General features: G+C 32.3%; 10 protein-coding genes across 11 annotated transcripts in view; 4 read left to right on the top strand and 6 right to left on the bottom strand.

Annotated features, from left to right (window-relative positions):
* Positions 1–349: 349 nt before the first annotated feature.
* Positions 350–3,463, top strand: Srp68 (signal recognition particle 68). The gene is made up of 3 exons (XM_018544397.1): positions 350–467; positions 1,142–1,479; positions 2,050–3,463. Exons 1-3 carry the CDS (start codon positions 377–379, stop codon positions 3,343–3,345), a joined length of 1,725 nt encoding a protein of 574 aa, XP_018399899.1. The 5' UTR covers positions 350–376; the 3' UTR covers positions 3,346–3,463.
* A 128-nt stretch (positions 3,464–3,591) lies between these two features.
* On the bottom strand, positions 3,592–9,241 carry Nubp2 (NUBP iron-sulfur cluster assembly factor 2). Its single transcript, XM_018544390.1, has 5 exons — positions 8,740–9,241; positions 7,435–7,523; positions 7,134–7,355; positions 5,736–5,889; positions 3,592–4,313 (listed from the first exon to the last, which is right to left on the bottom strand). Exons 1-5 carry the CDS (start codon positions 8,848–8,850, stop codon positions 4,107–4,109), a joined length of 783 nt encoding a protein of 260 aa, XP_018399892.1. The 5' UTR covers positions 8,851–9,241; the 3' UTR covers positions 3,592–4,106.
* Positions 9,242–10,346: 1,105 nt separating this feature from the next.
* LOC108777490 (nucleolar protein 58) lies at positions 10,347–12,909 on the top strand. The gene is made up of 5 exons (XM_018544405.1): positions 10,347–10,656; positions 11,659–11,932; positions 12,105–12,376; positions 12,443–12,674; positions 12,751–12,909. The coding sequence occupies exons 1-5, from the start codon at positions 10,462–10,464 to the stop codon at positions 12,810–12,812; spliced, it is 1,035 nt and encodes a 344-aa protein (XP_018399907.1). The 5' UTR covers positions 10,347–10,461; the 3' UTR covers positions 12,813–12,909.
* A 6,005-nt stretch (positions 12,910–18,914) lies between these two features.
* On the bottom strand, positions 18,915–20,814 carry LOC108777434 (uncharacterized). Its single transcript, XM_018544335.1, has 3 exons — positions 20,534–20,814; positions 19,510–19,731; positions 18,915–19,400 (listed from the first exon to the last, which is right to left on the bottom strand). Exons 1-3 carry the CDS (start codon positions 20,678–20,680, stop codon positions 18,915–18,917), a joined length of 855 nt encoding a protein of 284 aa, XP_018399837.1. The 5' UTR covers positions 20,681–20,814.
* Positions 20,815–20,832: 18 nt separating this feature from the next.
* On the bottom strand, positions 20,833–31,261 carry LOC108777442 (trichohyalin). Its single transcript, XM_018544349.1, has 10 exons — positions 31,194–31,261; positions 29,333–29,612; positions 27,039–27,237; positions 26,166–26,389; positions 25,728–26,020; positions 24,287–25,126; positions 22,775–22,882; positions 21,994–22,095; positions 21,296–21,581; positions 20,833–20,921 (listed from the first exon to the last, which is right to left on the bottom strand). Exons 1-10 carry the CDS (start codon positions 31,259–31,261, stop codon positions 20,847–20,849), a joined length of 2,475 nt encoding a protein of 824 aa, XP_018399851.1. The 3' UTR covers positions 20,833–20,846.
* A 1,366-nt stretch (positions 31,262–32,627) lies between these two features.
* LOC108777448 (zinc finger protein 808) lies at positions 32,628–39,140 on the top strand. The gene is made up of 7 exons (XM_018544361.1): positions 32,628–32,779; positions 33,639–33,666; positions 33,793–33,848; positions 37,962–38,171; positions 38,282–38,491; positions 38,595–38,810; positions 38,915–39,140. Exons 1-7 carry the CDS (start codon positions 32,628–32,630, stop codon positions 39,138–39,140), a joined length of 1,098 nt encoding a protein of 365 aa, XP_018399863.1.
* A 3,213-nt stretch (positions 39,141–42,353) lies between these two features.
* On the top strand, positions 42,354–43,516 carry Cnep1r2 (CTD nuclear envelope phosphatase 1 regulatory subunit 2). 2 transcript variants are annotated; one of them, XM_018544424.1, is made up of 4 exons: positions 42,354–42,513; positions 42,772–42,843; positions 43,072–43,206; positions 43,284–43,516. In XM_018544424.1, the coding sequence occupies exons 1-4, from the start codon at positions 42,456–42,458 to the stop codon at positions 43,439–43,441; spliced, it is 423 nt and encodes a 140-aa protein (XP_018399926.1). In that variant the 5' UTR covers positions 42,354–42,455; the 3' UTR covers positions 43,442–43,516. The 2 variants fall into 2 exon arrangements, with proteins under 2 accessions (XP_018399926.1, XP_018399934.1); XM_018544432.1 differs by having other exon boundaries at positions 43,129–43,206.
* Positions 43,517–47,301: 3,785 nt separating this feature from the next.
* On the bottom strand, positions 47,302–50,968 carry LOC108777500 (regulation of nuclear pre-mRNA domain-containing protein 1B). Its single transcript, XM_018544415.1, has 5 exons — positions 50,690–50,968; positions 49,462–49,763; positions 49,084–49,215; positions 47,983–48,258; positions 47,302–47,451 (listed from the first exon to the last, which is right to left on the bottom strand). The coding sequence occupies exons 1-5, from the start codon at positions 50,838–50,840 to the stop codon at positions 47,302–47,304; spliced, it is 1,011 nt and encodes a 336-aa protein (XP_018399917.1). The 5' UTR covers positions 50,841–50,968.
* A 2,987-nt stretch (positions 50,969–53,955) lies between these two features.
* Positions 53,956–64,532, bottom strand: LOC108777459 (zinc finger protein 665). The gene is made up of 12 exons (XM_018544371.1): positions 64,481–64,532; positions 63,428–63,611; positions 63,108–63,317; positions 62,788–62,997; positions 62,469–62,681; positions 55,910–56,119; positions 55,590–55,799; positions 55,270–55,479; positions 54,952–55,161; positions 54,632–54,841; positions 54,314–54,523; positions 53,956–54,181 (listed from the first exon to the last, which is right to left on the bottom strand). The coding sequence occupies exons 1-12, from the start codon at positions 64,530–64,532 to the stop codon at positions 53,956–53,958; spliced, it is 2,355 nt and encodes a 784-aa protein (XP_018399873.1).
* Positions 64,533–77,778: 13,246 nt separating this feature from the next.
* The window catches only part of L (zinc finger protein Lobe), a 138,746-nt gene continuing 72,345 nt past the window's right edge, over positions 77,779–144,179 (bottom strand). The window contains exons 5-10 of the mRNA XM_018544378.1: positions 103,297–103,535; positions 94,346–94,488; positions 81,636–83,445; positions 79,918–81,003; positions 79,306–79,530; positions 77,779–78,150 (exon numbers count right to left, since the gene is read on the bottom strand). Of these exons, the coding sequence (XP_018399880.1) occupies positions 77,779–78,150; positions 79,306–79,530; positions 79,918–81,003; positions 81,636–83,445; positions 94,346–94,488; positions 103,297–103,535 (3,875 nt within the window). The remainder of the gene's footprint in view (positions 78,151–79,305; positions 79,531–79,917; positions 81,004–81,635; positions 83,446–94,345; positions 94,489–103,296; positions 103,536–144,179) is intronic.

Consider the following 144,179-nt stretch of genomic DNA (forward strand, 5'->3'; position numbering starts at 1 on the left):
ATTTCGATCAATTGTTTGTCTTTGTCTGTCTAATGGACCGATAACAAAGAGGTTATATAATTTTTTTGACCGATAATCATGGACATAGGGAAGATTCGAACCAAAAATCGTTGACATTACCAACACGATCGTGGACATTGGCTACATAGTTCAATGTCCACGTTTTGTGGACATAGAGGCGCTTCAAAATAAAGTTGCATCTAAATCGCGGGCATGGCCGCTCTCATGCTTCTCTCTGCCTATAGTCACACTGGGTCACAGAGGGAGCTTTCCAACTAGCGACACCTTTGTCACTTTCTGAATGTCAAGTGTACATATTTTATCATTCTTTTTTTCGAAGATTGGAGCAGATTGGAGTACGTGTTCTTAAGGAAGAATGGTAATCGAGGAAAAGGTGGATCTTTCGAAGGAAAACCAAACGCAAAATGGAGTTACGACGAAAGAGCTGAGAACGTATTCCCTGGAGAGTATCCTTTCGTGAAAATTATCCTGGGTTCTCTTGACAGAACTGTCAGTGCCATATGCTTCGTATAACCTCTCGCTGTCATGAGTTGTTGAGACTCTAGTAATATTAAAATCGCTGAGAATCCTGCTGAACTGTCGAAAATGCCAATTTGATAATTTCTTATCTCTGTTTTTGATTATTGTAGAATTATTTTGGTATTATTCATGAATGTTTTCCAGCAAGAAAAACAGTCAATATAGAGCCTTTTCCAGCAAGAGACCCAGATGACACAGTGTATTATTACATCCTTATTATTTGCAAATATTAAATAAAGATGAAACGATTAAACTGCGAATGTATTATTTCTGTTAGAAAATGCATACAGTATAATACAAGATATTTTCCAGCAAGAGTATCTAATACGAAAGAGAAAAAATTGCAATAATTAGTTGTAACGTTAGAATTATTTATATTTTCAGCATCTGGTACTATATGTATATCTAATATAAAGAAGAAAAATAAATATGATTAGCAAAGCCAAAATGTATTATTGACAGTTTGAATGTTAAATGTTTGCTAAATTAATGCAGCTAACACAGCGAAAAATTTCTTAATTTGGCTTAAAAATTGCTTTTGATTTACTGTTTAATTTATTTCAAATTCTGTTATCCTTATTAATTCCTGACAAACATGTAGTTCTAAAGATAATCAAGGAAGCGCAGCAACAACATGGGTTGAGACATGGCGATTATCAACGGTACCGCGGTTATTGCTCCAGAAGGCTGAGAAGATTGCGGAAAGTGTTGAAAGTACCGCAGGGTGACAGACGTCATTTCAAGAGGAGAGATGTTACTGCGGCTATGATCAGCGAGGATAAATTTTTACAAGTGCCCTTGATGATGGCCGAACGCGCGTGGAGCTACGCGATGCAGCTTCGTCAGGAATCTAATACAGAGCCAAGGAAAAAGTTTCATCTAATTTCGAGACTCAAGAAAGCAGCTGCGTACTCTTTACAATTACAAGATTTAATAGAGGTACATTCTTTTTTTAATAAAAGAACATCTTTCTTTCTGAAATGATATTGTTTCTAATTTGTCTATAAATTTCTTTATACAGAAGCTGCTAACTTTTTGGTCAATGATCGGTATTCATAGTCCATTCTTATTTCAAGACTATTTTAATTATATCTTAAGATGCTAATATGGCTCTCTGAATGGTTTCTGACATCTTAAGACTGTACTTAACATAGTCTTGAATACAGAATTTCACTATGAATATCGACCAATAATTTTATTGTATTGCTCAGATAAAAAATCTTTATATTATAGATAAAGATCTAACACATATAAATATTTTAATAAATTCTAAAATATTAAAAACATTGTATCTTTAAGTTAATTATGACAAGAATTTTATCAATTTATAATATAAACTAAAAGATAGATCAATAAAAAATTGTAAAATTATGTTGACCGAAAACTTTTGGCAGTCACTGTGTATGACTGTACATGTACATCTTACTTTTTTCATTTTTGTTTCATTAATTACGTCTATGAAATTACCAAGACTATATTTTATTGTTTTATTGTGTTTTCTCTGTTTAGAATATTAATTGTGACGCGCGTACGAAACTGGAGGCTCAGGCGTACGTAGCCTGGATGAATGGTTCCCTGCAATTTGAATTGCAACTATGGAAACAAGCTATGGAAAACTTGAAAAAGGCGCAAGTGGTATATGGTAATCTGGCATCTGCATTGCCAGAATTGGAACAGGTCATATATAAGGCGCGCGTCGAGGAATTAGCACCTAGTCTTAGATACTGCGCTTATAACATTGGAGATACTAGTGCTATGGATGATCTCATGCAGATGCGTGGGCAATTGAGTGGCGAACTGATGGCCAGCCTAGACTCTCTGATAGCTCATACGCGGGAAAAGCAAGCCAATATTGAGGAAGTGACATGGCGTGGAAAATCCTGCGGTACGGTGCCGCCACGAGCAGCTGGTCTGATCATTGCAGACTCTAGATTAAACCAAGCTCTGGAAAGAGCTGTCACTAATCAGGCGAAGATCGATCTGCTGGAGGCACATTTGATAGATTGCAAAGATGCTCTATTGGCAGTGCGTGATCATTTTAAGAACGAGTTGAAGAACAAAGAGAACGACAAATGGTCACCGCAACAGCAACATTTGATCAATTATCTGCAATATATTCGACTGTCTTGCACGTTGGAACGTAATCTGACGTTGGTGAAGGCGGCAGAGGAATCGGAGAAAGCCAAGCCGCAGGACATAGTACGTCTATATGAGGCAGGGTTACACAATCTTGTAGAGATATCTCAGTTGCAAGATGATGCAGAATTCTTGGAAGAACAGGAAGCAAAGACAAAAAGTTACAGAGCCTTTAGATGTTTCTACTTGGCTCAGAGCCTCGCCAATATGCATCGTTGGCGTGAGGCTATGGCCTTGTATCAAAGATCACTGCAGCATATTAAAGATGCACTTAAATATGATAAGATTCTTCCAGTCGAGCTCAAGGAAGCTGTGCACAAATTGGAAACCTCTGTGGAGGCTGCGCAGTATGCTGCTCACGCCCATAGCGTTTTGGAAGATGGTCAGGAAGAAGAAAGTGGAACTAGTAAGCTTGCTAAAAGTAAAAAACCGTTGTATGAACGTCTGCACGAATACAGTGAAGATCCGGCGCTTCTCACGAAGCAACCGAACGTTTATAAACTGCCACCACCAATGCGCAGCATTCCCTGCAAACCTTTGTTTTTCGATCTGGCCTTCAACATGGTTGAATTCCCTGATTTGTCGCAAAAAATGGGTGATCAGGCTAAGAGAGGGCAAGCTGGTCTCACCGGTTTTGTTAAGGGTCTTTGGGGTTGGGGAAACAAATGAATATTATATAATATACAGTATCTGTGAAATTTGATATGCAAAAGAATTTTTGTAGTACAAGATACATTGTACAGACAGTATTGGTTACATATATATTGTTTCTGCTGTGTCTTTACAGTACCACAATAGTTTATAAAGTATTTTTAAAGCTCGTAGATTATGCATTGGAGATTGAGAATTGCGAATTGTAAATTAGAACTTAAACAATAGGATAATTTTAATCCATTCCGTTTGGTTAAATTCTAATCTCTAATTCACAATCCTCAATTTTCAATGCATAATCTACGAGCTATAAACTATAATCATACAGGTTTAAAACAAGTGGAACTTGCATTGAATCAATACTGAGGGAAGAAATAAAATGGAAGTATATGTCTATTATAAATCAAGATCCATCTCTTGCTTTATGATAATTCTCCTTTCCTTTCTTACAATATATGCAAGTATATATATATATATATATGATAAAATAACATTCTTTATTTCTTTTACAACTTCATACACTAGTATAAAAACAATGATCTCACACAGAGGCGTTTTTTCGTTATGCAACCAGAAGCAACCGCGACTAAGGCTATCTTTATCTTCTGATCCCTGAAAACAAAGATAGCCTTAATCGCGGTAGCTTTTGGTTGGATAACGAAAAAACGCCTCAGATTGTATGTACAATTTTCTGTAAACAAGGATAGAGATAATGGTAAAGCATCACGAGCAAGTACCATATGTTATGCTGAAAATCATGCACAGTACAAATACTGTTTTCAAGCTTCCTTACTCTTGGTTAGTTCTTCGACTAATTTTCTAAACACCTGTGCAACTTGACTGTCGGGTAATGTCACCAGAACACTTTGTCCCTTATCCGCTAACTTGCCAACTTGTGGATCTATTGGTACTTTAGCTAGAAATGGAACCTTTACCATCTCGGAAAGGGCTATTCCACCCCCTGAGGAAAATATATTGGTACATTCCTGTAAAAAAAAGTAAGATTTATTAAAATTATATTGAACAATTACGTTAATTATACAAAAGGCTACGGGCCAAGCAGGCTGTTTATTGTTAAAAAATTATTAAATTTTGTAAACAAAAAATACATGTTTTGATCCGATATATTGTGTCCAGCAATTCTTGAATATCCTTAGATCCTAGAATTATACTGGAATTTTATGTATTCTGAAAAACTCTTAACATTTTAAAGTCAAATTTAGTTTGGAATTTATCATTTTTTCATTCTAAAAAAACAAAAAAAGAAATTAAAAAAATTATGTTTGGACTCTCCTTAAAGATGCAATGAGCTACCAATAAAAAACTTAGATTTAATGTCTAAAATAGAACATATTTATTGATATTATTTATAAAAATAATATTGTTTTAAATTTGTCAATGTTTTAATTCAATCGTACAGAAATTTGACTTGAAAAAAAAGCATATAATATTGCGCGAATCAATGAAAATTAATTGAAATTGAAATTAATATTGTGTAATTGGTTAACAATTTAAAATAATCGAGGTGTTAGTTAAAGAATTAAAAAAAAAATGGTTTTACAAAATTCATTTGTATTATTATGATACGGTATCTTATTTTCTATATTCCAACATATTATTAAGATCTAATAAGATGCTATAGGCATCAAACATTGGTTAGATTGATTGTCAATTTAACTAAGTGATATTACTGCGGTAGTGAATATGTATGCGTCAATGCTGAAAATCTATCAGCGTCGCGGGGGGGACTACATACGCAGTATATAAATCACAATATAATAAACATTAACATCCTGTTTACAAGACTCGATTAGGCATTACACTTTCTGAGATTTTTAAATCATACGAGTCAATTAGTATTATCTTTCATTATACTTCTATATTTCATTGTAGTTAATGAGTGTCAATAGCATCTTCGCTTGTTGTAAAAATTGTTTAAATTCCAAAAAGAATCGCCTTCAGAAATAAAACTTATAGTTCTCAATAACATAATTGATATAAGTGTCAATAATAATTTTGTTAAAAAGTCAATAAGCGAGACTTCTACATAAATTAAATTTAACGAACTTAGAGAGGTGATGGTGTTCTTAATGTACAGTTTAACGAATTTTTGAAATATGTAATTTTTTTATCACAAGCGAAGATGTCTCGATGTTTATTTATTGTTCCTGCGATCTCATTAGCTACAGAATTATTCGAGAGACATTAATAAATGGTTACATTGATAATGATCCAGTTAGGGATAAAAATGTTTGTGTATTCTTCGTTTATAAAATTTAATAATTATTAAACAATAAATCTTGCTTAGCTCGTAGCCTTTCGTATTATTTATTTTTTAAAATATTTGAGCTCATTATATTGTTATTAAATTGTTTTAATAACAATTGCAAATAGTAAAGAGTACTTACTGTACATGAAGGACAGACAAAGCCACTCATATTTTCAATGATACCGATTATGTGAATACCAGTTTTTCTGCAAAATGTCACCTCTCGCAGAACATCATCTACTGCAACTGCTTGCGGAGTGGTCACTATAATCGCACCATCGCATTTTACATTTCTGTAATAATTTTAGTTGACGAATGTTTTATTATAACATAGTGAAATAAAGAAACTATTGTTTACTTCCCCCTACACTTTTTGAATTAATATTAGTGCAAACGGAGCAATAAGTTGAAGTGAACATATATTTGTTTTACTAGGTGAAAAAATTTAACTAAAATTATTCCACGTTTTGGGACATTTTTTTAGCGAAATAGTTGACAATTTGTTGAAAAAATTTCAGTGAAAGTGAATATCTTTGGCGAACTGAAAAATCGCTAAAATTGAACTGAAATTTTTGCTCAAATTTCTGTAAAAGTTCACTAAAATTTTGTTGAAAATAAATTTTTCGGCTAGAAATTGCTGAAATTGAACCGAAATTTTACTGAAATGCTGAAATTTCGCTGGAAAGTGTTCCAAAACGTCGAATAATTTCAACGAAATTTTTCCACTCAATTTATACTGAATATTTAATACTGAACCGTGTGCACCAGTTCACAGAGTGTAGGTATAAAAAAGATATAAATTTAATAATAAATAGATCTAAATATTCTAATTTATCTTATCTAAAATGAAATAAAAAATACAAATGAGCAAAGAAGTCCATATTCGATCAAAGCAATAGTTGATTTCCGAATATTTTTGCATGATTTTTTCGATTTTTTTTATTTCTGCAATAAATTCTTTTTATTTTAATGTGTTTTAAACATGTTTATTAGCATCAGTATTATTGAATTACTTATCAATTTAATTTATGCAGAGATGGGCATTATTTGAAATAAATATATTTAAAATGGAAATACAAAATGCAAAATGTCCATTTTGTATTTTGTCATTTTTCGACAATTATTTTACATTTTCATTTGAATAGTTTTTACTACCAATTTTCAATTTGAAATACATTTATAAATTGACATTAATAGTTCTAGCAGAGTGTTAAAATCTTATCAATCAATAAATTTTTTCTCAAATTATAATACGTGCTTCCAATGCTCAACTCCAGTAGAATGCTTTTTCTTGTGCTATTTCAAATAAATTTGAGCAATTATTTTGCTTATCTGAATTTTTCATATTATATACTTTAGCTTTAGTGATAATTTACTGATATATAATTTCTAGTTCAAGCAAAAATATTATTAATCACTAAGACTGAACATGATCTTTTCCACTTATTTATATCAAATAATGTTTTTTTTATTGATCTTTACTTACTATTAAGTATATAACTTTATATATAAATAATATTATTTATAGATTATTAACCTTAAATTCTCCAAGACTGTAATATGTTCGTCAGAGGTGCCAGGTGGTGTATCAATGATCAAATAATCAATATCCCGCCAAACCACATCTGATAGAAACTGTTTGATCATACCATTCTTTTTAGGCCCGCGCCAGATCACACTATCATTCTGACTTTTCAGGAGGAAACCAATCGACATGACAGATAGTTTCTGCTCTGAATCAGCAAATACTGGTATCCATCTGTCGATTCACATAACTCATTGGAAGCATATGTATAATTATTATTAAGGAATTGATGCTCAAATAATAAACGACATACCCTTCAGAAGATTGATGAACATCTTCTCCTTCTAAGTTCAGTAAGTAAGGCACACTAGGACCACAGAGATCAACATCCAAAATCCCAACCTGTCATAATTTATAATTTATTGTAATTATTTCATGGTGTTATAAGTATTCGATTTTTTTTATTGCATTTTTGAATTTATATCATATTTACAAAATTTTGCTTAAAAACTGTAAAATATACTTAGTACTTTTCTTTATATTGTTAATATAATTATTTAGTGGATTTACAGATTATTGTATTTATTATTTTGAAGATATTACTTAAGAATATATAATTAATAAACAAACCATGTGATGAAAATTTTAACTAGAAATTTTATATGAATTGAAACATTTCAGAAATATTGAGGAAGTCTGCCCTGATAGCAAAACAGACTACAAAACCGTAGCCATCTGCGTCCGCATTTGGCTATGGATTTGGCGACAACATTTGCTGACAGTGACAGAGTCTGCCGACATGATCTGACAGCAGATTGGTAGCAAAAACCGAACAAATTGCGCGCAAATAGGCATCATTTTGCTATCAGAGTAATAAACTGCTGCCAAACTGCTGTCAACGTCTGCTGACATGTTTTTGTCAGCAGACGTTGACAGCATGTCAGCAGATTGGTAGCAAAAACCGAACAGAGTCTGTTGACAATACAGACTCTGTCTACAATTTGTTGCCAATTTGCAATCGAACATTGTCAGCAGATTCTGCTCCAAATCTGTTTCCGCAGGCTTTGCTATCAGGGTGTATATGTATCTTTTTTTTTAAATTTCTTATTTATATGAATTCTGAAATATCGTAAAAATTCTAAGATTTTTAATTACATAATTTCTAGAAAAGTATATTAAACTTTTTTTTTTAATTTTATATTTTATTAGAAATTATGGAAGCTTAGAATATTTCAAAATTCACATATATGAAGAATTCTAGAAAACATGTATAAACTTGCTCGGTATTTATGAAAATAAATGTTCTAATTTGTACAAAAGATATGAAAAATTTTCTAAAAAGTTATAAAAATATTCAGAAATATTGAAAAAAATCTGAAGTTACAAAAAATTCTGAAGAATTATATAAAACGCACACACACACCCACTACACACACACATTTTAAGAAAAATTTTTATCAGTTATGCTCCAATTTTATAACTCACAGTTAATTTTTAACCGAGGTTTAACTTATTCCTTATCTCTATCTGATTCTAAAATTGGAAAGTTAACCGTAAATTGTGTTAAATTTTTCATAACTTTTGGAACGTGTGGAGATTCGGAGATTCCGATACTCACTCGAAAGCCTGATTCTTTCAATGCAAGAGCCAGCTGAGTGCTGATCGTCGATTTGCCAACGCCGCCTTTTCCTGAAAGTACTAACAGCACGTGTTTCACTCCCTCCAGCATTATGGATAAATTATTGTTAATTGATTGACGACGGGAAATTAAATTGGAAACGGTCGGCACGTACGCGATCGCGGAATGATATTACGACGGTTGTTCAGCAACACAAAAGTATAAACGAGGTCACGTCTAGTTTTCACATGACCGACGATAATCAATCACGTTTGACCATGCGTAGAGTGTAAAAGACGAACAATTCCGGTGTTATTGTATTATATTTCGCATATCGGATTATAAACATAACCTAAACGTGACATTTCAAGCAACGGCACGTAGTTGACGTGATATAGAGATCCTCAAGTCTTCAATTCATTCAAGGATGTTTACGACAAACCGTCAAATTTCTAATCCGACCGAACAGTGGTACTCAATTGAGGCATTTCAAAAAACTCCCCAGCCTTATCGGATTCTGGTGACACAAAAAGTCACTGTTTTAAAAACACAAAGCGTTCGGCATTGCAAAGCGGAGGCATCCATTTGCTCTTTCTCGGAAATCATTCGGCAACTCGTATCGCTCGTATCTTTCTGCTACATGTCATCTGCGTTTGGTATTAATATTTCTAGAGCTAATCGAGCACCTCGATCCACTCCGGATTCAAAAAGGTCGAACGGATATTACATTCAAATACAAATATATTTTATATTATAAAATATTTGGAAACTTTATTTACGAAACTGTATGCTTTCCTTTTAGAGGACACACTCGACACAGACGTCGTTCTATCCTTCTTAACATTTAACAAATGATAAAGATAGAATGATGTTTGTGTCGAGTGACGTGTCTTCTAAAAGAAAAGCATACAGTGTCATCATAAAGATGTATTTGATTTAGTTGTAGAAGAAATTTATACGCCTAAATTCAGAAAATTAAAGAAAAAGTTTTATGAAACATAATGTAAATTAGTAACATTTTTTTACTAGTAATATTTATGTAAATAAACTTTTTTATTGTATTAATATATTTTTGTCATTTTTACCCATTATATATATGCTATTGAACTATTATATATAAATCTTATACTATTAAAGATTGTAATAAAAAAATAAACCACGTATACATCGTGAAAATTTTATTCAGAGAAAAAATTCTGATAACGTAAAATCGTTGAACAACACGAAACGATTTTATCCGGTCCAAAATGTCCATCGCGCAACCAATTTAATTTTATATGGATAGAGCGGTTTATAATATAATAAAATAGATTTTTGTGTATTTTGCGAGATTATTTATGCATCGACTGATCATAGTTGAAAAACTTGGCGTGTATTTCTCGCGCGGTAGCCACGTGAAGTTGTCACCGTACGAGGCGTCCTGAAGGTGGCCCCGCACAGACCGCGAACGCGTCACAGCCGCGTCAGCGCCCAGTGGTCGGCCACCTGGCAGATGATAGTTCGGCGCGTTTCTCCCAGAGTGCGCGCAGCGCATGCCGCGTTGTTGAGAGCGATTTTGGTTTGCGCCTTGCGCGCCGCGTCGTGGTTCACCGTCGTCATCGTTGTCGTCATCGCTGTCACCGTCCGTGCGTCGTCTGCATATTGTCGCCCGCGCGGATACGCGCACAGGTTGTCTGGTCGCCACGCTCACCGCTTCCACCGCGAACATCGTGCAGCGTCGCAATGGATCACATCGGCTTGCTGCTGCAGCACTCGCAATACGTGTACGCGATTCCTGTAGGTATCGTGCTGATATGCGCCATTCTCGTGTTTGCCTTCGGCTTCAAGAAGGCCGAGCAGCCACCGTTCGCGCAGCTCTCCTCGGGCTCCGACATGGACCGGAAACTTGCCAGGAAGCGTGGCAAGATCCGTGAGAAGGTTAGTGACAACGTTCGGCAACCTGGCCTTCGCGCGTCCCACCCTCTCTCCCTCTGTGTCGCTCCTTCGCCCCCACGTTCTTTTTTTTTCCTCCGTAGACACGTCGCGGTTACCCGCCATATGGTGGCTCGCCTGTAGGCGCGAGTCGATGCACACGCACACACCCCCGCTAATCAGCTGGTCCCTCTGGTCCACGAGGATGGTCTCGCGAGATGGCTGATTTCCTTTTCCCGTGCGTCGTGACGTAACGTCGCGGCGAAGTCTGTTTGCTTTGTCAATGTGGCGTTTCTTGTCATGTTCCCCAGATATTGCTCATTGCTAAATGGATCTTTTTTATCAGCGCTTTCTACAGAACCTTTTGCTCTCTTTCTTTTTTTAAAGTCTAGAGAATCGCTTACTCCTTAATACCTATAACTTTATATTGATACTAAATATGAGATTTATATGAGATGCTCCTTAAATATTGTAAGAGATTTCGAGGATAATTCATATTAACTCTAACGAAAACTTTTTGTGACCATATGTCTCAAAAACAGCTTAGTTTCAAAGATACCTTTTTATCTTTGGATTTGCTTTTCATTTAAAAATAATATATAGCCCAAAAGATTAGTCTTGATACCTTTAAATTTCTGAAAAAAAAAAAAAAAAATGAAAGTTTTTCTTAATGTTCTATATCTTTGAAACTAAGCTGTTTTGGACAAATTTAATGTGAGGAATTATCCTTAAAGTTTTTTCAGAATATATAAGAACTATTCTGAATAATAAATAAAAATCATATTAGATCATCTATTTTCAAATATGTGCTAATTAAATGAATATATGCGATAAAAAAAGTTCCATTTAATTTAATGTTAATCTATCGTTTAATTATATATTTAATTTTAATAACAAACGTGTACTGTTCACATACTCTTTTCAATATTATAAAAGGATATGTTACATTTTAATATCAGACATCATATAATTTATCAACTTTATCAAACATTATACATTTTGTTATAGAAAGCTGCTAATGGACAAGTTGCATCTGAGAAAACAAGTCCAGCTAAGAAGACATTAGCAGCGAAAGTAGAAGCTCCTAAGAAAGCTACCAAAGGAGATGATGTTGAAGGCAAATTAAAAGAGCGTAAACAAGAAGACAACAAGATCATTGGTACTAAGAAGGAAAAGGAACAGCAATCGACAAAGGCTGGTAAAGAGAACAAAATGGAGCACACGAAGAATAAGAAGAATTTGAAGAATTTATTCCAGGAAAAACCATTGGATTTTGACGATGGTGAGTTGATTTGCAATAAACTCAAAATAATTATACGAACAAAATGCATCTTATCTACTTATGCTAATACATGTAAAATTTACATATTTTTACATGAGTAGATAAGATACATTTTGTTCGTGCAATTACTTTGTTGTTATCTATCGTTGTCAATATTAATAATTGATAACAGGAGATTGGGAGCAAGCTTATTCACGTAAGGATAAGAAGAACAAGAAGAAGGAGGAGGAATCTCCTTCAAAGAAGAACAAGAAAGCTTCTAAGAAGACTGATTTAACAAATGAAGCTAAACAGAAAGAACAAGAGAACTCCGAGATTAAGGATAAGATAACTAAGGAAACCGAAAATGAAGTTAAAGAGGAGAAAAAGGAAGTGATCCTCACATCTATTTCCAGTGAAGAGATAGGTAAAGCTAAGGAACCACAGAAAGAAGAACAGAACAAGGTACACCTTTTATTTTACTTTTATTTAAAACTTTCTGCTATAAACGAATTTATAATTCAATCATAGATTGAGAAAGTCGAGAAGGAAGAGAAAAAATCTGGAAAATCGAAAAAGAATAAGAAAACTTCTGAAAGCGAGAACACACCCGCTTCGGTACCATCTACACCAAAGACGGATAATAAGTCTATTGTGGAGGAGCAGCAGAACAAGCAGGCAAATGTGGAAAATGTAACCAACAATGTAGAAGAAAGTAATGTAGAAAATAAAGAGAAAACCGCCGTGTTTGACGAATTAGGAGGTTTGTTACACTAACAAGGAAATCACGACATTTTATTTCAAATTATGTAATATATTACTTATAATTTGTGTTGTAGATGTCTGGACAGAAGCAAAACCACAGAAAAAAAGTAAAAAAAAGGCTCGCAAAGATAACTGAGGACAATTCCGTGTAACGCTAATGATATTACTCCTTGTGAAAAGGAATAGAGTGAGAATTCTGTTCGGTCCAAAGGGCGTTTGTCACTTTTGACAAATCAGGTGTGTTTCAAATGACTTGCTAATAACCACCTGACTAAATCGTTCCTTTTCCCTTGTACATAGTACCAATCAAACTTAGGTTATTCAATTATGACTTTTTAGTTGTCATGACTTGGAGATGGCGTGAAAACGTCACATGTAGTATGAAGATTTTTTTGTATGTTTTTCATTTCTTGTAGTCCACGTTATCTTGCATTTAATAAGAGTGGCATAAGTCATAGTTTTCAATCAGGCAATTTTTGTACACACATTAGGTTTCATAGGTACCTTTATGCATATCCATAATAGGGTATTATACTTTATTTGTATAATTGTAACTCTATATACAGTGGATATGTATCATAGTTTTGTAATGGTTATGAATGGTACTTATGCCATTTACGTTTTTTGCGTCTCTACGAATTAATGATCTTACAAAGAATATTTTGTATAATCATACTATATTTCTATATTAAGAACAATAATTTTGTGCGCGTTATTGTATTTCGCTGTTACTTAAAAATGCCGATTTTTCTCATTGACATCTTATATTATACGTATGAACGGTTGAAAGGCAAACATAGAAAGTACATCTCTCGGTAATATTCATAATGCAGGACAATCTTTGGAGGCGAGAAACTTATATTGCTGACGTGTAGAATGGATTTTAATAAAAATCATATTTTTCTACACGATTAGTCGCGCTTAGTGACTGATTATTTTCTTCTTCAAGTACTCGAGAATCTATCTTGTAATAATTAATGCATTTCCATATTTATGTACAGCAGCAATATAAGTTTTATGGATGGATATAGATAACATTACAGATATTTATGGCAATAGTAGTCATACAAATGTGATAACGACAATGATTAACTTTGATAGATCCTGATTTATATTCTGTTGCACATTATGCAACAGAATATGTATATATACATGTTGAAATTAAGAAAGACAAAATCTACGTTAGTGGAATATTCTACAGTGATTTACGAATAATGATTTGTTAATTATTTAATGCTGTTATACTTCATGCCAGTGAAAATCTAACATTAACTTCAAGTAGAAGAAAATTTATTCGGCAGAAAGCTAAGGGAAATGATTCAAAATTTTTACGATATGGGTATTTGTACCTACTATATGAATATTATTAGGTGTGTAAAACGTTATGAAGAAATATTGATTTCTTGTTGAATACTTCCAGAGGTGAAAAGTATATGTATATATTTTTATTTTTATCGTGCATCGCGATAGTTAACAATTTTACTTGCGGACGTGAATTAAAGTCTAATATATTGCTCTTTCATACATTTTTGACTATGTTTTTACGTTATGTAATCAAGTCACAGAAAATATTACTATGATAATTTTATAATTATTATAATTATAGTTAATAGATCTCATATATAACTTTATGTCTTCATAAAAAAAAGGTAGAAAAAGGATACGAGAACCACCAAAATGATATTTTTGTATAGTTTTTTTTATACAATTGAATTTTTCTTATCAAATCAAATATTACAAACTGTTTTTTTAAACATTTATCGTCATGCGATAATTGAATAATAACCGAGACGATCAAATGCACATCAAATATCATTTATGAATATAAATCAGCCGTTCATCTCTCATGCTATGCAGGAGGGATAATACATCGATTTCTTAATGACGTTAGAAGTAATCTACTAAAGGATTTTATCATGTATGTATATACTTTATTAACATTGCTATCAGAATATGTTATTAATAACTTCTTTATTGCTATTAGGTGTGTTAAGCTCTATAAAATGAGTGGTGCACATATAAGAATGTTATACATTGGAGATATCGGAAAATTCAGATTTTTCTCAAAGAGTGTCCTAATTTATATTTTATCAGAAACAGAATAAGAATGGAATACATATACATATACGCATTTATATATATACATATATATGTGTGTGTGTGTGTGTGTGTATGTGTGTGTTGTATGTATGTACCCATAAAAAATTATAAGGGAGAACTATTTGATATGAGTGAGCAGATTATTATCGTTGTTGTGTGTGTGCGACAACGTTTATTCTAAATAATTTACTAATTAAGAAAAATGTCTGTTAAAAATTGCGTAAAATTAATGCATCGATAATTTTAAGAAGAGAGTGAGTGAAAGAGGAAGAGAGTGAAAGGATTTGAGATGTATGACAATATTGTGATAAGAATATTATACCTGAGCATTGCTTAAATGTTGCAAATTAACGCTGGAATCACTTATAGCTTTTATGTGTAGAAAGGAATCTTGGGGAGAAAGTACCTCTATCCTGTTTAAATAGCCATTTCATATTTTGTATACTTTATAGTAATATATTCTCGTAAGTACATACATATACGAGACCACGTACAAGACGAAGTTCTACCGTTACATTGGCAAAAGAATTCCGCGTTGTCGTGACCGTCGTGTGAAGTTTACAGAAAGGGAGAAAAGAGTAAAAAAATAATTCAATGAAAACATTGAGCGAGCTTGAATTTTAAACTAGCAAGAACTATCGTCACGCATACACCAAATCGCTTGTGTCGACTGTATACGTCCCGTGCCAAAAGCAAACATCATCTCTCTTCTAGATCATGTTTGAGGCTGAATTTTTCGTACAATAATTCGTGGATATCAAAGGAAATTTAGCATCGTTATTTACGGCTGCTCTTCCTTACAGATATCCAATTTAATACTGAAAATTAATTATTTTGATTAATAAAAGCCTTGAATAATAGTGCTTTTAATACTCAAAATAATTAATTAATCGCTATCTTGTAATATTAAATTTCTGTGAGGATACTCAAGTCTTTTATTTAAGCAGTTACAGGACTGCTTAAATTTCCTTTCATCGTTTGATTCTTTGCGGCATTGTAATCATCTAAGAATGTTATTATAATTCAATTTAATGATAATAATTAGCGATTGTCTGAGTAGTTAACCGAAAGCTGAGTTAATTTGTATAATGGAGTTAAGTTCTGTTCTCAAAACCGCTATAAAATTATTTTTCGAGTCTCTACAAGCATAAACATATAAATACAAAGTTGAACATGTACGTGATCTTTCATGTATCGTGTAGAGTTGAAGCGGCAGATAAAGATATACATATAACGAGCAGTATCGATTTGTATTTTAGCGTAAAAATATCAAATTATTGAATGATCCAATTATAATTGTAAATCGTAATTTTCTGTATCGTCTACTTATGACAAAATAAGTTACGATCCATGACAAAAAGTATAAAATTACTAGTTGTGAACAAGTAGTGTATTCGTGAAGTTACAAGAGTGACTTAATACTGTTCGTAATGATTCAACCAATTAGTTTAATGGACTAGTTAGCAGAGTACTTACACTCGCACAGAGAGACGACCGAACAAGTAGAGTCTGGAGGGACAGTTTTCGAGTCATGAGAAAGAAGTTAGCATATTTTTCTAAACAATGTTTCAAATCGCCACATCATTTACATCGTATGGGATTCTCGACGGAGTTGCGGTTGAATTTGGCGAAACGCGTTGGATGTGCATCGCGTTTCTTTGTAAAGATTTTTCTTAAAATTTTTTATATTTTTTATGTAAATTTCCAAGTTTTTCCGAATTCTTGAATAATTTTAAACTTTTTAGAAAATTTAAGTTTTTTATTACAAATTGGAACACTTTAAAAGTATCGATAGATCCACATTTTTTCTGAAACTCTTCATGTAAATTCTAAAATCTAAGATATTTAAGATTTCTCATTCTATAATTTCTGATAAAACTTTGTAAAATCTGAAAGGATACTTTTCTTCAGAAATTATACAATCAGAAATTTTATAAATCTTAGAATATTTTAAAATTTATATACGTATATATGATAAATTGTAATAAAGAAAATGTAAATTTTCTCAGTACTTCTGAAAAGTTTTATTTTCTTTAAAATACTGACAAAGAGAAAAATTTTCATATCAGGGGTATTCCAAATACCAAGTGATGCAAATCCGACGTGTATTCGCGACAATGAAACGTCCGTTATCACGAGGTCCTACAATAGAAATTCGAGCGGGGAGAGCGATACTCTCTCCTACATGTAGAATACAGCGAAGATTCGCGTGAATCGCAATTAAATAGTGACGGGAAAGCGCGAGGCGGGTAACTGACTAGAAAATCGAGGAAGTATTATATTGCCACTGTACATATGTATATTAACGAGCAATGTTCTCCTTATTAAATGTATATGTGCAATGTTGCGTTATTATACGGTTCATCGATACGGATTCTGCGGCGACAGGGATCCAGAGCTTATGGATATTTCTCTGAAAAGAATCGATCAGCGTCCGACAATACGTGTGCGATCTACTTCTTCTGAATATGATACGAGTTTAATCTCGTCGCATACATAGGTTTGAATAGGCCAAATGGAAACATCGTGATGTACAATTGTATTATTATTGAAAAGATTCTCGGATTTCATTTTCAAAATGGACACACCACGCCGGCACGGCATGCTTGATTATCGTAAATCTGTAATGTGCCGCTCATTTTTCACAGGTCCGATGATAGTCTTTCAATCATGGTTCACGTGTAGCACATTTTGCAAATGTACATTTTCAATTTGCGCATCGAAGTAATGACAGCGCGATTACGATGGCCTACTTTGGACTCGATGTAGCTACAGTTTTTAGACAACTACGGCACACACGAGGACTCTGATCGTATTCGAAATATCGACTGTAACGTAAAGATAAGATAAGAAGAGAAAAAGAAAGATATATATATATATAAAATAAATAAACACGCGACGGTGTCGAATATATACATATTATATTGATATAGAACTATTGCATATAATTTATTTTATTCATCGAGGGATTGCTGCGATTATGACAGCGTATGACAAATTAATATTAAAATCTATGATATATAATATGTATGTGTGTGTGTGTGTGTTTGTGTATGTGTGTGTGTGTGTGCGTGTGTGTGTGTGTGTGTGTGTGCGTGCGTGCGTGCGTGCGCGTATGTGAGTATGTACACACACGTACCTACAATATAAAAGAAACATACATCATATAACATTCGTGTGTTTCAATCATAATTTAAATTTTATCATTAACTTATGTTAATATTAAGGCAAAGCAAGAAAACGTGACGAAATACTTGCGTACGAAATCAATGGGAGAAAATAGTACCGACGAGAAATATTCTGTTTCTGCGAATCGCACACGTGCTCCTCTCTTATTTAGAAATTCGACTATATATATTATCGACACACACACACACACACACACACACACATAAACACAAACACACGCGTGTGTGAGATTTAAAAGATACATATGTACACATTATTATATTTTCGCATTTATCTTGCTCGGCGAACAGAACATTTCTCGCAAAAATATGCTTTTCGGTTGTGATATTTATGCAGGAAAAGAATGGAATGAGTTTAAAAATAAGTTTGATAAAAATGGAGAGAGAAAGAGGGAGGAAAAGAAAGAAAGAAAGAGAGAAAGAGAGCGTGGGAGAGAGATAAACTGAATAAAAGTTATATTTTTTCAGCATTTAATAAGGAGCAGTTATTGCGCCTATATCCAATTTGTACATATGTACATTTATTGATATATTTTGCTATATTTGAAGAAATTCGGAATATATAGATTGCGTGTAATAATAATATTGTATATATAAGAATTTTTATTTCATTTCTTCTTTCGAGTTTAGTTGAACTAATGTACCTTTTATTTTTTTTTTTTACGGATAACTGTTTTCATATTAAAAATACTGAAGTGTTTTACTTGTACAATTCTTATCTATTCAATTTGTTATGTATCTTATCCGAGTAAGCTTGGATAAATAGAATAGCAAATATTTTGTATGCCACATACATTTAGTTGCATTTTCACTATAGATAACATTTCTTTTATATCCTTGAAACTTACAATAAGAATTACATATTGTACAAATATAATATATAAGATTCTTTTAGAGAATTTGCAATTTCTACAGCTTTCCCAATTATTTTTATCGTAATATTATAATTGTTATTTGCGTAAATGACCTTTCTTAGTGTATTTGCTACATTTTCTCTTAAATTGTTTCACCGATTTCTCTCCTTGTTCTCCGTTATTTCTCGCTTTAACAATTTTGCTTTCAGTTTCTGTTATTGATCTTCTCGCCTTGTTGTTGACCAATAGCCTAGCGGACTTCTTGGACGTTCTGCTCTTGCTTTTAACTCTTTTCCTTCCTTTCTTTCTTTTCCTTTTCTTGCGATCCATGTTGGCGATTATCGCTTCGGCGTCCGCCGATATTTTAATCTTCGATTGTTGGATGGCGATCGTCACCCTTGTGAAGGAATCATAGAGAACGTCCCCACAAAATTCGCTGAAACAATATTCCTCACCACATTCTCTGCAGGTTTTCACGCTGCTCTCAATGATCCCCGCACGATTTTTACTTCGTCTTATAGGGCTCGTTGGCGAGCGGCGTTCTTTCGCTATGGTCTTCGCCTCTAATTTACCCATCTCCACCTTGAAGAACGAAGAGATTAAGGAGATAAAATTTGCATTTAGTTTTTATAATGATGAATTAAAAAAATTCATAAAGTTTTAAAATTCACAAAAAAAAATGGTTCCTTACCAATTTCGAGAACATTTCTTCGTCTTGACGGAGCTTTGGTCTGATTGGAGTTAACATTCGCCAATCGATGGCGACTTGTTGCAGCTCCTGCAGATCCAATCCCCTCATATCTGGTGGAACTGGATCTCCATAAGCCCATTCTCTGCCGATATTTTTAAGTTCCTTCTTGGTCGCTTTCCAAGAAAATTCTTTGTCGCGAACCTTCGTCTCCTCTCTTTTTACCTTTGCAATTTTTTTTTATAATTAGAATTTCATAATTGTAAACCTCATGATAGGAATAATATTTAACATATGCCTGATGAAAATTATATATACTATATTACAGAATTTTTACACGAATTAGAATCTTTTTTAAATATTTAGAAAGATATATAAATCTTTTCTTAGAATTTTTTACATAAGTGAATTCTGAAATATAAGTAAATTACATATTCCAAGATTTCTCGAATTCTTTATTTCATAAAATTTTATCAGACATAATGAGTGATCTAATGAATAATGATATAATGTCTAATATGTGAGAATATATCATGTTCTCATATTCTTCCTCTTACAATATTTCAGAATTCAGAAATATAAAGAGTTCTATAAAAGACATAAACTTTCTCGCCATTTTTAATGCTATTCTATTTTGAACTGCATAAAAATTTGAGAAATTTTCTAAATATAATAAATACTTTGAAAATTTTTGAAATTTATCGAAAATATTAGAAAGTTTGTGGATTATCATCGTGTTTTTATCCATTGCTAATATCAACGTTTTTTAAACCTATTGCTGTTTAAAGATTGTCTTCTCTCTTCCCAAAATACCCCTTTAACGGAGTTTACGTAAAGGGAATCCTCCAGAAGAATAACCATAGGAGCAACTTATCATTTTCAGTGCGCTTTTCGTTCTAATGAAGAAAATTGTAAAGTTCACGAAACATTGGTGTGAGCAATGAGTCACGATACGACGATAACTCGCACTCTTTTTGGCACCTCTGAAATTTTTAGTATATTATTATTAGACATTTATTATTGAAACCTTTTCTGGTTTGATCTTAAACTCCGGACAATTTTCCTTGAGTCGCCGGAATTCCTCGTAAGAATTGCAAGTTGCTTTACTTAGATCAGGTATCAAATTCGCATCTTTTTTATCGTCCTTTAGTAAATCGTCCAATTGGAAGGCCATTATCTAAATCTGCAACGTGAACAAAAAGAGTCCGTTTTATCATATGTTGGAAGAAACAAACAAATGTTTCTCGACAAGATCCCTTTCGCATTTTACTCGATCTCACTTTCTACGCAAATGAAAAAAGAAAGAAAATGATGTTCTGATAATAAAATCTTGTAGGCGTTTAAAAGATTTCGGACGCAGTGGGTGAGACCAGACATCGCTCGGAATCCCACTCGATCTGCTTCATCAGAAGTCCCTAGAAAAGAAAAATAAATGCATTTTGAGGAATATTGAAATTTTTCCGAACGTTCATAATAATGTATAATATAATTCAATTTTTTAAAAATGCAAAGTTTTACTTTGTTTTAAAATGTTTTGACCAGTAAAAAATTGTTTATACAAAAACAAATTATATACGTATACACAATTATTCGTATATCCTAAATATTATATTTTACTTTGTGTATAATATTTAAAGATTACACATAATATTATATTAAAAATAATCACTTTTTAAGTAATTATAATTTACAAAATTTATCAATAATTAAAACTTTTTTAATATAATTGTATGTAAGAAATATAAATATGGCGATATAAAAGTTTAAATATTATCTGCTTGCTACATACGCTTTTTAATGATGACAGTTTGGACAAGATTTCCTGTCCGCACCAAATGTTAGAGCTATCTTCATCCGTTTTTCTTGTGTGACTCATATCGCGCCTCGACCGTAATTTCTCGGCATGATTCTCGATAGTAATTTTCCCGTCTTTATCGATTCGCAAAGGCACAACGGAATTCAGACTATCCATCGACAGATCGGCGTCGTAATTCTCGAGCTTCGCCTTACGTCTTATAGTGTTTCGGCTTTTTGACTTTCCGTTATTTGATTTCCGTCGGTCAGGGGACGGTGATCTAATAAAGATAAAATTAATCTCATCTTACAATGATCAAGTTACAGTAAGTAGCATAAAATTGTGCGTGATGCAATAATTGATTAAAATCAAACGAATTCCGTTCTAAAGTTTTTTTTGTCGTAAAAAATGATATAACTTATAAAAAACGTTATTTTAAACTCGTTATTTGCAAATGAGTTAAACGTTACCTTATCAATTATCAGAATTTTTTTAGTTGAGTCATTTTTGAAGTAATAGGTATGATATTATATCCTCATTTATTTATTGATCTTATTTCTTTAAATATTAATGTCTTTTATTTTCCCTAATTATTACTATATTTGAAATTAGACGTATCAATTTTTATCTTCTAGTTTAGATAGTTTAAAAAATTTGATTTAATTGTACTCTGTTTTGAAATTTTTTTTTACCTAGACCCTTCATCACTGGATTCAATTTGTCGTCTTCTTAATCGTAGTCGTCTTTGATAGTGTGGATCTTTCTCGCTTTGCGTTCGATATCGTGTACCTGGGCTGAAAATATCTTTAATAATTATTTACATTCACGACCAACCAACGTTCTTCTGGTCGAAAATAATTTACTTCAAATCCTCATATTATTCTACGAAAAATCATCTATATACATTTATTGTTTTATGTGGTCATTGAATAGTTATAAATAATGAATTAAAATTGGGGGTAAACCGCTCGCTTACGTCTGTCAGTTTTCGATTTTGACATTTCTGAAGTGTTCCAATTTGTATAAGAAATTTTTTTTAAATTATAAAATTAATTAGAAATTTTGAAAAATTGTGTAAAAAATTTCCACCAGATTCTGACGATGGAATATGTTGCTATTTTACACAAAAATATTAAACAATTTAGAGTTCTTTATGTTACATTTGCAAATTGGGATTATTTTTATTAAAATAAACTTACAGTTATAGAGTATTCATTCTTTTTTATCCGAGTTTTATGTCATTTTATCTCTTTAAATCTAATTAGTGCCTTAATTTTAATCAATATATATTAAATGAATTTCAGTGTCAGTAATCATGTTACAGATTTTAGCGTCAGCTCCGAAAGATTGATAAGGACTTTATTTTCTAACTCTTTAATGTGTGTGTGATTGAAACGATGTTACTATAATCATTAAGAGTTACAGAAAAGAGTCCTAATAGTTGTAATATCTTTTTGTGATATCTTTAATTACCGATTAGCGTTCCATCGCGGTCTGCTATCGAGCGTAGTTCTGGGCTGCGATTTGGCTCGCGGAAGAGTTTTTACAGGAATTTCTTCGCCAGGACCCATATTACTTGATCTTCAAACAATTACAATCGTACTGATGTATCGTAATTTTTATTGATAAATTTTTGAAGCATTTTCTGTCAGGCAAGAACAATAAATAGCAGGTTTAAGCTTAATTGTCAAGTTTAGCGTTAGCCAAGATACATTCGAACTTGAAGCAGCAACTTGAGCGAAAGTCCAAGAAAAATAATATCACCAATAATATGACAAATTAAAGAGATTCTAAAGCTGTCTGTTTTGCTGATTCAGTAGGATTTGTACACGTATGATTTACATGACATATCACTACACGCTACTACATAAATATCGTACGCACACATACGTATAATCTAATTAACTAATCATTATGTTGAGTAGTCTCAACAGGACGTCCAGAACGTTCAGCATTACTTGTATTCATATGGCCATTCCGAAATGTGTGAAACCATTTATAAATTGTTCTAATCGAAGGTGCAGTTTCACCATAATATTTATCATGCTTTTCTTTAGTCTCCCGAGGCGATTTGCCTTTCATAAAGTAATGTTTGATCAACACACAAAATTCTCTTTCATCCATTTTTTGGAAATCACTCGACTTCCTCAATTCAAACGAATACTAAACACAGAGAAATAGACCAATGTGATTGAAATTTGGTGTGCGTCATGTGTGTTCTTCTAAGTGATGCTACTAACTGAAAATAACTTTGATACGCACCAACGGTATCATCTCTCTGACTTTGCACGGACTTTTCAAACCACCCTCATACGTGGATCGTTTGATAAGTCCATGCAAAGTTTAAAATATAGCACCATCAGTACGTATCGAGATTATTTTTAGTATTCGGCAACTCTTGGAGGATCACACACACCAAATTTCAGTGAGATAGATCTGTGTTTGGCATTCATTTGATCGATCAAGTACTGTGATTTGCGAAAAATAGATGGAAGAAAATTTCGTGTAGATTCGGCGTGACCACAAAATTGTTCGATTTACGCTACAAAATCCTTCCTCTATTTTCTAAATTTGAACCTTGTTGTGTAAAATCGAACCATTTGAACTGCATCATCTCTTACATTTTAATTATGGAGAATAACTTTTAAATCTGTAAAAGCAGTTAGAAAAATAATCGGTAAAACAGATGACTTTAGGATCCCCTCAAGGAGAATCAAGTGTTATAGGTAAGTTATGCTTTCTATTCTCTTAAGAGAATTAATTAAGAGCATTCAACTTACTGGGTATTTTCCTCGCGCGGATCGGCAGACATTTCACGATAAAGCGTCTTTACGATCATCAAGCTTATTAGTGAACTATACAGTATAAAATAAAAACGATAATTACCGGCAGATACTACCGCATGCAGGGGAGAACACAGTCGTTGATTTCGGCCTCTAAGAAGCCCGGAAATGCGACATCGAGATCGCGAAGATGGCGACTCACTTTTCAATGTTTCTTCGATTGGCGTTTGTCGTGTCCTTCCGGTCCTTCATGGTACCTTGGTCTCCGACCGATTGGTCCTGCAGCTTCTCCTGCAGCTCCTGGACGTCGGATTCCACGTCTGTCTGAGTGCCGAAGTCTCGACCGGCTGGCGTTCTGTATTTGCTCGGCGTCAGCAGTCTGTTCTCCACGACAGTCGACGAGGCGTCCCTCGATGATCTCCTCTGCAGGTTCCTGGGACTGATGTTATTCCTCATGATCGTGTTGAGTCCCAGAGAGAAATAATCCGCGGTGCTCTCTGTGAACCTGCGCGGGCTCGGTGTCATCATCAGGTTCACCAATTGCAGATTCGCCCTGCTCAGGATTTCGGGATCCTCCAGCCGGCCGCTCAACACGATCGCCACGTCTTTGCTCACGGGCATCTGGAGGGATCTCGGATTCAAGTCCAACGTGGCCTCCTCCGATTTGTCCGCGTAGCTTTTCCGTGAACACATTTCTTTCGGATTTTTATCATTCTCGCTCTCCCGATAATTGTCGGTCTCCTTGGCGTTCTTCGGGCTGGACTTTTCCTCGGGATGATCGATCAAGTTCGCGCTTTGCTTCTGCGCTTGCAAACAGTTATTTTCTTCGAGTTTGTCGCTCGTGTTTGCGACCATGTTCGATTCGTTGGAAGACTGCGGCACGATGTCGGTATCTTCGTTGGTGTGTTCCTCTCGCTTTCGTCGATTTTTCCGGTCTTCCTTTGCCAGCCGTTCCGCAGCTTCCAGCACCTCGCGCATGGCCTGCGCCTTCCTCAATTTCGCCTCTTCTTTTTCCCGTATTATTCGCTGCTCCTCTTCAAACCTACAGTGGAATAAATTCATAGATATCCGTCTTTATCAGAATAGATTAACTTTAATCTTGATTCAACTTATTCAATCTTTATCGTTTTTTAATTCTTAGAGCTAGAGAAAGGTGAAGTTTAAGTTGAATCGAACATAAAGTTAATCTACATTGGTAGACACGGACCGTAGTGTAATTTGTAATTTTACAGATAAGAATCTGATGAAAATTTCTCTTATAATTCTGTATGTGATTTTTCAGAATTTGTAGGTGTCAAAGTTTTTCCAAAATTTTTCTGTATAGCTTTTATATAATAACAAATTTTTCAAAATTTTTATAGACATTGGAATATTCTTTAGAAGTGAATAGAAGTCTATACATCTTTTCTAAAATTCTTTATATATAAATTCTAAAATATTCTAAGATTTCTCATTCTGTAATTTCTGAGGAAAACTTATAAAGTCTGAAAACGTCTAAGGTATTGTTTCGAAAATTTTTTTAAACTTAAAATATGACAAATTCGTATTAATATTATATGAAACAACATGAAAATCTTTTTACTCCGCTCCCTTCGTCACCCAGAGTTTATTTTTATTTTTTAAATATTTTATATTCATTTTACCTCGCTTGGTCCCTTTCTCTCTCGCGCCGGATTCGTTCTTCTTCCAACATCTCCTCTCTCATCCGCCGCTCTTTCTCTTCTTTTCTCTGCTTATCCTTCTCCTCGAGTTGCTGCTTGATGGCGTTCTGAAGCTCCAGCGCTTTCTGACGTTTCATTTCGCGTTCCTGAAGGATCTCCGCGTTCATAGGAATGTTTTGACCCCGAAGATAAGACACTTTATTGATATCGGAGCCGGTTGAGCCAGTCGTTGAACTATCCGGGCTGCTGGCACTATCGTGATTGATCACCAAAACCTTGACAAAGAAATATTTGATTTACCTAATTATAAAAACTGTTGGGAATAGATGAAACAAATATTCTCGAATAGTTTTCAATCTTAGAATTTTGAAGATGCTCAATAAGTTCTTTGTAGATAATTGAAATTCTAGTAAACATTACTTGGCTCGATTGTCCTAATCTTGATAGCCAAGAGGGCGGTGGTGGATCACCTCTAGCGTCTTGACCCCAGACACTGCCCCATCTTGGCCTGTTGAGTTCACCCAATCTACCGGGCGAAAGCCTTCTCGACGGTGGCAGTGAACTTTCCGGCGTAATGCAGTAAGGATTTTGCCATGTTTTTTCCGTCATTTCCATCCTGGTTGCTGCTTTATCAGGCAGAGCTCCTTGATTCAATAAAATATGAAAAATAAATTATTATTGCTAAGAAGAATAGTTAAAAGACATATGATATTCTAAAATTAGTGCTATTTGTAGATGTATGTTTGAGTTGTGTGTGTGTTCTTTGTTATTTAACGTTTTATTTTGCTGTATACATTCCGAGTTATACAAAGTTAAACAATAGTATAGCACTTTGCTAATGTGATCCTTAAGCGTGCTGATTGCTGACAGTCTCTTTATCGAGATTTCCATAGCAAAATAATTATTCTATTGATATAACAGATTGTAACTCTACTGTTAATCTATATACATATTACATATATATATATATATATATATAGATTTCTAATACTAAGCAACTTATTATATATGGCAGGAGTTATGTATACACACATACATATATATTTATATATAATTTAAATACATATACTCTACAATATTTTACTTTGTATGTTGATTTTGTATATATATTCAGAAATTTTACAAAATTCTGAAAATTTATATGAAAAATTTTGAGAAAATCTTTGACTTTCTCGAGCGCAAAGTTTCCTATTATAAAAAATTCCTTCTAGTTTTATTAGTCAACAGCGTATCGGTGTACCATTTCTGAAAATCATATGAAATGTATAGGGAGTACAATTTAGAAGGACTCACTTTGCTCCGCCTGTGGTACATCCACGGAATCGCTGGCGTAACCGGAAGTTTCGCCCTCGCGTTCCTCTGGCGAGCCGTAATGTCGAGCTTCTTTTTGGTTCTCGCGATGCTCGTTGGATCGATGGCAACGGTGTTCCAGTTTTTGCGATCTTTGTGACTGGTATCGCGATCCCTCCACACTGAAGTCACGCTGTTGTTCCTACAATGGCGAGATGATGAGGATAAGACGTAAGCGGACTTCGGCAAGCGAATGGAAGGTGGGTTTGCGTGATCGGTGAGAGGGTTCCGACTTTCGTGAAGGAAGAAATTGTGTTCCGTATCTGGTTCTATATACATATTGTGGTTGAATATTACTACCGTACCTGACGGAGACGGGACGCATACATAAATCATGCACGTTCTGGTTTTTATTTTTATCCGTTTACATACATAATGAAAATCGATACGAGCGGTTGTGTGGCATGATTTTCCTTAAAAATTAATTAAATACGCATACACCTATATGCAACTTTTTTTTATTTATTATATCCGTTTTACAGCCTTGGCTAAAAGTATAAAAAAACACTCTTACAAATTGATGTAAATGTTTTATATATCTACGGAAAGAACGGTTTTGTTGAAGTATCTATCAATTTAGATAGATATATACAGAGCTGAGAAAAAAACTTGTTAGACTAAAATATAAAGAACACTAAAGCTGGTTGTCATAATAATGTCAAAATTTTTTGCGGCATCGATCATATTTTAATTTCTTACATAATTATCGTATTTTTATGGTTTAACAAAATTATTTTCAGACCTATTCAGATAAGTTTTTAGACATTTTAGTAATTCGTTTTTTTTTCTGTAACGAAAAATAAATTAAAAAATAGACCTATAATAAAAAATAATAGTTATTATTTTTATAACAATTTTAAAACTAACAAGTTTAAAAGAAAACTCTTTTAGATTTTATTAGTCTTGTCTAAGAAAAAGTAAATTGAGGTCGCTTTATACTTTATTACCAAGATTGTACTTATTGCATGCACTTTCTATGTAGGAGTACTATAGTAAATAATTTGAGAAATATGCTTGCAATGGATATTGCAACTCCTTGCATAATTAAATAGTTCTATATTTACTTCAGAAAGATTTAGTTTACCCCATTTTTGAATAATTTTTTTAAAAATTTTTTATGAAAAGAAGAAATAAATTAAACTATTTCGTTAAATTTTTTAATTGTAAGATCAATTCAAATGCGAAATATTTTTTGGAGGCAACGATTGCGATAAGATATGTGCTATGAGTAGTTTCAACAATTAATGCCTGCTCGTCACTCTTAAGTTCGAAAGGGAGGTATATAGCCTTGAGGTCGTTGAACTTCAACCGCACGATAAGAATCGATTTGCCGGACTGCCTTACTTTTGCTTTTCCCTCGTAAAAGGGCAACGTACTGTCGAGGATCTCTCACTATTTATGAAATTGTGATTAGCCGCGCAATCGTTAATATTGAATCTTGAATTAGAGTTCGAATATGAATTCTCTGTAAGAGGATTTACTCAGTCAATGCTTGCCGGTATAGAACCTTTATCATCAAAGTTGTATTGCTTAAATGAAAATGAATTTATATGATTTCGAAGAAATCATATAAAAATAATGTGTAAAGATTATAGGAATAAAAAAAATCATTCTGGTGTGCTTAGTAATTTTTTCAATATACATCCTCGTATAAATATAAAAATTTGTGCTACTTAATTATTCGATTATTTCTTAGCTATATATGACACATTGTATGCGCGGCGGAACATTGCAGTTACACGCAAATAAGCCTCACGATATGTGATCAATTATTCAAATAAATCAAAGATAACATTTTATTAACGTATTGTGTATATCTTCCAGAGTTTTTATTCGTATTATATTTTATATTTCGTATTTTATTTGTATTAAAATTAATTCGAAGTTCAATATATCAAAGTTATTAGTAAGTTAATTAAATTTTTAATTAAAAATCCATACCGTAATAAAATTCAAAAAATTTCAGTAAAGAAAAGAGAATAATAATTGTCTTGCAATCAGTTATTCATAAAAAAATTTGAAAAATTTAATTAAGATAATCAAGATGAAGAATTCTCTTACAATTAGATATCAATATTGAGCTCTTTATTTTTATTAAAATCTTTCCAAAATTATTTTTTATTGTTATGTATAGCTAGGATATCTAATTTATTATATGTAATATATATATATGTATCTATAGAGAGAGATACTTATTAGAGATACATGTAAATTAAAAAATATAAAAAAATACATACCAGCTGACAGAAATACTGCTGTTGATCCTTATTGAAGATCGGAGGCAGACTGGGACTTCTGTGTCTAACTTGCGATGTCTCTACTTGGTCCCGAAGATTAATTAAACTGCCACTGTTATAGTCAAGACACTTGAGATTGTTGTTGCCATTCCCAGAACTTTCCGTTTCTAGACTTTTTAGACTGATGGCGCTTCCGTAATGTCCGGCTGTACGGAAGGGTTGCACGGGAGATCTATCTTTTAATTCCCCTAAGGACAATCTGGCTTCGTTCGAGTAAGTGCTGTATCAGAGATTTCTTATTTTAATCAGCAATTCAAAATTTTTATTTTATATTAACAAAATGAATGATGTTTTAAAATTACTGTTTAATATGTACAATATATGGAGAAAAATTTCTTTTGGAATTTAGCGCAAACACATCGCATAAAATCTATAAATTAAATTTTCTATAAATTAAATATTTAGAGACATTGACCAAGAAAAAATTATTAACTCAAAGAAAAATTGAACTAAAAAATGTTGACTATTAATCGATTTTTCAAAAAAAGAAAGTATTCGATTTTCAATTTATCGATTATTTTTGCTCATCCCTATAATTGGCATCTGATCTGTATTAAAATGTATAAATGTGTAAATTTTGTGAAACGTTTTATAAATCTTTTGTAAATATTAAAACAATTTATAATGTACTTGGTAATTTTTATTATGTAGTTCATAAAAATGTTATCTGTATATTTCAAAAATTCCTATCTTTACGATAATATTTTAATAGTATATTCCCAAATTGTCTCACGCATTTATTATTAAACATAGTAAAAAATTTATAGTAAATTTTGCGTAAAATATAATAAAAAAACTGTTTATTAAGAGGTTGTATTAAAAGCCGCTGTTCACGTTTAGATGACTTTAATATGCTGTAGTAACGTTACTTATGTCATTTTGATCATTTCTCTCTCTCTCCCACTAAAATTCAGTCAATAGACGCCATCCTTATTTACACATGTGCTTTTCTATAACTGAATTAAAATAGAACGCGATAAGTTGTTTTTCCCATGTATACTTCTACACTATTTTGATTTAAAAAAAAAATGCAGCTAAAACTCATCGATTGTTTGCGGAAACTTATGGTGAATCTGCTCCATCGGAAACAGTATGTAGAGACTGCTTTCGACGATTCAAAAGTGATGATTTCACGGTCACAAAGCAATGCTCTGTATTTGATAAGATACGAAGAGTGTCGTGTATTATGAGCTGTTGAAACGAAACAATCACTGCCGAGCGTTATTCACAATTGAAGCGTTTGAATGATAATTTGATGCAAAAAATTATTAATTGCATCAAATCGTCAAAATATGATTCTTCTCCTGACCATATCCATGATAACTCTCGACTCATGTTGATGTAGCCATGAAATAAACACTGATGGATCTCGAATAGAAGGTTCTTCCGCATCCAGTGGACTGTTCTGTGGACTTGCCACCAAGCCTCATCTGTTCCGATTGATGCAACACGCTTTGGAAGATACACACTTCCGTAATTAGGTATAGCGAAGTCGAAAATATTAGGTTGCTGAAGGATTGACTCAAAAGACAGATCATTCTTTCGTTGCGGAATTCAACTTAGAAAAGTGGCAAAAAGTTATAGCTTCCGAGGGAAAATACTTTGATTAAGGTGTTCATATATTTTGTTATTACAATTAATGCTCAAATACAAAAAAAACATCGGCTTTTAATGCAATCCCCTAATATATATATATAAATAATAGCTATTTTGTTGCGCTCTATAAAACAATTAAAGTTTAATTTAAATTCTTATTATAATTGTAACGATAATGTAATAATATTTTTTAAAATATATTTACCGGATATGAGTGCGGTTGTAATTGTTATTTGGCTTCAGGGTTCCCCAATTAACGCCCAGACGAGCCATTTCTTCTATAATTATAATTGATATAAACATTGTGACAATTACACAGCGCGCAAAAGTACATTGGAAATGGTATCTTTTATTTACATAACAGGAAAAAGTTTTAAGACGTGGGCTTGTGTTTTATAGACGTATACAGTTATTATTATTTGTTATATGTAATATAACTTTTAAATTAACTAGTAGTTGTTTTAACATAGCCGTCGGAGACACTACCGCGTCTCCTGATAATATTGTATTAGATATTATTATTTGTAATTATTTGATATTATCTAAAATAAAAGAGTATGTATATACTTCTCATGTATACATACTTTTTTATTTTAATATTATTTTATTTTAGATACAATAATATCTAATCATTACAAATATTTATAAATTACGCAGTAAATTAAAATATTATAATAAGTTCTTAAATTATATACATACATATAAAATATATACATATATATTTTATATATACGTAATAAATATATAAAAATAAGCGAAGATGAAAGTTTTATTCGATCAAAACGAAATTTATGCAAAAGTATTATTAGACATCAAGATTTACTTTGAATTGAAATAAAAGAATTTTTACTTCTTTATCTATTTGTGTTTATTTATTTACATATTAGTCAATATTCCATTTATTATTATAAAAGAAATAATTTCACACACACACACACACACACACACGCGCGCGCGCGCGCACGCACGCACACACGCGCGTGCAAACACAATATAAACATACATTTATTTATTCATGTATCAATATATCTCTCTCTCTCTTTTCATTTATATTATATTAAATAAATTAAAGTAAGTGTTATAAAAAAAAATAATACAAAATATTAATATTTGTAGACTGAAATTAAAAAATACTATCTAGGATAGAATTCTATCGATCTAAAAAAAATTTTACAGGATATAGTAAAAACTCTGTCATAAATTACTTAACAATTGTATTATTAGGTTAATTGGAAAGTTCCGTCCATCTAGCAGCTAGTATCTATAACTGGAATTGTTGATAACTTTAATGTCTAAATCAAGCTTAATTTTTTAGTTTTATCATCTGTCAATAAAATTCAGTATATAAAATAAAGTATACGTTTGCATCAATAACATTGTTTCTTACTGCATCGAAAATGTCGAAATTTGAGCCAAATAAACGTCATTTGCGCGAAGTGTTAATCTTTTGCTTCAAATGGAAAAAAATTGCAGCTAAAGCTCATCGAATGCTTGTAGAAGTTTATGATAGTGCTCCTACCGATAAAACATGCAGAAAATGGTTTCGACGCTTTCAAAGTAGTAATTTTAATTAATTGTGGAGGATAAAGAGCGTTCTGGACGGCCAAGAACATTTAAAGATAAAGAATTGTAGGTATTGATGGATGAAGACCTATGTCAAACGCAAAAACAACTTGCAGAAGCATTAAATTGTACTCAATCAGTTATTTCCGATCGTTTAAAAGCCTTAGGAAAGGTTTACAAGGAAGGAAAATGGTTTCCATATGAACTGAAGCTAAGAGACATTGAAAGGCGAAAAACCACTTGCAAATTCTGTTTACTAGGAAACAAAGAAACGGGTTTTTGCATCAAATTATGACTGACGATGAAAAGATGAGGATCTATTTCGATAATCCCAAATGCTGAAAAACCATTTGCGATCCAGGCCAACCATCGACATCGACGCTGAAACGCAATATTCACGGAAAGAAGGCCATGCTCTGTATTTGGTAGGACTAGAAGGGTGTAGTATACCATGAACTGTTGAAATTTGGTTGAACAGTCACAGGAGATCTCTACCGAGAACAAATAATCCGTTTGAGCCGAACATTGCGCGAAAAACGACCAGAATATGAGACAAGACAGCATAAAGTGATTTTGCTTCATGACAACGCTCGATCTTACGTTACTAAGGCTGTTAAGGAAACATTGGAAGCACTTCGCTGAGAAGTGCTATCCCATGCGACTTATTCACCACGACTGTGCCCCTTCCGACTACTACTTGTTTCTGTTGATGGCACACGCACTTGCTGAGAAACGCTTCAATTCTTATGAAGACGTCGAAAAATTGGTTTCTGACTGGATAGCCTCCAAGGATGAGTCATTTTTTCGCCGCGGAAATCGCTTATTGCTAACAATGGACAATATTTTGATTGATGTACTTTTTCATCTTGTTTTTTAAATAAAATCATACTTTTTGCAAAAAAACGGACGGAATTTTTCGATTGACCTAACATAAGTAATTACGAAAAACCTTATCAGTGCGAATTTTGTGAAGATAAATTTAGGTGAATATTTTAGTGAAGGACAAGATTTAAAATAATTATTTGGCAATTCTATATCAAAATCAAATTAATTGATAAAAAATAATAGATATTACAACGTTTTGCAGACAGAAAGAAGGCCTAAGACATCACGTGGTGGCAAAGCATAGCAATGATGAATGTTACAAGTCTAATAAAGGCCTATATACTGAAGATGAATCATACAAATGCGGAACGTATAATATAGAGTTTAAGAATGAAGCGCAATTGCGTAGTCATGAGAGAATTCATAAAGACGAACAACCTTATCGTTGTGAGTTTTGTGGACAAATGTTCAGGTGGGTGTTTAAATGAACAACAAAAATTAAAAGAAAATTGTTCGGTTATTCTATCCCATTATTTAAATTAACTGGTAATAAATAATAAATCTTGCTACGGATATTTTACAGTGGAAATGAAAAACTAACAGCGCACAAAATAATTCATGCCAATTACGAATGTGAAAAATGTAAAATGTGTTTCTATTGTGAATGGACATTGCAATATCATATAAATTTGGAGCACAATGATGAAAGACAAAAATTTTGCGAGGTATGTGCCTTAAAATTATCTTTTTTCTAACTTTTTCTCATTTCATCGTTTTTATTTTTACGTTTTTATAAATTACTTATGAATATGTTAATTAGTTTTTTGTTCATGGTAAAGCCTTTGTTACCAAAATAAAATCAAAACAATCACGATTCTGTAAATACAGAAAACAATACCATCGTTTCGTTTCTAGAGTTTTAAGATAAAATCAGGATTTTAGGTACACAACCTAAATGAGAACATTCATCTGAAAATGATTTAATCCATTAGCATGTTTTCATTTATCTTCATATTTCTGTTACAAGTACTCATAATTATATTATGATAGAAAAAATTGTATATTATACGTAATTAAAATGTAAAAAATTATTTTATGATTAATTTGCAAATACAATGCCATAGTAAAAACCGAGATTGACAATGGAGTAGATGATCATATATAACTATATCTACTTTTAATAACAATGACGAACCAATGATGAAGAATGTTGGAAATAAAGATGTAATATTTTTAAGTTGTATAGTATGTATAGATAGAAGTCTAAAATTAATTTAATTGTATAAATAGTAATGTTGAAAACTCGCGCGCGCACGCGTGCGTACGTCTGACTTCGAAAGTATTTGAATGTCAATGAGGGGCAGTTCGACCACTTCTAATTATTTTAACATATTGTTTCAATATATGTTCAGCAGCTGTCCATATGTTGCTAGATAAAAACTAGGTATATAAAACTATTCTTTTACGAGATATTTTATAGTTTATTGTAACATATATTAACAGAAAATACTAAATATTATGTAAACTACTGGGTCTTTGATATCTGTACCAATATGACCAAATCGAAAATCATCAAATGAAAGGAACATCACATTTATGCTGTTCAAAATTTCAACATCTATATTCACTGTCTGTCCCGATTTCTTATTCGGGTACTCGACTACTATTACGGGTACATAAGAAAAGATCCATGATAAATCTGTATATTTCTGATACTGCAACATATTAAAGTAATACAAGGTTTTAATTAGAAATAAATAACAATTAAGTGAACTTCTATTTTCCTTTCCCTTCAATTTTTGTTATTCTCTCTCTTAAGACAAAAAAATTTAATTTTTAAGTGCAGCTTTTAATTTTTTAATACAATTAATTTGACACACTTTATAGCATGTTATCATATCTATATAAGATTTTTATATTTGTTGGCGAAAAATTTGAATTAAAAAAATGAAATAATTTTTAATGTAAAAGACTTGGCGCCGCTGCACCAAATAAACAAAATGATTTATTCTTTTTTAATAAAATAACAATCAAGTATTTGCAAATTTGTTTCAAAAAGTAAATTGTGCTATTACGACAATAGACTAGCTTCTCTCTTCTTTTTATCGATGACTATAGAAAAAATGTTACATATACAACTATATGAGGTACACTAACACATTTATTTACATATAAAAATTTATGGACTGAGTATTAATTCTCTTTTATTTCATTGTCACTACCTAGATTGTCTTTTTATAACTAACTGAAATTTGACTTGCAACATTGGACAAAACGAAGAATGCGAAATTAGAAACACAACAATTTAATTAGAAACACATCTATTTGTAATTTTTGTAAAAGCAATATTAATGTTTTTTGTAATTTAATCACGCTTTATAGTACATTGTTTAACAGTGGGGGATAGTTGTTTATAATGCGGGACGGGCGCGACCGCACGAGCGAAGCGAGTGCTTAAGCGCGACCGTGTCGACCTATAAACAAATATGCCCCCACTCGCTACACATAGAATTTTTCATTACAAATGCTCGTCGTAATATGCCCTATACATCAACGTTTTTGAGCAGAAGAGTGGGATTAGAGAAATAACTCAACGGCTTGAAGTATTGGCTACTTACCGCACGCAAAAGCGTTGCGGTACTGGGCACATTACGTGCACGCGTGATGAAAATTATGATTTTTATTTTTTAACTGTAACGTTGAGTATGACCCGATCGGAGTCGAAACATATGGGTGTATTATTTATTATATTAAACTTCTTTGTTACTTTATTTACATAATTGATATCATTATTTAATTTCAAAATCTTTAAATAACATAACCACATTATGTCTGTGTTGACACAGACGTGAGTGGATCGTTTTCAATACAAATTCAAATATTTTTTACTGTGTGTAATACTACATAAAAAAATGTTTAATTGACTCAATTATTTTAATTCGCTTTTTTTATTTCTTTCGAGAAAGGATATATTTATTTGTGTAAAATATACATAAAATATTAAACTCGTATTTATATATTCCTTATGAAAAGAAATAAATACAGATCAAATTGATATGAAATAAATAAATACTTTTCTCGGAGTAACGGTACATTATAGTTGTATAGGTATTATGTATATACACATGTGTATATGAAAGTACACAAATGTATCAGCTCAGTCGTTCCCAAGATTTTAATGTTGTTAGTTGTCAGCAAATAATTGAAAAAATTCAACCGTATATGTACTTCTACATCTTGATTACGTCTAATCCGTAAGTATTGCATTTAAATCATTAAAATTTATTTTTTAAACTGTCTAAAGTCAGACGTTGTTCTAATTTTACAGATGTCTTCTCTTTATAATTTAGTCTAGTTTTGACACAACCTTCTCTTAATTACTTTTTACTTTTGATGAAAGTTATCAGTATATTATAATTTTAATACCCAGAATTATGCAAAATCAATTATGCCTATATATTGTCTATTGATGACTGAATTCTTTCTAATTCTTATTTAGCAAATTTTAAAGCATGACAAGCAATTATATTTCATTATTCATGTTTATTAGTTTTTCTTCTCCCATTACTGCCCAGGCTTTATTAGATATTTATTTAAGATATTTTTAACTTTCATAACAGTTTGTTATAGACACGTACTTATTCGTACTCCGTTTGAAATACGTTTAACTATTTTCAAAAAGTTTTTCAATGTTTTCATGTTTCAATGTTTTCGTCAATTTAATTTATATATTCATCGATAAAGATTTCATACAGTAAAAGAGTAACATTCGATATTCGCTAAGACAGTACACGCACATTTGGTTATCTTATACCTAATTAATAACATTATTTCAGCCGTTTTGAACATTCTTATAACAGTGCATTATCCTGTCGTTTTGCAAAAAAAAAGTTTTAAGTCGCATAATAGGAAAAAATACGTTAAAGTCAATATTCCTTGATGCAATTTTATTAAAAAAAATTCATGTGACAACAAAAAATTGTATTCTTTTACGATTTTAGTTGAGTAAAATGAAAAGTGACTAGATATATTTAGACTGTTAGAACTACGAAAGAAGTTTAGAGGACCTTACAATAAAGTGAAATAAAAAATACCATTTCAAAATTCGAGAGTTGGATCTGAAAAAAAATGAATCAAAATGATGGAACGCACAATGGAACAAATGAATATGTACGCCAACAGTGCGGTAAGACTTATTCAGATTATGATACACATTTTTAGTGCTTTTGGTAATTTTATGAGTTATATTTTAATAATTATCTGTTTAATCTGTTACCATTTTCATATTTAATATTAAGATGAGCGCTCTGACACCCTGACAACTTCAAATCAAAAGAATAGAAACGTATATATTGAAATTAGACCACACATATGCGGAACGTGTGGTAAAGGGTTTAAGTCTAAATACAGTTTGCGTCGTCATGAGAGTGTTCACAAAGACGAAAAACCTTATCATTGTGATTTTTGTAGACAAATGTTTAGGTGGGAGTTCAAGTGAACAATAAGAGTTAGGAAAATAATTTTGTAATTTTATATCAATGATTCAGATAACTGGAAAAATAATAAATATTGCATTTTTCTGCAGACGAAAAGAAACCCTAAGACGTCACATGGTGGCAAAGCATAGCAATGATAAACGTTTCAAGTCTAATAAGGATCTATATACCGGAGGTGTATCATACAAGTGCGGAACGTGTAATAAAGAGTTTAAGGACAAAGCGCAATTACATATTCATGAGAGAACTCATAACGGAGAAAAGCCTTATCAATGCGAATTTTGTGAAGATAAATTTAGGTGTGTATTTAAGTAAACTATAAGAGTTATAGGGAAATGTTTTGGTATTTCATTATCAATGATTAAATTAACTGATAAATGTAATAAAAATTGTAACGGTCGTTTTGCAGGATTAAAGTTCACCTAACATCGCACATGGTCGCAAAACATGCCGATGATGAACGTTTCAAGTCTAATAAGGATCTATATACTGGAGGTGTATCATACAAATGCGGAACGTGTAAAAAAGAGTTTAAGAACAAAACGGATTTTAATAGGCATGAAAGAACTCATACAGGAGAAAAACCTTATCAATGCAAACTTTGTGAAGATGAATTTAGGTGAGCATTTCAGTGAAGGACAAAATTTAAAATAATTATTAGGCAATTCAATAACAAAATTAAATTGATAAAAAAAATAAATATTGCAACGGTCGTTTTGCAGTTGTAAAGTAAACCTAGAACAACACGTGGTGGGAAAGCATTGGAATGATGAACGTTATAAGTCTAATAAGGACCTATATATTGAAGGTATAACACACAAATGCAGAACGTGTAATAAAGAGTTTAAGAAAAAAGTGAAATTGCATAATCATGAGAAAATTCATAAAGGCGAAAAGCCTTTAAACCCTAAGTGCGAATTTTGTGAAGATAAATTTAGGTGAGTATTTCAGTGAAGGACAAGATTTAAAGTAATTATTTGGCAATTCAATATCAAAATCAAATTAATTGATAAAAAATAATAGATATTGCAACGTTTTGCAGACAGAAAGAAGGCCTAAGACATCACGTGGTGGCAAAGCATAGCAATGATGAATGTTACAAGTCTAATAAAGGCCTATATACTGAAGATGAATCATACAAATGCGGAACGTATAATATAGAGTTTAAGAATGAAGCGCAATTGCGTAGTCATGAGAGAATTCATAAAGACGAACAACCTTATCGTTGTGAGTTTTGTGGACAAATGTTCAGGTGGGTGTTTAAATGAACAACAAAAATTAAAAGAAAATTGTTCGGTTATTCTATCCCATTATTTAAATTAACTGGTAATAAATAATAAATCTTGCTACGGACATTTTGCAGTGGAAATGAAAAACTAACAGTCCACAAAATAATTCATGCCAATTACGAATGTGAAAAATGTAAAATGTGTTTTTATTGTGAATGGACATTGCAATATCATATAAATTTGGAGCACAATGATGAAAGACAAAAATTTTGCGAGGTATGTGCCTTAAAATTATCTTTTTTCTAACTTTTTCTCATTTCATCGTTTTTATTTTTACGTTTTTATAAATTACTTATGAATATGTTAATTAGTTTTTTGTTCATGGTAAAGCCTTTGTTACCAAAATAAAATCAAAACAATCACGATTCTGTAAATACAGAAAACAATACCATCGTTTCGTTTCTAGAGTTTTAAGATAAAATCAGGATTTTAGGTACACAACCTAAATGAGAACATTCATCTGAAAATGATTTAATCCATTAGCATGTTTTCATTTATCTTCATATTTCTGTTACAAGTACTCATAATTATATTATGATAGAAAAAATTGTATATTATACGTAATTAAAATATAAAAAATTACTTTAGGATTAATTTGCAAATACAATGCCATAGTAAAGACCAAGATTGACAATGGAGTAGATGATCATATATTACTATATCTACTTTTAATAACAATGACGAACCAATGATGAAGAATGTTGGAAATAAAGATGTAATATTTTTAAGTTATATAGTATGTATCGATAGAAGTCTAAAATTAATTTAATTGTATAAATAGTAATGTTGAAAACTCGCGCGCGCACGCGTGCGTACGTCTGACTTCGAAAGTATTTGAATGTCAATGAGGGGCAGTTCGACCACTTCTAATTATTTTAACATATTGTTTCAATATATGTTCAGCAGCTGTCCATATGTTGCTAGATAAAAACTAGGTATATAAAACTATTCTTTTACGAGATATTTTATAGTTTATTGTAACATATATTAACAGAAAATACTAAATATTATGTAAACTGCTGGGTCTTTGATATCTGTACCAATATGTCCCAATCGAAAATCATCAAATGAAAGGAACATCACATTTATGCTGTTCAAAATTTCAACATCTATTCACTGTCTATCCCGTTTTTTATTCGGGTACTCGACTACTATTACGGATACATAAGAAAAGATCCATGATAAATCTGTATATTTCTGATACTGCAACATATTAAAGTAATACAAGGTTTTAATTAGAAATAAATAACAATTAAATGAACCTCTATTTTTCTTTTCCTTCTATTTTTTTTATTCTCACTCTTAAGACAAAAAAATTTAATTTTTAAGTGCAGCTTTGAGAATGCAGCTTTGAGCTTTTTAATACAGTTAATTTGACACACTTTTTAGCATGTTATCATATCTAAAGAAGATTTTTATATTTGTTGGTGAAAATTTAAATTAAAAAAAAAAAAATAAAAAATTTTGAATGTCAAAAAACTTGGCGATGTTATACCAAATATATAAAATTATTTGCTTTTCATTAACATAACGCAAATCTTACAAATTTAAATATTTTGTTCTTGACCTATTCTTAATTCTAACTAATCACTTTTACAATATGTGACGCACATCTTTTGATGTATGTTGCATAATATAATGTCTACCCTAAATTACTCACTCGTAAATCTTTTATTTTTTTACTTAGTCATAATTTCTTATTATTACTTATAAATGGTTGCCATTGGTTGCGTTCAGCAAACTCAATCGTTGCGGAATGGATCCGTGAGTGATTGCTGTTGTTGGACGATCTAAAAAAATACATCAATAGCAATGAGCATTCACGGATCCGCTCCCGCAACAGTTGAGTCTGCTGAACGCGACCATTATTTTCTTTATTTGGTAGCGGCTCCAAGTTTTTTTTATATTAAAGCTAGAGTTTTTAAACAAAGGTTGATAGATCTTTGAATGGGATGACAAAAATATATATGTAAGTACTTTGGTATTATTTTTTAAAAACATTACTTGGGTTGGAATTATAAAGATTCTTGAATGAGAATATATATAAAGTTTCACATATTTAAAAAAAAATATATTACTTTGGTAAAATAGAAAGTATATAAAGTTTGGAATAGGTTTGATATTTATTTAATGTTTTAAAGAGAGCAGTCCATTGTAAATATCCTATCAAACATGGAAATACCTAATGTTATAGAAAACAGAATAATTATAAAAATTATTGTTTTCTATAGACAGTATTCATATATATATTGGCGTAAATAATATTATAAAAGGAATTGAACAATCAGAATATAATAAAGCTTTTAAGGATATCTCTGGTACATGGAGGCACAAAAAGTGTTTATTTAATAGTATCACTTCCTTTAAAAAACATTCATTGTGCTTCAATATTAAGAAACATTTAATTAAAAACATCGTCGACAAAATAATTGTTTAAAATGTACGAAAAGAATTACATTAACTTTACCGATTGCAGAAAAACAAAAAAACTTTTAGCGTTACTATATAAATTTAAAACTGGAAAAGCGAGAAAGAGAGCTACCTGTATTAAAACCAGAACTTGTCAATTGGTGAAAATTAAAGATTAATTTTATTTTTTTTACCTATATTTTACTTATTTGTTTCGTTTTATTAATTATACAATTGCGCGGAAAGAATCGTTTTGCTGAAATTTCTAAAAATTTAGCCAAATACAAATTTGAAAATGACTCGGATCATTATAATTATTTAAAATAATTTAAAGAATGTCTTCGTCTTTTGTAGAATTATCATTGTTTCAGTCTTATATAATTATACTTTTAGATATTATTATGTAATAAAATTTTTTTTTATTTGACCGAATTTTTGAATACTCAGCAAAACCGTTCTTTCCATGTATAAAAAAATAAAACATTAATAATAATAAATAATTTTTGTTATAACAAAGCAATGACATGGTAATGTCCACGTTTTTACCTTATGAGGTTTGGTATACAATTAAATTAAAATAAAGGCCGAAATGTTTATTCTCAATTTCGTATATATATGTATATATATATAGTATTTCGTAAAACAATAAAATTAATGTACGAAAAATTTATTTCGTTGATATATCATCAGTCGAAAAATTTATTAGAAATTGTAGAGATCGCTTTGGTTACTTTGTTCCTCATGGCGCTGCTGTAAATTTTATCTTTACGTGTTGCACTTCATGCACTCGATGCAGTGTTGTTTATTCACCTGTCATCTCTATTCTATCAGATTCTACACCATCTAACACTATCATAGATTTTTTTTCTCTGATCTCTCAAGCAGATGCGTATTCTGATTCTGTTATTAAAAGTTATGTCGTTAGATCAGACAGTATGCGAAGGTAAAGCACATTAATATGGTGATAGATGTCACGTTGTATTTAGGATTAGTTTACAGATAAACAATCTGTCACTGTAGTACCAGTGTGTATCAGTTATCTTCGATTAAATGACTCTTGTCATTTTTAACCATTATTCCGAATCGATGTTCAACAGACAATTTAGTCAAGTTCAATTGGCTTTAATGACATTTGATATAAATGATTGACTCGTTGGTTTTGAGGTTATTTCTGAAGCTGAACTGCTTCTCGCACTTTCAGATCTCAAAGCTTTCGAAAGACGACTCACTGAAGTTATCGCCAGCCTGCAACCAGCTACTACACGATGGAGAAGTACGCTTCTTAAACTCTTTTTCTGTGTGTTTATAATGCCAATGTGTATTCATAAAATGTGCTGTAACATAATAGATAATAATTCTTTAAATTTTTTCTAGTTTTATCATTCTGATAATGTATACTGAACAATTTAGCTTGTTTAGAAGTTTCTTGCTCTCTTATATAATAATTCTTTAATTTGCTGGTTATGACATATAAATGATACATATCTGGATATTCTTACAGTGCTGTTGGGTTTAATGTCTATTTGTACCGCCATTGGTGCTTGGCATTGGTTGACAGATCCTAACACGTCAGCAGTATCCTTCACACAGAGTTTATACAACCATCCATTCTTCACAATGGCTAGTGTAATATTAGGTAAATATGGAAGGACTGTGTATTATACATTTTATACAAGTTGATATGGCAATTGAATTTTGGAAATCATTTTTTAGTGATACTGTTTATGATGGGAGTACACAGGCGAGTAATAGCACCCAGTATTATAACTCAACGAGCCAGAAGTGTGCTTGGTGATTTCAACATGAGTTGTGACGACACTGGAAAATTGATCTTGAAGCCTACGAGACCTCCTCATCCCCATGAGACTTAAAGTGTTTACAGCAATAATAATTATGAATGTTAAATGTGTCTCTTTTTGTGCGCTACAAGATTGTTAAAAAATATGACGAGCTGAGAATTTATAGCTGTATATTTTAAGCCTTATGAGTTCTAGTTAATTATCCATAGTAAATTATATGATCTCTTTTATAGTGCATATAACGTTTATGTATATTGTATATGAATACAATATGAAAGTGTGTTTGAGTATATATAAAATTTTGGAATCACAATTTTCTCTCAAATTTGGATTAATGTTAACCTCTTATCTCATTATATTTTCTTATTTTGATGATTTAAAGGTATTTCGATAAAAAATAGAGCACCGATCATGTAGTTTTCTTTCTCCTAAAAAAAAAACATGAAAGATGAAATATTTATCTTAATTCTTTCATAGTAAAAAAAATGTCACTTTTCATGTTTTTACCTTAGGAAAAAATTACATAATTGTTATCCAGATTATAACTCAGTAGGAAATGAGATTGAAATTTTATATAAATTGCGATTCCAAAAATTTCTGAAAATTTACCTGTAGAGTTGCATAAGATAAAATTTAAAAGATGACAAAGTCTCAGGAGATCATTATTGAGAGATTGGGTAACAAATAGTAAAAAGTAAAGAAGTGGTGACTAAAGTTCTCAAAACTACGATTCCAAAGTCGTACATATATAACGATCAAAACATTTATTCGTAGTAATATTCCGCATTACAATATTCTTTCCGATTTCAGTATGCACAATTATGCAATTTGTCTTTTTAAAATAGTCACATGTACAACATTATAATCTATGCGGACTATCGTTCGTTCGCAGTCAAATATGAGAAGTCTCTTGTCAGTCCTGAAATCGTGCTAGACTACAGTATGTAATATATACAGTAATGATTGCGCGATCTCGGTACTATCTTTAATATATGTTGATGGACAATGATTGCGTATTTGAAAAATATCTTGTAAGATGTTTCTAATAATTGTACAGAGGTTCAATTAGTTCAATGCACAAAGTAAACACTTCAGAAAAATGTGTATATATGTATACACACCTTGTCATGAATTTGGAAAACTTCAACTAGTCTTTCAATTTACAAAATTTCGCGATAATTTTGCCAATGGGTTATAAACTGAGTTTACAAAAGGGGATTGCAAAGTAGATTTCATTCTCAAAAGCGTTTTACGCTTTTCATAACAAGCACATACCAAATTTAATTATATGGACGCCAATTACATGCAGATCTTATGTAGTTCGAAGTAAAGAGATCGCTAATAGGATACAAAATAAATCGTACATATCTTATGGAATATTTCAAGTTTTTTGGACATATATATATATATATATATATGCGTTGCATTATGTTGCAGGAACATTGTTATTTTGTATATATATCTCCTCTTCTGTAACAATTTATTTCATAAAAATGAATTTATGTTAGCCTACTTAGATGCTGTATGTCATTTCGCAAAAAAGATTCAAAAAGAAGTTAGGCAATTCTCGTCATTTAAAGTGTAAAACCGAGAATTATAATATACAATAGATTTTTTTTTACGTTCTTGTTATCCTTGTATTTGTTCGTACTCGCAATAAAAATAGTACCACGTACTCGTAAGAATTTTTTTATCTATATATGTACATGTATAAATAAAAAATTCTCATTTCCTCATAAAAAAAAGACAGTTATTTTCAATATTAACAGCCTCAACAGCCTTCGACTATCGGTATTTGCTCATTTCATATTTTACGCAATATATACGGGGGATTCTCGTTATACATATACACATATATATGTATACATACATACACACATACACATATATATATATATATATATACATATATACAGTGAGTTGCCAAAATATTAGGGACAGTGCAATTTTTCTATTATTTTTATGTCAATATTGCCAGGCTTTACATAGAACTTACAAATAAGATAGAATAACCAGAACAGACATTAAAAATAAAAATATTTCACAGAATTTCATTAAGAGGCACTTGCAAAATCAAAATTAATAGAAAAATCGCACTGTCCCTAATATTTTGGCAACCCACTGTATATGCGGGTATCCCTGAATTTGCGCACATGGATTGCACAATGTAATTGTACGTGCCAGAAGAAATAATTTTTTCTTTTGGTAAAATTGCGCTCAAACAGTATTTTTTTATAAGAGCAATTTTAAGCTAATGAATGCGGGCTCCACGTTACGCATGGATCAGGGTAAGCCTAAGCGTGTACGTTATTATTTTACTACTTTGATAAAGATTTTCTAAAAACTATACATGATATCAAAATCAGACAGGCAAAGACTAATGTTTCTTTTAAAAGAATAAAATCATTTTTCTTTTTAAGCATTTTAATGCTTCAAATACGTTTTAAACCATATTTAAAACATATTGAAACCATCGATTAAGCATATTTTAAACTGTTCAAAACATGTTTACCCTGCTTAACGAAATCCTAACGTGACTAATTGTAAGTTTCCACAGAGGATTAGAACTGAGTCAGAGTACAAGTACTGACTAACCCTGTGGTCGAGTATTCTCTTCTCATTTAACTATAAGAGAGGAATACTCGATTGTAATTAATTAATTTCCGCACTCAAACCTTTGGTGGAAACTTAGTCAGTGAAGCTCGCGAACCCCGATGAAATCACCGTTACCAATAAAATGCGACACATCGATATCTTTATATACTACCACATCAATGTCCTATGCACACATACGTACAAATTTTATAATTAATTATAAAATTATTTATAATTAATTTTAAAATTATTTATAATTAATCTTTCATATTAAGTATTTAAACCTAATTCTAATTACTCAACAATGTTTGTTCATATGATCTCTCTAATCCAAACCAAGATTATTTTATATGTACGAAATATAGCCTATTCTATTATGTGCTCTTATTATTTCCTGTTTTTTGCTGTTCCCCTCTTCGAGGCCATTTTATCGATAATTGTATTTCTTGCTACGTGTTTCTTATTTGTTCCAAAGTTCGTTAACTTTTGTTTCGGGCGACAGAAAAACGGAATAAGAAGCAAAAAGACAAGATGTGAAAAATAATAAATAACACAAAATGGATAACAAAAAGCATATTGTAGAATAGGTTCAAAATTCGTATATAAAGCAAGTATTGTTACGAATTGATGTTAAAAATAAAACTGTAATTTTCCCGTTTTTTTTTAACTATATAGTAGTTTTATAGTATGTATTTATACATAAATTATATATAGAAAAGGATTTTTAAATCTGTAAAGGCAGCTAGAAAAATACCTGTTCGAAAAAATTAGTAAAACAGATTCACTTTAGCATCCCCTTAAAAAAAAAGATCACTGTTTTGAATTATCATTATTTTGAATATAACTTACTTAAAAAGAGAATATTTTCTAATCGATATCGTCGAAAAAACGATTGAAAGTAAAATAGATTAGACAACTCGTGAATAATTTGATACAAGATCATTGTTCATTGTAATCATTGAAAATTTTTAAAACGTTGGAACAATGATTTTGCATAACATGAAGCACACATTCGTTAGCTTAAAATTGCTCTCATTTAAAAAGTACTGTTTGAATTTTACTAAAGGAAAATTACTTTTTCTGGCACATACTATCACATTGTGCAATCCATATTTGCGAATTCTGGATACCCTGTGTGTATGTATGTGAGTGTAGAATTTATCAAATGTTCCATCGTACAAAGTTAAGATTGTAATCGTAGATTTTAATTTTTCGTATCTTGTCGTACAAATCTAATGTACAATGGATCTCTTGACGAATTTTCATCTACATCCGCACAAATCGTAGTGATAAACTATAATAAACGCCACTTGCCCAAGTGCGCTTCCGAGCTATCACTAGTGCATGGAAAACAGATCACCAGCGGAAGGAAGAGGTGCCAGGCCGCCAGTCACGTCGGGCAGTTGCGTTAAATCAGGAAGATTTGAAATGTGAGATTTCACTTCCGACCGTACTGCACACACCTTTTTAAGTTTCTCTTTATAATCCTGTACATAAAAAAAAAAAAACAATAGTTTTGTATAGTATGTTTACTACCAACTTTGGCTATAAGTCAGGCCTGCCCAGTTTTAGATACGGAATTAAAATTCAAAGCCATCGACACAAAGAATTGAATATGAGATTTCGGTAACTGTGTTGATAAGTGTCGCTCAGACATATCAATACTTTACAGTCCCCAAAATTATATCGATTTTTTTGGCGTCGATGGCTTCGCATTTTAGCTACAGAGCTAATTAGACAGACTTGTTATAAATATAAAGGACCCTCAATTTATTAAATCTTTTGAAAAAGGCGATAGTAAAAGCTAAATAAAAATTAAAAAAATATTAAAATTATTATAAAAGTAAATATTTTTCAATAAAACATTTTAATTTATTTTCCACTAGATATAGAAAATCTAGTCATCATTTTGTGGGGGTATTTTATATTATGGCCAAGTAGAGAGACTTTATATTATAGTTGTAAATTTGTGTTATATAGATACAAATATTCAGATAATAAAAAAAAAGTGATCGTACTTCTAAAGTGCTTTGAGCTTGTTGAAGTAATTGCTTTTGTGCCAGAGTGTAATCTCGTAGCATTGACAATAGTCTTCTCCTGTCTTCCATCTCGGCCTGTAATCGACCATTGTAATCAGCGAGAAGAGTCGCGGCTTCATTGACCGCTGCGCTCAATTGATCCGCAGCCGTTCGATCAGCGAGATTTGCGAGCAGCGAAACTTCCGAGACTTCTGGTGGTAAGGACGCGATACGCTCCCTAACACCAGCATCCGAGGACGCAGTGTTTTCCAAATCCTGAAAAGCACAGAAAGCTCCGTTAATCTACAATGACTCTTCTAATAACTTGTCTGTGTATTTCGTAGAACTCTATCGCTACATTTAGTATAATACGCTTTGCCATACAAAGAACAAATATATTTCCCAGCAAGAGATACAAATAATACAGTGTAACACAAGTTATTACATTCTTGTTATTCGCCAATATAAATAAAGATAAAATAATTTACTGTATTACAATATTCTATACACAAAATATAATTTTTCCGAAGAATTTTTTGAACCAATATACATAAAAAAACAATAAATTGATATGAAACAAATATTTGTTTTATTCTACTTGTTGTATCAGCATATATATCTACATAAGTTCAGAAAATTCCTCGAAGAAGAATAGACTTTGTGTTTCTTAAAGAAAGTACTCTGAAATACATAGCATATTGCTACAATGTAATTAATAAAAAAAAATAGTTTAATTGAATTGACCAAAAATTGGCCAATTAAAAAGTTATAAGAGCAACAGAGAAAGAGAAAAAGTAATATTACTTGTACTGCAGCAAAGCATTGATTAATTACTAAATAATCAGCATCCGCTCGATATACTTCAAAAGTGAAGCTTTCGAGAAACAAACAAGAATGCAAACGTATTCTATTTGAGTAACGAAAGAAAATGGCAACACATTTAAACAAAGCATATAAAACGATAGGGTGGATGTCAGAATTGTCAAAGCGTCTGCTGATATGCCTCATGGATTCAACATGTATTTTCACATGAACAAAATATTTTATTGCTAACAATACAAATTCCTTATCATGATTGTTGTTTGTATAATTGATATTAACCATTAAGGCCTTGATGAGTTCCTCAGTTTCTGGTGGATCGCCGCCGGGAGTCCTTGGACTCAATGTTACATGAAGTTCTTTGGTTCCGTCTACTTCTATTTCGGTCTCTGACTTTTTCCTATCCTTCTCTTTCTGTAAAGTATAACAAACATATGTAGACTTCATACATTTTGTTTATCACACTTAATTTAGTTTGAAAACAAATCAAAAATAAAAAAATTTGATATATAAACGTTAAATATATTGTTACACAATTTTTTTTCACATAAATTTTGTTGCTTTCATATTACTTCATCTTCAATATATACTTACATTATTTTCAAACTGAAGTATTTAATTATATATTAGGAGCTCTAGATATGATTTAAGGATACGTACTTTTATTTTTTCTACTTCAATTTTTGCTTTCTTTTTGGGCGGTGGTGCAGAATCCTTCTCGGATTCTGCAAAAGCTGTTTTAAATTCAGTTATCTGTGCCTTGTCATAAACTCCTCTCTCTTCCCAAATCTGTAGTAACCTATTTAACCGCTCCCTTGTTTTCTCATCAAAACCCTTCATATGCTCGAAGGCTTTGGGCAAGACCGTCTCGAATTCCTTCCCAAACTCTGGTCCTTTTTTTTTACTATTTTGGATGACATCATTTGCCAAATACATAAATGTCAACTTGCGATTGCCTTTCACTGTAAAAATGTATATGAAATATTTAAATTTGTGCCAATAACTTTTGTATAAAAGATTAAATAGAAAAATTATAATAGTCCAAATGATAATTATATATAAAGATTATATAAATATTTCTATTACTATAATATATTAATTCATTTTAACTATTTAACTGAATGCTTTAAAGTATTCTAACTATTTGCTTATTTGTCTCATAATACATTCAAATATTATCACTACCAAATTATTATGTACTTCTGTAATAATCAATTAAGCATATGTCTTGTTGTAATTTTTACTTGATCGAAAGATGGCAGCATTAAATATATTTAAAAAATGCTATTTCATATTTACATATGGAAATTGGACAAGTAAATGGTATTTCTTTTTTTAATACATTCATCTTTTATATCTTGTGTCCATTTCTATTATGCAAATTAACTTAAATTTCAATTTAATATATTCTTTATCTCCTGCTAGTTCTAAGAATTAGAAAAAAATAAAGGAGTAAATTAAACCAAGATTAAGTTAACCTGTATTGATAGACAATATCTGTCCAAACAATATAACTGTGGTTTATGAAAAGCTGGTTTCAATGGTTGAACAGATATTTATTTTGGTAAATGTTGCAAAACATTATAAATTATTCCTTTAAAATAAGGGAAGAATTATAAAACATGTTGCTCATTGAATTTCAGTACTTACTTAAGTATTAATGGTTAGAATTGCAACAATTCACGGCTCGTGAATTCTGTATATCGTATCGCTATCATACTTAACTAATTGATTTAAATTGATTTGTAATTAAAAAATTTTTAGAAATGACGCTCGCCTGAGATAATGTGCGTCGCGGCATGTTCTACCGCATCGTCAAGCTCAGGATAACGTTTCGATCTGACGGATATATAGAACAATTGAGAACATTCCCGTAAGTCGCTCGTACCTTTGCACATTTCCTTGTACCAAATCTTCACGATGGTTGGGTGGTGTTTTCTGTGATGTATCAGCCAGAGTGAGAGCGTTTGGATGCTCTGTTGCGATGGGTTCAGGTCCATCAATCGTTTCACCAAGGCGCTCTCCGTGAATCCTGTCATGGTGCATCGGCTGTTATCAGTGGTTTTGTCAACGACGCCTTCGGTCAAAGCCTTGATTAGGGACACGATCGCGTCTAGCTTCCAATGTCGTTAGATATCCGCACGCGTATACAAGTGCGGACAGTGCTGCAGACCAGACAACAGCTGAATCAAGAGCAAACGCATTTTGCGCAGACGCAGTCTGCAAAATGTCTTCTGCTATTAACGCCACCGGCGAAGAATCGCAGAACTAATGCATTCTTACACTGCTTTGTGTTTGTCGGTAAGTATGATATTCGATAATTATATTGAAATTGGTCATCGAAATTTTAAAAATATAATAATGTTCATCTCTAAATTTCGTGACATAATTGTGATGCTGGACCCGCCTGTATTATCGATACAACTAGCGTTTTTGACGTTTTCGTTCCTGTTTAATTTCTTCATAAGAGTTTCGCAGAATAAAAATTCCTTCTACACGATTTAAATATTTAAGTTAATGTACCTACCTCTGGTATGTATGTATGTACGTGCATGTATTTTTTGTGTCCAAAGCTGGAAAAAGTATGAAATTACAGATTTCTTTATCCATTTAACCTACAGCGAAAAACGCTAGTTTTATCGGTGATAATTGAAGAACGATGACATTATTGACAATTAATAAATTTGAAACTAATATTTCGACAATATATTATATGTTCTCATATAGGTACCTAAAAAATCCTGATTTTATCTTAAAACTCTAGAAACGAAACGATAGTATCTACTGTTTTCTATATTTACAGAATTGTGATTGTTTTGATTTTATTTGGTAACAAAGGCCTTACCATGAACAAAAAATTGACATATTTATAAGTAATTTATAAAAACGTAAAAATAAAATATAAAATCTAAGATCATACATATTTATACTTTATTTAAAATCTTCTTATTCCATTCCTAATATTATATATACTTTTCTATTCCAATATTCCAATATTTAATACGATTAAATAAATTTTTTGTAAGCTTTGTCTTCAAGCTCAATTGCTGAAAACATGGTTTCACGTATTTTTCATGTAGGAGTAGTTATCCAAAGATTTGGATAACCATGCATTCTAAAAAAAAGTCATGTTACATATGGTTACATAAAAATTGTTTAATTCAGCTATATAATTTGAGAAACCATACGTCAATATAAGTTCCTTTTCTTTTAATTATACAATTATGCTTTCTGAAGTTCTATCCACATATACATTGTTACACGATGCATGGTAATTATTTGTAATAGCACATAATTTTTTAATCACCTGACTTCAAAGATAGCATAATGATTTTGAACAACCCGTTAATTTATTAACATTAATTACATGATGACGTCATGTAACTCTGTCGTGTTCCTTTTTTGGTAAGTATATCTATAATTAAATATCGAAGAAAAGAACAAATAATGATTACAGTGATATACGCGCGAGAATTGTACCTATATTTAAGATCATACAGTCGCGATGTTAATATTCATTATTTTTAATTCATAATGTAATCATTCATTACGTTATCATTCATTATTTGTAGATTCAGTACGGTACGCTCGCATTCATTTTTTCCCATTGATAGAAAACTGTCGACTGTGTGTGTGTGTGTGTGTGTGTGTGTGTGTGTGGGCGCGCGCGCGAATGTAAATGGCGCAGAATTACTCGGAAGAAACGAATACACATATACTCAGCCTAACGCAATTTATTGCTATCCAACAATACATAAAATAGATTAACAAAAATGTTTATGAAAATTTCATTATTCTAACGATTTCATTTAGTCAAATTTTGACACCGTTTACTCCATCAAAGAATTTTTTTAATATTAGTGTAATTTATGCATTGAAAAGGACCTGGACTAAGGTCAAAACGTAAGCAATTTTATGTAACTAAATAAATTTTATTACACACTTTCAATCTGTGTTAGCTCGCAACGACCATTTATTTTAATATTTTATTTATATATTATGATTTAATTCAACAGAGCCTCCTATATTTATTGTTTAAATGTGTTATTATGACATAAAAAAATACAAATAAAAATGGATAAGTATATTATAATTGATTTCATAATTTTTTTAATTAATGAATAATTTCGGTTGAAGACAAAAATTCTGATTTCCTTTAACGTTCATTGACGTGATTTTTCCTTCACAAACGAGAAAGTGTTATTTTTATCGACATACTTACAGATTTGTCACTGTTTTGTCTGATAATAAAGATTTTAATGCAAACAAGAAATTAACATATTTTTAATTAATGTGTAGTTGCATAAACACGAAGACGTTTAAATAAAAAAGAATTGAAAAACAATAATATTAAGTATATAATAGAAAGCTCTCTATATGTATAAAACGACAAAGACAAATAAAGTGATTTCGACGATGTCAGATAACGTAATTTATTATCTATTAGTACCTACACGTTATCTAACATCGACAAAATCACTTACTCTGTAACACTTCGTTTGCAAACTTGCTCACATTTCTAAATTTAACGATTTTATGTCTATGATGAGTCTTTCAACTCTGTTCTCCCTTATTGTTCATAGATTTTTAAAATTTTATCTGATAAGACTATGTCCGTTTCCTATTCATGGACATTTAACATTTTACCATTTTAATTGACTATTCTAATTTATGTACTCGCAACTGTAAAGGATATGAGGACTTCGTTACCGAACAATTTTGTAGATTTCAAATAGTTTCATAATTATAATAATTTACTGTGATATTGATAATGATTCGATCGGCGTCACATTTGTTGTAATTTCTTTATTGTGTTGATAAATAAGTTTCTTTGTTACACAACTGGCTGTTAACTCTTCATTTGTCGTTTGTGATAATATTAAAGGTTATACCTTGCAAGGATGTTGTCATTGAAGCACATATTTTTGTGCTTCTAGTCCACATGATAACCAAGTACCATTTGGTATGGGAATTCTTTTCACATTCATTATATAGATTCGTAACAACGTTAATTATTTTAATGAAACAGAAATTTGTGCTGTTTTAGAGATCGAATGTGTCTATAAAGTTACCATTCAATATGTCATTTGTTACAATATAATGTAAGTATACATATAGGATGAATTACCAAATAATTCCATTTAATCTTGATATTCAAGAATGTACCCACCTAAACATATCTCCACAAAACTCACAATGATAAGGTTTTTCGCCTATATGAGTTCTCTCATGAATATGCAAATGCGCTTTGCTCTTAAATTCGTTATTACACGTTCCGCATTTGTATGATACACCTCCAGTATATAAATCGTTATTACACTTGGAACGTTCAACATTGCCATGCTTTCTAGTCACGTGTTTTTTTAGGTTCCATTTGTCACTGCAATGCGACCATTGCGATAATTATTATTTTTACCAGTTAACTTATTCTTTGATGTTGTGTTGCGTGTGTGTGTGTATGTGTGATTTACCAAATTATTTTCCTAACTCTTAAAGTCGGTTAAATACTCACCCACATTTATATTTACAAAACTTGCATTGATAAGGTTTTTCGCCTTTATGAGTTCTCTCATGTCTTTGGAATTTCCATTTGCACTTAAACTCTTTATTACACGTTCCGCATTTGTAGGATACACCTCCAGTATATAGATCCCTATTAGCCTTGAAACGTTCATCAGTGTTATGCTTTAGCACCACGTGCGATCTTAGATTACCTATGAACCTGCAAAACGACCGTAGCAACGTTTATTTTTTTTTCAATTAATTTAATTTTGATATTGAATTGCCAAATAATTACTTTAAATCTTGTTCTTCACTGAAATATACTCACCTAAATTTATGTTTACAAAATTCGCATTCATAAGGTTTTTCGTCTTCATGAATTTTCTTATGATTAAGGAAATGCGCTTTGTTCTTAAACTCTTTATTACACGTTTCGCATTTGTATGATTTACCTCTAACATACAGATGCTTATTAGACTTGAAACGTTCATCATTGGCATGCAGTGCCACCATGTGCGTTGATAGGTTATCTTTGGTCCTGCAAAACGACCGTTACTATTTTTATTACATTTACCATTTAATTTAATCTTAGATAGTGGATTACCAAAGTATTTCTCTATAACCCTTGTAGTTCACTGAAATACTCACCTAAATTTATGTTTACAAAATTCGCATGGATAAGGTCTTTCGTCTTCATGAATTTTCTTATGATTAAGGAAATGCGTTTTGTCCTTAAACATTTTCTTACATGTTCCGCATTGGTATGTTACACCTCCGGTATATAGATCCTTATTAGCCTTGAAACGTTCATCAGTGTTATGCTTTAGCACCACGTGCGATCTTAGATTACCTATGAACCTGCAAAACGACCGTAGCAACGTTTATTTTTTTTTCAATTAATTTAATTTTGATATTAAATTGCCAAATAATTACTTTAAATCTTGTTCTTCACTGAAATATACTCACCTAAATTTATGTTTACAAAATTCGCATTCATAAGGTTTTTCGTCTTCATGAATTTTCTTATGATTAATTAAATGCGCTTTGTTCTTAAACTCTTTATTACACGTTTCGCATTTGTATGATTTACCTCTAACATACAGATGCTTATTAGACTTGAAACGTTCATCATTGGCATGCAGTGCCACCATGTGCGTTGATAGGTTATCTTTGGTCCTGCAAAACGACCGTTACTATTTTTATTATATTTACCATTTAATTTAATCTTAGATAGTGGATTACCAAAGTATTTCTCTATAACTCTTGTAGTTCACTGAAATGCTCACCTAAATTCATTTTCACAAAGTTCGCATTGATAAGGTTTTTCTCCTGTATGAGTTCTTTCATGCCTATTAAAAGCCGTTTTGTTCTTAAACTGTTTATTACACGTTCCGCATTTGTATGATACACCTCCAGTATATAGATCCTTATTAGACTTGAAACGTTCATCATCGGCATGCATTGCCACAATGTGCGATGTTAGGGTATCTTTGATCCTGCAAACCGACAGTAACAATTTTTATTACATTTAACAGTTAATTTAATCAATGATATAGAATTACCAAAAAATTTCCCTAAATCTTGATGTTAAAACTTAAATACTCACCTAAATTTACGTTCACAAAAATCGCATTCATAAGGTTTTTCTCCTGTATGAGTTCTTTCATGCCTATTAAAAGCCGTTTTGTTCTTAAACTGTTTATTACACGTTCCGCATTTGTATGATACACCTCCAGTATATAGATCCTTATTAGACTTGAAACGTTCATCATCGGCATGCATTGCCACAATGTGCGATATTAGGATACCTTTGATCCTGCAAACCGACAGTAACAATTTTTATTACATTTAACAGTTAATTTAATCACTGATATAGAATTACCAAAGAATTTCCCTAAATCTTGATGTTAAAACTTAAATACTCACCTAAATTTACGTTCACAAAAATCGCATTCATAAGGTTTTTCGTCATTAATTGAAAGCTGCGTCAAGTATAATTAGTTATAAATACTTAGTTTTAGTTACAAGTATTTAAAATTATAAAGTTACCTCTCTGACGTTGGATGGTTGTTAGATTTATTTAATAACTTTTATGATTTAATAATTTTTTTTTATGATTTAATAACTTTTATTATTTGATGACTTAATAACTCTTATTTAATAATTAAAACTTAGATGTATATATATATATATATATATATATATTTTTCGAGAACCGACAGGACATTTTGCATAATTTAAGAAGTCGAATAATCTGCGGAGAGATGTTCTTTAGGAAAGTTAAATAACCTGTATTTTCTGTTTTTCCTTAAAGAAAATAGTCTAACCGTGGTATTAACTTAAGTTACAAAATATACAGAAATTGAAATTATATTACACAAGCTTCATGGTTCGCTCTATCAAAAAATAAAAATTAAACGTTGACGTATTAATTTTCTAAAAAAAACACGTTGATATAAGCAGTATTAGAGACTTTACAGCAGAATTGCCAATTTTCGTAAGAAATGTCAGTAAACAAACCTGCATGAACGCTCGCGCGCGCGCGAACGCACGCACGCACGCACGCACACACACACACACACACACACACACACGCACGCACGCACGCACGCACGCACGCAAGTAAAAATATCGCTGCTGCTAGGTTAATACGGACACGTATTTCAATTTCTGTAAATAGCATTTTAGTAATTTCTGTTACTTGATATCTGAAAAATTATAAGGGAACAGAAGGGGAATAAAAAATATAACCGGTGATAAGGTATCCGCTGCTTAATACGTATATAATTCAGCGATGTGTAGTCGGTGATAAATCATTTGAGCTATGGATACATAAGTACATATATACATATTTGTTGGCTAGAGTACCAGCAAAGTCTGTTCAGCAAACTCAACAGTTAAGTGAGAGCTAATATTGGTGTATACTTTTAGATGATTCAATCAGATTATTAGAATTAAAAGTACACAACAATAGTATTTAGTGCTCTTTCAAAGAATGAGTCTGCTGAACGCAGTTTATAATTTTCATCCGTACTTTGTCGAAAAAGAGATATTATATCAATGTCGCATTACTTTTATCAAGATTTTTGAATAGTGGTCATATTGCAGCCGTTACGTTTTACACAAGAAACAGCTTTGCAACTGACATATTCTTTAACATCATTTCATAAAATTCAAATCCAAAGAAACATAAGGACATACGTGCTAGTCATACGTGGCCTGTTACACGGATTCAATTCTAATTATTCTACTAAACACAGTTAATATTAAATCATTTTATTTACATTGCTTTGGCAATTTTTCGAGAGAAGCATTTGTTCCAAATTAGTATGATGTGTGTAATTATATAGCGATTTGCAATCATAATGATATGTGTAAAATTATTGTGGTAAATATTATTAAAGTTAAACTTTACACACATTATTATGTCGAAAGATTAATGCGACAAGCTATACAGGTAACCCTTAAATTATTATTTTTATTAAAGAATTAATACTTGTACCAGTTAAAAATTTCATGAAATTTACAAAATTTATTCAGTTATTTATTACACGCCAAATAAAATTCGAAAGCAGAGAATTGTATTATTTTATTCGTTACAAATGTATAATATCTTCTAATAGATACAAAATTTTAAAAAATTGCCACAAATACAATCATTATTGGACATTATCTTGGAAGTATATTATCGTAATACAGACATTAAAAAACAATGCTAAAACATATTTTCCAATTCAGTTCCAAATTGTTAATTAATAAATATAAAACCTAAGATCAGTACATACATATTTATACTTTATTAAAAATCTTCTTTTTCCATTCCTAGTATTATATGTTCTTCTATTCCAATATTCAAATATTTATATTTTATTGTACGCTTCGTCTTTACGCTCAATCGCTGAAAACATCGTTTCACCTTTTTACTCCTACATAGGAGAGTAAAGACTTTGATAACCATTTCAAAAAAATTACGTTACAATGTTACATAAAAATTGTTTAATTCAGCTACATTATTTGAAAAACTATACGTCAATAAGTTGCTTTTCTTTTAATTATATAATTCTGCTTTCTGAAGTTCTATTCACACATGCAGTTACATGATGCATGTTAATTATTTGTAATACCAAATAGTTTTTTAATCACGTGATTTCAAAGATAGTTTAATGATTTTGAATAACCTGTTACGTGTAATTTATCAACATTAATTACATGATATCGTCTTGTAACACATTTACGTTACCCTTTTGGAAACTATCTAGATTTAAGATCTATCAAAATATCGAAGAAGAGCACAAATAATACTTAGAGCGGTATACGTGCGAGTACTTTACATATTTTTAAGAGAGTACAGTCGAGATAATATCACTCAATATTTAATCCCTTCGTGAATTCGGTTACGATACCATCACATTCAATTTCCCCCATTGATGAAAAATTCAAAATTGTTATCTGCACATGTAAATTGCCGGAAGCGCACTGAGAAGAGACGAATACAGATATACTCAGCCTAACGTAACTCATTGTTATCTAATAATTCATAAAATGGACTAACAAATGTTCATGAAAATTGAATCCTTCCCATGATTGTATCTATTCTTTTCTTAACAATTAGTCAAAACTTTAAAAATTGTAATAGAATTTTTAGTAAACCTAGTTTCACGTTTCATCATTGCAATCTCGTTTCTAATTAACATACCGAAATTAGTTCGAGCCCTACAAAGAAAATCACAAAATTTTCATGAAATTTGTATACATGACACACATAAAAGTACAGCTTTTAAATGCTCACGTCCTAACACTGAAACGTCAGTGTCACTGTAGTTGTAAAAGCGTGACAACGTCTTTTAGTACAATGTATAGCTTCAGTTTCAAGAAAGTCAAACAGCCTTTAATTTTCGAGGGTGTATTACATTTAATAAAGCGAGAACATAATGAAAGTATAAAATACAATACATTAAAGATATTTATAGAAATAAGCAGCGAGAGTTGGAATGTTTCGTAACTTAAACATTTTATCAAAAATACACGTCAATCCCTATAGGCGCAAAATGATCCTAGAATGACAAATAAACATAATTATCGTTTAAAATAATAAAATTATTATAAATCATTTCCATAATAATTTATATTTTTTAATATTATGAGATTGTTTTCTATGTATAATATACGTCAATTTAATATTCTTCGTACTTTTTCCTTACAAAATATAATTATAGCATGCATTACTGTAATCTTCTTTGTATGATTGCAATTTGTATCTACAATGCAATAACAAAAAATATATATAGTATATTCAAATAATAAGAATATTCAATATATGGATATATAATATTATCGAACTTAGACATACAATCAATTAATGGTGCACCCATGCATACATCCATTAATGGTGCAACCATATACGATTATAAAATTTTAGCGAATGAAATTTTTCCTAATAGGATACAATTGAATTTCTAAAATATGCGGAATATATCCTGAATAAACAATTCGGTTCGAAATCGATTTATTTTTAAATCAGTTTGACGTCATAGTTTGCAGATATTTTTTAAATAAATCTTTGAAAAAAGATTGATTACGATGATTAAGCGTTGATAAAATATCATTTCTCTTTGCAAGTTAATAGAAAATATGCTCGATATGACATTAAAAAGAGATGACAGATCAAGCAATATCCATTTGACTTCGTCTCACAGGTGACAAAATATTCTTCTAAGAAATAATATGCGCTCCTAAGTATGCTATATTATACTACATAAATTAGAGTACTTCGTACAAAAATTATATCCACTGGAAATCTCCTACCTATGGGACGGTATCTCGTATAAATATTATATTTGTATTCTCAACTTCTTTCAACGTTGTTTCGTATTATTCTTCCTAAGAGTAATTATAATTGTATTTGATTCTTTTTATAACGTTATTCATCGCAGTTCGTTTCTATGACATAGTTGCAATATGCGATTCTAAAAAATAAATAATTCATCCTATAGAGTCTATGCAACTTAGACGTGAAAACTTTGGTAACGATTAAAAATCGAAAACTACGAAAAATACTTGTAGGAATACCATTGGTTTCCCTTAGCTTGGAGAATGTCGCTAAAGAAGAAGAATGTTACAAAGAGTGGAATAACAATGTTTTTACATTTTTATGATTTTTCTAAAACGCAGCAAAGACGAATATATTTTTATGAGACCTTCTTTCATAGTTTATCGATATTCTACACACTCCCAGAAGCTTCGACACTTTAGTTCTGAACACTCTAAATGTTAAACTACTTGTATAATATATTACATTTTTACATCATAATGTTATTATTACATATAATATATAAAATACCAATGAGAGCCAGACACTAGATGTATGTGTGTAGTAAAATTCTTTTTTTATATTAAAACTTGAACGTTTCGATCGCGAACACGATCCTTTCCAATACAATTTGTCCTTATATAAAATCTAATGTACATGAGAAGTTATACATGAGATGTTGTACATTGCAAATAAATCTCTACAATGTATGTAACGACATCAACTTCTCATGTACATTAGATTTTATATAAGGACAAATTGTATGAAAGGGATCGTATTGACGATCGAAACGTCTAAGTATTAATACAATAAAGAATTTTACAACACAAATACATTCAGTGTCTGGCACTTATTAGCAGTTTATATATTACGATTTAGTTCAACAGAGCCTCCTATATTTATTTTTTAATTGTGTTATTATGACGTAAACAAATAGAAACAAAAAAGGATAAGAATATTATAATGGTTTTCATAATTCTCTTTTATGAATGAATAATTTCCGTTGAAGACACAAAATTCTGACTTCCTATAATGTTCATTGACGTGATTTTCTTTGAAGTTTCGTTTTACAAACGAGAAAGTGTTATTTTTATTGACATATTTACAGATTTGTGACTGTTTGGATCTGATAACGAAGATTTTAATGTAAACAGAAAATTAATATATTTTTAATTAATGTGTAGATGCATAAACGCGAAGACGTATAAGTGAGAAATAATTGAAAAACAGTAATATTAAGTATTATATATAATAAAAAGCTCTATATGTATAAAACGACAAAGCAAATAAAGTGATTTCGACGATGTCAGATAACGTAATTTTTATTATCTATTAGTACCTATACGTTATCTAACATCGACAAAATCACTTGCTCTGTAACACTTCGTTTGCAAACTTGCTCACATTTCTAACGATTTTATGTCTATGATGAGTCTTTCAACTCTGTTCTCTCTTATTATTCATAGATTTTTAAAATTTTATCTAATAAGACTATGTCCGTTTCCTATTCATGGACATTTAGCATTTTACCATTTTAATTGACTATTCTAATTTATGTACTCGCAACTGTAAAGGATATGAAAACTGCGTTACCGAAAAATTTTGTAGATTACAAATAGTTTCATAATTATAATTTACTGTGACATTGATAATGTTTCGATCGGCGTCACATTTGTTGTAATTTCTTTATTGCGTTGAAAAATAAAAAAGTTTCTTTGTTACACAACTGTTTGTTAATCCTTCATTTGTCATTTGTGATAATATTAAAGGACATACCTTGTAAGGATGTTGTCTTTTATTTTTGTGCTTCCAGGCCACATGATAACCAAGTAGCATTTAGCATGGAAATTCTTTGCACATTCATTAAATTCGCAATAACGTTAATTAATGAAACAGAAATTTGTGCTGTTTTAGAGATCGAATGTGTCTATAAAGTTACCATTCAATATGTCATTTGTTACAATATAATGTAAGTATATAGGACGAATTACCAAATAATTCCATTTAATCTTGATATTCAAGAATGTACCCACCTAAACATATCTCCACAAAACTCACAATGATAAGGTTTTCCGCCTATATGAGTTCTCTCATGAATATGCAAATGCGCTTTGTTCTTAAACTTTTTATTACATGTTCCACATTTGTATGATACACCTTCAGTATATAAATCGTTATTATACTTGGAACGTTCAGCATTGCCATGCTTTTTAGCCACGTGTATTTTTAGGTTACTTTTGGAACTGTAAAACGATGGTTACAACTTTTATTGCATTTACCAGTTATAGTAATTTAATCATTGATATTGAATTACCGAAGAATTTTCGTAGTTCCCGTTATTCATTTAAATACTCACCTACATTTATATTCTGCACATAACTTGCATTGATAAGGTTTTTCACCATTATGAATTCTTTCATGGTTACGAAAATGCGTTTTGTCCTTAAATATTTTCTTACATGTTCCGCATTGGTATGTTACACCTCCGGTATATAGATCCTTATTAGCCTTGAAACATTCATCAGTGTTATGCTTTAGCACCACGTGCGATCTTAGATTACTTATGAACCTGCAAAACGACCGTAGCAACGTTTATTTTTTTTTCAATTAATTTAATTTTGATATTGAATTGCCAAATAATTACTTTAAATCTTGTTCTTCACTGAAATACTCACCTAAATTTATGTTTACAAAATTCGCATTCATAAGGTTTTTCGTCTTCATGAATTTTCTTATGATTAAGGAAATACGCTTTGTTCTTAAACTCTTTATTACATGTTCCGCATTTGTATGATACACCTCCAGTATATAGATCCTTATTAGACTTGAAACGTTCATCATCGGCATGCATTGCCACAATGTGCGATGTTAGGGTATATTTGATCCTGCAAACCGACAGTAACAATTTTTATTACATTTAACAGTCAATTTAATCAATGATATTGAATTACCAAAGAATTTCCCTAAATCTTGATGTTAAAACTTAAATACTCACCTAAATTTACGTTTACAAAAATCGCATTCATAAGGTTTTTCGTCATTATGAATTCTCTCATGAATATGCAAATTCTTTTTATTCTTAAACTCTTTATTACACGTTTCGCATTTGTATGATATTCCTCTAACATACAAATGCTTATTAGACTTGAAACGTTCATCATCGGCATGCATTGACACCATGTGCGATGTTAGGTTACTTTTGATCCTGCAAAACGACCGTTACTATTTTTATTACATTTACCATTTAATTTAATCATAGATAGTGAATTACTAAAATATTTCTCTATAACTCTTGTAGTTCACTTAAATTCTCACCTAGATTTATATCGACAAAGTTCGCATTGATAAGGTTTTTCGTCATTATGAATTCTCTCATGAATACGCAAATCACATTTCTTCTTAAACCCTTTATCACAAGTTCCGCATACGTGTGGTCTAATTTCAATTTGTACGTCTCTATTATTTCCAATTAAAGTTGTCGGGGCGTCAGTTCGCTTATCTTAATATAAGCAGTTGTTATGAAATAAGCACATGAAAACGGTATCATAATTCACATAATTTATATAATACTCTATTCAACAAAATTAAAGAGTCACCTGCAAGAACAGGCAAACTTCGAAAAAGATTCATTTCGTTAAAGATCATTCTACCGAAATGCTTAAAATACCGTTTTAAATCTTGTAATCTCTACCGACTTAAAAAAATATCTTGCTGATATTTCATGAAGTTATAGTATCATAAATAATCATCAAATCTTAAAGTTTTATACGAAATTTGTAAAATTTCACGGTGCGAAATGATAATTATGCACAAATGTGTTTCAAGGCTTCCGAAAGATAGAATCGCTTTTTAAGTAATTTTCTTTTTCGTCGACCTCTGTACGATTTTTTTCACCGATTTATTCAATGTTGTAGCAAAATGTTCATTTTTACGTACAATAATTCTGAGAAATAATCAGCGTCCAATAATTCAGAGAAAGAAAATAGTACGGAGCACGAATGAAACAAAATTTAGATACCAAGATTTATCCTTTCAAATGCTTTTAAACCACATCAGTGCACATTTCTAAATCGCGACGTAAAATTTTCGCTAATTTCGTTAAAAATATTGAAATGTGTTCACCTTCTTGTTTGTTTATGTAATTTTATATAATGTCGTTTGAAATAAAAGTCTGAAGAACCGATCAGAGCTTTAAATTGTTTTTCTGAAAATCTCGATACGATGATTATTGACAAAATTATTCAACATCAAATTTTTTAAATCTTTTTATGATGTAATATTTAATGTATTAATTTTGTTGATCAAATTTTAATGCACAAACGTATTAATAAAACTAAGAATTATTTTTAGGGACTATATATTTCTTACCGCGCTGTTGTCCATCTTTTGTGTCGTTATTCGTTTCTTCATTTTGATTCATCTTTTCAGTATCAACTCTCAAATACAGGGGTATTTTTCAATTCACTTTACTGTAACGTTCTTTATATTACTTTCGTAGTTTACACGTTCTAAATATAATTAGTCACATTTATGTTCATACTTTTCCTAAATTATAAGAAACCCTAAAAAACAGTAGCAATTTTAAATAAAATAAAATTATAATAAACTGATAGCTGTCACGAAAAGTAATAAGATAGTAACAAAAAGCTGTGTCAAATAAATTTAAAATTACGATTTTTTTTCAAATAGATTTAGTTATAAATACTTAATGCTAGTTAAAAATTTTTAAACCTATAAAGTCTCTTCTTTGACGTTGGATATAGTTATTTGATTTATTTAATGACTTTTATTTTTTATATAAAGATTTAATAACTTTTATTCAGGAATTAAGATTTAGATGTGCAGATTAATACCAAATGATACGTTTAAATTTGAAATTGTTTGCTGATGAATAAGCACGTCAATGTCTTGGGAACGACTGATCCAAGGTCTTCTACGGATACCTATATTATATGTTTTCAAATACGTACAGATATACACGTATGTATACTTATAATTCTTTCGAGAACCGACAGGACATTTTGCATTATAGTTTCAGACATGGAATAAACTGCGGAGAGATGTTCTTTAGGAAAGTTAAACGACCCGTATTTTCTGTTTCTCCTTAAAGGAAATTGTCTAATTGTGATATTAATTTAAATTACAAAACATATTGAAATTGAAATTATATTACACAAGCTACACGGTTTGTTCTAGCAAAAAACAAAAAACAAATGTTGATGTAATTTTCTAAATAACACCTTACCGTAATATAAGCAATATGAGAGACTTTGCAGCAATGTAATGCCAATTTTCGTAAGAATTGCCAATGAACAAGCACGCACGCTCGCACATACGCACATACGCACGCATGCACGCACGCACACGCACACACACACACACGTACACACAACCAAGTAAAAATGTCGACCTACTTATATTGCGTACGCGCGAGAGGCGGTCGGCGCGACGGGCCGGTCCAAGCGCATTTTACAAATGTCGATGCGGTGTTTAAGCTACCCTCTTCTCCATTTCTGGTCTCGTGTTCACGGCTGAGTTGTACGAGCGAATCTCCAGGAATATTTTGACCGTGTCGGTGCATGGCTAAGTGCTTCGCAAGACGTATAGGTACGAATCGCCCTCGCGCTATAATCAACGGCGTGAATGTAATTGACTTTGACATTTATCAATCAATCTGTTCGCACGTACGTTTTATCTCATTAAGAAGAACTCAAATTTCGATTTCAAGTTGTTTATTCGTTCAATGCGGATACTTATTCCAATTCTTTTAAATAGCTTCTTTGTAATTTCTGTTGTTTGATATTTAAAATTATAAAGGAAACAAAAAATTTAACCGATAAGATATCCGCTGCTTAGTACATATATAATTCAACGATGTGGAGTCGGTAATAAACCGTTTTGAGCTATGGATATATATATATATTACATATACATTCTGTTGGTCAGTGGACCAGCAAAGTCTCTTCAGCAAACTCAACAGTTAAGTGAGAGCTCGACATTATTGGTGCATACATTTAGATAATTCAATCAGATTTTTAGAATTAAAAGTACACAACAATAGTATTCAGTGCTCTCTCAACGACTGAGTTTGCTAAACGCACTTTATAATTTACATCCGTACTGTGTCGAAGAAGAGAGATCAATGTAGCCTTATTGTTATCAAGATTTCGGAATATCGGTCATAATGCAGTTGTTACGTTCTACAAAAGAAACAGCTTCGCAACTGATGTATTCTTTAACATCATTTGATTAAATTCGGATCCAAAGAAACATAAGGACAAGTGCTAGTCATATATGGCCTGTTACAACGGTTGCAAATCTAATTATTCTACTGAACGCAGTCAATGTTAAATCATTTTGCTTACATCTTTTTGGCTATTTTTCGAGAGAAGCATTTATTCCAAATTAGTATGATGTGTGTAATTATATAAAGATTTGCAATCGTAATGATGTATGTAAAATTAATTTGTTAAATATTTCTAGAGCAAAACATTACATTATGTCGAAAGATTAATGCGACAAGTTACAAAGGTAATGCTTAAATTATTATCTTTATTAAAGAATTAATACGTGTACAAGTGTTAAAACTTCAGTGAAATTTACATACAGTCACAGTTACCTATTACACGTCAAATATAATGTGAAACCAAAAAATTGTATTATTTTATTCATTACAAATGTATAGTATCTTCTAATAGGTATACAATGTTACCAAATTACCTAAAATACAAACATTATTGGATATTATCTCCAAAGTTTACTGTCGTTATACATACTATAAAATTAAATTCTAAATGCAAAGAAATATTTTCCTAACTATATTCCAAACTATTGATTAATAAATATAAAACCTCTAAGATCAGTACATACATATTTATACTTTATATTAAAAATCTTCTTATTCCATTCCTAGTATTACATGTTCTTCTATTCCAAAATTCAAATAATTATATAAATTTATTATACGTCTCGTCTTTACGCTCAATCGCTGAAAACATCGTTTCACATACCTTTACCATATACAGTTATACGATGCATGGTAATTATTTGTAATACCACATTTTTTAATCACGTGATTTCAAAGATAGTGTAATAATTTTGAACAACCCATTACGTGTCATTTAATATCATTAATTTGATGTCGTCATTTAATCAATTCTGTTACGTTACCTTTTGGTAAGGATCTATCAGATATCAAAGAAGAACACAAATAATACTTACAGTGGTAAACGCACGAGTACTGTACCTATTTTAAAGATGGTACAGTTGCGATGATATCACTCAATATTTAATCCCTTCGTGGATTCAGTTACGGTATCCTCGCATGCAATTTCCCCCAATAATGGAAAACTGTTTTCTGTACATTTAATTGCCGAAAGATCACTCGGAAGAAACGAACACGGTTATACTCAGCTTAACGCAACTCATTAATATCCAACGATTCATAAAATGGACTAACAAATGTTTATGAAAATTAAATACATCCAACGATTTCATTTATTCTTAGTCAAAGGATTAAAAATCGGAAGACAATTTTCCATAATCACAGTTTCACGTTTCATCATTGTAATATCGTTTCTAATTAAAATATCGAAGTTAGTTTGAGCCCTACTAAGAAAATCGCTATTTCATGACTTTTCATGAACTTTGTATACATAACGAACATAAAAGTGCAGCTCCTAAATGCTCACATTCTAACACTGAAACGTCAATGTTACTATAATAGTAAAATCGTGGCAACGTCTTTTAGTACAATGTTTAGCTTCAGTTTCAAGAAAGTCAAATAGAATATAATTTGCAAGAGTGTAATACATTTAATAAAACAAGGACGTAATAAAAGACAAATTATATGAAAGTTATTTAAAAATATACACAGCGAGAGCTAGAATGTTTTGTACTTCAAATATTTTATCAACAATATACGTCAATCCCTATAGGCGCAAAATGACTCTAAAATTTTTTTTGACACATAAACATAATTAACATTTAAAATAATAAAGTTATTATAAATCTTTTCAGTGATAATTTATATTTTTTAACATTGAGGCTATTCTATGCATACTATACGTCAATTTATGTAATATCCTTCGTATTTTTTCCTTAACATCGCCAAAATATAATTATAATATAGATTACTGTAATCTTCTTTGTATGACTGCAATTTGTATCAACATTGCAATAACAAAAAAGATTTAAAAGTCAGTTTTGCTAAAATAACTTTTAATGCCCGTATAATAATATAGCATATTCAAAAAATAAAAATATTTAATGGATATAATAATATTATCGGACTTAGATATACAATCAATTAATGGTGCACCTATGCATACATCCATTAATGCTGCAAGAATATTCGATATACACAATTATAAAATTTTAGCCAATGAATTTTCGCCTAATAGGATGCAATTGAATTTCTAAAATATGCTTATTATATCCTGAATTCGATTTGAAATCGATTAACTTTTAAATCAGATTGACGTCATAGTTTGTAGATACTTTTTTTTTAAATCTTCGAAAAAAGATTGACTACGATGATTAAGCGTTGATATAATATCATTTTTCTTCGCAAATTAATAGAAAATATGCTCGATATAACATTAAAAATGGATGACAGATCAAGCAATATTGACTTTGTCTCAGTGGTTAAATATTACTTCTCAGAAATAATATGCGCTCCTAAGGATGCTATATTACACTACAAAAATTAGAGTTTCTCGTACAAAAATTATATCCACTGCATATCTTCTACCTATCAGACTATTTCTCGTATAAATATTATATATATATCCTCAACTTCTTTCAAACGTTGTTTCGCATTACCCTTACTAAGAATAATTATAATTGTATTTGATTCTTTATACCGTTGTCCATCGCAGTCCGTTTCTATGCGACATTATAGTTGCAATATGAGATCCTAAAAAATAAATAATTTTTCTTACAGAGTCTATGCAACTTAGATGTGAAAACTTTGGTAACGCTTAAAAATCGATAAACTACGAAAAATACCTGTAGGAATATATTGATTTCGCTTAATACTGGAGAATGTCGCAAAAGAAAAAGTATGCCACAAAGAGTGAAATGACAATGTTTTTACATTTTTATGGTTTCTCCAAAACGCAGCAAAGACGAATATATTTTTACTAGACTTTCCTTCGTAGTTTATCGATATTCTACACACCCCCAGAAGCTTCGACACTTTAGTTCTGGACACCCTAAATGTTGAACTCCTTGTGATATATTACATTTTTATATCATAATGTTATAATATTATTACATCGTAATATATAAAATGTCAATGAGAGCCAGATACTAGATGTATGTGTGTAGTAAAATTGTTTTTTTTATATTAAAACTTAGACGTTTTGATCGTGAACACGATCCTTTTCAATACAATTTGATTCTTATATAAAATCAAATGTACATAAGAAGGTATACATAGAGAAATTATACATGAGAAGTTGTACATAGCAAACAAATCTCTACAATGAATGTAACGACATCAACTTCTCATGTACATTTGATTTTATATAAGGACAAACTGTATAATACTGAAAGGGATCGTATTCACGATCGAAACGTCTAAGTTTTAACACATAAATAATTTTACAACACACATACATCCAGTATCTGGCACTCATTGGGAGTTTATATATTATATTATGATTTCATTCAACAGAGCCTCCTATATTTATTTTTTAATTGTGTTATTATGACATAAAAAAATAAAAACAAAAAAGATAAGTATATTATAATAAATTTCATAATTTTTTTATGAATGAATAATTTCGGTTGAAGACACAAAATTTTGATTTCCTTATTAATGTCCCTTTAATGTTTTAAATATCCTTTAATGTTTTAATTAAAGTTTCCTTTCACACAAACGAGAAAGTGTTATTTTTATCGACATATTTACAGATTTATGACTGTTTGGATTTGATAACGAAGACTTTAATGCAAACAGAAAATTAACATATTTTTAATTAATGTGTAGATGCATAAACACGAAGACGTTTAAGTGAGAAAAAATTAAAAAATAATAATATATTAAGCATATAATCGAAAGATCTATATGTATAAAACGACAAAGACAAATGAAGTGATTTCGACGATGTCAGATGACGTAATCTATTATCTATACGTACCTATACGTTATCTGACATCGACAAAATCACTTGCCCTGTAAAACTTCGTTTGCAAACTTGCTCGCATTTCTAAATTTAAACTATTTTATATCTATGATGAGTCTTTCAATTCTGTGTTCTCCTTTATTATATTCATAGATTTTTAAAATTTTATCTAATAAAACTATGTCCTCTTCTTATTTATGGACATTTATCATTTTACCACTTTGACTATTCTAATCTATGTACTCGCAACTGTAAAGAATATGAGGACTGCGTTACCGAAAAATTTTGTAGATTTCAAATAGTTTCATAATTATAATTTACTGTGATATTGATAATGATTCGATCTGCGTCACATTAATTGTAACTTCTTCATTGTGTTAAAAAATAGTAAAGTTTCTTTGTTACACAACTAGTTGCTATCCCTTTATTTGTCGATTTATTTGTGATAATATTAAAGGACATACCTTACAAGGATGTTGTCTTTTATATTTGTGCTTCCAGTTCACATGATAACCAAGAACCATTTAGTATGGGAATTCTTTTCACATTCATTAGATTCGTAATAACGTTAATTATTTTAATGAAATACAAATTTGTGGTGTTTTAGAGATCGAATATGTCTATAAAGTTACCGTTAAATATGTCATTTGTTACAACATAATTTAATGTTACAACATAATTTATGTAGGACGAATTACCAAATAATTTTTTTTTCTTAATATTCAAGGATGTACCCACCTAAACATATCTCCACAAAAATCACAATGATAAGGTTTTTCGTCTATATGAGTTCTCTCATGAATATGCAAATGCGCTTTGCTTTTAAATTCGTTATTACACGTTTCGCATTTGTATGATACACTGCCAGTATATAGATCGTTATTAGACTTGAATCGTTCATCATTGACATGTATTGCCACCATGTGCGATGTTAGGCTATTTTTGTTCCTGTAAATCGACCGTTACAATTCTTATTACATTTAATTTAATCATAGATAATGAATTACCAATGTATTTATTTAACTCTTGATGTTCACTTAAATACTCACCTAAATTTACGTTTACAAAGATTGCATTAATTGATATGGTTTTAAGGCATGAAATCTTAAATGATCACGCAAACTCGCTTCATCTTTAAATTCTTTATTACACGATTTGCATTTGTATGATACACCTTCAGTATATAGATCCTTTTTAGCCTTGAAACGTTCAATATCGGCATGTATTGTTTTCATATGCGATGTTAGTTTATCTTTAGTCCTGCAAATCGACCGTTACAATTTTTATTATATTTACCAGTTATTTTAATCATTGATATTGAATTACCGAAGTATTTTCCTATCTCCTGTTGTTCACTTAAATACTCACCAACATTTATATTCACAAAGCTCGCATTGACAAGGTTTTTTGCCTTTATGACTTCTCTTATGAATATGCAAATACGTTTTAAGCTTAAAGCTTTTACCACACGTTTTACACATATATATTGTAATTGCATACATTTTTCTATTCTTCTGATTTGAAGTTGTCGGGAAATTAGAGCGATCATCTTAAAATTAAACAAAGAACTTGCTATGAAAAAAAATGAACAAGGTAACATAATTCTTATAATTTTTGACATTCTCGACTCAACACAATTAAAGCATTATGTGCAAGAACAGGCTAACTTCGAAAGAGAATAACTTCGTAAAAGATCATATCGAAATGTTTAAAAAACCATTTTAAACCATGTAATCTCTACCTTTCACACCGTCACTTCGAAAAATGTCTTGCTGATATTTCATGAAGTTACAGTATCATAAATAAAGAATCATCAAATCTTAAAGTTTTTTACGAAATTTGTGAAGTTGCACTGTGCGAAATGATAATTATACACAATTGTAATTCAAGGCTTCCGAAAGATAGAATCGTTTTTTAATGTAATTTTCTTTTTCGTCGACCCCTGTACGAATTTTTTCACCGATTTATTCAACATTGCTGGAAAATGTTTATTTTTACATCAGCGTCCAATAATTCTGAGAAAGAAAATAGTACATTGTACGAAAGAAAGGAAATTTAGATACCAATGTTTACCATTTCAATTGCTTTTAAATCGTATCAGTGCACATTTTTAATTCGTGACGTGATAGGGTCTAGCTGAATAAGCACATGTAAAGTGCCCCCAAGCCAATGCATTTAAAACCTTTTCATTTTTTAAAATTCAAATTTATCGTAAAAAATCGAAAAAAATTCTTGTTAGATGTATATCTAATAATATCATGTTAAAAAATGTGTCAAAATTTTTCTGATTTTTTAATTCGCACGATAGGAAAATAAAAATAAAAATTGAAATTTATGTTTTTTATCATAAATGCAGCATAAATAGATTTATGCCTATTTCTATCAATGCAGATTAACTTTAATCTCGGTTCAATTTGTTCTTCATCTTTTTCTAGTTCTAAAAATTAGAAAAAGTTGAACAATAAGTTAAACCGAGATTAAAGTTAATCTGCATTGGTGGAAATGGGCATTAGCAGGTTAAAATTTGGTGTAAAATTATCTTTTATCTAGCTTAACAACAATGGTAGGTACTTAAAATTGGATTTTACTTGGGAGCACTTTTCATGTGCTTATTCGGCTAGATCCTTTACGCAAATTTCATTTAAAATATTGATATCTGTTTCATCTGTATGTTTATTTGTTTAATTTTACAAAGTATCAGTAATATCATTTTTGGAAGTAAAAATCTGAAAAGAACAGGTTTAATGCTTTAAAGTGTTTTTCTAAAAATATCGATACGATGATTCTTAATAAAGTCATTCTACATCAAAAGTTTTTTATTTTTGCATGATGGATTCTTTAATGCATTACTGTTGATGGGGAAATTGTAATGCACAGTGATATTAATTCAACTAAAAATGGTTATTAGGGAGAACATAAGTCTTACCGCACTGTTGGTGTACATCTTCTTTATTCTTGTCTTTTGTTTCTTCTTTTCGATTAATCTTTTTAGAATCAACTTCCAGATCCATCAGGGGTAATTTTTAATTTACTTTGCTATGATGTCCTTTATATTATTTTCGTAGCTTACTCGTTCTAAATATATTTAGACACTTTTACTTTCATACTTTTCCTAAATTAAAAAGCCTAAAAAACAGTAAAAATTTTATTGTACTTAAAATTTTTACTGTTTTTTAGGCTTTTTAATTTAGGAAAAGTATGAAAGTAAAAGTGTCTAAATATAAAAAACTGACAGCAGTCACAAAAAATAATTAGTAAGTAACACAAAGCTGTATTATATAGATTTAAAATTACGATTGTTTTCCAAAAAGATTTAGTTATAAATACTTAATGTTAGTGTGTTAAAAATATTTTGAAGTCACTTCTCTTACGTTGGATAGTTTGATTTATTCAACAACTTTTATGATTTAACAACTTTTATTTTTTAATGATTTAATAACTCTTATTGAAATATTAAAAGTTAGATGTATAGATCAAGAGCAAATGATACGTTTGAATTTGAAATTGTTTGCTGACAAATAAGCACGTCAATGCTTTGGGAACGACTGATCCAAGGTCTAGGATACCTATTATATGTTTTCATATACATACAGATATACTTACGAGTATGTATACTTATAAGAGACTCTTTTCGACAGGACATTTTGCATTATAGTTTTAAAAATTGAATAAATTGCGGAGAGATGTTCTTTAGGAAAGTTAAACAATCCGTATTTTCTGTTTTTCTTGAAGAAAACAGTCTAACCGTGTTATTAATTTAAGTCACAAAATATAGAAAAATTAAAATTATATTAAACAAGCTACCCGGTTTGATCTAAAAAACAAAAAATAAAGGTTGATGTGATTTTCTAAAAAACACGTACCGTGAAATAAGCAGTATCAGAGTCCTTACAGTAAAATGTAATGCCAATTTTCATAAGAATCGTCAATAAATAGACACGCACTCACTCACGTACCCACACACGCCTTCGCATCTACACCCATATACACACACACACACACGCTCGCACGCACACACGGACGCATGCACGCACAGAGGCTACTCGTGGTTATGTAGAACTTTCGTATAAACATTTTTAACTAGTTTTCTTTTTTTAGACAAATTCTATTTATACTGTAATAATTTGGAGAAATATTTCTTTTTTTCAAATTTATGTCTTTTTTATGTGTATGGTAGATTATTTAAGTGAATAACACACACAATGTAAATACGTTTACGAATAATTCAACGTTGTTAAAAATAAACTCTCTTTTTTTTATTGTCTATTCGAAAAAAAGACGCTTTCTAATCCTTATGTATATGCTCCACGTATAAAACTGAAAGACTTAACTTTTTTAAAAAGGTAGAAAAAGCATTAAGAGTATATGCTCCATGTAAAAAGTTACTTATATGACTAAATCTAAATCATATGATATTATCTTTAAAAATGCAAGTGCTGCTATCTTTGCTAAATTAAAAAGTAAAATCCAAGTAGTACTATTTTTGAAACTGCAAGTGGAATTATCCTTATTATTTGCTTAATTCTAATGACATGTATCATTTGTATAAAAGATTTTATATCAATAGTCGGCGTCAAGTTAAATTCTATTCTATCTATAATTAAAAAGTAAATCCATGTAGTACCAACTTTAAAAATCCATGCGGTACTATTATTAAATTTATGAATTCATGAAATTATGTGTTCATGAATTTATTTATTCTTTTCATGTGTAAAATATTGTGTTAGTTTATAATTAATTACAAATAAAAATAAAAAACTTGTTTATATATAAGATGTAAATAAATTCAAACGGGGTTTAAATTGATCCTAGATGAGCATTTACGTAACAAAGAATCAGGAAAGACAGTATACATGGATTTTACTTTTCAGTTTGATAAGGATAATACTATTTGTTTCTTTTTACTGGAAATTATAGTACGCAATTTTCGGTTTGCGTGTATTTTTTAATTACTCATCAATCAAATAGGCATGACTGATGGCGTGAAATAACTCAGGAAGAGATAGACGAGTAGACCAATTTAGAACAATAATTTATTCGTGTATAATAATTATCTTATTTGGAGGCTAGATACGCCTAATGGACAAGTTACTGTATATACAGTACATATGATTTCGAAACAATAACTTATTTCATACAGAACTATTATTATTATAATATTTCTAATGGACAGCTTATTGCATCTCTTCTTAAATATCGATAATCTTGTAGCTTACGCATTTTTAATATAAATTGATACAACATTTATAATACATTTTCTGTTATTTGCGTAATATTTACAAATTTCGTTCACGAAGATAAAGATATTATTATCTTATCAAGTTCAGCACCCCCAATTATAATAAATGAATTGTAATTAATTGTCAAGCAATTGTTTCATATACATGGAACACAACTAAAAATTAATAAAACAATACTACAGAATGTTCAGTATTAACGTTTAATATTAATATTAATTATATGTTATAAAATTTATAATACATTATAAATATTATATATTTATCATATAATATATTTATATTAATTTCATTTATATTTTTCATATTTAAGTTTAATGTTACAAATGTAATATTATATGTATAAAAATAAAAGAAATGAAGAATTTAATGTACGTAAGATAATTTAATATCTTTTTTGTAACTCTAAATTTCAAAACTTTTCTACAAAATTTCTAAGAGTAAAATGTAATTGAAAAGAATTTGTCTCTCAAAATAGACTAATGTTTCGTGTTTATGAAGAGATTAAAAATCGATTGTGTGTGTATTAATATCTGGCATCCTAATGAATGTCAACTTACAACAATATAACATCAATGTAATCATTTCATATATACATATGTATATTCAACAATATGACTATTATGTATATTTAACGTATATTATATTGATATCGTTGAAGATGAAGTGAAATAATTACATTGATATTATATTAATGCTGATATTTACTGGGATTTGGCACTCATTGAATTTCATTCTTTTAATTTTTGAAGTTTAAATAGTAACGAATATAATATAAATTTAACAAGCATTTAAATATACATATGTATATATATGTATAAATGTACATACATTTAAGGCCTGATTGCATCAACATATTACTTAGACTTTAAGCAAGGCTTAAAACTTTATTCCTTTCTGTGTCTCTTCTGACATAAAAGTATAAATGTACATACATTTAAGGCCTGATTGCATCAATATATTACTTAGACTTTAAGCAAGGCTTAAAACTTTATTCCTTTCTGTGTCTCTTCTGACATAAAAAAAAAAGAGTTCTAATTCTCGCTTAAAGTCAAAGTAATGTTGGTGTATTCAGATCTAAAGTCATACATGATTGCTTTAACATTGGCAGTTGTCGAGCTTCGCTAGAGCAGCCAAATATCGACCATTTATTGAAGTATTTAGAAAAGAAAAAACAATTACATTTTGTGTTTCTATTATCATAATTATAAGCCTATTATAAGCTTACTCGAAACAATGTAAGATAAATTTATTCTAACGATTCTCACGTCGAATTTAACGCAAATAAATCTATGTTTCTTGAAAATACGGATATTCGGCGTCTAAACAAAATAATTGACATAAGGATTCAAGAACAAATGATAAAAAAGCAACCTTATATCTTGTAACGAATAATATCCAACTTTCATTATCGATATGTAAAAAACTAACCATCTGGAATAATTATAAAAACGACAATAATTTTTCTTGATAATACTCTTTTAATTAATACTGTATCGAACTTCATCAGGCCTGCCCGCAAGTCAATATTTACGAGACTTCGTTGTAAAGAATATCCACCGTTTAAAGCTTCGTTTACGATAGTCGTAGAGACTGTGTCGCGTATCATATGAGAATGTCGCAGAAATATTGTTTCTAATAACTCTTCTATATAATAGGATCAGAAGACATAAGAAATTAACTAACAATCAATTTTTTTTCTATTCTACTGTAATTGACTAGTTTCTTACGGCTTACAGGTTTGCGATCTTATTGTAGAACAGGTTCTACAGTTTATAATCTTACGGTTGCAACGCAGTCGTAAGAACTCAAGAAACACAAAAGTCAATAAAAAAACGTTATTTTGATGATTAATGTCAATAAACAGTCAAATTTTTTGTAATAAAAAATCATCGTTTTGCTGTATGTCATTTTGCATTTCTCTTGACTTGGTATGTTTCTTGGGATGCAGAGTTGAATTGAACTTCAATTTTCTATACAACTACGTCGCATAAGCTCAGTCTATCACAATACAGCTAGTTTGGCGGCAGATGTTTGTTAATATGATTATTGACAAACTCAATATTGCTGGTTTGTTCATGGTGTATTTTCTTGCGACTGTCGTAGATATTCATTTAGTGACATTGTCATGATATGCGACAAATACTGCGACACTACTATTCGCGATACACGATGCAATCTGCGCGATTACTGTAGATGAGGCTTTAAACAATGGTAGCAAACTTAATAATTGAATAACCAATTCCTAATAATCAATTAATCCTAAAATGGAACGAAACATAATGCTGACTGAAGAAAGTCACGATTCCATCCTGCCGGATGTCGCCTCGCTGTTTACTTCTGTCTTCAGTTTCTGTTCGTCTCGTTCAGCCTCTTCGTGTTTCCCCAATCCCATCGGATCGTCCACGTTCACTTCCTCCTCTTCCTCCTCCACCTTTTCCTTATCGCCTTGCACCACTTCCTCCTTTATCGTTACACTACCGTCGCGCTTCTTCGACTCGCGAGTCTTCCTTTCATGAACGCTTTCAGCCGGTGAAGGGTGGATTTCTTCTCCCGGACGGTGAAAGGTCAGTACGTGATGTTCTAGTTCCGCGCTGAAGAAGAATTTGAGTGTGCACTTGGAGCAATCGTACGGTCTCGCGTCTAGTCCGTGTTCCTGCAGCATATGATTCTGTAAACAGATGCAATATTCTATGCATAAATAAAAGGAATGAAATAACAAACTTTTGGTTTGCTCTATTTGAGTAATTCATTGTCAAAATTGTTATCTCGAGTTGAAATTGTTTTTGATGAGAACGAAAAAGCTTGTATGATTTATCTCATTCGAGTTATTAATAAGATCTTTTTCTAAAAAGTTAAAAAAAAGTCTTTTGTTTCAGTTAACGAAACGTATAATACGTGATGAGAGATATTTATAATTTCTATTTTTATTAGAATAGAATGCACATTACGCTCTTACAGTTAAAGAAAAAAATTTTAGCTGCTTTCGAAACAAGTGTTTGTTATTTTTATTAAATATTGACTGATAAATAATAACAATAGATATTTAATTTCGTTTACAATAAGATCCATTTCTCTTCCATGATTTTATAAGATTGTAACTTGAAATTTCTAGCAAACTTTTCAGATGATCAATTCATAACGAGGAGCTAAATTTAGGAATTGAAATATCTCATAGAATAAATATTTATATACATATATGTAACTGCAGTTATTATGCTATTCATTTTCTGTTGTAAACAAGAATGAATTAAAATGGATTAAAGTGTGTTATCTATCCGAATGCGTAAATAACAAAAATTATTTTGTATTTAATTGGTTTCGACTAAATTGAGAAGCTGTATTTTTTATATAGAAATTTTGAATTGTGTGAAAAATATTCACGAGGCACAGAAAAGCAGATATTGCTTTTAGATTGAAAATGTGCTTCATCTAATTTATGTATATATGAATAAAAATGCATTCGAATTGAAAAAGATATATTTTAATGTTCGCGATATTTCTGAATGCGTATTTCTGAAAATCTGAATTCATTTCAATTTATTCTCGCTTACCGAGATACAAGTTCATTCAATTTACGTAAGAAAAGGGATACTGATTGAATAAAAGCATGAAAAGAACAAAAATATACATTTTGCCACAACGAACTATAATATTGTCTGCAGTTAAGATCAATAAAAAATGATTTTATTTTCGAAATTGTAAGTTAAATTTTCATTTAAAAAGTAGTTTATTTTGTTTATACGATCATTTTCTTCTCTAAGAACTCACGGTCATGAGTGAATAACTATTATTTTACGTTTGAAACACTATTAGGTTAAATTACCTGAAGACCCATGGGAGTTGTGAAGAGCGACTGGCAGATATAACAGCTAAGAGCGGCACAACCGGCGAAAGTGTGTTCTATTAAGTGAATTTGTAGCTGCATAGGACTGGCGGCCTCGAATAAGCACAGGTGACAACGTAAAGCCTCCAAGGATGCTTTTCCAGATGCCTCCAAGTGTTCTTTCCTCACGTGTTGCTGAATCTTGGCTTCAGTTGAAAATGATACCTAAGAATTTCAATGTTTTATTTTTAAAACTATGTTTACTTTCTTAAAACATAATTTTAAGAACAATATTGAGTGAAACTCCGTCTACACAGTCAGCTCCATTCTTCAAATGATTTTGAGTGACCTTATTGTTTAAATATCATGAAATCTCACTTGAAAAGAATAAAAATACTATCACTCTTGTTCAAGAGTAACCATATTTAACCATATTATATATGTATATAACCATATTTAATTAATTAATAATAAATTTTTATTTTTTTGACGTTTTTTTATTATCATTATTATAACAAAGTGAAGATTGGAAGATTTTTATTAGCATGTCTCATATTTTATACTTACATCATTTAACTATTTTTAAAATTACATAAAATATTTCGTACTAACTTGACACTGTATGCAGGTGTAGGTATTTGAGGCACCTCCGGCAATTTTTCCGTGCTTGGCGATTCTGTGCTTTTCCGCCTCTTCGGAATCTTCAAATTTCACCCCGCAATCTTCGCATCGTTTCTTATTCGCGTTGCCTTCGTTCCTGGATCGGTCCTCTGCTTTGAGTCCTCTCTCGTGCTCCCACTTATCCTTGGTTTCGTCCCACTGGCCGTCCTTGCTCGCGAGCCAAGTTGTCTCGTATTTGGCTCGATGTTCATAAGTTGTTGAGTTCAAAATAGGTAGTCCCTGAGAGTGTCGCATGTAGCACGGTTTACAAACTCTGAGCAGCTGTCCGCTTGTACTGGCAGGATTGGGTGGAAGATTGACAAAATCCTCGGCTGCAAAGTCGCGCAAGCAGAGGCAGCAACCTTGATTTTGACCTTTGTCACCACCAGGACTAGTCGGGCTGGAACCAGCACTACGCAAACTCGAAGACGTTCGTAGGTGATACCGTGCGTGCAGTCGACATTCCAAATCGCTGATCAAGGTTTGCCGGCAAACGACGCACGGCGCGGGAAGATGAGGCAGCGTACTGTCCAGTCGTTGTTGCGGATCCACGTTGTCCACGCTATGCCTTTGCACGTGGTCCAGGAACTGGCTTTCCGACGTAAGACAACCACGACACACCACGCACGTGTCGCTCAGCTGAATCTTGCAGTGTTTCTGGAGCTTGTGCTCGGCCAGACTCGCGCCGGACGGGCATACCTCGTCGCAGATGTTGCATTTGTGACGTCCACCAGGCTCGTTAGACGCGTGCTGGATCCTCGTGTGAGATTCCAGCTCGTTTCGCGAGCGACAAACTTCGCCGCAATAGCCACAAGTCATGCTTAAGGTAGATAGAGCCTTGTTGGATAGCTTGGGGGGTGTGTGAGCTAGTTTCTTGTGTGCTTGCAGCTCGGCTTCATTTGCAAATTCACCGCGTTCGCAAAGCTCGCATTGTTGACCGGAAGTACCATAATTTGAACGTTTGTTATTGTTGTCGCGCTGATTTAGGGAGTTGTTGTTGCTTGAAGCTGGTGAACGGCCCCTCTTCAGAGATTTTGTCTACGATTTAGGAAGAAAATCATTTTGCGAATAATCTTATGAGTACCTTTTAATATGTATAATGTATATAGAATATTTTTTTATACTATAATGGAAAGAAAGAATTTTTTCTTATGATACATATACATATATTGAAATTTATAAGAAAAATACAAAATTATAATAGCCAAAAATATATATTTATCTAAATTTATCTATATCTTTCTATAAGGTTTTCATTGAGTTTCAAATGATCCATTCAAATGTTGCTATTATTTTAACTTACAACGTTAAGAAAATAACATAAATAATATGTAAAAAAATTAGCACCAAAAATATAACATGACACAATTTCTAAATAAATTGTGGAAGCATATTTTTTCAGTAACACACTTATAATATGTTAATTAACGCGTATTTGATCTCTTTCTCTTAAAATTTTTAGAATACATTATTTTTATGTTATTTGTTCACTTATAAATTGTATCATTTTAATGCTAAAAATGGTTGAACATAAATTTTACACAAAATAGTTAAATAACGTAATCATATTATGTTAATTAATACATACATATATATATATGTTAAAAATTTAACACAAAAAGTTCACAATAAGGACCGGTTTTAACAAAAAATATTGTAACAAGACCTACTTCTTCCTGATTTCTAGCCGGTCGATGGACGCGTCCGTTCTCCCTGTTTCTAACCGACGGCACTTGGTGATTTTGCGCTGTCTGGTGATGAACCTGAGCGACATGTCGGTCCAACAGGAACTCCACCGCGAAACCCTCTCTGCAAATGGGACATCTGTAGAGACTGGCCGAGTGACTAGCCAGGTGAAGTTGAAGTTCAAGTTCCGAACTGCAACAGGTTCCGCAGAAGACGCAACGCGTTGTGACAACACCGGGCGTCGAAGCTGGACTCCTTGTTGCCGTTCCGACAGGACTACTGTTCGTTAAGGACGGGACGACGGGAGGAGGCGCGTGCACGTTACGCACATGGGCCGCCATCTCGGTTTCGCTTCTGAAGAAGCTCCTGTTGTCACCGGGAGCCACATTGGTTCCCGGTGGTGAGTTTTCGTTGTTGGACAGCGTGCATACGCTACATCGATAGATCCGGCACTCCTGGCTGTGCTTGACTGCAAAGTGCACCTGTATCGCCACCTTGGAGTCAAACGTGTCCCGGCATAGAGCGCAACGGTACAGATGATGCGCATGAGCGTCCAACAAGTGTCTTTGAAGCTGATCTGGATGCGGATAGAACTTCTTACAGGCGCCGCACGCGAATTCTTTGCTGATCTGTCCGAGGTAGTGCTTGGTCAGGTGGGCCAGCATGTCCTCGCGGGATAGGAAGACCGTCTCGCACTTGGGACAGAGATGTTGCCTGCTGGACATCTCCTGATTACGATGGTCGGCCTGCAGGTGCCGAGCCACGTGCTCGCGAAAGGATTCGAAATCCTTCAGCGCGGCGTCGCATTGGCCGCACAACAGAGTGTCGGCGGTGTAGCTGCCAGTGGCGTCCGCGGATGGTCGGGTCGGACGTTTATTCGTGAGGTCGGCGGCTTCCGGAGCATCTCTGCTTCTCGGCATTCTGGAGTCTCTCGCTGGAGTACTGTTATAAACGCCGTTCAGTTTTGTCTCGCTATAATCTATACCGGTTGCCTGTGCCGGGCGACGATTCTCGCAATGCTGGAGAACGTAGTGCTCGGCATAGGCTGCCGTTGAGGTGCACGGAATACCGCACAGCGGGCATATCACCATCGTCGCGCTGAAACTACCGTCCACTCGGTGTATCGTCAGCGAATGATCGCGCAGGCAGGCCAGGGTGGAAAATTTCATAGTGCATTGGTCGCAGGTAAATGCGTTCTCATAGTGGTCCCGTTCGCCGGCAGGCCTATCGGCTCTTTCCTCGGGCGGGTATTTCCGATCCGAGCGCGGGTCCTTCGAAACATCGGGTGGCTTGTCGCGCGAACAGAACACCGCTTGCTGCTCGCTCGACGTTCTGTTCGGCGAAGATGGTCGCGCCAGACTCTCCGCACCGCTAAGGATGGCTTGGTGCATCGTGCGTACGTGCATCTGCAGCTGCTGCATGCAGCTGAACGAATCCCGGGTGCAATACATGCAGGCGAGCTTCAGGGGCGAGTTGAGAATCGGTGTGGTGGAGGTACTGCCGGTACCCTGCGACGTCTTCAGAACATTCCTCGGGTTCAGACTGAGATTCAACGATGGCGACGGCGACGACGGTACCGGCGGTGATGACGTGCTGTGCGAGGAGACGCTTCTCCTACCGTAATCCACGTCCTGAAGCTTGCCAGTTGACTGAGAGGACGATGACTGGTGATGCTTCTTGTGAGACTGCATGTGCGACGTTAACGCAGCGGCTGAGCTGTAGCCCCTCGTGCAAGCCGTGCATTGGTAAGGCCTTTGGGTATCGTGTGTTTTCAAGTGGATTTTCAGGTGATCACTGGAAAAAATGAAACATTCTTATATTCAAAAGTTCGTGATAGCAAACGTGATCAAAGCAGCGCTGGATGTATTAAATTATCAAAAAAGTTCTTTAAATCACTTTTCGATTTTTACCAAACCTGGCAGTTAGTAAATTGGTGGCAAATGGTTATTTGACATGATGAGCTATTTATTTTGAGAAATAATTCGTTATTTTTCTGAGTAAATTTATATATAAATCCGTACGTAAAAATCAAAGAGATGCTGATGGATTCGCATAAGTTTTTTTGGCAACGTAATTATAGCCATCTTTACAAATGTGTTAATATTTATATTTCAAATAAACTATATAGATATATAAATTGTGTTTATAATATTAAATTTTATTAAACAATATATTTTTATAATTTATTTATTTTATTTGTTATTACTTTTTATTGTTATAATAGTAAAATTGAAAAATAAAAGCAAATTTAGTGTCAAAAATTTCATTGTGATACTATAATATTTTAGTTTAATTGCGTTTTAAGTTTGCGACGCGCAATTCAAAATGGTACAAATATGATATCATGTACTAGTATATATAATATACATATAGTATATGTATAATTCACATTATAAATTATTTAAAGACGATTTACAAATCCAGATTCGACCGTTATATTTCTTATTTCCTATAAAAGCAAATAATTTATAACATAGAAAGTTTTATTACAACGCGAGATTAGTTCTGTACGAATAAATACAAATAAATAAATTTTATTTATTTATAGAACAACTTATCTTTGCATTACAATGAAAGTTCACAGAAACCATTTTGAATTTATATAAAAAAATTTAAATATCTTGTAATACATTTCAATAGACTATTAGAAATTTCGTTATAAATTTAAGTAATGTAAAGAAAACTTGTGGTTATACATATATATATATATATATATAAAGTAACTGAAAAGTAATAAATGTGGTTTAACTTAAAACTAAGTAAATTATATCAGTAGTTATAAATGTAATGAGCGTGTACATTAAATTTCATGCAAATCCACATAAAATTTTATGAAAAGTACATTAAATGTCATGACATTTTGAGTAGTGTGCACAAATAAAGAAGTATTACTTCTTATTGAAATAATTTTAAAACCAGATTCTAAATCATCACTAAATCTTTTTATATTACTTTTAAATGCAATTAAATCTGCAAATAATCTGTAATTTTTTCATAAATTTTTCATTATTTGAAAATATGTTAAATTGAAACACGTAATGCATGATAAAAAAATTCTGAATTAATAATTGAATTATTAACTCGCAATCAATAGGTATGTTACACATGTAGACGCGCTGGAATGACTGTAATAAAAGATATATGCAAATGGTTCAACATGAGAGAAGTGAAATGGTTTTTGACACACTTTATTTCAAATAATCATAAATTTTCCTTGTACATTTATATGTGTTAGAAAGCACTTAACGCTACAAATTTAACAATTACAGATAATGAGAATAACACTTTTACTTATAAAGATAATGTACTTAATAAAATGATATTTATCTATCCGTTTATTAATTTATTAATGTGTTTTAAAAGTGAAACAATAATAGCGTCTCTCCTCTGTTTTTTAAGATTAACTTAACCGTTTCTATGATATCAATGATATCCGATCGCCATATACCATTCTCGGAATAAATGACCGGTGCTGCAGACCGATTTACCTTTAAAACGCTAAATTGCCTTTCGTTGTAGAGATCGAGGATCTAATTCAGGAAATTCTATTTCCTGTAATACGTGACAAGTCCATGTATATTAAGGATCGTCAGGAGCATCGTGCTGTCAATCACAATTGTAAATAGATTCGCTTCGTGCTGGAGATATTTCGATTTTCACCGCGGAAGTTGGACATAAAGCTATCGGATCGCGCGGCGATCTTTAATAATATCGTAGGATGTGATCGATGATGCTAATTTATCGGCAATTCGATAACTTCAAGCCAATTCAAAAGCGAGGTACTGGCGTTTAATATCTAATTGGATTTTATCAACGACACGATCGACAAGCCCGTATCCGAGAGAAAGAATTAAACGATGACGATTCTATTAAGAGAGCGAAAAATTTAATAAAGATGGACGGATGAAGCTCGTCGCAACTTGCTTGAAAATATTTTCCCTCCTGGAGTGCTAATTAAGCGTTCCATTAATGAAACGCTGAACGTGTACTCAGATTGGAGGGATCGACGTTAGAGCGATCACGTTAAGCGCGTAATGTAATCTACCGATCAAAAATTACATCTGCCATTTCTCTTCAAATCTGGAGTATCTTCATCATTAGTTAGCAAAATAGCTTCTTTCCGGATTATTTGAAATATAAAAGTTTGATAACATTTGACTTTACATGCATATAGTTATCGTTTGACGAAAAAGAAAAACAATTCGTCATATATTTTTATTTTTAAAAAGTAATTTTAGAACGAAATCGATAATTTTTATTTGATAAGCCGTCATTTTCTCAATTATCATTTTTTGTTTGTTTATTAAACGATAACTATATGTATATAAATTCATAAACTTTATCAAATTTTTATAGTATGTATATACATATAATGTATTATATTAGATTATATGAATTTATTTGTACATCAATATCCAAAATTTTAACAATATCTGAATGCACATATAATATAGTTACTAAATTCAACCGAATTTGCTGCATCGTAGAATGCAAATAGAATTATAACGTCTCCGAGAGATATTCCTGTGTGGAATTACATGAAAGATTCTAATTAATATGTCGAGTACTCCACCATTCCTCGCAAAAGTTGGCGTCCATGTAAACAGAGACGGAGATATGTTTAAAGAGAAATAGCAGACGTGACATAATTTTCAAATTTAATTTAAAATATACAGTAATTATTTAAATACTTATAAGAAAACATTATTCTAGAATTAAAATATATTAACTTTATATATTGAATTCAGTAAAAAAAAGCTCCCAAAAAATCGACTTCATTTTTCGGCCAAAAAAAAAATTTTGTATTATAGTTGCAAAATAATTATAAAAGTTTATTTAACTATTATTCAATTGTATATAGTTCTACAAACTTGTACAGTAGTCATCATTAATACGTACTTTTTTTCAGTGCTTCGAAAAGCTAAATTAATATATGAATTTGAAACGTCACCGATATTTTATAATATTCTATAATATATAGGTAAATGAGCTGCATAGGAAATCATTATTCCGTTAAAATTAATTAATAAGATAATATGAAGTTAAGCTTTAAATATTTGTGTGATATTTAGATATTATAATAATAGAATGAGAAAAATTCTTTTATAAAAGTATAACTATATAAGCAACTATATTACCTTTACATATGACCGATTTTAAAAAGTACACATTTAATTACCCAAAAAGTTACTTTTCTATGGGTATGTTAAGTTAGCACCCCAACTGTAGTACTCAGGAGTTCTGATTAGAGTTCTCACTTCCTTTTGACGAGACGAAGAGTTCCCTATAGTTAATAACAAGAGTTCTGCTCAATAAACATTTTTTTTACATTTAAAAAAAATGGTATGCTAACTTTTTATCGAATTTCGAGGTGGAATAGTTCTGAGCGGCTTAATAGCTTCAATTTGCGATTGCCTAGAGTTCCTGATATGTAGAAAAAATTTTCGAATATTAAAAAAAAAATTAAAAATTTTTGAGAAATTAATTTTTGGATACAATAGTTCTGATGATAATTTTTGTTTCTTTTTAACGATACGAAGAGTTCTCTATGATTTTTAATGACATATGCGAACGGAACTATTGTAGTACTGTCGGAAAAAGTCGAAAAGTCGGCCAGTACTGGCCGTTTAGGGGCACTTTATTCTTGACGTGCGGTGCCAGCGCGCGGATCGAAAAATTGTTTAAACATATTAAAAAGGTGGGTAGTGTCACTAAAATCGATCAGGAACTGTAGTACTCTTCGAGTACTACAAAATGGCGCAAAAAAAATAATTTTTTTGAAAGTTGAGGTGCGAGCTCTTTTTTTAAAAATTTATTCAAAAATATTTAATGGCCGGTACTATTGTTATAATATCGATCAGGTACTGTAGTACTCTTCGAGTACTGTGAGATTCCGTCATAAAAATCAGCTTTTTCAAATCTTGCGGTGCCACGCGAAGTTAGCACCGCATATTTTTATTTTTTAAAATTTTTGGCCTAAAACAACAGTATTGATGAAACCTATCAGGAACTCTAGAACTATTGTGGGTGCAAGCAGTACTGTTATTAAAATTTCCGATTTTTAAAGTTGAGGTGCTAACTTCACAGAGACTTCATTTCTTATATTTTTTTGTATGTCGTTTTAAATTCAAGAATCTTATTATATTCTAACATTATTAAATTATTTTATTTATTATACTAATTTGATTATACGCTATATTATTGTAATAAATTATATGCATTGGAAATCAAAATTAATAAAAGAATCAATATTATAGAACGTTCACTTAAAAAGATTCCAACTTAATTTCTAATACATACATTTAAAGTATGATCAAGAAAAAAGATATATTCTAATCACAAGAAATAATCAATGATTGTTCAACTTTGTGTCAGCTCATATATGTTAACAAATAAATTTCACATAAAGTAACTATTAATAAATGAAATTATACAGGGAGATATCCTGTATAATTGGCAAAATAATAAGATGACAAAATAAAAGATATATTTTTCTATCAGCATTTGTATGAATAGAGATTTTGGACATATTAAACCTAGAATAATTACAATATTTTCGAGATTCACTCGAGTCTTAACCCTTACTAGTCTAACGTTTTTTCGGCACCTTTAATGGTCTAACGTGGGCCATTCGTGTCTCGGCGTTTTTTAGACATGTTAAAGGGCTTTAAAAAATCTGCAAAAATTCATGGACCTTCATTAATTCTTCAATTTCAAGAAAAAAAAATTTGTATGTCGAAAATAATTATTTTTGTATATAATTTTGTATTAAAAATGGTGGTACCGCGTGTAAAATCACTCGATCACTTAAAAAATCATAACTTCAATCCAAATGAAGCTATCGACATAAATCAAAGTGGAAATTAAAGGTGAAGAGTGTACCTTTTAGGGGACTTGAACGACCCACGTTAGACCATTAAGGGTTAAATCTCTGCGATAAAAAAAGGACGTTTCATTTATTGTAACAAGAAGAGCACATCAATATATATGTATAGATGCATTTATAGCGCCGAGTGTTGAATATAGCGGAGATTTTGGACGAGTCGAGTCCGGCGATTTTCGCGGTGGACCCGACTAATGAATAATTCATTCTATGGTGTGTGTCGGTGTATATGTCTAGGCTGGCAACGTGGCGGAAAACTGAATCTGCGGGCGTTTAAGGCGAGATCGGGTCCGCGAGGTCCGAACGAAGAGGCGAAAGACGGAGACGCGATGGTCAAGCGAGCTGTCTCGGCTCACGCCGAAACGAAGACAGACGGCGAATTTACTCCTGCACTTTGCGCCTGAATTATTCATGCGCCACCAGGATTATCGCCCGGGTGAACCGCGGCTGTCCTATTATCGAGCGTATCGTTTCGCGGCCGACCAAGCGCGACCGATGACGACGCGAGGAGAAATAAAAATGGGGAAAAAAAGTAGAAAAAAAAAACGGAGAGCTGAAAGAGAACGATTCAAAAGCGTCGCGCTCGCTTAACGAAGAGAATGGATCAACGATGAGTTCGCATCGGTGTCGAGCCGGTATTAAATACTACTCGCGTATTTTCTGTTTTGATGCCGCTATTATGCGGTGTTTCGCCGACGACGTGTTACCTTCGACGAGAGATGACATTCGGATGGTGGAACACATTCAGACGCGGAGTACATATTCATTCGCCGATATTTATTTTCATTAAATTCATAATTTCAAATTATACTCAGTTTGAGTTATTTTTAGTTATTCTTATAGGTCACCACTGCTCAAATTCAGTATGTCATTAATTTAACTGAAACAATGTAAAACAATTTATTCCAAGAAATGTATTAAATCTGACTGAAATTTAGTTTATTGTTTATCAAGCGCATTCGGTAAAAAAAATTTGTGTGCACGAAATACCTACATATAAATGTATATAAGCATACAAAAACATGTATAAACATTCATAAATAGGTTATATAATTATATATGTTTATGAATGTTTATACATGTTATGTATGTTTATATATATTTATATTGCGTGCAGAAAAAATCTTTTTCCGGAGAATTAATTAGATGCAGTTGTTTTTTAACCACATCATATTTTGAATTGGAATCATAACGTTTTGATAAATTTGGAGGTTAAAAATAACAAAATATTATTTAACTTAAGAGGTGATATTTCATTTGCGTAATAAATTTTTCAGTCCTGTTAATTGGCTATAATATGTATAGAGAGATCCGAGGACTTTTCTATCCTGCATACATTTGTCGTAGAACAGAAACGTACAAATAAAATATTTTTAACTCACAAACAATATTTTTAATGTTATTGCAGATCGTACACGAGATAATATATCGTTCCAGAGTATTTTACATTTTGCTTATCTATGTCAGTTTAGAAAATGCAAGAAAAAATGCGTAACTACAAAAAATCTTTCTCACTTAAAACAATCATAGCATGTCCGAGGTTGGTAAAACATCAAGGCACAGTAATTAAATTATTTAATTTTATGTTTTAAGTTTTTTTTCAATAAACTCTAGTGTTTCGTACCTATCTATTTCGAATAGGTATTTAAAAAATGTTTCATAAAGATTTACACATGTCTTGAAACATTTACAAGAAATAGACTTTATCTTCAAAGCTATTTGTAATTTTCATTATATTTCAAGAAAAATAAATTTCAAAATAATTACTTATAGTTGCAATTTCAAAATAATTATTTGTAGTTGCAATTTCAAAATAACTATTTAGTCATACAAAGAAAATGACATAGAACTTTTGTGGTGATTTGATTGCTTAATCCTTGTAAGAATGTGAAGTTCAAGTGCGTAATGGCGAGCAGCCATTACACAAGAAGAAGATTGCGTTTGGGGTGCTGAAAGGAAATGGAAATAAATGGTCCGTTAAACTCCACCCTCGACAGTTCAAAGAATCACACTGTCACGATGATTCGTGGGTGCGTTAACGTCCTCGATCTCTACTTTCGTCAATCTTGAAACAATCATTTGTTTTGTAAAGATTCAAATACAAAAATGTTTGTGCTTTACTTTTACTCTATCAATCATCTCGACTTGTATATTTTTTTATTAATTTTTTTAAAACGATTAATATCATTTATTAATTTATGTCTACATGAAAAGAATGATTTTGCCGATATAACTAAAAATTTAGCCGGATTCAAAAATATGGAAATAATTTTGTTGGATCATCAAAATAATTACATTAGAATTTTAAGTATGAAGAGTGTTGACATTCTAACCAACTAGTTTGAACGTCCTACAATTATTTTAATAGATCAACAAAATTATTTTCAAATTTTTATCTAACTAAATTTGTAGATACGACAGCAAAACAGTCCTTTTCGTGTTTCTAAAAATTTAGCTATTATATTATACAATGCAGATCAGAAAAATAATTTTATTAGACATTCACAATAATCACGTAGACGCTCAAATTGATTGCTGAACGGTCAAAACTTTCTTTTGCAGCATTATTATCTATACTTGAACGTCTTACATAATTATTTTGATAGCTCAATAAAATTAGTTTTAAATCGAAATTTAATTAAATTTTTCAGAAAACTCGTTTTTTTCATGCAAACGCATAAATTTCTATACAATATTTGTGTCAGTACATGATTATTAGATGGTTGTACGAAAAATTGTACATCTGTTTTTATCGAATTTATATTCATACAAATTAAATAGTAAATAGGCAGCATTAATTAAAAAAATATGGAGGGAAAAAGTCAAGAGGCGACTCAGCAATACTGAAGTCAAATCCGGATTGGCGTCCATGAGAATTACGAGAAACTACCGAGAAAATGCAATCTCGCTGCCGCATTCCATGAGAACAAAAACGTCGTGAGATACGAAGTTATTCGTTAAGGTACGTAAGATTCTTTGATTAGTTTCGGTCGAACTGGACTCAACTTTGTTAACAAATTAAGATATTGATCTAACGTGATTTAAAGCTATCTTAAAGCAAACATGGCGTTCCTACTTCAAAAATGATGTAATTCAAAAAATGTAATTTTCGAGTTATTATCGTGAAAGATTTAAATAAACATTATTCTATCAATTATTAAAAAAGAATTAACTTTATTCCACAAAAAAGAATCATCAAAATCGTCACATCTTAAAAAGGATGTTTTTTTTAAGAATTGTAAAACGAAAATAATGAATAACAAAAATGACATTTAATTATCGTATTAAGCACGTACTCTTTTTGCTCATATTTAATTAATCAATTTTCTGTCACGTTGAAAAATAATTTTTCCCTTTTTTTGGAAAACTTAATTTTTTGAATGTGTCACTTTTGAAGAAAAGGAACGATGTACCTACTTTCTTTTGCGGAGATTGTAAAAAAAGAAAACTTTTACAATTAAAAATGTGTAACAGTAAGGTAATTTAACAATAAGATAATTTGTTCCCAATGTGTTGTTGGATTAGATATTAATTCTCAAGTCGTATAAATAGATTCCTAATTTTTTGATTTTATTGAAAATTATCCTCGAGAGAGTATAACGATACGATCGAAATGATACATTGTTGCGTGATGTTTGCAATCTATTATAAGCGAAAGTCTCGATTAAAGGACCGAGATCAGATCTCTCTTGCGTTGAACACTTGGCGTGAGAACCACGGAGATTTTCACCCTTTTGTTGGGTCACCCAAACCGACTGCTAAGGTGGGAGGACGAATAGAGACGTGGCGTAAAGATCTGGCGGTGCGATTATAATAGCGGCTGACAAGTGAGGAGCAAAGACTTGTTAGAACTTTACTTGAGTGTTTCCAGTCGAAAAGCTCCAGAGAGAAGAAAGGAGTCTTTAAATAGACACAAAAAGTTTGTACACGAAAGATAACGGTTTTGTTAAAGCGTCTAAAAATTTAGCTACAGATACATACAAATTTGAAAATAGATAATTTTATTGCACTAAATAATTATATCAGGTACTTAAGCAAATTGCTAATCTATCGAAACTTTTTGCAGTATTGCTGATACACATACTTAAATTTCATACACAATTAGTTTGATGATCCAAAAAAATTATTTTCAGATTTGTATCTGAATTTTTAGATATTTTAACAAAATCATTCTTTCCATGTAGAAAGCGGTCGATTGTTTCTTAGTTGACTTTAATTGAGCCGAAAATAGTCACCTGATTTTCTTTTATGTAAACGATCACTCTCTCTCTCTCTCTCTCTCTCGAAGTTTTTACATCTAATGAACACTGTATATTATTGTATATATTGATTGTTTATTGATTTGTTAATATTTGAGGATATGGTTATGTAATTTTATGAATCACAATTTTTTGAAAATAATATGAAAAAACAATAATAAAATATTAAACGGATAAACACGTTAAATAACTTATTATATAATGTTTTTAAATAAAAAATTACAAATTTTTAATATAACACTTTTTTATTGTAAGTTTTCAATGAAATTGCAGATTTAAAAATTCGTAAAAAATAGTTATTAAAAAAGAAAAAAGAATATATTAAATATCCATACAAAACCTTCTCTCGCTACTGAGACATAAAACTACCTCAGATTAGATAAACCATTCTCAGATTAATAACGTTTATTATATACATACATATAATTAATAATATAGGTATAAGTAAAATACAAAAATAAAAATAAAATCTATTAAAAGTTGGCGATTTTAATTAATTAATAAAAAATTTGTTGTTGATTTTCAGCCTCGGAACTGCGGATTTCAGTGTCCTTACGTGCTTCAAGAAAGCTGAGAACGACGAAATGGATTCGCGCAGGGATTTATCAGTCGCGAGCGCGACTTAAACGGCCGGCGAAGGCGGACGAGCGGCAACAAGGCTCTTGACTAATGTTCTACCTGTTGTCCTGTAACACCTATACGTCCTACCTGTCCGCTCACCCGGGACCCCGCGGGGGCCCACGTATATGCGAGCGCACACGCGTGCATACACACGTGTATCCAGTTAGAAAAAGGTGCTTCGCGCGCGGGGCCAGCTTAGCATTTCAATACGCACAGGACGATTCAATGCCGAGCGTGCGTATATGCGTGCGTGCGGGAAAGAGCGTACGTTATGCGTGAGAAGGAGGAGAATAAACACCTAGGCGACGAGAGGGGTACGAGGAAGGAAGGAAGAAAGAGAACGGCCACGTAAGAGAGTAAGCTTGACTAATGCCACCCGGGACCGCGATCGTCGTGTGATCATTACTCATTTGTCATCCGTTGGATCGGGGTCCCCTGGAATCGCGGCCCCGATGGGACGGGCCCCGTTGGGCCCCGCGCGTTGCGCACCGATAACCGGCAGCACCCCGTCGTGGCAGCGTCTCGTTCAGCCATCTGTTGCGTTTATAGCCGCGCCAGCGCGATTATTTCTTTTACACCTTGATGATCCTTACGATCCTTACTGATTGTGTAGTACGTGTGCATGAGTGTGTTTTTATTTTTATGACATAATCCGTAAATCAGATCAAATTTGTCGATTGAGTTGCGCCAGAAAGAATTTAGAAGAATTAAATTTTCTTAATTTTTCCGGTCAGAGGAAATTCTTTAAATTTTTCAAAGTCGAATCTCATTCTAATGAGTGAAAATTGCGTCGGTCTTAAAAAAAAGAGTAGCTTAATTTCCAATCTTTAAAAGTGAGATTTCACTTCTCAGAGTGAGTTTTCACTCTGAAAACGTTTTAGAGAAGGTTCAAAATTGAGTAAGGTACTCTGGAGATTAAATTTGCGCTTACCTTCTGGAGAAGGCGGCTTCACATTTCGAGCAGCGGTATCTCCTGTCTCCGGTGTGTAACTTCACGTGACGATCCCGACTGCGCTTGTGCTTGAATAGTCTGTTGCACCAACTGCACCGATATGGCATCTGATCGCCGTGACTCTACAATCAATATAATTATATTGCACTACAGTATCTTTTCGATTAAATTTCGATTTTGTTTGTTATGGAAATAAAAAAGGATATAAATTAAAACGAATATAATATTAATCGTAGTTGTAAAAATGTCGGTTGTATCGACGATGTAACAATTACAAAATTATAAATTTTCCAAAAGATCATTGTATTTTGAAGCTTCGACCAAAAAATACGCGCGCGATTCAGAATTATTGGAGATACACAAACAAATCTGGAAAAGACCAAACTGGTTTGTTAATCCCCCTAAAATTACAACGTAGGTTCTTTCTTTACTTAATTTTTTAAAAAATTTAAGCATTTATACATCCTTAAAATTTTTTTCCGGATTTATCTAATTTATGAGATTATTATTTGTTTTTTCCTTTTTTTCCGTTAGTTTTAATTAACTGTCTTCATTTTAAATTATTGATTTTCGTATTTTTTTTATTTTTTTATTTTTCCCCGCTTCTTGAAATAGTCATGAAGATGATGATTTTCGTCTTCTTTTAATCTTATTCAGTTGTTCTTTGTTGTTTTTGATATTTTTCATTCGTATTTTCTCGAAAAAATCATTAATTTAGTAAAATGAATTCTCAAGCAATCGATACGAACTCGAAAAATAATCACTTGAGGGATGTTACAATCTTTTTTTGTGTATAACTTTTTTTTGGAGGGTGGACAAATGAAAATAACGAGTGGACAAACGTGGACAAACAGTGGACAAACGAGTGCAATAATGATTTTACCAAAATTCGCATTTAGAGGTGCCGACTTCTCAGAGCTGCTCTGAGAAGTCGGCAACCCTAAATGCGAATTTTGGTAAAATCATTATTGCATTCGTTTGTCCACTGTTTGTCCACGTTTGTCCACCCATTATTTTCGTTTGTCCACCCTATGCTTATTATATTTTTCGTAATAGTGTAAAATAATCACTTGGGGGTGTTACAATTTTTTTTGTGTATAACTTTTTTTTGTAGGGTGGACCAATGAAAATAACGGGTGGACAAACGTGGACAAACAATGGACAAACGAATGTAATAAGAATATTACCAATATTCGTATTTACAGATTCCAACTTTACAGAGCTGCTTTGTGAAGTTGGCACCTTAAAGCGAATATTGGTAAAATCATTATTGCATTCGTTTGTCCATTGTTTGTTCACGTTTGTCCACCCATTATTTTCGTTTGTCCACCCTATGTTTATTATATTTTTCGTAATAGTGTAAAATAATCACATGGGGGTGTTACAATTTTTTTTTGTGCAGAACTTTTTTTTGGAGGGTTGATCAATGAAAATAACGGATGGACAAACGTGGACAAACAGTGGACAAACGAATGTAATAATAATATTACCAATATTCGCATTTACAGATTCCAACTTTATAGAGCTGCTTTGTGAAGTTGGCACCTTAAATGCGAATATTGGTAAAATCATTATTGCATTCGTTTGTCCACTGTTTGTCCACGTTTGTCCACCCGTTATTTTCATTTGTCCACCCTCCAAAAAAAAGTTATGCATTAAAAAAGATTGTAACACCCCAAGTGATTATTTTACATTATTACGAAAAATATAATAAAAATAGGGTGGACAAATGAAAATAATGGGTGGACAAATGAAAATAATGGGTGGACAATCACGTGCGCGTTGTGGACAAACGATACCCGTACATAATTATGAAACATTATTACTTGGGGATATTACAATTTTTTTTTGTGTATAACCTTTTTTTGCGGGGTGGACCAAAGAAAATAACGGATGGACAAACGTGGACAAACAGTGGACAAACGAATGCAATAATGATATTACCAATATTCGCATTTAGAGGTGCCAACTTCACAGAGCGCTACGCGCGCGATTCTTTTTTTTTTGAACGACCATATAATTTTCTCTTACAAAATTTACACCAAAGCATAGTCGATTAAGCTTTAAATTATAATTACATTTCTTTGCGTCTTATTAAATTCGTCATATTCGGAAAATCTTATTGATTTCCGCAACATTTCCGTCTGCCATATTGAATTTAAAAATTTGGAACACGGAATCAAAATCAGCGTTCGCGGTAACCCTCATTTACCTAATTTCGCTGAAATTTTTAAATTTTTATGTATTTCGCAACACTTTCCGTCCGCCATTTTGGATCAGCCATTTGGATTTTCCTAATTTTGATCACGGATTCGAAATCAGCGTCCGCGTAAGCCCCCTTAATCCAAATTTCGCCGAAATCGGAAAACCTTTAAGATTTTCGCATCTTTTCCGTCCGCCATATTGGATAAGTCTTTTTTAATTATCATAATTTTTACCATGTTTTTAAAAGAGCGTCCCCGAAAATTCCTTGTTACCAAAATTCACCATTTTCGGATTACTTTAACTGCCTCAACGAATAGAGGCTTCAAAAAAGCGTGACACGCCAATTTTAAGATATGATGATAATTTCCTCGTTGGAAACAACGGTATTGCTGGAGTATTTATAAAGGAGGACGTTAAATTTCGGCTGTGAATAATGAATATGCTTATTAATTATATGTGTTTAAGTAGTAACAGTATAATTTTTGTTACTTAAAAAATTCCCGGGTCTTAAGGTAAAATAAAATCAACTGATATTTTACTTTTAGATTTATTTTTAATAACACACATTTCTTTCACACATCTATACATGATAAGTAATATACTATTCGACTCCATTTAATATTATAATTTTTACTTTTCGGAACTTCTTCATGTTAGTCAAAACTTATTCTTTTTCAGATTAGATACAGGTCTGAAAATAATTTTGTTGAATCATCAAAATAATTATTTAGGACATTTAATTATGCATAATGATAATGTTGTAAAAAATTGTGATATTCTAGCAACTAATTTGTTAGTTTCACATTGCTGTATTCACATCATTAGAAATATTTTGGTGGTCCAACAGAATTATTTTCAGATTTATATCTGGATAAAAGAGAAAGATCAATATTAAGACTCGTTTTTGCGCTCTTTTCTGATGTCTATTCTAAGCCATTTTATTAAATCTATTGTATAGTGTTAAATTTAACCTAATGTGAGTCACCACAGCTCTTATTAAATATATCGTTATTTTATACTCAAATCATTAAATTTGACACTATATCGTGTCAATTTGATATTATATAGAGTTAAACTGACATTATATAATGTCAAATATAACCATTGTTTTAGTATAAAATAACGATATAATTGATTAAAAGCAGTAGCAACACTAAATTTTACAGTTTTCATTTTCTAATAGCCTTAGTGAATAGAAAGTCTAAAAGCTTTTAGTTGATCGATATCTACTACTAATTGAAAAGCAATTTTTTAAATCGATTTTTTGAAATTATTTTAAAAGTTTGCCGTTTAATTATATTATATTCGCGATAATGTATAGACGAGTTTATATAAATATTGTAATAATAATAATATATTTCATTTACATTACAGTAATAAATGTCGATTGCTGCCAAAAAAAGTTTTTAGTATTTACTAATAAAAAGCGTGATATTCGTTACTTGACGAAGACGTTTTTTTAATATAAGATAATTCTTAATATAAAATTCTATAGTTCATACGGATAAAATGATATTGCACTACCTCTTTCAGATTATGTGAACAAATAATACTCTTACATATTTCATAGAATTAAAGTTGAAAGCTTATTAAAGATATTTATATTCAATTGCAAATTACGTATGCCTAGCGAAGACTCATGGTGAACAGAGCAGTGATTACGTCTATAGGCCTGTTCTCCTCCTGAAGAGAAAAGGAAGAAAGATGAACTGGTGCGAAAATTCAGTCAAAAAGAACAGAACCTTATATAGCAATAGGTGCCGGATATTGCAAGAGATAGCGTAACAATATGTTAGATAAGGAAAGACGTATGTGTTTGAATAAAACAGAATGATAATGTAAGGTAATCACCATTATCGATACCTTTAGTTTGAAATTAAAAGAGTCTGTACTATCGACATCGATCAAGTTCGACCGTCATTCCAGCGTCCCTTTAACGTCTCAATATTCCGCACGGAACTTTATCAAACACATGAGAGAAAAGAATCGGTAGAAGAGGAGGAGACAAATTTCACAGAGCAAGAAGAAGAAGAAGAAGTAGAGTCGACTCTCTGTCGGCCGCAGGGACGCGTCACCCATCCAGATCACGGTGACCGATATGATCCCATACGGTCACCTTCTTTGTGCCGTGAGTTCCCGCTCGCAGAGCTAAAGCGCTTCTCGTACCGCTTCTCTGGCTACGAAATGGTCGCGACAAGGTAAGTAAGCTTGGCACGTACGACAAGACCATGCCAGTCTACTTTCGAGCCGTCGGCTTCTTTGAAGAGACAATCTGGACGGTGGGCGAAGCGATCGCCGCCTTGGTCTGTCGGCCGGTCGCGAAGGACCACCGACCACCATCGGACGACTGACTCGCCGATGGCGACGAGATCTGCGTGCTCGGCTCTGTTCGATAATAACTAGATGTATGTTAAATTAGATACAAAAGGACTCTCAATATTAAATACAATTGTATAAAAACAAAATAATTAGAAAGGACTACGAGCAAAACAAGATTGTAGTGCTATTAAATGTAAATCAATTTATAATCACATGTATATATTCGTCAAATGATAAATTTACAAACATTTCGACTCTTATCAAAACATAACGTTTTATACATTGACGACTTATTTTTTTATTATTAAATTAATTGTAATATGTGGGATGTGATTTGATTGTTTTATTCTTTGACTCTTATGTGCCTTTTATATTATATAATTGTATAAATATACATATATTAAAAAATAAAAACTCTTTTTGTCGGGGAATTTGAGCTGTACGATTATAATTAGAATGTCAAAAGGCGTCGTTGATGAATTACCGATGACGCGTGGCTAGTAACAATAAGTAAGTCTTAAAAATTAGAGATAAAAAAGGAATTAAATTATAAGAGTTGAAACATAAAAGTGCTTAAATAATTTACAACTAAATATTTATAATATCTCGTAAGTGTTGTTTTATAATCATGGACGTTTCAGCTTCGCCTTGAGCTATCATTAATATATAATAGAAATATAAAAACAATTAGTTATTCTATAATTTGCGAGCAACTTCTGTTTCTCTACAAAGCATCATCTAGTCTCATCTAATTCGTGTTTGTTATTATTCTTTTCTATTACTGGGTTCCTCTTCTTACAACATTACTGCGTGTATTCGAATATGAAAATGGCTCAATCCAGAAGACGAAATATTGGGTTGGGGAAAAAGTCTTTTTACATATTTGAAAAATAACCTTTGTTTTACAATATCTTCGTTACAAATGAACAAAATTTAAATTTAAAAAAAGGATTTTAAAGCTTGAAATCTCTACTTTTTACTGTATTATTTGAATTACTGTAAATTTGATAATTTTTACATATAAAAAACTGCGAGCTTTAAGATTTTTTTTTTTCAGAAAATTAAGAACACTTAAAGAGAGCAATTTTTAATGTTTCCGTATTTTTTTGAAAAAAAAAAGCTGGAAAAAATCCAGGCATATTTCCTTGATTTTATTTTTCCGAAAAATTAAGAACTTTAGTTAAAAACGACCCACTTCCTCGTACATAAAAGCGTATCGATAGTATTACTGTATCATCCAATATCGATAGGTTCTAAGGTCAATTTTGAAATTCATGATATCTTGGGAATCTTTAAAATTCATCCGTTTATGAATCTGTCAACGTTAACTTCGCGACAGGTCCACAAAGATTGAGATTACTTGCCGCGATTGTCGGTAAAGTAAAGCCAGCATTGTGCGTAGCATAAATAGACAGCTATCTGCCTGCCTAGACTTGGATACTCGTCTTGATTATCGGAGTCGTATCTGCGCGCTATTCAGCGTGCGTATTATACACACACATATGCGTACGCACGCACACAGCTACACATACAGCAATGGACTTTCGCGTTGCGACAGGAAGAAGTAAGAGGAGACTGAAGGGACGGCCGCCACCTGGACGAATAACCTGATAACCGGTACAACCTGTTATGGACACAACGCTACAGATTCTGACCCGATGATGACCCGCGTCGGCCGGCCTCGGACGCGGAAGAACGAGCTAATGTCACCGCCATGCAAAACAGAAAAATCCAAAGGAGAGACTCGCCACGCGTCTCTTCACCGCAGGACATGGCACTTGCGCGCTTGCGAGTCGTAGGACATTCGCAGCGTGGAAACGTACGCGTTAACTTGTCTGTGTACGGGACTCATCGACCTCGCGGAATCACACCTCAGACTTTTTCTCACACAGCGCGAGAAGAAGAGGAGCTTGCGCGACGCGCATATTAATGCTCGTGACAAATGTCATGAATGTCATCAATCCTTCTAACTCCGTTTCTTTTTTCATACGACCTTAGGCTATTTCAAATGAACGTGAAATACCTAAGGTCACAGAATTTTGGATAACATCAGAAACGCATTTACGAAAATGCAGGAACGATTAGTAACGTTGGTACTTTGGTAAAAATATTCTTATATTAAAAAAAAATTTATGTATTTTAAATTTATAAAGATGCTTCAAATATATTTTTAATTTTTTTCTCGATTTTATGAGTTTCCTTTGAATATTAAAAAATATAAAATTTCAGAACGATTCAGAATTCATATACTATATTACATAAAAAATTCCATCTATTATATAAAAAGATGTAAATTTTCTCGGCATTTTTGAAAAACATAAGAACTTCTAGAAAAAAAATCTGAGAAATTTTCTAAAAAATGATCTATTTTGACAATTTGCGATATAAAAATTCTGAAAAATTGTATAAATAATTCTATAAAAAAATGTTTACTAAGATGATATTACTTTATAAGCACATAACATTTCTAAAATGTTACATGAATATTATTTAAAGGAGACATTTTGGTTTGGCGGGTAAAAAAAAACATAAATTTTTAAACTGTCACTTTTCGAAAACTTGGCAGTTTCGAAAATATACACGTATATATTACCAAAAACATTCATAGAAATGAAATAGAATAGTTATTCACCATTTACTGAAATAGTGCATAGGTAGAGATTAGGTGCGATAGAGTTTCGATTCACTGTATAGATCTCCGACCATTATTTTCCCGTACACTTTCGCAGTTTTTAATTCGCAAACAGTGCAAGAGGGTACATAAATTTCAAACAGGGCTGGGATAGGCTGTAAGTATAATTTATCTATATTAGTAAACTGTCGAAACTTTAAACGCACATTTTTTTCAAAACAATATTTTTTAACCACGTTGACGTAACATCTCGGAAACTAAGCGTCTGATCGACTTCAAATTTTATATATCTATTCAGTATATGTCTTTGTTGTTACTAAAATCATTAAATTTTTTACATAATTATTCTATTTTATTATACGTATGTATAAAAAGAAAAATGAGTCAAACTTTCGGGTAAAAATCAATACTTTTTACTTTTATGAGTTAATAATTTCTTTGATTTTTTCCTTTTAGATAGTAGAATTAATGGAATCATGTCAAAGCGACAAGAAAATAATATTTAATATGTTGTGCGTATTATCGCGTTTTTTAAATGTGATATATGTAGCGACATAAAAATACTTTTTTATATCTACTTTGTATGTAAATAAAGAAAACTTTATATTAATATATTAATTCTTTTTTTAAAAAACATTCCTGGAAATCATACAATGTTTTCCAAATCAAAATATACTTCTTCATGTAACAGTCTAACAAGGGAACATTATTTTTTGTTTTACTCGGATTTTAATTAAACTTGGCAATGTATATTATCACCGAAGACAGAAACGTGTCACATATTTCGTTGGAAATCCCATGGGTTACGGGGATACAGAGCACGGAAGTATTTCTATGAAAACTGATGAAAATAACACCAACGCACAAAATGTGACTTTATGTAACATTTTATTATTAAAAAGAAGTAACATTTAAGTACAAATGAAGATTGACTGTTAAATGGTCGAAACCGAATTATACCTGATTTTGAAAAAGTATGTTTGATGATACTTCCTAACTTTATAGGAGCCCGAAATTAAAAGAAGAAAATGATTGAAGAAACTGCACCACTAAAATATTGTTTTGCATTCGAATCAGGTACTTGTAATATTGAAAATTATATTATATATATATACATATATAATATATATATAATATTAGTTTTCTTCCGCCATATTTTAGTACATATATTCTGTTTTGATTATTCAATAGTCAATCTTAATTTGTACTTAATTTCTACTTACTTTTTTAATAACAAAATGTTACACAAAGTCACATTTCGTTATTTTCATTATTTTTCGTATAAAATACGCTCTGTGGATTTTACGACAAAATTTTACATGTTTCCATCTTTAGTAGTAATAAACATTGGTGCCAAGCTTGATTCAAATCTTGACTGGGATAAAAAGTAATGTTTGCTTGTAAGGAAATTTCATACTAATAAATTAATTCATTTTTTTAAATATTCCTGAAAATCATATAATTTTTAGCCTTCCAAATCAAAATATCCTTATTAATATTCATATAATAGTCTAAGAATACTGTCATGTCTTATCGAGGAGAGGTGTATATATATTATCACTTCAAATAAAATAAAACAAAATAAAACGCTTGATCTTACTTTACAGACTTTTCATCTTCTCTCTGTAAATCTCTCAACACGATAAAGATCTTTGTCTCTAAACATTTTAATAACTATATCCGAATTAGAGACAAATTTGCATTTTTTGTCTTCAACAATAACGAGTTATTAACAGTCAGAGAATATCTGATTGTCGAGGAGCAACACTCTTACCTGTTCGTGTTTTTTCAGGTAGCTAAGCCGCGGAAACGTTCTGTCGCAGAATTGGCAAGGATACGGAGCAGCGGGATTGTTGCCGTCGGGATTGACGCTGATATCGGCATCTACCTCGGGTTCCGACGGGAAGCTGGCCGATGTCGGCGTCGCGCAGGAGGACGGCGTCTCGCCGCCGCGACGCGAGTTGGGACCGCCATCCTCGCTGTGCCACGAGGAACTTCCGGTTCCTAAGGCCTCTGAAATCAGTAGTGGAAGAAGACTCTCAATATAATGTCTCATATCATCATTATAAAAGAATTTTCCATCTGTCTCAGTTTTAGACGACTTTTCACGATCTCTTCGTGAGTGTCGTAAGAAGAGGATGTTTTCCTAAGTTTATTATTCTACAGTAAGGAGAATATTTAATTGCGTGATTGGTCAATTCTCACAGTCGCAACCACTTACAACTACGTTACGTAATTGTGGAGTGAGCTTTACATTCAAGACGACCTACGATTTAGGAATTCGTGTGTATGCGTAACAATGTTACGGATCTGGCCGGTCTCACCTCGCCTGTTACGTGTCCCTTTATGTCGTTCTTGTAACGAGTGCAGACAGTAAAACTCGTACCATTAACCCCCGAGCCTTGACTCGAGAAAGATCGCGATCCTGCGCGACCCTTAATTGTGCTAAGCTACATTCAACAGGCAGGACATCTCGCGCGATTGTCGCCTTCTTCGTTAACTCGAGGTCGCCTGACGCCTCGTTTGAGTTCTTTTCAGTAATTCTTACAAAACAAGCCATTTTGTAATGTAACATATTTGTTTAAACAATAGATATATATATGTATATGTATATATAATTAGATAGCTTATTATAATACATATTTTTAACTACAAGTAAACAGAAACGACGATTTTTTGTTGTATATAAAAATTTAGCTAGATAGAGTAAAAGATTAAGTGATAGTGTCCTAAATATGGGCAATCTGATTTTGCATGCTTTTTAAATACATTAATAAATTAACTTATGTAAGTAGATAGATATTTTCAAATAAGTAAAATTAAATATACGTGTAATTACTTATAACATAATTTATATTCAATTATACATATATTATTTAAAAAAACATTTAAAATCAGATTGCCAGTATTTGGGTTACTGTCAGTAATTGGATCTCTTACTCTAAATCTGATAATAATTTTATCAAATCATTAAATAATAATATAAAACACTTAAGATTATTAAAATGTTAAAAAGTTTGAAGTAGGACTCATCGTGCTTGAGTTTCCAATGTAATTATAATATTTTGGTAGTCCAACAGAATTATTTTCAGATCTACATTTACCGAAATTTCTAAATATTTCGTAAAAATCATTTTTTCTGTATATCATTTCGTATATCGCATGCAAAAAGACTGACAGAGTCGTATTGTGAGAACGTGTACGATGATTCGTTGGTGCTTCGACGGAAATTATGTGTTGTAACCACGCAACACCTTCCAAACGCGTGAAACGATTCGGAAGTAGTGACTCTGGCGCGAAACGTCAAATGATTCCGAGTCAAACGGGATCAAGTAGGAGGTTCCCTGCGTCTCTGTTATACAGAAAATCCGGCTCAACCTCTCCCACGTCGGCGAGGGAGAGCGTGTCGCGCCGCTACTTCCGGCACAGTCACGCCGCGGCTAATCACAAATAATTTATAATTGCCGGGAATGAGGACTAGAGAGAGACCACCGAGTGCACTTCGTGATAGAGGCGAAGCGAAGCGCGCCGCGCGTAAATGGTGGAAATGACTCGGCTAGTTGGCCGTTTCCTCATTTGTCCTCGACTCCGGCGATGGATCGACACCCACGAGTCGATTTAAGAGATTTTGCGGAATCCCAGTCTACACGCGCGAGAGAGAGACCGCCACCCAGAAGATTACGAGATATTACGATCGTGGTACGCCGTCATGGATGCTGCGTAAATGGCTCGCATCCTCCACCCACGCGTCATCCTCACGAAGCTCGGTCTCTTCCTCTCCCAGAAGGACGTCGCCCAGGCTCCGCGTTTCCGCGCGAATTATCGCGATGATCGTGTCGTTCGAAAGACACGAGGTTTGAATCCATATCAGAAATCGTGTATTTTTAACGTTTCTTCGAGGTCGTCGAACATTTTTCGAGAATAAAATAAATAAAATGAGAAGATAAAAAAACAAAATAGATAATAAAATAAAAATTTTTATTTTCAAAAAGAGAAGATAGGCAAAATTGGAAATTAGTTTTTAAATTTTCATTAATTTCTATACATTTATAATATACATATATAAATATTTATTTAAAATTTTGTTTATCTTTATTATATTTTATAGATTTTAAAGATAATCTGATGAGAGTTGAAACATTTGTCACAATTTACATCGTTCTTGTCACATTTTCATCATTTCATGTTTTTTGTAACTTAATGTCTGAAAGAATTATAGAACTAAAGGCAAGAACCAATTATATCAAAGAATTGCTAAGCGCTAACAAATTAGTTTTTTTTCTGCTGAACGCAGTCAACGTTTATTCCACAACTAGTATTAAGACTTAAAAAATTAAGAATTTCTAAGAGATGAGAAGCAAATCGTGCAGATATGTTCAGGTATTCATGCATGGTTTATATTCAAAGAGATAAGGAAGTTATTTTTTCACGTTGCGTAACGTAAGTACCTATCGAGGCGTTCATTCAATTGGCACCACAACTAACTCACGAATTCCGATAGCTCTTCGAGCTTCGAGTGGATGCTGAGAAAGCCACTTTGGAGAAAGACTATCTAGGTGCGAAACAATTAACGTGGCTGATTGATGTAACAATAACTAGGGAAGTATTTTGGTAAATCAATTTTCTTATGAATGGAAAATGTATTTGCTGCCTATTGTGTTATCGTCATATTTATGACATCGCTAATTTCCGATTGAGTTATTTTCGCAAGAATTCTTAAATGTATACGAACAGTCTATATATACATACACATATATATATATATATATATATATAGATATACAGTCTGTGCCATATGAGAGCATTTCTGTCGGGGGTGGCTCGAAAGAGAGACCTTTTAATTCGAGAGAACGCTCATTTAATTCGCGATCGTGTCCGATCGACGACGATGTGTCATCAAGGCGAAAATAGGCGCATTTAGCGATGCAGCCTGCCGATGCATGCGTTGGCGACCTGTGCTGCATCGCGCCGCGCCCCGCTGATGCGGTGTGCTGTTGTCGCTTTGTGCCCCCTAGGACTATTTATAGGAGCGCTTCGACGACGCTTATTAATAGGGGTCCGACTTAACGCCTTCGTTAATTGTGACTTATATGCCCGATCGCGCGTGCTTCGCGAGGATTTTAGCGCCAGTGGCGTAAGCACGGACCTGCGACGACGTGTAAATCATCGAGTAGAAGTTGAGGGAGTAGGGAAAGTGTCCTCTTCTATTATACATTGAGAGAAAAGTATTTGATATCTGTGACTGTCATTGCGCAAAATAATTTATGATTAAAAGTTCTAGTTTAATAGTATTACGACTACGATGTTAGAAATAATTATACATTTATACATTTATATAGCATTAATAACTGCAAAAATAGAGCTATCAATAATAATTATTTTACTGTGATTATATTTATAGTCATTTCATGCGTCAACAACAGAATTTTTTATATATGTATATACACATGTAAAATTAGTAATACGTTATAACAGTAACTGTAAAGATAGAGCTCCTAATCATAATTATTTTACAATGCAATTATAGTCATAAATATCACTTTTCTCCAGTGCACTATTCCGATTTTTCAATTAGTATATCATTTATGAGCACTTTTTAAATCAAGAAACCAAAAGATTTCTATTACAGATTCTGTCATGCGATTGTAAGTTTCAACTTGTTAATTCGTTTGAAATTAATGGACTTTATTATATAGAGTGTTCCGAAATTCGCGATTCAAAATCAGGACTCGATCACATTTAAAATAAAAAATATTTAAAATATGTATTTAAAGAAGGGCGTTGAGTGGCTCACCGCTCGATGCAATTGATTCGTGTTCAATCTCACCTGCGCGATTTTACACGTGTAAGGAGCTGAAAAATTGCTCCATCTGGTGATTAAGAGCGAAGAATCTATAATCACTAGCGCCGTTCGGATCCGGTGTTAAACTATAGGTCCTTTATATGAAAGTATACTGAAGAAGACAACGGGAAACCACTTCGGTTTATTTAATTCCTAGGATATCACTATGGCGAGGAAATCATAATGAAAGTGATTGCCAACGTCCGGAAGAATTGGATAGGTCACATGAAGATGTATTTTAAATCAAAAAGAATAAAACAGTTATTTACTATTTATTGTTATTATTTAAATAACTCCTTCTTACCTATTTAATAATTTAAATAAACGTTTTGAATCGATTTTTTATTTTATATTTTTATTTAAAATAATGTCGTAATAGTTATATATAAGCCAAGCCTTACTCGACGAAATAAATGGCAAGAAAGTTTCTAAGAAAAATTAAGTAAAAGAGTTATTTATAAATTTTTATCTATAAACGATAATTTTTGAGACAATAAATGTTTTTAAATGTAGCCAATTGTGGACTATGTTTAGATAGCCACTTGTCCATTAGTTTCGCGTGCAGTAGTATTAGTCAGCGTTGGTGAGCGCGTATTTTAGTGCGCTCACACTAATATTCACAGATGACTATTGTAAGTCGTAGTCTATAATTGATCATAATTATATCCTCTTGGAAATTATTGCCTAAAATAGAAATATACGAATTACCTTTTTTACTAAATCTTTCGAAAACTATAACATTTTAAGGTACAAATTCTGGGACACATTCTGGCTTTAAGATAATTGAAAATAAATTACTGATTGTGAGATGATTTTGATTTTAGAATCGTTGGAAACATTTTTCTGATCATTTTGACAAGCCCGGCAAATTAATACGTATAAGATCATTGTACTGTACCGATTTAGCAGTATGCTCAGATTTCGTGCAATCGTTTCAAAGCATTGACATTGGTGTTTGACACCAGCCAACGTCTTCTGTAACTATTCACGCTGTCCGCTCGCAATTATGGAGTAAAATTATCGCCGTTGTTAGCCAGCGACAGAGTTTAACAGCACGCTCGTCAGAAAGCTATTTTGTATCAACTTGTTCTTGGCGGTCGTCATCAATCGTAGCATGCTTAAAGGCCGTACGTATGCGTGCATGTATGACTACAGATCAGTTATTTATCGCACAAGGATGAACATTTGTCACGGGAAGAACGCAAGTAATAATAATTTATGTTGGCTCGCCGGGCTTAATTTACACGCAACAGGCGATTTGACGATTTCAGCGGCAGTCCAAAAATTCACAGAGACGAATGCCGGGGAAAAAATAGCAAGTAAAAAAATCATTCTTAGTTCACTTTAAGCAAATCAATCTGCTAGCTGATATCACAAGTCGTATGACTCAAATTTGTGATCAAATTAATCACATCTAAATTTAGACAAGCTATACTATATTTAAGTTGTAATTGAAATTAAATTTAAGTATAATAGACTAGATGGTACCATTTATTTCTTCATACATATATCATGTCGCGTTTTAAATGCTCGGATTCTGCACGTGTACGTCGCCACGTGTCTGCTTTAACGGAGTACGATTAGTCAGCAATTCCTGATCAAGCGAGGGATCAGCAATAAGAAACGAAGGATGAAAGAGAGATCACCACGAAGGTATCGGATTCTAAAGATGATGAACTGAAAAGCGATTATAAATATATTAGCCATCGCTCTTTTCGTTTGATCGCTATATTATTCCCTTATTTAAAGGTTATTACAGTGAAAGAATTTATTTACTCAATTTCATAAAAAATCACCAGAATCGTCACAATTTAAAAAGATCCAAATGGATTTTAAAGAATGTATCACGAATGTATACAAAAAAAGTCTTTGCAAAAAATGACTGGAATTGCAGGAATTTATACTTTCCATTCAAACTGAATGTTATATACATATGAAACAATTCATTAAAGTAGAGATATTTATATTAATATTTAACAATACAATTTTATAATTCAAATGACAATTTTCTCATTTCATATCTTAATTATTTTTTTGTTAACAGATCTATTAATCCTTTAATAATTGAAAAATAATTTTTAATCCAGATTCTCAATTGCCATCAAAGTAGTGGTATTATTTTCAAATATAATACAAAATATATATAGAAAATATAAAATATATAATATAGAAAAATTTATAATTTTTAATAACCTTTCTATTTTGTTAAACAAAAAAAATACATTTAATACATCTTTAAGAGTTGTAAAACAAAAATGAAAGAAAAGACTATATTAAGAATTTTTTTTCATGATATATTACACTGAAAAAAATTACTAAATTTTATTAAATATTTGTTCAAATAGTACTAATAAAATATTTACTTGCAGTAAATAAAAACATGTATGTTCAAAATAAAAAACTATATAATCTTAGAAATGTTGGATTCTTAGTGTTGAAATAATTCTGTGTGTGCGTGTGCGCGTGCGCGCATGGTGTGTGTGTGTGTGTGTGTGTGTGTGTGTGTGTGTGTGTGTGTAATATCTAATTCTCAAACTGCTCGCCGAATTTATCTTCAGTCTTGAAAAGCAATTTTTACAGAACTAGAGTAAAAAAATTGTGCTTAAGTTAAATAAATAGGTATATATTTACGTTTAGTAATTATTTATTATTAAATAAACAACTATTTAATAAAATTCGTTCATTTTTTTTTAGCGTAGGTATATTTGATCAGTCAATAATTTTCTATCAAGTTGAAAATAGTTTTTCCCATTTCCTGGGAAATTAATTTAATCAATTTAAATAATTTCTTATTATATAATTAATTACATTATGTTACTTTTGAAGTAAGGGAGAAATATCAGAGTCACATAGCGCCAAGCTAAGAGAACACCCAGCGGATGAATCACAGGGACGATAAATTCCTTCTACCATTCGGAACAAATAAATACAAGAAATGTAAATACAGTCAGGTAGCGAGGTTGCTTTCTCTCAATTGTCTCCTGTATCGATACAAACTGAATTTCAAATTCGAGCTTAGGCGAGAATACTTTCGTATCGGTTGGCTTGTCAATAATATTCTTTCACATTTTCAGTCATTCAAAATTAGTCAAATGTTTGCGAATTTAATGAGTGGAAAATTTTTCACGCGTGAATCTGTCAAAGTTCATTGGCGAATGAAAAATTGCGGAACAAGATAAAGGAATGCGACGGTAATGTCAAACTTTGTGGAAAAGTAACAAAACTTCGAGTATACATAGATAGAAATCGGACGAAGATATGAAAGGAAGGCAACGAGAAAGAGAGAAAAATACGGAAAGAGAGAGAGAGAGAAAGAGAAAGAGAGTTACGTCTGCAGACCTTTAGATTTGTGTTGCTCGTCCTGTGACGGTTCCTTGTGCGCGTGAATCTTTCCAATCAACAATTCCAGCCGTGAACTGTTGCCTTTGAAGAGCATCTTGTTCTTCTTATTTTTTGGTATTCACCTCGATCGATTTTCGGTTTGTTAACAAAAAGTTCACATCACGTGTCCAAATGATCGAACTGAACTTGTCATCGAATTAAATTGATCAACACGGAATCTCATAAATCGCGAATATCAACATTCAAATTGCGGGTGGCGCTACTCAAGTGGTAAGACAAGATGAAATCGATGCAAAAGTACCTCAATGATCTAGATTCTAGAGCGTTGCAGTGTTCAGGTCACGTAAATCGATAAGTCTGCTGACACGTTAAAGCTGACTGGCAAGGTAATAATGAAAATATCAATCCAAATGCCATTAAAACGTATCAATTAAAACGTCGTTATAAAACTAAGTGGCTCCGAATGTCAATTAGCAAACAGCTTTCGATGATTCCAATTTAAGGCACTGTCTCTCTCTACTCGTCCTCGTCCCTTTAAAATAATTTAATTCCCATCACACACCGCACATGAAAAATCTCATAAGACACACAAGGTATGTTTCTCGAAATTCTTGTTTGACGCAATTTTATCCAACTCGTTCGCCAAGTATCTTCCGATCACTTCCTCTCGATTCTGCTCCGCGATTTTCGTCGAGAGTGATCAGGCATTTAATGGGTCCGTATAGAGTTGAAACCTCTTCGCTAAATCCTATATCAGATTGGTGAGAATCGCGCGAGTCACCGATCGATCCACCGTCGATCGCGATGCTCCGAGGACTGCGAGCTTCGTCAGTAGCCGATCTGGTATCTCGGACGATCTCGAGGCGAAGCGCGCGTCAAGGGGGTCTCACCCGTGACTATTATCGCGCGCGATGCAAAGCGATGCACGCACACGCAACGCGGGCACACACGCAGGCACACGTACATGGTCGAGGTTCTCCAACGGTATGGTGCCGGCAGAAAGACGACGTCAGGAAGAAGGAAAGAGAGGGGACTACGAAAAGCAGCACGAGAGGAGCCAGGGAGTCCTCTGGGAAACCAGCCACGGCATTGGACGGTAGGCGGGCTCACACACTAACGAGTACACCCACCTTCCGAGAACCACCGCCACCCGACATCTATTTAACCTTTCTCGTAACCGGCTCCTCCACCTAATCCTCCACCTCGCACGCGCGCGGAACCTCGCTGAGGACGCTTATAAATAAAGCGCGCGAGCGTGGCCCGCGAGGACCAGCTTGGTGTGAGTGCCACCCTGAGGTTAGGGACCTGTCTTTCTTGACGATTCTGTATCTCTCCTTGGGAGAAAAACAATTATGACGAAGTAGATGTCAGTCTTCTTTTTTTACTAAATAAAGAAGAAATGAAGAAAAGAGTAAAATAAAATAGTGTGCCGTTATACGAACCAATAAGGTTTTGATGCCTAAAATTTGTGTGATATAAATAAGCATTTATTACATATAATATTCATTATGTAATAAATATACAAAAACAAACGTTGCTTGTAGCCTGTTGCATTGTTTTTATTTCATTCTTAATTTATTTGTCGGGCCAATTCAGAATCATAATACTCCTAACTTAATCTCATAAAGCTTGTAAAAACTTATGACTATAGTATTTCAATTTTACGCGTATCGTAAGACGTACGATTGTTAGTAAATATCTACGATTTCGTGTAAATCTTATGGCTAGCCGTCTGTAAGATATTGTACGTATAAAGATGTAAGCACTTAAAAGTCTCATAAATCTTAAGGAAATGTGTTCGAATCTTACGATTCTGCTTAGAATTTAGGCATAAATCTACTCTTTCTATTATTTATTTTTTCTTTTAATAAAAGTGCAGAACCAACTCATAGAAGTGCCGTTTTCTTTTCGATTGATTGTACCAAGCTTGTGGCACACAATGCTTATTCTCTTATTCTAAATTATTAGAATTGCCAGAACGCAGAATTTCTAGTAATTTATCAAAACGCAAGCGATCCAACAGGGAAAAAAGCATTGTGTGCCGTAGGTTTTAATTAATTAATCGTTAGTAGTTAATTAATTTCTCCTTTATGTTATTAGGTCTTCGATTTATTATCAAGTCTCTTATTTATTTAGCTAACAGCCGCGGGTAACGATCATCTCGGTCATTGGAGCTTTTAAATCGCGTGCAATCGCTTTTTCCGTCTCTACTTCTTCGCACCCAGTGTTGCGATTCACGCGAACAATCAAACTCTCCGCCTGTCGAATTCACGGCGATTTCGTACGCAAGGCGAGTCGTTACCCGCGGCTAATGCTACAAAAGCGCCGGTCAGGAAACTTTCAACAGGGTATTCGACCACGAAAGAGTGCCGTTATCGTTCGGTTAGCGCCGTAGAAAATAAGCCTTTGCTTCGCGCAGAGAAAATCGCTCGCGTTGACGACCAAGTTCTGTGGGCTGCGTTCAGTAAAGTGAAGCATGTAAAGTGGTATTGCGGAACTATTTAAACGTATAGACATAATCTGTTGGAATATAATCACATTATTGTAAATGGTTTGGTAAAATCGAGTAATTATAACACTAACAATAATTCTCAATAAGTAATAATTAGTCTTCTTTGTAGAACTCTTTTAGAAAAAGAATATAATTTTCAAAAAGTTACTTTACCTTTAATTTTTAAAATTTCTTGCTTTTGAATTTCTTATGTAATAGAATGAAATCATAAATATACGAAATTTAAATGTTTTTTTTTCAAATATGAAACTAAATGTGACGATATAAAGCTGTTTTATTATTTATGTACAATTTTAAGTTTTATACTAAAATAGTAATAAAATTTACACTAATTAGAAGGTTTGTTTCTTAATATCTAAACGAAGTATATACGAAGTTATAGCATCTTTACAATTTTAATTCTTAAGAGTTTTGATTAGAGTTCTAGATTTATTTTGAAGAATATAGAAATTCTATTATGATACTTGCGTATTTTTTCCCGTAAAAATAAAGTAAAAAATTGTAAACTATATATTTAAATTCATAGAGTTACTGTTTCAAATAACTTCCTTGATTTCTGAAAATATGTGGAAGTGACGAAACTTTTTTAAGCACCTAATCACCACCTGCTGAGAAATAGAAACCTTGTAAATCCAATTCTCTTGTATTGTATTACAATATTATATAATAATTACATTTCCATTCGTAATTCCAATGGTTATAGGACGTCGAATAAAGACATGCTTTGCACAGCCCAATTTTTCATTTTGACAGCCCGTCACTTGAGGAGGCTCGAGTTTACGCGACAGGGTTCTCGAGGAGACTTCAAAAACCCGAAGATCTGAAGCGTAGAGGAAGAAAGGTGGCGGTCGAGGGAAGGGGGTGAAAGAGGTGAATTTCGGTGGTAAGGGGGCCCCCCCGCAAGTCCTGTGAAATCGCGCGGAATGGATTCTCACACGCGGCTGGAGCTCTGTACCACCTTATATGGGGTACGCAATGACGGAGAGCACGGCACCCCCTATGGGTTTCCATAAGGTGCGCGCGGTCCTAACTCGTGAGTCGTGCTCAGGAAGGCGCCAGCGCCCACCCATCGTGATTATTTATCTCATTGCGATCGCGGCATTAGGTGGTCTCTGACGTCTCGCCTCCCTTTTCCTCTTCCTTTTTATTTTTCGCCATCTCCAGCGCTCCGATCAATACGTTTGCTTGTAATTCCTGCAGTGACGTATTCATTATTTATATACGTGTCACCAGAGTGTTTCTCTCTGGTGTCCCACTATCAAACTTTAGAATAGGTTGAGAGACTATTTTGTCGGACAAGATAGAATGGTATTCTCCTAATTTTATATGGCTGTTAGATGTCAAAGGATCAATCTATCAATAGGATTGCCACTAATTCTTTGACATCCAGCGACCATAATTATATAGCAGAATTCTATTTTGTGTATCTTGTCCATTCCCTGAATAATATCGTGTTATTTTTAACTTCTATGTAGGTGTCAAAATATAAAACGATCCATTTCTATAGTCAGTTTCAAAGTAAACAATGATCACATTAATGCGTTTAGTAAATATTAAACTAAATTTGAGTCAAATTTAATACATTTTCTCCAGTTATTATAAATTATTTGTTCCATTGTTTTATTTAAATTGATCTATATCGAGTAAGAGCAGTGGCGATCTGGAAATGATTAAAATAGCTAAAATTGGAATTAGACATTATGAATTTTAATAGTATGAGGTATTTCTAAACCGAACAAAATATCACGAAACAGTTTTCACCTAGTTTCTCTCAGATAAAGTTTTAACGAAATTTTCAGCTACAAAGTTATGCCGAAAATTGTGAATAATGTAATCCTTCTTGATATTTTCAACAGATTTTTTTTATTAGAGTCATCTAAATCGTATTTATTTTAGCTAACTCCAGTGTAATCCTTTTTTGCTACGTTTTTGTGGTAGATCTGTCATTAACGCGACGGTCTAATGATTTCTATATTATAGTTTGCGGTATCATCGCTCGATCAATCTAACGCTGAAGTGGACCGGATCATGCGAACGAGTTTATTCGATTCCAATCGAGTCGAAAACCATGCGATTTGTGCTGCCGAGGCAAAACCGTAAATCGAAGTAATAAAAAAGTGGGAGATAGATAGAGAGAGAGAGAGAGAAAGAGAGAGAGAGAGAGGGGGGGGCAGGGGGTCGGTCTTAGAGATCGTCGTCTTAGGCACGCACGTCCGAGCATGCACGAGTTATCTTAAACGATTGCGATTATATCTGCCTTTGTCTACGATTATATCTGTGCTCTCACGATTTTACGTCCTTATCGATGAGGCTTCTCGAGTCCCGTTATTGGGAATAGTCACCAGAAATATTTTACACTCAGCGGTGAAAAAATGTGAAATGTTGTATAACACCGTTTTAAATGAATATTTAATCGATTTTTTCCTTTTTGCATAACTACTCTTTACGAATATTACACAATTAATGGACAAAAAACAATAAAAAAGAGCATTTTATTATAATTAAAATCTTTACATTTTTAGAAATACTGTCATAATAATTATTTGATTTCTTCTTATTCTTTTTAGAAAATTGTGATCAAATCCATATTTTTATAATGTTTTCAAATATTATAAATAAATCGGAAAACAATCAATAATTCCACAATAATGTTTTTAACAATAGCGATTTTAATCAAGGTATAAAAACACTTCAAGTGATCGTTTATGTGAAGAACCGATCAAGTTACTATTCTCCGGTTAGGAGTTATATTCGTTACGAAGGGAAAGAAATAGGGGGTAAATTGACGGAGGCATAATTTATTAAGGGATTGGTATAATTCGGCGTAAGAAAAGGAGAATCGTTAGACACATTAATGAGGGCACGCGATAAGGGTGACAGTAATCGCGGCTCGCCAAGTATAATAGATTCTCGGTGACTTCGAGCGACCAAGTCGTTGTGGGAGGCACCTTAATAAGGCGCATGTGCGAGCGAAGACGATGTTGCGAGCGACTCCGCCTACGCTCGGCTCCGTTCGCGCGTTTCTCGTTTACTCGTGATGCACGCGTTTTCTCCTTAACAGCCGGCCGTGTGCGTTCCCACGCGCTCTACCACCTACACGTGCAACTTTACGCAACGCACGCTTATCGGCTCCCACCACGGAGGCCGCGCCACGCGCGATTTCATTCATAGCCGCGGTAATCCGTGAGCGCGTTAGGCGATGTTCACACTGAGAATGATTTTGTCAAACGCTGCGTTGAATCGGTCGTACTAGTTGATTCGTTCGTTAGCTAATTCGTCAAGAAATTCGTCGTGCAAATCATTGATGCAGTTATACATATCTATATATATTGAGAGAAAAATTCTTGATATCAGTAGATACAATTATCTGCATGTATTGTCTGCTATAATTATATTTATTACTGCTATAACGTTAGTAATAATAACACACGGAAATCGCCCATCAATACATCTTTTGGTTATAAGAACTACAATATAATTGCGACAACCCTAAGTTTTGGCATATCTTATTAATGGTTATAGTTGTAAAGATGTATTACCGGCAATAATTAGTTAGTGTAGATAATAGAAATGGTTGCAATTAACTATAATTGCGGTTTGTGATTAAATCCATGGTATAAGAATATAAGGTATTCGATTCTTGAGAATGTGCAATTGTCTTGAACATGGCGGCTATTTCTCGACCAATCAAAATTACAAAAGCCCGTAATTACAAAAAGGAATCTGACTATCTACGATGTGCGTTCCATAAACTTTGAGCAAAAATTTGATTGGTGGTTCTCGATTTAGTCTGCCGCCATTTTGAAATATTTTATATTCTTATACCATGACGAGATTAAATCTTTGATGAGAGGCACCTAATAATTTCACCATCTCACTTATGCGAAATCTATTTCATTCGATATGTTTTATATGTTTTCGATCCGCGAGCGACAAGCTAAGCTCCACAACGAGGCGCGTCTCCCGGTTGATCTTGGAGACGCGAGACTGCCACCTCGCCGCATTACCGTTTCGCTATTTGCGGTCGGCAGATCACACGGAAACCGTAGGAATCATGCCTCGATATTCAAGGCTTGTGAGAACGCGGGCGACCAGACCGTACGACGTTCTTTCATGAATTTATTAGATTGAGACTTTCTCACGCGAGCATCTCGGAGGAGATCCGCGAGACGCGGAAGTGGCGCATCGTTTCTGTCGTTCTCATGACTTTCTCGAGCGAGTTGATTGAAAAACCGAAATACCTTATTTATTTAAAAATGCGTATCACGCGAAAATGTGCACTTTGCTTTCCAGGCCAAGATATAATATATCTACTTATTTTTTTTTAGTCTCATGATGTAAAATTGTGTAAAAAAACGAGACACAAATATAATTGTAATAAATATAAATAAGTGATGAAATTTTTATTTTCTCATTCTATTTTTTGTTATAATTATTACAAGTTGTTCTCGGGTACATTTATATTTTTCTGTGACTTATTAATTATCTTGCTACCCTCAGAATGGTAAATTTAAACCCGAACGGAGCTGTTTCATCGAGATGACTTCCGACCCGCGGCCGAAGTGAGTTATGCGACCGGTGCGGCAGGAAGAGAGCTGACCGGAAGTACCTTTACCCTCTTAGACGATGCACCCTCGACCGTTTGTCTTAGTAGCAGAGAATAGGCGAGACACGCCGTTCTTAACTCTTAAGTCGCCGGGCTTTAAGACTTTGGATTAGTGCCGGAAGACGGGAAGCTCTTGTCTTCCGGAGTGTTAATTAGCACCGGACACTACATGGTAATAACACGTCGAGGAAAGTTTGGAACTAACTACAATTGTGTGTTGGGAGCGAATCATGGTTCAACAACGCAAGGAAAATGGTGAGCTCATCTCAGATAAAACGAGATTATGAACGAAGTACACGAAAAAAAAAAAACAGCATAGACACCCTTAATTTAATAACATCTATAGTTATAAAATGACCAATCACAGTCATTCAATTCTTCACATAGCTATGATTGGGTCAGTTTTATACTACAAATGTTATTAAATCGCTTAAAAATACCGTGTAAACATAGTCATAGATATATCGCACATTTGCAATAACAACAGAGTTAAAAAAATTGTCGCTATTGTTCTGCTTGCAAGAAAGCATTTTTATTTCTCAGCTATTCAACATTAAAATTGCATTTTAAAATGAACATTACAAAATTTTAATGATTTAAAACATTTAAATGTATTTTTTTGAGAAAACTGTTTTTTAAGTTGTATCGTTATATTGCGAATAAACAATGTAATAATAAACTCATTATAATTTAATATATTACATATAGACGTATGGATATATCACAGCTATTATCTTACTTTTTCCTTAGGTTACAGTGCAATAAGCGATTTTGTTTAAGTATCTAAAAATTGAGCTAGATGTAGATAGTACCAAATTTATAAATTTATTCAATTTCTCGTATAATATGCACAATAAATAAAATTGAATAGAAGGTATACTAGGTCAAGAAATTGAACGAACTAAAATTAAGGTGACCAATATAGTTAACTTTATTATTTATATTCAACTAATAGAATATTTATAGGACGACTTTACTTAGTCTTTCTCAGCCATGAACTAATTATAAACCCATAAGAAAATAATTTAAACTAACGCATGATAAATATTAATGATCGAATGAACGTATATAAGGGTCATTTTACCTTCACTTGCAAATATTATGAACATTTTAGATTCAATTAAATAGTTCTATTAGACCATTAAAGTAATGCAGAGGAAGAGTTATCGAGTGATGAGTCATTATATATTTAAACTAATACATTACGTTATTCCATTTTTGGCAATAGATCTGCATTAAAACATTTTTTTGTACTGTTTTTAACAGAGGTATATCAATAATTTTATGCAATATGGAGCTATTCAAGAAGAAACATTGTCAGGAACATTACAGATGCATTCTTCCCTAATGTATGTTCAAATTATTATTATTGGATGATTTTAGCTAATTTTAAATTATTGAATGGTAAAATTTTTGCAACATTGCTTATCATGCTTCACCTTCTTCCTTCATTTTCTTAGTTCTATTCTCTCTTCAACTCCATCTCTCTCTAATTCAGGTCCAGGTTGTCGCTCCATCGCTTTCTAGGTCGTTCCACACTTCTCCCCACTGGGGACTTGTCGCGTGCGATTCTGTCCTGCGTCATCCTTTCGATGTGATTGTTTTATTCCTTCTTTCTATTGTATATGTATGTTCATTTTCCTATGTTCTCCACTTCATATGCCCTTCGTGTGTTTTTATTTCGTTCTCTATCTAGGGTTAGATTCGGGGAGACGCTATTAGCGCTATTTGTGTCATTTCTATCTTCATCGTCCATTAGACGTGAGACAAGGATAGTACTACACAAATGGCGTTGACAGCGCACGTCCCGAACGCAGCCTAGTAATATGATTCCCGGTGATTCTTCGAAGAATTCTCATTTCCGCTGTCTCCAGCATACGTTTTGTTTTGAAGATATCAGTTCCAGTTTCAGCCGCGTAAGTTATAATTGATCGGATAGTACTTTTGTACATTCTCATTTTTATTGTACTTAAATGTTTGTCTCACTAAATAGTGTCATTTAAACAGTTCGCTATTTTACTGGCCTTGTTGCGTCACTTCCTTTCAATGTTACCTAAAAAATTTGACTTCCAGGTATTTTAATGTTATTATTGTATTATATTACGTTCTCATCAATCTCTAGTTTATATCTAATATATTTTTTTGATGTTGTCATACATTTAATTTTTTTAACAAATATTATCATGTATCTTTTTCCCCTTTTATTAAAGAGATGAAAGTCCTTTGTAGATCGTCATTATTGGCAAAGCCAGTACACTGTGTTGTCTGCAGAGTATATTTTAATTACCTGATCGTCCATCTTATATCCTTTGTCTTTGCGAACTTTTTTGATGATTTTGTTCATAACTATGTTGAATAGCAATGGGCTTACAGGATGAGTCATCCCGCTAGATTCCATTATTTACGGATGTTTTAACTATTTTGTCTGTCAGCTTCCCATTCAATCGTGCCTGCGTACTGTTTTCTGAATAGATTTTTTCAATCGGTTTAATGGTATATATGGTATAAATAATTACATAATAATTACATAAATAATTATTTTGATGGTCAAATAAAATTATTTTCATAACTATAATATATCAAGAGCTACATACTTTGAAGAAATTAAATTCTTAGATAATTCAGCAAAATAGTTTTTTTTCATAGGTATAGTAAATGTATTTAGAGAGTGATATTATTGTAGGTTTATTGCATGACAAATCTCTACGTTATTCTGCATGAGAGATCAAGAATTATAATGTCATCGCATGATCCTTTGAGAGAATTCTTTCAAAGATATTTCCAAAATGACTGGCACATTCTCAGAAAAATCTCCTATGTGGCATGTCTAATGGAAGAATTTACACGACGCTGACTAAATGATTTTGGGTCCGAACTCGAAAAACTGCGGTAGTGATAATGGGCCGCCCATATTGTCCATTAATGTATCTACCGTAAACGATCCGATTGATTTCGAACCTCCTATGATGAATGAAGATTCATCCCTTGCAATGAAAAAATTTCTTTGATGTTCTTTACTCGTTTAACGAATATCTATCGTTCTTTATTCATTGTTTAATTTATTCCAACTGTATACCAATATTTTATATACAATTAAATTCGTAATACTATACACATTTTTTTATTATACACAATTATTGATGTAATTTTCATTAATTTAAGTCAGCATTTTAAAGAATTTAAAATGTTAATCAAATTTTTTAATATTATTTTGTTAGAATGCTCATCTTTTAATTATTTATACATTAAAAGTCTATATGCTCTTTTCTGGCAGAACTAACCTACGATAATTTCTAGAAAATTTGAAAATTTTCCATCATCCACTTCGTGAATTCGACCGCACGATGCGATGGTCGCGATATGAACTCATTATTTATATATTTCTTACTTCTGCCAAGTCTCACTGGAATATACGCATCTTTCTGGTATCGCAGTCCTAAAAGAACCCTAACTATTTTTTCACTGAACGAACGGAATGAAAGTGCATGGTATTGTCGACCACGAAGAGTTTGGGGCAGGTGAGAGTTCTTTGCGTTGTTGGGGGGCCCCAATATCAAAGCCGACCGCTCCCGAGGGATTCAACGCGATCACCGTTCATCATTAGGCCCATTGGACCGTTTATTTCCAGCAACAGGCCTGCAGAAGCGTTGCTGAAAAACAAACGCCCGATACCGCCTTTGACTACCTATATGACATTATCTGAATTGTACGGCGTGTCGTGATTTCGATTTCACCAGTTATACCTGAACCGTACGATTAATGTATTAATCTACAGTCATTTTTATGATATGCCTATCTGCTTTTAATAATAATTTTCGACTTTGCATAAAGAATAATCATAATTGTTTTTTGTTTAAGTTCTTATATATACCTACTTTTACTTAAACTGATCTATAAATTTCAGGCTAAAAGTTTAAAAACGCTTTCTAAAACTTAATATTTATGGGAAAATTTAAGTCTGAGAGAATAAAAAAGATTTTGTCATTATTAATAAAAAAGATATTTACGTGCTAAATAAGTTTTGAAAAAATGCAATAAGTGTGCGTATTTGATTTTCCTAACTTGTTAATAAAATTTAACATTTTTTGATAAAATTTTAAATGTACGCATTTCGGTTATACAGTTTTATGTATTTATTATATTAATTTCTGATTTTTGCAACACAGAAGATAACATATTGAAAGGAAATCGAAACGTTTGTTTATTGTATACATTTATAAGACATTAAATTATAAATGTTAAAGCATATAAAAATATCTAGTTCAGCTCTCTAATCCTATTAAATATATAAGAGTTTTATTACGTATTTGCAATTAAATTTTAACAATTTTAGGATTACTTTTTTAAATAGCCAATGTTATTTTATTAATAATATAATTCTTCGGATCCAATAACAATTTTTGGATCTAAAAAGAATTATTGTAGATAAATAATTCTAAGAAATTCAATTTAAAAAAATGTATTTAAACTCTCGGTCTAAAGTGTGTGTGTTTATATATGCATAATATATATAATTCAATAATTTTGAGTGATTAAAAATATATAATACTGAAGAAGTTTGATCGATTTAAGATTGCAATTCAGTGATGCATAACATTATTTGGTATGCTATGAAGGGTGGATCCATCATAGCGCGTGCCCTTCGGTCACGCATCGATTGCGAGGATCATCGAGGTACATCGAGACTGAAACTCACCTGTCCTCTCGAGAATGGTGTGTTCGTTTGGTGCGTGAGTATAAGTTGCACAAAAAAGGCAAAAAAGACACTGCAAGTAAGAAAGCACCTGACAAAGCTACACGATCTATTTCACGAGTAAATAGCACCTGCAGCCACTACCCTCGCAATCATTGGACCGAAGCTTTCGGTAACAACACAACCACTCTCGATTTCACGGCGACAAAATTTTTTATTTCTAATATAATTAAAATCAACATTGATTTTTATTCAAGCGTAAATATGCGTGTGATAATAATTGTCCGGCTATAGAACAAGGTTGTTTGTGATACAGTTTCAACATTACTTAGTATTCATAGTTTAATATTAATAATTCATAATGGACGATAATATTTCAGCATTTTGCGATGACAATCTGTTTTAATTATTATATCGATATTATAAACCATCATAACTATACAAAATCATACAACTATATAAAACATTTAGCTGAAAGAATAGAATTCTGCATTAATGACACAAACTTTCAATATAAAGTTTCAGTCGGATATAAACATTACCGGATACTAATGATATGCTACTATATGACCGGATAATAAAAAAGTATCGAATAATACCAGACACCGGATACCAAATATCTTAATTTCTTAGTATTAAAATAATATAATTTATGAAAAAATAAAGAAGTAATATAAAAATGACGAATTTATAAAAACACAAATTTTAAGACAACTAAATAAAAAGTGTTAATGTAACATATTACTTTTCAATTCATCTTATGTTAAATTAACACAAATATATTCCAACTGTATATAATCGTATTAATTTTTGTTATAAATTTCAAAAAATTCCAAAAACCTAATAAAAAATTCATCATAATAATCAATTAATTTAATACACAATTGAATACACATTGATGTGGAGGCAACATTTTTCGAAATTTATGGAGATAAATTCGGATTTGATGTCGCAAGAATATTAATTCTGTAGAAGATTTCTTTACATGAGGTGTCAATCAAAGAGATCGAAGTTGCACGACAAGATCAAGCTGCATGTCGGGCGAGCAGAAAACTAAATAAATAATTGTTTTCACTTGGCATTGTTCTACGACTGTTTCTGATTGGATGTCGTAAAGCGATATTCATCATGATATCGAAATCAAAGTTTCGCAAAGAAAGTTTCGGCAGGCTATGGCATGTCGGTGAGACTTTCGTCGGGAAAGTCTAAACCGCAATTTCTTCAGCCTTTTATTTCTTTTATGAATTACGTTAATAGAAAAATTTGAACAAATCAATTGATTGAATTGACAGTAAAACCGTTGCGCTCGCGCGGTTTTTGCTATTAATATTGAAACTATCTTAATTAAGAGATCTTTCGATAATCGATTTCAAAAGTCTTCTTGGTAAATTTTACCTTTCTTTTTCCATTTTATATGTATAATTAAATAGGAATTATAAATTTCATTCATATTCAGACAATTGTTCTCGAAATTCAAATAAAATCGAAACTGATTTGATTAAGATAATCCTAAGTAATATCGATTATCTTTACAAACAAAATTAATACATATTTTTTATTCGTTTCTAGATTTCTATTCTTGCTGAAGGAAAACGAGAGCTCATCAGAAACGTACAAAAGTCTAAGGTTAACGAGACGATTTTATCGACTTAAATGTGTCGTAGGTATGTTAGAACGATACTACTTGTTGCTTCGAGATACATATAGTGCGATACATATATCGTGATGAAATAACTAGAATGCTCATCCTTTGCCTTGAAAAAAGAAAAAAAGACTCTTGGTCCTATTGTTTGCACACTTTTTGCACATGTAGCAGCAATTTGCGAGAAAAATATTACGCAGGTTAATGGTAAAACAACATCACAAAATCAAAGAACAAAATCAAAGAGACGTAATAGTGATATCTATAAAGATGATAACTATACAAGATTTGTATGTAGAGAAAATTAATGTATATAATTGAGTAATTAAGTAACTAAATGTAAAGCTCTAAAGAATATAAATTCAAATGATGGAGAAAGTTGTCATGTAATTTACGGATCACTGACTTAAAGATTTAATAATGCACGAACACAGAATTGAAACGTATGAAAAATTAATATGATATATAAATATGATACAAATTAGAACCAATAAAAATTAAATAAGACGATGCCTCTATATATTTGGTGAAAGCAAATCTTAGTGCTCAAATTTTTCTGCGTGAATTTGTATACAAAACATATCTGATTTTGTAAATTGCACACCGAAACTGTTTTTCAGTTTCGAACGCATTATTTTTGCTGCTACTAAGAGAACATCTTTATAAGAATATATTATTAGAAAATCTATAGATAATTTTATTGTAAAAAATATTGTCAGGATTTGAATCTGGAACTTTTTACTTTCCGTATGAAAAATTAGGCGTCATGTAGGTACGAATACTACGAATAAATTATCTCTCGCTTTTACAAATAAACTCCATTAAGCCCGGCTCGAATCGAGCAATGATTGGCTATCGGGGGAGCGAGTAATTCGTGGTAGAATAAAGATAGATCTCGTTAGGCATACTCGCGGTGGGTAGATAGGTGCCTCCTCGTGGGTGCTCGAGGCGTCGCGTACCTGGATCTCAGATTACAATCTCCCCGAGGGAATGGTGCCAAGATTAAGAGCCTCTCGGTCCTCGAGCAACGCGTGCGCGTGCACACGTTTACAAAACGGAGGCGAAGAGAGCGTGCGGTGGAACGAGGAAGGCTGGTGTAAAAATAAATGAAGAAGCAATGAGTGGTGGAAAGAGAGAGAATTGAGAATAAGAAGACGGTGAGGCGAGAAAGAAAGAAAGAAAGAAGATAATAGACAGTTGCCAGGAAAAACAAGAAGAGAAATTAGAAAGGATTGTAGACGATTTAAGTAGAGGGAGAAAAACACTGTGTGTGTGTGTAGTTAACACCCATATTTCATCGAAAAAAAAAGATCAGTTACTGGCACAGGAACTTTTAGATAAAAAAATTAGCCAATTTATTAGGCCTATAGAATAGTTTATACATAAATAAATGACACGCTGGGAACATAAACATGAAAAGAACAATTCTGCTGAAAAAGAAAGGTACAACTTTCACTTTTTCGCGATCATTCAGAGCCATCGTTTTATTTCTAAATTTTCTTATATATTTTTCTTTAATGAAAATTGAAAATTATAGTGACGACGTTACGTTTAAAAAAATGGATACATTGGAGTAAAGAATGAAATCCTTATTCACATCGTTATGAAATCACTACCAGTTATGCTCTACAGTTAGAGCTCTACAAATAATTTTATTAGATTGTCAAATAATTATGTAGGATGTTCAAAAATGGGCAATATAAATAGTTTTGGTATTTAATCAGCTTGTGCGATCTATGTAATTATCTACTAGTACTGTAGCTTAGCAAACTATTTTATAATTTTACAATATTGGCCATCTGCTTATCCGTCCATTCAATTGTCTGTCTGAAAGATTTCTCAAAGACATTTTACATGTCTGAGAATATTAGGTCCACTGAGGCAAAATATGAGTCAAATTACTTGATTACTTACAGTGATTAAAGATTAATTCAAAGTTAATTTCAATGAAATTATTCCAGATAATTCAATGAACATGGCCGGAGATACTACCGCGTCTCCTGATAATTACAGATTTTTTGTTGCACTATTTATACAATTAACTATTACATCCATTGCAAAGAGTTTATTTTGTGTCAAAATTATTTGCAGATCTCTATTTAGTCAAATTTTAGATTCTTTAATAAAACCGTTCTTTTCGCGTAAATTCGTAATTGGGTTTCGTATCGAGCAAACGATCAGCGGAAATCAAATAACTGCTATCGTGCTATATCTAGGATGAAGATATCGATCGACGTCTGCAGACAACGAATTCGCTTCGATTGTCGGAGATCATCATTGTGGTTTGTCGAACCTGCAAAGAAGGTTTATCTGCGGTTAGAAGCTTATCTACGCGCTGGTCGGCGAGCAAGAATGTGAGATCCCGATAGGGCCATGCGGAGGCTTCTCTCGGATCTCGGAGCCTCGCGGTATGAACCGGAGGTGGCACGAGCGCAGCAGGTTCTTCAAGTTCCTGCCGCAGCACGTATTCCCTGGCACGGCGTATTTGTTCCTGGGTATACGCGTGACATCTTAATCTCTCTGGACTTGTGCTATTCGCGTCCTTCTCACGCGTCTTTCTTCATTCTTTGCACTTAGTGTCTCCTCCCTCTCTATATCCTTTTATATTTCTCTCTTCCTTCCCTTCCTTTCTTTTTTTCATCTTCAGCTGCGAAGTGTATTTTTCGTATTAGATTGGACTATTCGAGCATAAGTGACCGAAAAATTAAGAGAAAATCTTACGCGCGCGCGGGAAATTGAGTTTAAATATTTTTAATTTTACTCCAATATTTATAGCGGCCGACATTTTCTTTTTAAATAAAATATTAATTCAATTTAGTAGATTATTTATAAATAGAAAAAATTATTAATACATGGTTTTTTTTATATATGAAAAAATGATACTTTCATTTCGCTACAAAATATATTTAATATTGAATTAAATATATACAATATACATATAAAAGCTATATTAATGCGTATAACATTTAACATAGAAAAAATACATAATAAAACAATAAGCAAATTATAGAAATTTACGACGGTCGTTAATTTCGAATTGGACTACGCCTATGTCGAATTAGAAGAAAATAGGTACTTTAATCGAGCGGGGGAGGGCGGCGGGAAACGGCGTGGGTGTTAAGGGCAACAACGGGGCGACACTGTCTCCCGTGTCACTCTACAGGGGGTCCTTGAGTCTCCAACTTTATCAGAGTCCCAGGAAAGCGAGAGAAAGAGGGAGAGCAAAGAAAAGAGCAGGCATGCGTGAGAGCAGTGAGAGCCGACGGTGCTAGGACACGGCTTCGTGCTGGACCCCCGCAGGAGCTACAGGGCCCCCCGCTGACCGGTGGTACCATGCTAACTGTCGTGTCATTGTCACGAGCCACACCGCGGAGACATTTATTTGGAGACCATTGTACACACACATAGAAAGAAACAGACGCACTTCCTCCACGTTAGTCACGCGTGATCACTGTATGTAGCTGGAGCATCACGTACCAAGTAGATTTCGGGCTAGTTATGTAACCTCGTAAGTCTCTTCTTGCGAATGCGTTCACATAAAGGAATCTTTGTGTGTATGTGTGTGATTGCAGATAAAGGAGTAATCGTAATAAAATATAAACGGGAAAACGATATAATCATACAAAGCGATAAAAGTATAATATATAATGTGTGACAGAATATAGATAAAATGAGAACCGCAAGTACATGAAAAAGACGATTTTGCTGAATTATCTAAAAATTTAGCTAGCATTATTTAGTACTTTCAAATGAAAATAATTTAGTCGGACCTATTAAAGTAATTAAATATAACGCTCAAATTAGTTGTCGAAACTTTTGCAGTATTGCTCATCACGCTTGAACATCCTACATAATTATTTTGATTTGGGCCAAAAAAATTATTTCTAGATCCATATTTTGTTAAGTTTTAAAGATACTTCAACAACATTGTTCTCTTTACGTATACTTTATCTTTTACACGGCATGTCTTCACTTCCTTGTTATCACTATTAAAAGTGTTTTGCTCAAATTTAAATGAAATAAAGAGCTTTAGAGGTTTTTCTCGGACCTGCTTTCTTCAGTAGGCATTGCTATAACAAGTTCAGTTATAGTAATTCTCGTCGCAACAATTAATGGTTCTGAATACTGCGTCGCTTCGCAGAAGGAGAAGTGGTATTTAGGACGAGGAGTTGAGTCCCGAGCGTTGAAGCAGCGACATCACGTTTTTCGTGGGAGCAGAGCGAGGAGAATCAGGTGACAAGACAAAGGACGCAAGAAAAGTTCCGCGGGCTGAGGTCGGTCGCGGCCAGAATGTGGGAAGCTCGGCTCCGCGCTCTTTAACCGATAGCCGCGTCTCTCTTCACGATTCTTTGTGAAATAGAAGAGAGTGTAACGCCGCGTCGCGTCGGCGCGTTTTATTTATAGTTCAATCGAGGTAAAACACTTCGGTAGAAAAAGTGGTTCTGTTATTCGTGTTTTATTTAAAGCTCGGAAAACCGCGTTCAATCACGCGACAATCGTCATCAATTCGGCATCAGGAAAATCATTTCAATAAATAAATGATCACTTTATACGAGAAGGATTATTTTATGATAAGGTTTCGGTAATTTTAACGTTGATATATGAAAACATTAGAAAATCCTATTAATAATAAAATGAAATAAAACTGTAACTTATGCTATGTTGATATTAGTATAACTACTCAGTTTATAAATATCAGTAAATATCAGAAAATACAAGGATAAATAAAGTAGAAAATTGAAATATATATTATCATTGACAATATTAATTAATAAATTAATATTATCAATAATGACATTCTAGAGATTGCTTCTATAGAGTTAAAACTACGTCAGCTTTTTGATAGGTAAAACTTCCAATAATACATTCAAATTGTGGTGTTATTGCTGTCTTACTGCAGAAGTAGAATTAAAAAATTGATAGCTTTAATTAAGACGCTTACAATTAGCAGAAAAGTAATCCAATTGTCAAAATTCAGTTTCCTGCAAAAGCGTTAATGGTTTCATACGTTATTAACTTGTGAACCATTAACGCTTTCAAATATTAATAATAATTAACATTTAAATTATAATTTAGGAAAAACATATAATTTGGAAATTAGGTCGCTTTTGCAATAAGTGCCTCAATTATGCCGGGCTGTATAAATCTTTATTCCCATTTTCATCTTCGTCGTCGTCGTCGTCGTCGTCGTCAAAGTCGCGATCGCAGGATTTCGATGAGACAGATCGAGGCGGAGCGGCGACGACGGAAACGACGTTGGCGAGGAACGGAGGGGAAGCAGCGCGGGGTGGCGCATATCATCTTAAAGTTTAATTGAGTCTTGATCCCGCGGGGACACAGCCCCAAAGCCAATCTTACTCGACGCGGGCCCCATGGGACCCGGGATACGCCGCGTTCTGCACCCTCCCGCATGCGCCTCTCTCGCTCGTCTATGACGGCCAGCGTTTCATCGTCTCCCGGTGGATTATCCACGGGCATCTCCTGACGCGAGCTCCTCGCAGGAACATTCATCTTGAACCAATCCGGACGATCGAGCACTGACCGATGGCTCACAAACTGTCTGAAACTAAAACTGTCACTGCACGAGACAGTATCGTACGCGAGTGATAATTTATAATCGCGATGAAACAATAATCGTTAATCCAGAGTTGCTGTGGAGAGTCCGTTATAATCGGGAACAATGTGTGCTTCATGCGACGAGTTTAACTTGTCCGAGTTAATTAAGCATCTGGAGAATAATTTTCAGAATCTACATATGTATACGGAGAAAAGTTTTTGGAATTTGTGACTATATATGGTATATACTTATATATTACCATAATTATGGTTAATATTGCTATAATATTAATAATAATTAGAATTACTATACTTGTGGTTATATATAACTATAAATTTTAGAGAAAGTTCCCTATATTGTGAAATAATCTTCTAGGATAGCGAAATTTTTGTTAAATTAATAAGCGCTATTTATTGATTCCACTATGAACTTATAACTCAGGGCCGGGATTAAGGTTTTTGCCACCCCTAGGCAGTGAAATTCTTGTCGTCCCCATTCAATTGTTCAACAATCATGTCGGCGTAAGGAACAAAAAAGGCCATTTATAGGGATTGAGAAACCTTACCTTTATTGCACGTTTACGTCTGACCAAAAAAAAATGGTTATCTTTAGAACTTCTTTTAACCTTTAGACTGTCGGCATTTTTTCATTAAAATAGCCTCTAATGCTAATATGGCACTGCTTATACCATATTACTCTTGAGGTAAAATCTATTTAATAGAAAACTTATTATTAGATCAATGTAGATTTTTAAAATTTACTATCTGAAAATCTGTAATGCATGTAACGTAAATTATAGATTTTCAATACTGACAGTAAATTTTCGAACACAGCCGTAGACATTGAGAAAAAAGATTTGTGAAACTTAATGATATTAAATTTAATTAAGATGAGATTTTAAATTATTTATTACACACTATATAAATAAATATTTTACAATAAGTTCTACATGCAGTGATGAAGTAAGATTAATAAGAAATCGAAAAGGACGTATTCAATTTTGTTAAATTGTAGAACAAGACAAGGAAACTTCGTAATATAAGATATTTAGTGTATTTTTATATGAGAAATTATCCCTATATTACTAAACTCGAATCAGAGCTGGTATTTGAAATACTTTTATTGTGAAAAACAGTATTTGTAAAACAATTGTATTTCGTATTTGGTATATCAATGGAGTATATAAAAATATTTTATATTTTGTATTTCATGTGAACATATAAAAGTATTTCGTATTTCAATAATAATAACGAAAAATTGGAAGTATTGTGTATTTTGTATTTTAAATGCTAAACTGATAATTAATTTTATTGTTTGAATTACAAAATATAAAAAATTTTCAGTCTTTTGATTTTAAATAAAATACGTAATACTTTCATATGCTCCACTAAAATACAACATACAATTATATTGCAAATACTGTGTTTTAAATAAAAGTATTTCAAATATATGTTCCCCCCCCCCCCCAATTCAATCGTGTAACGATTTCTAATGACTGTCAGAATAAAGGTTATTGTATAGTATAAAATATAGTACATCTACTACATTTTTAAGTTTTGCATATAGACGTCCGATAATGACATAAAACTTGGTATTTTATTATAGAGAATTTTCTTGCACTCTTTTGAAGAATAATGTGTTGAATTTAACATAAATCGCATGTCTCAAACAATCCACCCAAAATTTTAAATTAATTTAACACAAGATAAATATGTTAAAAGATTACACAAATATTACGTAAAAAAATAAATATAAAAGTTATAATATTGATACAGTATATAAACAAATTTTGGAAATATATTTTTTTAGTTAAATTAACTCGTATTTTATACATTCATCTCAGAATTGAGATGTTTTGGAACACTTTATTTTTATGTTATTTGTTCACTTATTCATAAATTGTATCATTTTGATAATAATTGTATAAGAAATGTTGAATATCAATTTAACATAAACTTTTTAAGTAATCACATTATGTCAAATTAATACTTAAATATGTTAAAAAATTCAACACCAATTGTTAACAAGAACGTGACCCAATCAGCAGATAAAAAACGTTTTTAGAATATTTATTTTAAAAATTTATGTCATTAAAAATATTTTTTTAATATTAATTACGCGTTGATTGAGAAGTGGATCGTTTCCAACGTTCTTGATAACATCAAAGAAATATTCCACTCTTGTTTCCCATTTATGAATGCGTTTGAACAAGTACTCGATTCAAAGTACAAATATTCAAAGAGATGATCGGATTTTCTACCATATTTTGGAATATTGTCCCGTACTTCCCTCCAAACGCACGTTGGGTATGTGCTCCTGCAAAATAATATATATTTAACGTTCAATTTATTAAAGAAAGTAACATTGCTGTATATAAGAAAGTAATATAAAACACACACGATACCCATGGGAATTTAGAACACACGCATGCACATACACACGTACGTATGGTACAGACGGTTTGGAGTTAACACCACCGGAATGATGAACTGTGAAGTCCTGATGTGTGTCAAAAAATGAATACCAAGAATATGCCATAACAATCAAGCTAGATCTCGGATGCTTCTATATAATTGCGTGTGAATTATACTTACTATGTGTTAATCTATTCTTCTGTAGTAAAAAAAACTTGTGTTTTTTTATAATAGATAGTCTAAAGAATATTTTAGTTTAAGGTAGACTTCCACTACAGTGCCTATTTCCAATATGCTTGGTTCAAATCTTATTGTGATCTTTGAGCCCTGAAGATAAATACGGTATTTAATATAGAATAGTTTTTGTGCGTATGTTAGAGAAAAACTTGCATACATACACATTAATTCTACTAATAGTTATAATAATTATAAAAATTTTATTCAACTCTGTGTATGTATTAATTCATGTATAAAACTTGCGTATATAATTGTCATCACTTATATTTATCTCCTTTATAGTTGTTATCACCGCAGCATTTCCAAATTCAGAAATAGAATATCTATTTTGATGTCGATATTGATTGTAGTAAACGACGTCGATCACGAAACCCGTCAATTCAAAATTGCAGCTTCTGCACGGTGGATGCAATTAAGGTAATTAAGCGCGACCAAGATACGCGAGTCGGCAAGCGATCGATAATTCCGGCGGATGTTCTAAAGTTTCCTGGGAGGGCGAAAGGACGCCTGTGGATCCTCGAATCGGGCCGTTTCGCTCCATTTCGCAGCGGTTAATGCCTGCCATTCGGAAGGACGGTATCGGATGTCCCGCGAGCGGGTGCTTACAAAGGACACGCACGAGGACGAAAATCAGCGCCGCCCTTTCTTAAGATCCGCCACCCCTTTTTGCCGGATGATTCCCCTCTGCGAGAAGACCACCGCAGTTCGAATTGACAGAGGAGTAAGATGAAGGAAGAAGAAGGCAAGAAAGGAGACAAAAACGAGAAAGAGATGACGATTTGGTATAATATAGAATGGATATCCTGTCCGCAGAGAACCGATGGGGCCCACGGTCCGTGTTGTCCCCTTTATGTGCCTGGTATTAGGTGGCGCGTGTAACTCGATATGTTCGCTAGCGAGGGGGTTTAAAACAAAGTATGAGCGCTGTGAAGGGCGAAGCTTTCACGACGATGGTGGGATCCTTAAGAATACGTATGTATTCTGCTTCATACGAGATGCCTGCAGCGAGTAATTTGGAAAGATTGATGAATGACTTTACCAGGTTGCGTATGCGAAATGTTAAATTACGATGATTACAATTCGAATAATTTGGATATTGTAATTAAGAATTATAAATGAATAGCTTATGTGCAAAAGTAGTTATAAAACAAATAAAGAAATTAGATATTATCTTAGAATCCTTAGATACTTCAGTTCCTTGATTATATGAATTGAATGTTTTAAAAATATATTTAAAAATTTCTGATTCTAAAACAGTTACGAACCCTAAAATCAATGGAGAAAAATAGAAAAGAAGTCAAATAATCTCTGTTTTTGCAGGGAGGGAAAAGTTTATTTAATTACCGAATCTCTCCTAACTGTTGCAAATGCAATTATATCCGTTAATTATATTTAATTATTTCCTTAATAATTTCTCATGCGATATTACAGACAAAGTTTTTGCTCTCACAAAAAATTTCAAGGATATAATAACTTTTGTCAATAGAACTGTTCAATTGGCTATAATAATTCCTTTATCTCCTATTGGCTATATAATAATTCCTACCAAAGAATAAAAATACATTATTTAATCATACAAGTTAAATTTCTAAAAAGAATTTATAATTATGTAATATTCTGATCATTTAAAATTCGACTTTCCCTAACAAAACAAATCTTTATTTCGACGTGTAAGATTGATTTTAATGTAAGGGAGAAGAAATAGTACAGTGAATATAGTATTACGAACTTCATGAGAGAGCAAATATACATATACCACTACATGGGTGTAGTTCTCGGATTATGGATGCGAGTGTCCTACGAGGGCGGTTTATTGTGGTCCACCCTTTGTACACAATTCTATAAACCGTGACAAGATGATTGGAGTATCTGGTTTCTACTCTTGCAGGTGAATACGTGCCATGGGTTAAATGTCGAAAAAAGATGGTGAACCGTGTCGATTTTTTTCTGCAATCGTCGTTTCTAGGTGAAATAAACGATGATATTTCACTATTTGGACGCAATAAGATTATTAAATTGCTTGTTAATTTAATTTATTTTATTATTACTATATTGCTACAGTAGTTTAATTGAATTGCGTTTCAAGACCAAAAATAATTTCAGCGTGTGGTTTAAAAATGCTATATATAATACATAGTATATAAATTCACAGATTTACTTCAACACTTGAGAAATCTAGTTTGACTATTCAAAGCCCTTATTTCCTAATTATTGTGTAGTCACATAACGGTCTTATTTAAAACTTTTTGTATTCTAATTTTAAATTAAAAATATCAATAATAGCGGTATCTTTATTTTAGTGTCTTATATTATTATCGTTCTGTCTCACTAAAACGCATATGTACATACATTTTATTTGACATATTGCAACGTCATCTTTTCAAAAATCGAACACCTTCTAGACATGATTACTGCTTTGTTTTTCTGAATTTTCATTCTAAATTTCTGCTAAGTATATACTTGAATTACGTTCAGCTAATCTAGACTTTCAATGTTATTGTATATATAAAACTCATGGTTACTCAGTATTATCTATCAAGTAATTTGAGGTTCTCCTTGAATACTCATGCAACTCTTATATGAATTATACAAATTTTACATCAAGCAAACTTTAACTTCACGTGTAACAGCTACATATATGAACTAAAAGTAAATCAATTTTTTAGTATTTCGTAATAAATTAAGTAATAAATTTTCTTATAAAATCGGTGCATCTGAATTTTCTATTTATACGTATTTTAATTCTATAAAAATATTTTGTAATCAGTAAAGTCAGTTCGGAAATTTTTATTGTACTGTGATTCATGTAAAATTTTGATGTACTGTTATTGTCGTTTTAGCATCCTCTTAAAGACTCAGGTTATTAATGGGAAGTGCAAATCTACGTGGCCAACGAAGGATTAAAACATATTTGTAGTACATAGCATGATACGACTTATCAGTAAGTTTCCCCACGGGGGAACTTGTATTCGTTAGAAATACCATCAAAGAACGCGGAGCATATATGGGAAGAGAAGTAAAGATATTATCCGGGGCTTTATTGACAAGCGCGTTAGCGTAATATCCGAGATTTGCTGGCATTCATTTGGCGTCACGACAGAGAGAAGGGCTCTTCTCCTGTGTCCGTGATATCGCGTTCGGGCATCATCCTGCGGTATACCCGGAAAGGAGGCGGTGGCCCTCTCGAGGGAGAGATGGAGCACGAAGCGCGGGAAGCCCGGCCAATTGGCGCCCAGGGTGCATTTGTGTCTAATTCAATGCATTATATCTACACTCCTGCCCCCCTCCTCCTCGATCCCAAGATATATCCGTCGTTCGACCGAGAAACGCTGCCCGCGAAACGCGCATCGATCCGCTCCCTTCGATGTTGGATTTCGATCTCTTTCATCATACTTCGTCTCGTCTCGACCCTCCGGAATTTGATCCGCGAAATCTGTCTCAGTGGTTGACTGCGGACAACGAGAAAAGTGACTCTTTTCCAGCGAGGGTGCGCTTGGAAATTAATCGGAATTGCGACGATAGCCGGAGAGAAATGCATTAAAATTTAACGAAATTGTAGTCGGTTTCTATTATTCTGTATATGACATGGCACAAAATCGCTTCTGCACTTTTAGGTATTCTTTTCTCAACGTTTAAGGAAACAGTGTAATACTTATTATCTAATAAGATATACGTATGGTTTTCATTAAGCATATACATATAAGACGGTAAAATTTCTATGAAAGGACTTGTAATTTGTTGCAAAATGTCCCAGCTTATTTTATATGAGAGAAATGTAGATGTAGTATACACATAGAAATAAACTTCCATATACGTGTACAATAATAATATATATATGTATTTATATCTACAATAATAAATAGGGTATTAAATTTGTTGATACATCGCTTATGGCCAAGTAGACTGGTTTAAATTGAATCAAAAAAAGTTCTCTACCATTTTGCAATTTTCGCAACAGTTAACGAGATATTAATACTTGTATAAAAATATGCAAGTAAAATCAACGCATAAGAAAATTTTAAGATACCTTTCAAAATTCTTTATGATAGAAATAAGGTTCTGTAAGTATAAAACAATATAGAAAATAAAAGGTATCAAATATGACAGTAATGTAACAAAGAAATTTAATTTAAACCATATATACATATAATAATAATTACAAATGTTCCGACGTCGATCGGGTCATTCTCAATGTTACAGTGAAAATTCATACATGTAAAATTGTTACAAATCTACAATGTATCTCGCTCGATATAATTTATTCGCATTCTTCATTTTGTGCATCATAATGCTGCGAGTCAATAAATTAAAATGTAAAAGTCGTTACCAAGCAGTAAGAAAGTAATATTCTAAAAAGTGACCGTTAACAAGGGAAATTTTAATGTTGAAATATAAAAGTTAACACTATATATAAATATAATAATTTTTACCTTATCAGTATAAATGTAGAGAATCCATTAGTAAAAAAAGTTGAAAAAAGCAAAAGTGATTCACATATTGGTATATAGCACACATTAGTTATAATTTTAAATTAGAAGCAATTTTGCCAAATCAGTTGTTTTCAACAAAGTTAGATAACGTAATGTCAAGAAGAAAAACACAAATTGAGGACAAAAGATAATATGGTAAGAAAGGGAAAAAAGAAAATATTAGGAAGGGGAAAGGGAATGTATGATGTTAGAATACTGAGCTGAACTTATAAAAAATGATGTCAAAATTACGAGCTACATTAGCTTATTTACTAGGAAACTGTGTATAGAAATAAATGCAAGACTAATCTTTCTCTAATACTTATGTAGATTTAATTTAATTTTTGGTACAGTATAATCTAACTTTTTTAATTCTTTGAATTAAGAAAAGATAAAAAGCACTTTAAACCAAGATTAAGATTAATCTATATTATTATAATAGAAACATGCATTAATCCTGCATGTATTTATGTACAAGATTAATTTGATTTTTCAACCTTAAAGTAAATAACATTTGAAACGGAGTATAAAATGACTTATGATATGTGTGAATACCAAACATGAAATAAAAGTATATCAAAATAAAATATACAAATCATTATTTAAAGGTGTTGAGAAATAGAAATCTTGTAAATTGGTATAATTTTTGACATGGAAAATATTGCCAATAAATTCACTGACTTAAATATAATACTTAAAATTATACATAAATGTGTAATAAGATGGCTTTGTACCATCATATTAATTTTCATATACACTGTAAAAAAATTTATAAATTTTTATAACCATATGTCATATATGTATATTTATTATTATTAAAGATATAAAAAGTTCAATTAAAAGTTTAAGAATGATGGAATTAAAAAAGATCCTTTTTCAATGTTAAAAGTCTTACGTAAGAGATTTATTATCTTTTTGATCGATTATTATTATTATCGATATTACAGTATTGACTATTAATAATAGAGCACACATAACCATAAATACTTTATTAGTTATTTATAGTCACAAATGTCAAATACTTTTATCTCAGTATGTATATAATAACGCGTAATAATATACAATAATTAATTGGTATAAATCTCGATCAAACGCGATTGAAATTTCGACGATCTATCCTTTATATCTCTAATAGGAATCGTTGAAGATCGTTCTTATCTTAGATTGAGATTTCTTGCCTCGAACGAAGTCAGAACGGCGGACAGTCGCACGGAAGGAGAATGAGGATCCTCGAAGGATAGTGGTGGTGGGCCGAGAGGGATCGGACGAGAGCGAGCGGCGATAAGAAGACACCCGCAGGTGTAATTATGATTACCGCAGTGCAGAGAAAGACGGAGCGTATTGCGGGCGGACGCGTATGGCAGCCGTGGGATCCTGGGAAATAGGAATCCTCGAACGGCACTTTCGCGTCGTCGGCTCCTGCCGCTGCCAGTTGGCTACAGCCGACCACCAACAACGCTGTTTTCCGATTGTTGGTCCCCTGGCCTTTCGTTCTGCCTCTCTCCTCGACTCTACTCGATCTCGTTACTTATTTCCGGCTCCGTATTACGAATGCGCTTGTGACCTAATGGCAATTCCTATCCGTAAACAAATTCATCATTAAATTTTATTAATAATCTAGATAATATCTTTAGCTTTCAGCGTTTAACAACTGAATTATTACTAAAACATACGTACACAGTGCAGAAAACGCAAATAGAGTTCAGCATTAAATTTTCAAATTTAAGCAGAACCACCATCGAGCTCCTATGTGTCATTAATTTAAATTGTCGCTCATAAATCCTTCTGTTCCATTATGTTGTAAATGCGTACGCGCAAACACTACGTATAAGGAGGAGGACAAGGTGAGGGTGGAGGTCGATGGTTGCCTCTCGGCTGGAGCAGTTAACAGCTGAGTTTTTCCAGCATGGACCCCATGGGTCCGCGGCACGGCACCCCGAGGTCTCGTTCCGAGACCTATGCTTTATATGTAACCGGCCACCTCACCGCCTTCCCACCCTTCTGAACCCTCCCAATCTACTTTCCACCCCTTCAACCAGCCGTGCCGCCGCACCTAACGCGATGGTCCTCGTACCATGGACCATGCGATTCCCATAACCTATTGTGAATGTTCTTATACGCGACGAGGAACGGTCGCGCGATAGTAGGGATCCTGAGAAAAGTGTGTACATTCCGAAAGGTAAATCGGTTAGGATAGATTCAAACGAGATAAGTAAAAATTGTGATAAAAGAGAAATGTATTCTCTTTTTTCTTGAAAACACTATATAACAATGACAGAAAAACTTTTGATATTTATGACTAAAATTGTTGATAAATATTTAAATAAAGTTCTTAATCACAATATATTTTACTGTGTGGTAAAAGATACCACATATTTTTATTTCAGTTTATTTCTGCAATCAATATTAACCCTTACTAGTCTAACGTTTTTTCGGCACCTTTAATGGTCTAACGTGGGCCATTCGTGTCTCGGCGTTTTTTAGACATGTTAAAGGGCTTTAAAAAATCTGCAAAAATTCATGGACCTTCATTAATTCTTCAATTTCAAGAAAAAAAAATTTGTATGTCGAAAATAATTATTTTTGTATATAATTTTGTATTAAAAATGGTGGTACCGCGTGTAAAATCACTCGATCACTTAAAAAATCATAACTTCAATCCAAATGAAGCTATCGACATAAATCAAAGTGGAAATTAAAGGTGAAGAGTGTACCTTTTAGGGGACTTGAACGACCCACGTTAGACCATTAAGGGTTAAAATCTTTCAAGTTAACAGTTAAAAATATATTCTTAACTATTATGTACAATTTTGTTTATGGTGTGGACAAGTTTTAAACACATGAGATTAAATTAAGAAAACCGGAATATAATTCTGAATCGACAAAACGCAAAGATAGTTTCCGATGATGATTTAAAGCTGCGATAAGTCTCGAGAGACGTATTTTCTTGCTATGAAGAATCTAAGATGTGAAACGCCATAGAAGTACGATACAGAGTCGGCGGCAGCTTTCCGAGTCTTTAAATGTTCCGATGTAGCAAACAAAAGTATCGGCCGGTGATCGATCAATCCGTGTTAACGAAAAAATAAACGTATCGTATCTTCGCGTAGTAAGTATGTGACAACTGTGCAACATTCTGCTTCGTATCTTGTCGTCATGATTAAATCCACTTTAAGGTCCGCTCACACAGTTGCAAAATGATTTAAAAAGAGAAAGAAGAGTGATGCAATTATATTTGTAATAAAGATGACAGATGATAAAAACGTGAAAATGAGGATATTATACTAGAATATATTTTCGAAATTTGCTTCAAAAAAAGTAGTTGAAAATTAAAGTCGGTTTTCATCAACAAGATAACGTTCTTAAATTTAGGCTAATGTTATTATATGCCATACATTTTTCACTATTAAGTATTATATGTTATTTATTTTATTGTTTTTAAACATAATTTATAAAAACAGAATCTCAGTATTGTTCATTAACTTTTTAGTAGAAATACGCAAGTATGATATAAGATTGCTTTTATTAATAATAAATTTGTTGAAAAGTGCCCCCTTTTTTTTTTTTAAAAAGCCCTTTTGAAAAGTGAAATCCGCGGTGTGTATGAGACTTAAGGAATGTTTTTTGCAGCCCCTCTCTTTCGTTCTCTCGGTTGAGAAACGAGCCCTTATCTATCATGTTCTCTTTCAATTACGATGCGGAACGTTGAATCCGGACCGGCGCGCGGCGGCCTTCGTACTCACGTATTGCTCGTGTGTGATAACAAAAGAAAAGAAGCAGGGAGAAAGAAGGATCAGGAGACGAATGAAACGAAGAAGGTGACGGGGGGATACAGAAGGAGGAAGAAGAGGCGTGGAGACAGTGTCGAAGAGAAAAAGGAAGGCACGGAGCGCGAAGAACGAACTAAAACGAGATCAGGAAGATTTCGAAAAAAAAAAAAGGAGAGTCAGGAAGGGAGAGGAGAATATTATAAGGATGTCGTGCGAGGAACGCGGTGTATCGAGTAAGAGGGAATTACTGGCAGAAGGCGAAAGGAAGAAGAGAAGAAGAAAAGAGAAGCGATGCATCGAAGCGCGGAGACGTAGGCGAAGCAGAGCAAAAGGAGAAATCGAGAAGATGAAGATGATCGAGAAGATGAAACGGTAGTTTCGTCAACCGTGATTAAACGAAGACACTGACGCCGTGCCATATTTAGCTCGTTGATCGCGGTCGTCGCTTCTTGTCTTTTTTCATTTTCAAGCGGCAAATCACGCGTCATGGAACACAAGTTTGAATTAAAGCAAAGTTAATATATTTCTATATTACGATAGAAACCACGTCAAATTTTTGAAATAAGAATTTTTCTCGTCGAAACACTTTACGTCAAATTAAATATAGCATAACGTTTTTATTATACAATATCATATCCATCTGAAAATTAATTATTTGATTTATTGAAAAAGATATTATTTGATAAAAATATTATTTAAATAAAAAGAGTATAAATGTTACTTGTAGTTATAACAAATAAAATACTAGAATATTTTTAATAAATTTTTAAATAAAATGTAATAATTGCTATAATAATTGCTCGTTGATTAAAAAAATTATGTACAAAAAAATTTTTACAAAATATATGTACCATACATGGAAATATATGCTTCAATGAAATAATATAATTGATAGAATCTTGTGACTTGAAAAAAATATATCGAAAACCCTTCTTTGTTTCATTAATCAATAAATAATTATATATGTATGTTATTGGAAATTAATTGCATAATTAAAGACAAAATAAGCTATTTATACAGCTATTACAAACTGTTACATTAATATATAAAAAATAATTCATAATATATATAAAAATATGGTTTAAGTTATTTTTTTTAAATAAGAAGATAGTTTTCTCTCAAAGTATTTTATAAGTCTATTCTGTGACGAACAAATGTTAATTAATTAAAAAAATGTCCATTTAAATATAAGTTGCAAAAATTTTTATTGTGGGTAAATTTTCTCGCTTCTAACATCACAATCTGAGATAGAAATAGTGAATGAATGAGTCTTAATTTGTGATAATATATATGGTATATAGGGTGTTCAGTGCAACAGTTCGCACGACTGACTTGATACCCCTACAATATTATAGAAAAAAAACTGTATGATGCCATTTAAAAGAATTAAGGTGACTTCGATTCTTATAAACATAATTTTTTAATATATTTTTTATTGCATGTCGTAGCCCACATGAAACAGATAAAGATTCGCCTTCCAACCTTACTATTTAACCATCGGAAGTGTTTAAAAAATCGTGCTAACCATTACGCTGAACATTGTGTGTTACATACTTCAGCTTCAGTTTACGATTGACTTTCAAGATCGACGAATAATTAATCGGCGCACCGTTTGCTCAAACTGGAAATTGTAAGATTATGCAAAAAATATTAGGCATCAAAATCCCGCTTTGACCATAGATATGGCCTTCTTCGGTCATCGTATTAAATATTTCTCAGTTGATTTTTACTTATTATTGTTTATGACAAATAAGTAATATTTTTTTTATCCCATACATCTTTTTCTTCTTGAATCACGTCAATTGCACCAAGTTTTCTTATGAGTTCCGACGATGTGAAGTCATATCGTGTTCGCCCATCTCCATGTGTTTCGCAAGTTGCCGCGATCTCTTATATCGAACTCGTTGCCACCCTTAGGAAGAAACATCGCGAGTAAGAAAAGGAGGAGGTGAAGGTGGTGGAGGAAGAAAGATACAGAATATATGTATATGAGGGGCGAAGTTTTAATAACGCGCGCTTCCTCTTCCCTCCGTTACAAGTTGTCCGTTACTGCTTTACGAGCGGATAATTATAGGACGATCCGTGCGCGCTAATGCGCATGCAGAATTTTTTTCTCGGTGGGCGCCCCTTTCCGCGTTTCGCATCGCAACGAGGACGGAAGACGATCAAGCGGCTGACAGGAATGGAACGCTACACGCGGGACGCGGGACATGCTACGAAGCAGACAATTACGCGGACAGAGTGAACGATAAGATCAGGAAATATTAATGACGTCGCGATGTCGGGACACCGAGCTGGCGAGGTGCAGCATCACCCAGGAGCGTATAGTCGAGCGTGCAGTTTTGTCGTCGCGTTTTATTTTGCCATTCCACGTAGCTGATGTAAGAAAATTATTTTTGAAGATAATGTTTAATAACGTTTAGATTTGAAACAACTTTGCAATTTTGTATAATTATTAGAAATTATTATATATATTTGTATTGAGTAAAATAATACAAATTTCAGGTGTAACATTATCTTTCACGAAAATAGAAAACTGTGTAAAGCTTTACATTGAAATATTTACATGTACATGCGACTCGATCATCACTAATATCGGTCAAGAAGGATCAGGAAGGAAAGAACGTCGACGAGGAAGGCCTATTGTATATGATGCAAGCATCACAGATTAGAAGTAAACATTTCTATCACTGATTGTTACATAAAACTTTAAACGCATTTTTCTTGAAATCATTTTTTCAGGCTGACCGGAAACATAACTCGTACAAATCTTGACCGATTTATTTGAAATTTCAACTGTAGCATTAAAATTGAATTCTCTAGAGAAGGACGTTTTTTTATTTAAGTTGCATACTTTTTTTTTCAAGTAAATTATTTTTTACTTATTCTTTGGTCTTTAAATTTAACATTGACTAAAAATTTGTACATTTTCACAAAAAACGCGAACATATATTACAATTTCCATACGTCCTTCTTTAGCTGTTGGAATATAGATTTAAAAAATTTTGATTTTTTGTTCAATGTTAAAAATTTCCGGAGTTATCGTTCTGGTCGTATAGCATCATCCATGAGAAGACGTTACTATTGCAGAGCTGTAGCGTCGCCATTTTGTAACAAAATCACTAGAAAAAAATATTTTTTTCACTTGAATGCATGTACAACAAAAACCTGAAATATATTTTTTGATTTCTTTTATTACATTCCTGAAAAATATTAATAGCATTAGGCTTATTTTTCGTGCCCTATAGTAGCTTTACCCTTAAATAAAAATAATAATTTAAACGTTACCTCTATATAGTTTATCGCATTAATCTTCCGATATAATACAATGTATAGGTTTAATAGCATTTAATACATTAATTATACATGCCATTAAGATTCCAAATCACTGGCTAATAAGATATTTCATATTAATTTGGAACAATTGCATTCTCCAAAAATTTATGAAACGAAATAAGCGAAATAATTGTAATTTAACATTGACTGCGTTCAGTAGAACAATTACATTTGCGACCGTTAAAACATATGACTGTACTAGGCCTTGTCCTTAGGTTTCTATGGATCTGAATATTT

The sequence above is a fragment of the Cyphomyrmex costatus genome, unplaced genomic scaffold (assembly GCF_001594065.2).
Source record: "Cyphomyrmex costatus isolate MS0001 unplaced genomic scaffold, Ccosl1.0 scaffold115, whole genome shotgun sequence".
Lineage (NCBI taxonomy): Eukaryota > Metazoa > Arthropoda > Insecta > Hymenoptera > Formicidae > Cyphomyrmex > Cyphomyrmex costatus.

Excerpts from the sequence above, each read along its gene's own strand:
- Srp68 (XM_018544397.1), top strand. The coding sequence starts at position 377 with ATGGTAATCGAGGAAAAGGTGGATCTTTCGAAGGAAAACCAAACGCAA. Across the intron at positions 468-1,141 it reads GAGAACGTATTCCCTGGAGA|TTCTAAAGATAATCAAGGAA; the intron begins GTATCCTTTCGT and ends ACAAACATGTAG. Across the intron at positions 1,480-2,049 it reads AATTACAAGATTTAATAGAG|AATATTAATTGTGACGCGCG; the intron begins GTACATTCTTTT and ends TTCTCTGTTTAG.
- LOC108777500 (XM_018544415.1), bottom strand. The coding sequence starts at position 50,840 with ATGACAGGATTCACGGAGAGCGCCTTGGTGAAACGATTGATGGACCTG. Across the intron at positions 48,259-49,083 it reads AACTCATCAAGGCCTTAATG|GATTTGGAAAACACTGCGTC; the intron begins GTTAATATCAAT and ends TGTGCTTTTCAG. Across the intron at positions 47,452-47,982 it reads AAGCTCAAAGCACTTTAGAA|GATTATAAAGAGAAACTTAA; the intron begins GTACGATCACTT and ends TTTTATGTACAG.
- LOC108777490 (XM_018544405.1), top strand. The coding sequence starts at position 10,462 with ATGGATCACATCGGCTTGCTGCTGCAGCACTCGCAATACGTGTACGCG. Across the intron at positions 10,657-11,658 it reads GTGGCAAGATCCGTGAGAAG|AAAGCTGCTAATGGACAAGT; the intron begins GTTAGTGACAAC and ends ATTTTGTTATAG. Across the intron at positions 12,675-12,750 it reads CGTGTTTGACGAATTAGGAG|ATGTCTGGACAGAAGCAAAA; the intron begins GTTTGTTACACT and ends TTTGTGTTGTAG.
- Nubp2 (XM_018544390.1), bottom strand. The coding sequence starts at position 8,850 with ATGCTGGAGGGAGTGAAACACGTGCTGTTAGTACTTTCAGGAAAAGGC. Across the intron at positions 7,356-7,434 it reads GTTCATCAATCTTCTGAAGG|ATGGATACCAGTATTTGCTG; the intron begins GTATGTCGTTTA and ends GTGAATCGACAG. Across the intron at positions 5,890-7,133 it reads ACAGTCTTGGAGAATTTAAG|AAATGTAAAATGCGATGGTG; the intron begins GTTAATAATCTA and ends AAATTATTACAG.
- LOC108777434 (XM_018544335.1), bottom strand. The coding sequence starts at position 20,680 with ATGGCCTTCCAATTGGACGATTTACTAAAGGACGATAAAAAAGATGCG. Across the intron at positions 19,732-20,533 it reads TTAAGATCAAACCAGAAAAG|GTAAAAAGAGAGGAGACGAA; the intron begins GTTTCAATAATA and ends AAAATTGCAAAG. Across the intron at positions 19,401-19,509 it reads AAGAAATGTTCTCGAAATTG|GTGGAGATGGGTAAATTAGA; the intron begins GTAAGGAACCAT and ends TCGTTCTTCAAG.
- LOC108777448 (XM_018544361.1), top strand. The coding sequence starts at position 32,628 with ATGGATGAAGACCTATGTCAAACGCAAAAACAACTTGCAGAAGCATTA. Across the intron at positions 32,780-33,638 it reads AAGCTAAGAGACATTGAAAG|ACAGAAAGAAGGCCTAAGAC; the intron begins GCGAAAAACCAC and ends AACGTTTTGCAG. Across the intron at positions 38,172-38,281 it reads TTTTGTGAAGATAAATTTAG|GATTAAAGTTCACCTAACAT; the intron begins GTGTGTATTTAA and ends GTCGTTTTGCAG.
- Cnep1r2 (XM_018544424.1), top strand. The coding sequence starts at position 42,456 with ATGCGTATTCTGATTCTGTTATTAAAAGTTATGTCGTTAGATCAGACA. Across the intron at positions 42,514-42,771 it reads AGATCAGACAGTATGCGAAG|ATCTCAAAGCTTTCGAAAGA; the intron begins GTAAAGCACATT and ends TCGCACTTTCAG. Across the intron at positions 42,844-43,071 it reads AGCTACTACACGATGGAGAA|TGCTGTTGGGTTTAATGTCT; the intron begins GTACGCTTCTTA and ends ATATTCTTACAG.
- LOC108777459 (XM_018544371.1), bottom strand. The coding sequence starts at position 64,532 with ATGAATCAAAATGAAGAAACGAATAACGACACAAAAGATGGACAACAG. Across the intron at positions 62,682-62,787 it reads TTTTGTAAACATAAATTTAG|GTTCATAAGTAATCTAAGAT; the intron begins GTGAGTATTTCA and ends GTCGTTTTGCAG. Across the intron at positions 55,480-55,589 it reads CTTTGTGAAAATGAATTTAG|GACCAAAGATAACCTATCAA; the intron begins GTGAGCATTTCA and ends GTCGTTTTGCAG.
- LOC108777442 (XM_018544349.1), bottom strand. The coding sequence starts at position 31,261 with ATGGCTCGTCTGGGCGTTAATTGGGGAACCCTGAAGCCAAATAACAAT. Across the intron at positions 29,613-31,193 it reads TACAACCGCACTCATATCCG|CACTTACTCGAACGAAGCCA; the intron begins GTAAATATATTT and ends TCTCTGATACAG. Across the intron at positions 22,883-24,286 it reads AATCGAAGAAACATTGAAAA|ATCAAGTAATATGGGTCCTG; the intron begins GTGAGTCGCCAT and ends AATTGTTTGAAG.